This window comes from Gorilla gorilla, chromosome 1, assembly GCF_029281585.2.
Source record: "Gorilla gorilla gorilla isolate KB3781 chromosome 1, NHGRI_mGorGor1-v2.1_pri, whole genome shotgun sequence".
Taxonomy (NCBI): Eukaryota; Metazoa; Chordata; class Mammalia; order Primates; family Hominidae; genus Gorilla; species Gorilla gorilla.
In genome coordinates this window covers 215,720,539-215,839,304 of record NC_073224.2, presented here as the reverse complement: position 1 = coordinate 215,839,304, position 118,766 = coordinate 215,720,539, and the positions used below count along the sequence as shown (strand labels likewise).

The 118,766-nt window shown below is 48.9% G+C and overlaps 2 protein-coding genes and 2 long non-coding RNA genes across 7 annotated transcripts; 2 read left to right on the top strand and 2 right to left on the bottom strand.

Moving 5' to 3' along the window:
• Positions 1 to 12,245: 12,245 nt before the first annotated feature.
• LOC101131021 (large ribosomal subunit protein eL36-like) lies at positions 12,246 to 14,098 on the bottom strand. The gene is made up of 3 exons (XM_055377438.2): positions 14,073 to 14,098; positions 12,637 to 12,894; positions 12,246 to 12,330 (listed from the first exon to the last, which is right to left on the bottom strand). Exons 1-3 carry the CDS (start codon positions 14,096 to 14,098, stop codon positions 12,246 to 12,248), a joined length of 369 nt encoding a protein of 122 aa, XP_055233413.2.
• Positions 14,099 to 23,492: 9,394 nt separating this feature from the next.
• Positions 23,493 to 41,723, top strand: LOC129533735 (uncharacterized). Of its 3 annotated transcripts, none has more exons than XR_010132085.1 (4): positions 23,493 to 23,574; positions 28,073 to 29,992; positions 34,710 to 34,807; positions 41,409 to 41,723. It is a non-coding gene; the product is annotated as an uncharacterized lncRNA (long non-coding RNA). The 3 variants fall into 3 exon arrangements; XR_010132086.1 differs by lacking the exon at positions 23,493 to 23,574 and adding an exon at positions 23,655 to 23,830; XR_010132087.1 differs by lacking the exon at positions 23,493 to 23,574 and adding an exon at positions 26,064 to 26,452.
• A 19,724-nt stretch (positions 41,724 to 61,447) lies between these two features.
• LOC134757707 (uncharacterized) lies at positions 61,448 to 71,853 on the top strand. The gene is made up of 3 exons (XR_010132083.1): positions 61,448 to 61,626; positions 69,745 to 69,971; positions 71,466 to 71,853. It is a non-coding gene; the product is annotated as an uncharacterized lncRNA (long non-coding RNA).
• On the bottom strand, positions 61,758 to 118,498 carry MYOM3 (myomesin 3). 2 transcript variants are annotated; one of them, XM_004024914.5, is made up of 37 exons: positions 117,957 to 118,498; positions 114,393 to 114,571; positions 113,910 to 113,990; positions 112,990 to 113,149; positions 111,830 to 111,987; positions 105,170 to 105,265; positions 103,415 to 103,503; positions 100,945 to 100,989; positions 100,356 to 100,493; positions 98,460 to 98,621; positions 97,687 to 97,828; positions 96,128 to 96,327; positions 95,395 to 95,448; positions 94,868 to 94,995; positions 91,974 to 92,157; positions 89,872 to 90,043; positions 87,997 to 88,118; positions 87,405 to 87,592; positions 86,680 to 86,806; positions 85,362 to 85,540; positions 81,820 to 81,934; positions 80,980 to 81,136; positions 79,841 to 79,950; positions 77,623 to 77,667; positions 76,771 to 76,907; positions 73,846 to 73,990; positions 73,593 to 73,652; positions 72,712 to 72,779; positions 71,584 to 71,694; positions 69,770 to 69,857; positions 69,190 to 69,228; positions 68,823 to 68,931; positions 67,657 to 67,820; positions 66,984 to 67,020; positions 66,771 to 66,793; positions 64,636 to 64,691; positions 61,758 to 63,339 (listed from the first exon to the last, which is right to left on the bottom strand). In XM_004024914.5, the coding sequence occupies exons 2-37, from the start codon at positions 114,551 to 114,553 to the stop codon at positions 63,076 to 63,078; spliced, it is 4,314 nt and encodes a 1,437-aa protein (XP_004024963.4). In that variant the 5' UTR covers positions 114,554 to 114,571; positions 117,957 to 118,498; the 3' UTR covers positions 61,758 to 63,075. The 2 variants fall into 2 exon arrangements, with proteins under 2 accessions (XP_004024963.4, XP_055243709.2); XM_055387734.2 differs by lacking the exons at positions 111,830 to 111,987; positions 112,990 to 113,149 and having other exon boundaries at positions 117,957 to 118,497.
• Between the last annotated feature and the right edge of the window lie 268 nt (positions 118,499 to 118,766).

Below are 118,766 nucleotides of genomic sequence, written 5' to 3'. Positions count from 1 at the left end.
CCTCCCGGACGGGGCGGCTGGCTGGGCGGGGGGCTGACCCCCCCACCTCCCTCCCGGACGGAGTGGCTGGCGGGGCAGAGGGGCTCCTCACTTCCCAGTAGGGGCGGCCGGGCAGAGGCGCCCCTCACCTCCCGGACAGGGCGGCTGGCCGGGCGGGGGGCTGATCCCCCCACCTCCCTCCCAGATGAGGCGGCTGGCCGGGCGGGGGGCTGACCCCCCCACCTCCCTCCCGGACGAGGTGGCTGCCGGGCGGAGACGCTCCTCACTTCCCAGACGGGGTGGCTGCTGGGCGGAGGGGCTCCTCACTTCTCAGACGGGGCGGCTGCCGGGCGGAGGGGCTGCTCACTTCTCAGACGGGGCGGTTGCCAGGCAGAGGGTCTCCTCACTTCTCAGACGGGGTGGCCGGGCAGAGACGCTCCTCACATCCCGGAGGGGGCGGCAGGGCAGAGGTGCTCCCCACATCTCAGATGATGGGCGGCCGGGCAGAGATGCTCCTCACTTCCCAGATGTAATGGCGGCCGGGAAGAGGCGCTCCTCACTTCCTAGATGGGATGGCGGCCGGGCAGAGACGCTCCTCACTTTCCAGACTGGGCAGCCAGGCAGAGGGGCTCCTCACATCCCAGACGATGGGCGGCCAGGCGGAGACGCTCCTCACTTCCCAGACGGGGTGGCGGCCAGGCAGAGGCTGCAATCTCCGCACTTTGGGAGGCCAAGGCAGGGAGCTGGGAGGTGGTTGTAGCGGGCCGAGATCACGCCACTGCACTCCAGCCTGGGTGCCATTGAGCACTGAGTTAACGAGACTCCGTCTGCAATCCCGGCACCTCGGGAGGCCGAGGCTGGCAGATCACTCGCGGTTAGGAGCTGGAGACCAGCCCGGCCAACACAGCGAAACCCCGTCTCCACCAAAAAAATACAAAAACCGGTGCGCCGCCTGCAATTGCAGGCACTCGGCAGGCTGAGGCAGGAGAATCAGGCAGGGAGGTTGCAGTGAGCTGAGATGGCAGCAGTACCGTCCAGCTTCGGCTCGGCATCAGAGGGAGACCGTGGAAAGAGAGGGAGAGGGAGACTGTGGGGAGAGGGAGAGGGAGAGGGAGAGGGAGAGGGAGAGGGAGAGGGAGAGGGAGAGGGAGAGGGAGAGGGAGAGGGAGAGGGAGAGGGAGAGGGAGAGGGAGAGGGAGAGGGAGAGGGAGAGGGAGAGGGAGAGGGAGAGGGAGAGGGAGAGGGAGAGGGAGAGGGAGAGGGAGAGGGAGAGGGAGAGGGAGAGGGAGAGGGAGAGGGAGAGGGAGAGGGAGAGGGAGAGGGAGAGGATTTTGCATTTTTATTGATTTATTTTATCACATTTTTTTTTTTAAGACACAAGGTCTCGCTCTGTCGCCTAGGCTAGAGTACAGTGCTATGATCATATGATACAGCAGTAGGCTGCTCATGGGAGCCTCAAAATCTAGGGCTTAAGTGATCCTCCCCCCTTAGCCTCCTGAGTAGCTGGAATTACAGCCTTGAATCACCACCATGCCTGGCTAATTAAAAAAAAAATTTTGGCCAGCTGCGGTGGCTCACACGTGTAATCCAAGCACTTTGGGAGGCTGAGGCAGGTGGATTGCTTCAGGCCAGAAGTTTGCGCCCAGCCTGGACAATATGGTGAAACCCCATCTCTACTAAAAATACAAAAATTAGTCGGGGGTGGTGGCACGCACCAGTTTCGAACTCCTGTAATTCCAGCTACTCAGGAGGCTGAGGCAGAGGAATAGCTTGAACCCAGGAGGTAGAGGTTGCAGTGAGCTGAGATAATGCCGCTGCACTCCAGCGTGGGCGACAGAGCAAGATCTGTCTCAGAAAAAAATTTTTTTTTTTTTTAGAGATGGGGGGGTGTCTCACTATGTTGCCCAGGCTGGTCTTGAACTCCTGGCCTAAAGCAATCTTCCTGCCTTGGCCTCCCAAAGAGTTGGGATGACAGGAATGAGCCACTGCACCCACCTGTTTTACAGTTTTAAATGGTTGAAAAAAATCAACCATTTCTTGATATTAATCAAAGAAGATTAATATTGATTTACAGTATTTGTATTATAAACTGATTTCCTCTGCTGACTATACCTTTCTTAAAAGCAGGGACTTTGTTTTATTAGTGACAGGATAGTCTGGCATGGCAAAACTGTGGAATAACATGTTAATCTATGGAACCCTTGTGCATTGCTGATGGGATGTAAAATGGTGCAGTTGCCGTGGAAAACTGGCAGTTCCTCAATAAGTTAAACATTGAATTACTGCATGATACAGTAATTCCACTCCTGGGTATGTGCTCAAAAGAATTGAAAACAGGTGTCTGAACAAAAACTTGTACACAAATGTTTGTAACAGCACTATTCACAATAGCCAAAAGTTGCAAACAGGCCAAATGTCCATCAACTGATGAATGGATAAATAAAATATGGTATATTAATACAAGTGACATTATTCAGCTATAAAAAGAAATGAAGTACTGTGACATGCTACACCATAGATGAACCTTGAAAACATTATGTTAAGTGAAAGCTAGACACAAATGGCCACATAATGTATGATTCCATTTATATGAAATATCCAGAATAGGGAAAATCCACGGAGACCATAAGCAGATTAGTGGTTCCCAGGGGCTAAGGAGAGTAAACTGCTCAGTAGGTGGGAAGTTTCCTTTTGGGGTGATGAAAAAGTTCTGGAACTAGATAGTGGTGATGATTGCACATCATTGTGAATGTACTAAATGTCACAGAACTGTGTACTTCAGAATGGTTAAAATAGTAAATTGTATCTTATGTGTATTTTACCACAATTTTAAAAATAGGCTACACAAATAGGAAAAAAATTTGATCTATCACTGAATGTCAGACATTTGCATTATTTCCTAGTTTTCCTTTTTTTTTTTTTGAGGCAGGGTCTCACTCTGTCACCCAGGCTGGAGTGCAGTGGCACAATCATGGCTTGCTGCATCCTCTATCTTCCCAGGCTCAGGTGATCCTCCTACCTTAGCCTCCCGTGTAGCTGGGACTATAGGAGTACACCATCACGCTTGGCTGATTTTCGTATTTTTTTCTTTTAATAGAGATGAGGTTTTGCCACGTTGCCCAGGCTGGTCTCAAATTCCTGGGCTCAAGCAATCTGCCTGCCTTAGCCTCCCAAAGTGTTGGGATTACAGGCATTAGCCATTACACCTGGCCCTATTTCCCATTTTTTATTGTTAAAACTAACTGATATGGTTTGGCTGTGCCCTACCTAAAATCTCATTTTGAATTGTAATCTCCATAATCTCCACGTGTCAAGAGAAAGACTAGGTACAGGTAATTGAATCATGGCCGGGGTGGGGAGTAGGGGGTTGGGGGATGGTTTGGCTTATGCTGTTCTGGGGTAGTGAGTGCTCATGAGATCTGACGGTTTTATAAGGGGCTCTTCTCCCTTCCCTCAACACTTTTCCTTCCTGCTGCCTTGTAAAGAAGGTCCCTTGCTTCCCCTTTGCCTTCCACCATGATTGTAAGTTTCCTGAGGCCTCCCCAGCCATGCTGAACTGTGAGTCAATTAAACCTCTTTCTGTTATAAATTACCCAATCTCGGGCAGTTCTTTATAGCAGTATGAAAATGGTCTAATACACTAACCTTGAGATAACCATTGTTGTTCACCTCAGAAGCACAAAATTTTAAGGACAAATTCCAAAGTGTTGAATGACTGACTTAAAGAACATGAACAATTTTAAGAACTTGATATACAAGATAAAAATAACCTTTGGAAAGGTCGCATTGGTTTCATTCTCATTACCCATTCAATACACACACAGTGAACACGTGTAGAGTTTATACTCTGTGCCAGGTATATATGGAAGACTAAGCCACAGTTCTCAGAGGTTTGAAATTTAACTGGATGATATAGGCCTGTAAATAGCCAGCAACAATAAGGTACAATAGATGTAAATTTCAGGTGACACCGGAAACCCAAAGGAAGGGGATCTGATTTACTCTTTTTTTTTTTTTTTTCAAGATGGAGTCTCTTTCTGTCACCCAATCTGGAGTGCAGTGGCACTATCCTGGCTCACTGCAACCTCTGCCTCCTGGGTTCAAGTGATTCTTCTGCCTCAGCCTCCCGAGTAGCTGAGACTACAGGCATGCACCACCATGCCTGGCTGATTTGTGTATTTTTAGTAGAGACGAGGTTTCACCATGTTGGCCAGGCTGGTCTCAAACTCCTGACCTCAAGTGATCCGCCTGCCTTGGTCTCCCAAAGCACTGGTATTACAGGTGTGAGCCACGGCACCTGGCCCTGATTCACTCCTGTTTAGGAAGGGAGGTGATATCTAAGGACACCAAGGTGTTTTCTCAGCCTGTGTCAGCCATCCTCACCTATTTTGGATGTTACCTTAAAAAAGAAGTTGCCATTTTTCATAGATTAAACCTTTACTTCTTAAAAACATGTTTATTTTATTTATTTATTTTTTGAGAGAGTTTTGCTTTTGTCTCCCAGGCTGGAGTGCAGAGGCGTGATTGACTCACCGCAACCACCTCCTCCCAGGTTCAAACGATTCTCCTGCCTCATCCTCCCAAGTAGCTGGGATTACAGGCATGCACCACCATGCCCGGGTAATTTTTGTATTTTTAGTAGAGACGGAGTTTCGCTGTATTGGCCAGGCTGGTCTTGAACTCCTGACCTCAGGTGATCTGCCTGCCTTGGCCTCCCGAAGTGCTGAGATTACAGGTGTGAGCCACTGCGTCTGGCCTCCATGTTTATTTGATTGCTAGTGAAGATGAAGGTTTTTCTCATGTTTATTGACAACTTTTATTTATTTTGCTCATTTTCCATTGAGATGTAAATGCTTTTCTCAGAATTTTGAAGATTTCTGTGGTGTGATTTTATTTCAGTTATTTTCACAGCAAATATATTCTGCTGGCTTATGTTTGCTTTTAAGTCTTGTACAGGGTGGTTTTTTTAAAAGTTTTATTGAGGTATAATTTACATACTATAAAATATACCCACTGTGGCTAGGTGCGGCGGCTCATGCCTGTAAACCCAGTACTTTGGGAGGCTGAGGCAGGCAGATCACCTGAGGTCAGGAGTTCCAGACCAGCCTGGCCAACATGGCGAAACCCCATCTCTACTAAAAATACAAAAATTACCTGGGTGTGGTGGCAGGTGCCTGTAATTCCACCCATTTGGGAGGCTGAGGCAGGAGAATCACTTGAACCGGGGAGGCGGAGGTTACAGTGAGCTGAGACTGTGCCATTGCACTCCAGCCTAGGCAACAAGAGCGAGACTTTGACCCCCACCAAAAAAAAAAAAAAAAAAAAAATATATATATATATATATATACACACACACACACACCCATTGTAAGTGTACAATTCAATGATTTTTAGTAAAATATATAGAGTTTGTATAGACATATCCAAGTCATATAAATATGCAATAAAGTTGTAGAATTGTACAGGGTGTTTTAAAAATATGTATCTCTTTCATTGTATGTAGTCATAGTTAATTTTTATTTCTTTTTAAATTCAAAGTATTTTAGAGATTAAATATATCAGTAAACAAATTCATTAACATTTTTAGAACCATGTTCTATATCAATCATTATTTATTTTCAAATCTGGAACAATGCAAGGAGCCACACAGTTATGGGGGAAAAAAATCACATGATTTTTTTTTCACATGGAGAGACTTTAGGCATGAAAAGCAAAGATGCAGAGATTTAACTGTTTAATTTCACTGCTGTTCTTATAATCCAGTGACTTGCATAACACACAGCCTGCAGGCATGTGGGAGAATCGGGTGACTTGGAGCCCTGGGTGAGAAGGTGAAGCTGTTACCTGATCCTGATTTAGGGCAAGACGACCTCTGTTTTAGGACTGTTCTAGGTTTTTTTTTTTTTTTTCTTCTGGGTCAGAGTCTCACTGTATCATTCAGGCTGGAATGCAGTGGCGCAATCTCGGTTCACTGCAACCTCTGCCTCCCATGTTCAAGCAATTCTCCTGCCTCAGCCTCCCAAGTAGCTGGGATTACAGGCATGCACCACCACACCTGGCTAATTTTTGTGTTTTTAGTAGAGACGGGGTTTCACCATGTTGGCCAGGCTGGTCTCGAAATCCTGACCTCAGGTGATTCACCCGCCTGAGCCTCCGGAAGTGCTGGGATTACAGGCGTGAGCCACTGCGCCCAGCCAGGACTGTTCTAGGTTTTGACTTTGCTCCCTCTCTGGACTCTGTACACAGAGTGTTTCACTTTAGAAACACTGTCTTTTTTCTTTATTTAAGTCTGACTCTTTCTTCCTCTTTGCTCAGTGATAACTGTTGGGAAGAAATAGCTTGTGTATTATTCACTTCGAATGGACATTTCAGCTTTGGTCCTTGCCTTGAGGATCAAAATATTATCACCTTCGCTCATACTCCTTAGGACCATCTCACCCCTCTCTCACATGGTGAGAGAGCAAGAGAGATGCCAGGCTTTTTTGAAAAGCCAGACATTGTGTGAACTACCAGAGCAAGAACTCACTCATTACCATGGGGATGGCACCACGCCATTCATAAGGGATCTGGCCCTAAGACCCAAACACCTCCCACCAGGCCCACCTCCAACATTGGAGGCCACATTTCAACATGAGATTTGAAGGAGACACACATCCAAACTACATCATCATCCAAAGATGAGGATAGTAGTTTATACCTAATAGGATTTCATAAGGAACCAATGTAGTAGTACATGTCCAGTATCTTGCACATGGTAGGTGATCAATACATATTTACAAATGTCAATAAATATTAACATTATTATTATTCTCATTCAATGTACATGATTACGAGTTAGTTAATAAGAGAATACTTTGGTCAGTCAGTACTACATATTAATATAGTTTCAGCTCTGCCAGCAGGAACCAAGGTCAGGAAATAATGGATATGAAGAAGATAAAAGAGGCCAGGTGTGGTAGCTCAAGTCTGTAATCCCAGCACTTTGGGAGGCAGAGGTGGGCAGATCGCTTGAGGCAAGGAGTTCAAGACCAGCCTGAGCAACATGGTGAAACCTCATCTCTACAAAAAATTTAAATTAGTTGGGCATGGTGGCACATGCCTGTAGTCCCATGTACTTGGGGGGCTGAGGCGGGAAGGTCACTTGAGCCTGGGTAGTTGAGGCTGCAGTAAGCCATGGATCACACCACTGCACTCCAGCCTGGGTGACAGAGTAAGACCCTGTCCAAAAAATAAAGGAAAATAAAAAGTAAAACCTTAACTATTTACAAAATTGAAGAGCGTAATCAGGGCTGTTATATGTGGATATTCAGGTTGTACACTGCCCAACACAGGAATGTAGTTTACATAGACTATAATATGAATGGTGCTCTCTGGATTTGTTCAGTGCACAACTCTAACAGTCATACATGGTAGCTTCCAAGATAATAAATAGTAGCCTCCAAGATAATAGATAGTAATGGTCTTCAATGAATAATTGGACATCTTGTAACAAGGAAAGCAGAAAGCAATTAAAGATGTTTTTGGATTTCATGATTGGAAGGGTCCTTGGAGATGATCTAGTTCAACCCTCTCATATTTCAGATAAGAAAACTAAGATCAGGGGAGGGAAAAGTACAAGGTTCATCCAGGGCAGAACTGGGACAAGAACTATGTCTCTAGGGTCTTTGCTAATTGCCCTTTGTGTTTATGCACAATTTCACTGTTGGTAGAAATTAGCATTCCAAATCACATCTTAAAACCCCTGTAGAGAAAGAAGACTTGCAATGGCTTTGCATCTTCTAGCCTTTGTTGGGAACAAACCCAGGATGGCTAAGCAGGAATGTGTTGAGTTCTGGGTCTTAGCTCTTCAGTGTCCTGCACGTTTTCTCAGGGTGAACAATTCCTGTTGAGCAATGCCCCTTTGAAATCATTTTGTTTGCCTCTGTCTTTGACTTGATGTTAGCTGGCAAGTGGTGTGGTTTGCTAATGACCTCAACCAGGTTGCTAGCTTGGTAGTAATCTGAGAACAGTGTCTCTGGAGACTAGCTGAACTCCTTTGAGGTTTGCTGTGGTGAATTGATGTACTGCTTCAGATTTTAATTCAGAATCAAACAGAGCCTGAGTAGGGACGATGGGAGGCTACAGGAAGCTGATGTTGGGCTTTGAATTAATAGCTAGCTATGCGTTGCCTTTTCCCTGTCCTCCACAGCCAGGTATTTGTCAGTAAATGGATATGTGGGAGGCATTGTGCCACTAGGTGCTGTGGGGAAGCCAGGAAGAATCAAACCCAAGGGGGTTATTTTGTCCCAGGGGGCTGGTGCCTTTGGGAGAGAGCTGTGTGCAGACATTGAACCTGGGCCATACCTTCAAAAATGGTAGGTTTGGAGCAGAGGAGATAGAAAAGAAAAAGAGAATGGGGAAAGCATTTTGGGTGGCAGGAATGACAAGCTCAAAAGCTTAGAGGGAGACATATACAAGGTGTGTTTGGGAAATGAAATACAGATCAATCTAATCAGTAGTGAGAAGTTATGAAAGGAAGATCGAGCTTTGTGCAGTGGCGATACCATAGCCAATGAGGTGCGATTGTTGCTAATTGGGAAGAAAAAGGAGGACTTTGGTCTAGCTTGATAGGTCCTTAAACCCCAAATGTGGGAGACTTTATTTATTTATTTAAGATGGGATCTCACTCTGTCGCTGAGACTGGAGCGCAGTGGTGCAATCATAGCTCACTGTAGCCTTGAAACTCTGGGTTCAAGTGATCCTTCTGCTTCAGCCTCCTAAGTAGCTGGAACTACAGGTGTGCGCCACTATGTCCAGCTAATTTAAAAAGAACTTTTTGCAGAGATGGGGTTTCACTTTGTTGCCCAGGCTGGTCTTGAATTCCTGGGCTCAAGTGATCCTTTCACTTTGGCCTCCCAAAATGCTGGGATTATAGGCATGAGCCACTGCGCACCCAGCTGGATTTTGACGGTATATAATCTGAAGATAAATAGGGAGCCCCAAAAGGTTTATGGACGTTATAAGATGAGGCAGTGTTGGTAACTAACTTCGACTTAGTCTTTGAGTTATTGAATATCCAGATGGGATTGTGATTGGGCTAAAAGATGATTTAGCATCACCCAGAGATAAATTCAGAGGTGGATTAAATTAAATTAAATTTATTTATTTCCTTATTTTGAGATTGAATCTCACTCTGTCACCCAGGCTGGAGTGCAGTGGCACCATCTCAGCTCACTGCAACCTCTGCCTGCCGGATTCAAGCGATTCTCCTGCTTCAGCCTCCTGAGTAGCTAGGATTACAGGTGCCCGCCACCACACTTGGCTAATTTTTATTTTTATTTTTAATAGAGACGGTTTCACCATGTTGGCCAGGATGGTCTTGAACTCCTGACCTCAGGTGATTCACCCTCCTTAGACTCCCAGAGCGTTGGGATTATAGGCATGAGCCACTGCGCCTGACCAGAGGTGGATTTTATATCTCACATTTTTGAGGAAGAGAATGGGTCTTTGTGGGAGAGATTATTTGCATATTCAAGGAGAAGAGCATGAAGTAGTTTTAATTGTTGTATGAATGTGAAATATAGGCTGGGAGCGGTGGCTCATGCCTGTAATCCTGGCACTTTAGGAGGCCAAGGCAGGTAGATCCCTTGAGCTCAGAAATTCAAGACCAGTCTGGGCAACATAGTGAGTGAACTGTAGTCTCAGCTACTCAGGAGGCTGAGGTAGGAGGATCACCTGAGCCCGAGAAGTCAAGCTTTCAGTGAGCCATGATTGCGCCACTGCCATGCACTCTAGCCTGGGCAACAGAGTGAGACTATCTGAAAAAATAAAGAAAAAAAAAGTTAAATGTAGGTAGAGTGACAAAACATGCTGGGTAACCAATAACTTGTGCTGTTGCTCTCACCTGCCCTTCTGCACTCTGGTAGACATTTCAGAGAGTGACAAACTGTATTTTCTAGGCTTCCTTGCTAGCTGGCTTCTGTTTATATTCTGACGATGAAAGGCATTGGTGTGATACTGGAGGATGGAAGGAGGAATTGACTCTCTTCCTGCTTTTGGATTCTGGTGGCATCTTTGGCCAGCAGAGGTAATTGATGGTGATGGCACTGGCTCCAGTGAAAATGGTAGTAATGCAGTGGCTCATGCCTGTAATCCCAGCACTTTGGGAGGCTGAGGCGAGTGGACCACCTGAGGTCAGGAGTCTGAGACCAGCCTGGCCAACATGGCAAAACCCTATCTCTACTAAAAATACAAAAATTTGCCAGGCATGGTGGCACATGCCTGTAATCCCAGCTACTAGGGGGGCTGAGGCAGGAGGATTGCTTGAACCTGGGAGGCGGAGGTTGCAGTGAGCCGAGATTGTGCCACTGCGCTCCAGCCTGGGCAACAGAGTGAGACTCCATCTCAAAAAAAAAAAAAAAAAAAAAAAAAGAAAATGGTTGTAATGGATCTGAGAGGTGGCTGCAGGGACAGGAGCAATGACTTGGAAGTACAGATTCTTGGGTTCCTGTTTAAACAACTGGGATCCCACAGCTAACAGGATCCTTAGAGACAGAATCCTCAGAGATCCTGTCTCTGAGTTTTGGATAAGGTTTTTGTTCCTCTGTCCGAAGGTGGTAATGGTTTCCTGAAGTTACTGATCTTTGAGTAATCTCATCTCCCCTCTTTTGATACTCCTTCCCTTTTAACACTCTTGTAGCCAGTTTCATTATTAATTTATTCTATTTGAAACACCTAGACTGATTTTCTTGATTAGATTCTGATTGATACAGTACCTAGTCATCTTTTTTTCTTTCTTCTTTTTTTTTTGGAGATGGAGTTTTGTTCTTGTTGCCCAGGCTGGAGTGTAGTGGCACAATCTTGGCTTACTGCGACCTCCGCCTCCCGAGTTCAAGCGATTCTCCTGCCTCAGCCTCCTGAGTAGCTGGGATTACAGGCATGCGCCACCATGCCTGGTTAATTTTGTATTTTTAGTAGAGATGGGGTTTCTCCATGTTGGTCAGGCTGGTCTCGAACTTCTGACCTCAGGTGATCTGCCTTCCTCAGCCTCCCAAAGTTCTGGGTTTACAGGCGTGAGCCACCGTGCGTGAGCCACCACGCCCGGCCGTCTTTCTTCACTTGGCTTCTAGGATGCCACACAGGTTTTTCTCCCATTCTACCAGACATTCCTTTTCAGTCTCCCTTGCTGATTCTTCCTCTTAAATCTGACTCTTAATGTTGGGAATGATTTTCACATAAAAATTACTAACGGTGACTTTCTTTCCAGTATCCTGAAGATCCAAATTTATCTGTAATATAGCCCTATCACTCAACATAGGAATTCATCTCATTTCACATGTGAGAAAATGAAGATTTCTTGCCCTAGGGACTATTTCAGAAATATCATCTTGAGAAATTAGTTCACATATTGCTTCTACCTGTGAGGCTGAGGCTTAGTCTCAGACTGTTAAAGCTAAAAAGAGCCAAAGAGATTTGCTCACTGGTAGGACATTCCTTCAGTAAAAATCTACTTCAGTAAAAAATCTACAGTCTAAGCTCTGGTCATCTTCTTTGCAGGTTTAGAAACTACTTTTTTGTTGAGCTTACCCAGAAACACACCAAATTTAATACAAATGCTTATACTTTTCAGATGTTAATAATATAAAATGTAAGCAACCATTTTGAACAATGAATTGTTGATGATGGACATTTGTGGTTTTACAGTAACAAGCATTCTAACAGTATGGAGTGTTCTAATCCATGAATATGGTATGTCTCTCCATTTATTTAGATCTTCTTTAATTTCTCTTAGTGATATTCTGCCAGAGTGTGCAGGATTGAAGTTTTGCACATGTTTTGTCAAATTTAAGGATGTAATTTTTGGGGGCTGGGTGGGCTGGCTTATGCCTGTAAACCCAACCCTTTGGAGACTAAGATGGGAGGATCACTTGAGGCCTGGAGTTTGAGACCAGCCTGGGCATCAAAGTGAGACCCATCTCCACAAAAAAAAAAAAAAAAAAAGCTGGTGTGGTGGCATGTACCTGTAGTCCCAGCTACTTTGGTGTCTGAAGCAGGAGAATTGCTTGAGCCCAGGCATTCAAGGCTGCAGTAGACTATAATGGCACCGTTGCATGCCAGCCTGGGTGACCAGAGCCAGACCCTATCTCAAAAAAATAAAAAATAAATTAATGAAAATAAAAAAGAAAAAAGAATATACTTTTTATACAATTTTGTATTCAGCTTTTTTTTTCTTTTTCTTTTTTCTGTCAAGCTGTTCTTTATTTCAGGAAGAGGACAGGGCAAGGGGCTCAGTCTTTCTTGGCAGTGGCTTTCTTCATGGCAGCCAGGACATTGCTGAGCTCCTCCCGCTTCCTCTTGGCATGGATATGCATCCTCACCCTTTTCTTCTTTTTTTTTTTTTTTTGGAGACAGAGTCTCACTCTGTTGCCCAGGCTGGAGTGCAGTGGCGCAGTCTTGGCTCACTGCAACCTCTGCCTCCTGTGTCAAGCAATTCTCCTGCCTCAGCCTCCTGAGTAGCTGGGATTACAGGCATGCGCCACCACACTCAGCTAATTTTTGTATTTTTAGTAGAGATGGGGTTTTGCCATGTTGGCCAGGCTGGTCTCGAACTCCTAACCTCAGGTGATCCAACTGCCTCAGCCTTCCAAAGTGCTGGGATTACAGGCTGAGCCACTTTGCCTGGCCCCCACCCTTTTCTTGATAAACTTGGAGGTCTTCAGTAACTCCATGGCCTTGGAGACCTTCTGTAACTCCATGGTGGGACACTCGTAAGGGGCAAAGCCACACACCTCTCGGATCATGTCCTGCACAAACTTGGTGTGTTTGGTCAGGCGCCTGCGGTGGCAGCTGTGCCTGGGATTGCTCATGTTCTTGGTCACCTTGTGGCCCTTGTTGAGGCCCATGGCCATAGGGTAGCGCAGAGCCACGGCTGCTGCTCTCCAAAGGCAGCCGTGGCGGAAGGCAGCTTTTTTTAAATAGTATTATTTCCAAAGCATTTTACCATGTCTTTAAAGGGGTTTATTAACATTGGTAATGGCTGCATTAATTCAGGTGGCAACTTTTAAACCACTGATATTACTGGTTTTACTTAATACTTTTACTTAATGGTGATGGCTGCACTTTGTTTTATAGCATCAGCTTTGCTGTGTTAAACAGAAGGTCTAGTGTTGCACTGAGTCCCTTGGGGAAAGTAGTCTAGAGAAATTGCAGGCTCAGTTCCAAAACCAACATTCCAAATAAAGAGGGTTTTCAGTGAAAATATCAGTTTACCTTGAATATTTTTCCAGTCATGTAAATAATCTTCATTTTCTTCCTAACATTAAATGTATTCATTTGTGATCTCTGAGCTACTTTCATTATAATACAGATTTGCTATATTTCAGGGATTTTCTTTTGGGGAGAGGGGACTATTTTTTTTTTTTTTTTTTTGAGACGGAGTCTCATTCTGTCACCCAGGCTGAAGTGCAGCGGCGCGATCTTGGCTCACTGCAACCTCTGCCTCCTGGGTTCAAGCAATTCTCCTGTCTCAGCCTCCTGAGTAATTGGGATTACAGGTGCACGCCACCACACCAGGCTAATTTTTTGTATTTTAGTAGAGACAGGGTTTCACTGGGTTGCCCAGGCTGGTCTCAAACTCCTGAGCTCAGGCAATCTGCCCGCCTCGGCCTCCCAAAGTGCTGGGATTACAGGCGTGAGCCAGCACACCCGGCGAGAGGGGACTATTGATCTAATCTTGAAATTTGAATGCTCTGTAGTACTCTATATTGCTATATGGCTGTGCTAAATGCCATCACAAATAGAATAAACAGTATATATAATTTGTTCATCTGTTTCTTCAACAAGTATTTAGTGAGCCACCTTCTAGTATATGCAGTGGGAATCTGTTATATTCTGGAGTTTCAGAGCTGAATAAACATATTATCTCTTGTCCAGGAACTTCCAGGCTTACCCCTGTTATGCTATATGATCACACTAGAAATAAATCAATGCAGGCCATTGCTGACACATTCCTGGAGGCCTGACTCATGCCCACTCACTCTTCTACCCTCCCTCTGCTTTGTTCAACTGTTGATAGAGTCCTGGGGACTCAATAGAACTATCACTGGCCAGTTTACCTGGATGAGAGTGTCTTCAAAAGCATTACCAACTTAGGCCAAGACTGATTTCTTCCAGAATGCCCTAAATTCCCCCCTGCCCATTAACTGACTGCCAGGACAGATTCCTTGCAAACGTTGTGGCCAGTTGGGCCTGTCCTCCCTCACAATCCTCTAATCTTTGATTTAATGTTCAAAATATTAACATCCCCATAATCTATAATACCCTCTATTACCCTATGACCTCTTCTTTTATAGCCTCCTCTCCATTCTACTCTGTGTTGCCTCTTCCCGCTGCTTTGCTCCTCCAAAGATTCCCCCTGCACCTGCTGAAGGCTCATCCCATGCTAAGCAAACCCTTCTAGAATGTAAACTCTTCACGGAAACTCTGTCTCTACCTCTACCTCTGTGCCTGACGGAAACCCAGACATCGTCTGAGATTTCCTCTGTAGCTCTCTCAAAAGGATGCCACTCCTTGTCTACTTCTCAAATACCTGGGATCAGGAAGTGGGCAAGGATTCCTCTTTGCTTTCCAGGGCTACTTCTGAACCATTTCTAGTATAAAGCCCCTTAGTCTTTCAACTCTGCTATGATCCAGATATACTCCTGTCTGTTCTTCCCTCTCCCCAATTCCTGGCTATTCCTCTCATTTGTTGAAGGTTTTCAGAAGTGGTATTATTAAGAACATGGGCTTTAGAGTCAGGTATGTCTGGGTTCCAGTGTCAGGTGTGACACTTACTAGCTGTGCAATCTTCAGCAAATTATAGGATTTAATCTCTGAGCTAATTATAGAACTTAATCTCTGAACTTAAATTTTCTTAGATGTAAAATAAGATAATGGCAATCACCTTGGAGAGTGGTTACTGGCGTTCAACATTCATTCAACTAAAAGTAAGTGGAATAAAATAATTATACATTGATATATGTTCTGTGAAGGGTTTAGGATAGAGAATAAAGGGGGCACTCCACTATGAGGGAGGTTCAAAGGGGAGGTGCCATTTGAGCTGAGACCTGAAGGAAGAGAGGGAGGGTTAAATGAAATAAAGCACACAGAACTACTTGGCACAGCACGGGCCCATAGTGAACTCAGTGTTAGTGGAAATCATTTTCCTGGTAAGGGTGGTGGCAGAGGTGAATGGCTTTCAAAGCTGAAGTAATTGCAAGCTGAGTTGATCCTGGTCCAAGTGAAATAGTGGCATTAGTGCTTGGTGGTGGTAGTGGCAGCAGAAGCAGTAGTTTTTCTATCAGATCAGTTTTTCTCCTCTCCTCTCCTCTCCTCTCCTCTCCTCTCCTCTCTTCTCCCCTCTCCTCCCCTCCCCTCCCCTCCCCTCCCTTCTCCTCTCCTCCCCTCCCCTCCCCTCTCCTCTCCTCCCCTCCCCTCCCCTCATTTCGTTTCATTTCATTTCTTTCCCCTTCCCTTTCCTTTCCTTTCCTTTCCGAGACAGAGTCTTGCTCTGTTGCTTGGGTTGGAGTGCAGTGGTGCGATCTTGACTCACTGCAACCTCTGCCTCCTGGGTTGAAGCGATTCTTGTGTCGCAGCCTCCTGAGTAGTTGAGACTACAGGCGTGTGCCACCATGCCCAGCTAATTCTTTTGTATTTTTAGTAGAGACAACTATTTTCCATGTTGCCCATGCTGGTCTCAAGCTCTTTTTTTTTTTTTTTTTTGAGATGGAGTATGATCTCGGCTCACTGCAACCTCTGCCTCCGGAGTTCAAGCAATTCTCCTGCCTCAGCCTCCCAAGTAGCTGGGATCACACACCACCATGCCCGGCTAATTTTTTGTATTTTCAGTAGACACGGGGTTTCACCATGTTGGCCAAGCTGGTCTTGAACCCCTGATCTCAAGTGATCTGCCTGCCTTAGCCTCCCAAAGTGCTGGGATTACAAGCATGAGCCATCGTGTCCAGCCGATAATAATTACATTTCAAAGGGTGGCAGCATTAAACCCATCTATCATCTTGAATTGTCTCAAGACAAAGACTTTTAAATTATGTGAGAAGAGGACTGGTAGAATACAGAGGTAAAAGTAAGGTCTTCAGACTTAAAAGCTCTATCTAAATAAGATCTTTTGATGTGGGTCATTCGTGAAACTAAAGCAAACAGATGAAGCCTACTAAGATCTTGAAGGTTTGGATTGTCAAAGAGCCTGCCCCATTCAGCTGTGTCATTCAGCACAGCCCGTGACTGTTCGGCCCCAAGGCAGTTGATGGTGCCTGATCTACATGGGCAGGAGAGGTCTGCTAAAGCTCTTCAGCCTCTAGGAATGGCCTTCCCCACAGTGCCCTCCCCAGATGCAGCCATGGGGAATAGCAAGCAAGGAGAATCCTTCCAGAGAACAAAACTAAGGGCTGTAGATTGACCAGCCAAGGAACTCTAATGCAGGGATAGCGAGTCCCCACTACTCCTGCCCTGCAGGACTGTACAAGTGCGATGGACCAGAGACAGCTGAGTGTTTGCCATGTTCTTTTTTTCCCAAAGGGAATTTTTATTGCACTTATCCTGTTGGGGAGAGATAAATTGTCTTTAAGCTTACAGATCTCTAGTCATGAGAAGCCACATCCTGACCCTAATCCTCTAGAGATCCTGGACTTTGAGATGGATTTAGTAACTGGATGTAACTTTATTGCTGTATCCCTTGGGGAGGGCCAAATGCATTTCCTTTTTCTTTCTTCTTTCTTTTTTTTTTTTTTTTTTTTTTTGAGACGGAGTCTTGCTCTGTCTCCCAGGATGGAGTGCAGTGGTGCGATCTCAGGTCACTACAACCTCCACCTCCCAGTTCAAGTGATTCTCCTGCTTCAGCCTCCTGAGTAGCTGAGATTACAGGCATGCGGCACCACACCTGGCTAATTTTTGTATTTTTAGTAGAAACGGGGTTTCACCACGTTGGCCAGGCTGGTCTTGAGCTCCTGACCTCCAGTGATCCACCCACCTCGGCCTTCCAAAGTGCTGGGATTACAGGTGTGAGCCACTGTGCCTGGCCTCCAAATGCATTTTCTTCATGGGAAGACGATGTGTTTGAATGTTGCCAGCCAAAGGGAGGACCATGACAGCAACTGCTTATTTCCTATCTCAAATCTACTCTCTCTCTGTTTCTTTTTGTTTTTTTTTTTTTTTCTGAGACGGAGTCATGCTCTGTTGCCCAGGTTGGAGTGCAATGGCACTATCTCGGCTCCCTGCAATCTCTGCCTTTATTTCTTTTTAATAGAGAGCCCTGGAGGCCGGGTGCGGTGGCTCACACCTCCCCGAGTAGCTGGGACTACAGGTGTCTGCCACCATGCCTGGCTAATTTTTATATTTTTAGTAGAGATGGGCTTTCGCTGTGTTGGCCAGGCTGGTCTTGAACTTCTGACCTCAGGTGATCTGCCCGCCGCAGCCTCCCAAAGTACTGGGATTACAGGCATGAGTCACTGCACCCGGCCCTAAAAAGTTATGTTTGCATCCTAACCCCCAGTATCACACAATGTGATTGTATTTGGAAACAGGATTGTTGCAGACATAATTAGTTAAGATGAAGTCATTGCTATAGTCTGAATAGTCACCTTCTCACCATGCATATGTTGAGAGCCTGATGGCCAAGGTGATGGTATTAGGAGGTAGGGGGCCTTTGGGAGGTGATTGGATCATGAGGGTGGAGCCCTCAAGAATGGGATTCGTGTCCTCATGAAATAGACCCCTTCCAACATGTGAGGACACAGTGAGAAGGCTCTGTGAGAAATTAGACTTTCACCAGACACTAAATCTGCTGGCACCTTGATCTTTTTTTTTTTTTTTTTCTTTTGAGATAGGGTCTTGTTCTGTTGCCTAGGCTGGGGTGCAGTGGCGCAATCTTGGCTCACTGCCACCTCTGCCTCCCCGGTTCAAGTGAATCTCCTGCCTCAGCCACCCGAGTAGCTGGGACTATAGGTGTGCACCACCACACCCGGCTAATTTTTGTATTTTTAGTACAGACACTCTCACCATGTTGGCCAGGCTGGTCTCAAACTCCTGACCTCAAGTGATCTGCCCACCTTGGCCTCCCAAAGTACTGGGATTACAGGTGTGAGCCACCATGCCCAGCCCTGCCACCTTGACCTTGAACTTCTCAGACTCCAGAACTGTGAGAAAAAATTTCTGTTGTTTATAAGCCACCCAGTGTGTAGCATTTTGTTACGGTAGCCCCAATAATCTAAGACAGTAATAATGGAGTAGGGTGGGTCATTAATCCAATGATTGTTGTCCTTATCAAAAGACAACTTGAAGACACAGACGGAGAATGCCCCATGTGATGGCCCAGGCAGAAAGTGGCATGAGATGGCTAAGAAGAGGGGAGGAAGGATTCCACCTGGAATCTCCAGGGGGCGGAGGCCCTCTGACACTTTGATTTTGGCTGTCTAGCCTCTAGAACTGTGAGAGAATACATTTCTGCTGTTTTCAGCCCCCTAGTGTGTGGCACTTTGTTCCTGAAGCCCTAGTGCATCCTCTCATCCATCCACTCTCCACCCCAGGTCACCAGGCTCTCATTTTGCCGCAAGAGCCTCTAAACTGGTCTCTGAGCTTCCAGTGGAGTTTCCTTTCCATTTATGCTCCACACAACAGCCTGGATGAGTTTTCTAAAGCTCAAATTACTCACCTGTTCACACACCTTTCAGTGGCTTCCCAGGACGCTAGAGATAAATTCTGAATTCCCTTACCTGATACAAAAGGCCCTATGTGCCTTCCCAGCATCAACTTGTACCAGACTTTTTTTGTTGCTCTCAATGATTGCAACTCCCCCAATGCTCCTACTGTCTGACCTCTGGGCTTTTTTTTTTTTTTTAAATGAGATGGAGCCTGGCTCTGTCGCCTAGGCTGGAGTGCAGTGGCGTGATCTCGGCTCACTGCAACCTCTGACTTCAGGGTTCAAGAGATTCTCCTGCCTCAGCTTCCCGAGTAGCTAGGACCACGGGTGCCCGCCACCACACTCAGCTAATTTTTGTATTTTTATTAGAGACGGGGTTTCACCATGTTGGCCAGGCTGGTCTCGAATTTCTGGACTCAAGTGATCTGCCCACCTCGGCCTCCCAAAGTGCTGGGAATACAGGCATGAGCCATCACACCTGGCTGGACCTCTGGGCTTTAATTCCCATTCGATGTCCCTTCTCCCAAGAAGCCTCCTCCTAACAGTTAGTGCCGTGCCCCTGCTATATGCTCTCTTCAAGCCCAGTTCTTACCCCATCAGAACACAGATTCCATTTATTATGATGCACACTTGCCTGTCTATCTGCCTCCTGAATCTGTAAATTCCTCAAGGGCAGGGCAGTGTTTTCTTTAGCACTGAAACGTTAGTGACCAACAGTGACTGTCCCATTTCAGGTGGTCAATTCATTGGATTTAGGGGAACAGACGGCTGACTCCTCTTACTATCTTTTTCTCCATGAGTTTCATATTTTGAAAGATTTTAGGCATTAAACACAGTTTATTAATTAAGTTAACCTTTGTGGACTTACGAGAGGATTAATGCATGGTTTTCTTTTTTCTTTTTAAAATATCGAAAACAGCTTGAAGAACCTCCAACCTGTTTTCTTTTTTGGGAAATAACTTATCATCCGGTGATCCTGGCTTTTGAATGTAGCCAATTCCCCTAGGTAAAGAAACTGAGGCCGAGAGAGGTGAAATGACTTGTCTAAGGTTTACAGTGTGTTAATAATGACACGAGGCTAAAACTCAAGTTTCCTGACTTCAAATCCAGGATTCTTTCTGCTGTTTTATAATAGACAGGGCTTCAGGAGACCTGGTATAGCCAGTTATGTGCTGGTAAATGTTTAACAACTGGCTCCATAGGAGGGAAAAAAAAGATCTTGATTTATAGCATTTGTCGATTTCTGTGGTGTAAATAACTCTACCTTGTCTAATTTCAAGCTACCTGAAGTAACTCAACATAAGGGTTGATTCAAGCAGACTCCAGCACACTGCTTAGATATAGCCCTTGATTTTAGACTTTGCAGGTTTCTGTTCTGGAGAAACTTCCATAACCTCTTTCTTTTTTTTTAATTTTTAAAATTAATTTTTATTTATATTAATTTTATTTTTATTAAATAAAATTTATATTTTATTATATATATAATTTATATGCTATTTTATTTATATTATATTAATTTTATTTATATTAAATTTATAAGGCATTATTCCTTAATCTTTTTATATGTTCTAGAAGAGTTTAAGCTACCTTAAATTCATATATCCTCTTTCTTAAAAATTTGTAGTGCTTGGAGACTCCCATCCCCCAGATACTGGCTGTTGCCAGAACATGCGAAACTCTTGCAGTCAGATGATGCAAAAGGCTATAAATAAAAATAAAGGATCCCAAAGGAATGACCTGCTGAAAATATGACAAGATGGAAAACTCATATAAGTAGAGAGTGCTGTTCATGGTCATGTGTTAGAACCAAAAGCCAGCGATGAACTCTGGAAAGATGAGTTAATGGAATACGAGTCCCTAAAGCATTTAGGCTGGGAGGAAGTGCCACCTCCTCTCCGTAGCTTTTCTGATTTATCTCGGGAAGAAATAATTCCTCCTTCCTTAGTAGATCCCAAATACTTACACCTCAGTTGCTTTTTTTATTTTTAGAATTGCATTGCATCTAGAATGTATTTTACAGAATACATCCAAACTCCTTAGTTTGGCAGAGAGGCCTTTTATTAAATGAATTTTCAGAGGTGGGTGGGACAACAGGAAGAACACAAGCTTCGGAGCTTGATTGATTCTGGGTTCAACTCCTGCTGCACTGCTTACTGCTGTGAGACTTCAGGCCAGTTTCCTAACCTAGGCCTCAGTTTCTTCATTCCTTTTTTCTTTTTTTTTTTGAGACAGAGTCTTGCTCTGTTGCCCAGGCTGGAGTGCAGTGGCACAATCTTGGCTTACTGCAACCTCTGTCTCCCAGGTTCAAGCAATTCTCCTGCCTCAGCCTCCCAAGTAGCTGGGATTACAGGCGCCTGCCACCACGCCTGGCTAATTTTTTTGTATTTTTACTAGAGATGGGGTTTCACCATGTTGGCCGGGCTGGTTTTGAACTCCTGACCTCAAGTGATCCACCCGCTTCGGCCTCCCAAAGTGCTAGGATTACAGGTGTGAGCTACCGCACCTGTCCAGTTTCTTCATTCTTAAATACCTTCCTTATAAGGTTGACACAGACGGAAATGACAGAAGACATGTCAGGTGCCTAATACACCACCCGTTATGTGTTAAGGATGCAAGAAATGATCTGTTCTCTCCGTTTACAGGTGAAACATTTCCTGCTTGTTCAAATCTTTATCTTTTTGGAGATGTGCTTTCCTATTAATGAGTTAGTTTATTTACACAGACTCCTAACAAATATTTAGAGCAAAATTCTCTGTGGACTGAATCTCTGATTCTGCTGTCTTTAATGTCTAGTGGTTTTATTTGTTTGTTTTTTTGAGACAGGGTCTTGCTCTGTCGCCCAGGCTGGAGTGCAATGGTGCCATCGTGGCTCACCGCAACCTCTGCCTCCTGGGTTCAAGTGATTCTCCTGCCTCAGCCTTCCGGGGAGCTGGGATTTCAGGTGCCCACCACCATGCCTGGCTAATTTTTGTATTTTTAGTAGAGATGGGGTTTCATCATGTTGGCCAGGCTGGTCTCGAACTCCTGACCTCAAGTGATCCGCCTGCCTCAGCCTCCCAAAGTGCTGGGATTACAGGTGTGAGCCACCGCACCCAGCTTAATGTCTAGTGGTTTTGCAGGACTAGGACACAGATAAATTCTTGGGCTCAGGGGTCAGGTATACCCCTTCCCAGGCAGAAAGTAAGATACCATGAAAATCATTCTTAAATGTGATCTAAGTACTACAGGAAGGTGATGAGGGGACCTCACCAAATGCAGGATGTAACCAGAAGTGACACCAGTACCCCTGCTAAGGACTGGGCACTAATGCCATAGCATCTCCTTCAACCCTCACATTAACCCTATGGTGGTAGAATGACTCCTATTTTGCTAATGACAAAACTAATGTTCACAGAAGTCCATGCATTTACTCAACAATCTTCCTTGTGCACCTACTACATGCCAGGTATTTTCTAGGTGCTGGAGGTAGAGCATGGGCAAAAGGGACAAAAATCCCTGTCCCTGTGGAAGTGACATTAACAAGGCAATAAATAAGTTAAGGAAGTGAAATATAGAGCATGTCAGGTGGTGCTAAGAGCATGGAGAAAAATAAGAGTAGGAGCGTGGGGGATGCGTGAGGCTGCAATTTGATTTCTTTCTGTTTTTTTTTTTTTTTTGAGACAGAGTCTTGCTCTGTCACCCAGGCTGGAGTGCAGTGGCACGATCTCGGCTCACTGCAACCTTAGCCTCCCAGGTTCAAGCAATTCTCCTGCTCAGCTTCCCAAGTAGCTAGGATTACAGGCATGCGCCACCATGCTCGGCTAACCTTTGTACTTTTAGTAGAGACGGGGTTTCACCATGTTGGTCAGGCTGGTCTTGAACTCCTGACCTCAAGCAATCCACCCGCCTTGGCCTCCCAAAGTGCTGGGATTACAGGCGTGAGCCACTGTGCCCAGCCTGCAATTTGATTTAAAGTGACTAGGGCGGCTGGGCAAGGTGGCTCATGCCTGTAATCCCAGCACTTTGGGAGGCCAAGGCGGGTGGATCACCTGAGGTCAGGAGTTCAAAATCAGCCTGGCCAACATGGTGAAACTCCACCTCTACTAAAAATACAAAATTAGCTGGGCGTGGTGGCACATGCCTGTAATCCTAGCTACTTGGGAGGCTGAGGCAGGAGAATCGCTTGAACCTTGGAGGTGGAGGTTGCAGTGAGCCGAGAGTGTGCCATTGCACTCCAGCCTGGGCGACAGAGCGAGACTCCATCTCAAGAAAAATAAATAAATAAATAGAATAAATACATAAATAAATAAAGTAACCAGGAAATGTCTCATGGAGATGACCTTGGAACAAAGACATGGAGAAGGCAAGGGAGGTGGCCACGAGGATAACTTGTTCAGAAACTGACCTGGGGTTCCCAGGAATTGACAGGGTGGGTACTGGAATCTCTGTCTGGCTCTAAGGCCAGTGCTCTCCTTTCAACAAGGCTCTTTTTCAAGAAGCAGTGTCGCTGTCATCCAAGTAGGCTGTGTGCGTGTGATGCTGTGTGCGCGCACAAATGTGCTATTTAGGAATGTGTTATATTTCCATGGGTAGACCCTGTGGGGACCCAAGCTTCCCTACTGACATCTTCCAGAGGCTGAGGCCTCACATTGTTGGTTTTCATGGAAACTTGGCAACTTTCTAGTTATCCCGCCCTGAGCCCTGCACCACATTCCAATGGCTTTATTTGTGTGCCTTGGAGCTGTGCCAGGGCTGGGCCTGGGACAGGTTGCCATGGCGACCTCCCCACTCTTTCCAGATAAGAATTTCTCAAGGATGTTGACGTTGGGCCTGAAATAGTTCTACCCTGCTCTCAGCCCGTAGGAGGATGAACTTTGGCATGGAGAACTGAGTTAGGAAACCTACTCATTCCCTCAGTCTTTCCATTTGTCTACACTGAATCCTGGGTAAGAAAGACTTCTGGGGAGGGTACTCCAGGGCCCCCCAGCTTTAGGATTGAGAATGGCTTTGCTTAGGTACTAGGAGAGCTTCTTTCAGTTTTTCCATTCCAATTGTTATATTCAGTGCTTGCCTTTGAGAGCCCTGCTAACATAAGATATTTTTTTTTCTTTTTTTTTCGAGATGGAGTCTTGCTCTTGTCATCCAGGCCGGAGTTCAGTGGTGTGATCTCAGCTCACTGCAACCTCTGCCTCCGAGGTTCAGGTGATTCTCCTTCCTCAGCCTCCCGAGCAGTTGGGATTATAGGTGCCCACCACCATGCCCAGCTCATTTTTGTATTTTTTTAGTAGAGATGGGGTTTCACCATGATGGCCAGGCTGGTCTCGAACTCCCGACCTGAAGTGATCTGCCCGCCTCAGCACCCCAAAGTGCTGAGATTATAGGTGTGAGCCACTGTGTCCAGCTTTTTTTTTTTTTTTTTTGAGATGAAGTCTTGTTGTGTGGCCCAGGCTGGAGTGCAGTGGTACAATCTTGGCTCGCTGCAACCTCTGCCTCCTGGGTTCAAGCAGTTCTTGTGTCTCAGCCTCCCTTGTGGCTGGGATGATAGGCATGTGCCACCATGCCCGGCTAATTTTTGTATTTTTAATAGAGACGGGGTTTCACCATGTTGCCGAGGCTGGTCTTGAACTCCTGGACTCAAACAATCCTCCTGCCTTGGCCTCCCAAAGTGTTGGGATTACAGGTGTGAGCCACTGCACCTGGCCTGAAAGAACAACTGTCACTGGGAATTTGCTTTCAGAAAGAAAAAATGTCAGTGTTCATGCCTTTAACTCAAAATAATTCTTAAGCCAAAATAGCATATTTTGGGGTGGCGTATTCTGCCACCCTTCACTTCTTTTTCCCAGTAAATATTATTTTGAGTGAACAAAGTGACTCATCCAAAAATTCTTTTTTTTTGATGACTTGTCCAAATTCACTGCATCAGTTATCTATTTCTGTATAACAAAACACTCTTGGATTTAGCGGCTTATGACAACACTGTCTTATTTGTTTATGATTCTGTGGGTCAGCTATTTGAGGTGGGATGGATGGTTCTTCTCCTGGTCTTGGCCGAGACCACTTGCAACTGCAGTCGGCTGGGGGTTTGGCTGGGAGCTGGTTGATCTGGGGCCTCAGCCAGGGTATGTTTTTGCTCTTTGTGGTCTTACGTCCAACAGGCTAGTGTCCTGGGCTTCTTTCTGAGAAAGTGAGGCTGAGGGCCTCTTCAGGGGCAGATCCTGAAGCAGTTCTAGGGGTCTTCTCTAAAGAAAATAAAAGCCATTAATATGAAATTAGGTCCAGGGCCTTGGAAGAGGCCGGTGCAAGTAAAGGGCCCAGAGCTTGAGCTGCAGGAGCCTCCCAGAACATCTGCCTTTGGTCTTCTCTGCTCTTGGATCCTCAGTGAGACTTGATGGGGTCTGACATCATTCTTACCCTTGAGAATGGGCCGGGGAACTAGCATGACATGGAACAGGGCCTCTTCTCAGTGACACACCTAAGTGCCCTCTCCCTCCTCCCCAACTTGCCCCTCTCCTCTCAATCTTGAAGCGGCTATTGCTGTACTTCATCACGCTGAATTTATTGAGACATAAACTTTTATCAGGCTTTAGATTTTATTTTATTTTATTTTTTGTTGAGATGGATCCTCACTCTGTCACCCAGGCTGGAGTCCATCTCGGCTTACTGCAACCTCCACCTCCCGGGTTCAAGCAATTCTCCCACCTCAGCCTCCTGAGTAGCTGGAATTTCAGGCGAGTGACACCACATCTGGTTAATTTTTGTATTTTTAGTAGAGATGGGGTTTCACAATGTTGGCCAGGATGGTCTGGAATTCCTGATCTCAGGTGATCCGCCCGCCTCAGCCTCCCAAAGTGCTGGGATTACAGGTATGAGCCACTGGACCCCGCCAGATTTTATTTTATTTTATGAGTCAGGATCTCACTGTGTCGCCCAGGTTGGAGTGCAGTGGCGCGATCATGGCTCATGCAGCCTCAAACTCTCCATCTCAAGTGATCCTCCAACTTCAGCCTCCTAAATAGCTAGGACTGTAGGTACTCCACAAATGCCTGGTGAATTTTTGTTTATTTTTTGTAGAAACAGAGTCTCACTATATTGCCTGGGCTGGTCTCAAAACTCCTGGATTTAAGTGATCCTCTCCTTGGCTTCCCAAAGCTCTGGGATTACAGATGTGAGCCACTGCACCCGGCCCAGGCTTTAGATTTAAAAATTCAACTCCTGCCCCTATTTCCCCCAACAAATATGCTCTCTGGCATAAATTTCAAAGGTCTATTTGAAACTCAAAAGCTGAGAATGGACTCTTTGTTCTGCTGTATCCCCCATCACTTCCTGAGGGAATGAGCTTCAAATGTCCTACCTGCTTCCCAAATGGGCGGAAAGATTCAGGAACAAAGCCCACATTAGATAACAGTATAAAATAGCTTCCGGCTGCATGGTTAGAACTGTTTATTTACACAGGTTTAGGAGCACCAGGTGAAAAATGTGAGCTTTGCCCTCACTTGGGGCTCAAATTTACCTGGGCATGTTTGGTGGGGGATGGAACCACACTGTAGGTAAAATTGTGTTCCAGAGAGAGAGGCGACAATGGAGAAGAAGGAATACACCTTGCTAGGCTCAGATGTGGGGCCTTGGGTGGGATGTAGGCAGTGGCTCTTTGCACGGGGTGTGGCTATAACTGGGACCTCCAGGTGGTGGCTCACGGTTGCACTGGGGAAGGAAACTAATCTAGGCATAAAAGTTGATGAAGCTGTAGCACCAAGAGTGCAAGCTGTGAAGGAAGTTGAGTCCTTCCTCCGCCAGCAGCAGACTGTGAGCTGCAGAGTCAAATATGTAAGTAGCAATTATTGGTGAGGCTGTTGGCAGCTCATGGACAAGAACAGAGATTGTTGGCAGGCAGGCAAATAGCAAGGGCAAGGTCAGTGGCCCCGGTTGGGTTCTGGGTCTGGTGTGATGGTAGTGAGAACTGCAAGAACTCTTTTCACCTAAGGACTCCAAACTCCTGTGCTAAGAGATTTGACCAGCCCTAGCATGGCTTCTAGCAGCCTAAGGTGGCATCTCTGGGACCATCCAGCCCCCTTTTAAGTTCCTGTCTGTAAAATCTCCGGGCTGTCAAAAGAATTAACTGTTTGTTGCAGCCAGCACCTAACATAGACCCCTGACCTCCCTTTTGCAAAGCATTCGTGAAAAGGGCTTCCTATTGAGACTCCTTCCTCTGCCCCTTTGAGATGTGTGTCTGTCTCCTACAACTTACCTTTCTCAAAGACCTGAAAGCCATTCCTTTGAAATGTGATTATCAGGAGGGCCTCTGTCTCCCAGTCTCTGCGGGAGGACAGAATCCCAACCTTGTTGATCACCAGCTAGCAGACACAGCTGGCCGACTGCATTTTCACTTGATCATTTTCCCCTTTAGTCCCTGCTTGCCTCCACCCCCTCCCATTCCCATTCCCACTCCCACTCCCATTCTCCCTTTAAAATGCTGTCAACTCTGGGTAAACCAGAAGAGAGCTCAGCTCCTTTCCCTACTGCCCCTCATTACTGCATATAATCTGTTTTCACTGCTTTAACTAGTGTCTGGCTTGTTTTTCTTTGACAGTTGCTCAGGGGTAAGAAATGGCCCTCCTGGGCAACTCAAAGCTGCAGCCTGCATGAGGGGTGAATCAGAGGAGAACTGGTATCCAATCAGGTGATGGTGACAGGGTGGAGCGGTGACCTATGAGCAGGAGTGGTCTGGCCAGCATTGAGGATATATTAGGGACCACAACTGGGGCACATGGTGGTTTTTGTCCAAGAGAGACAGCCAAGTGTACAGCCTGAAGCAAATTGATGTGGGCAGAGAGCATGGGAGTCACCTCCCCGAGTAGTCCTGCAGACATACAAGGGGGGCAGGAGACCCAGAAAGGAGGCATCCTGCTCATTTGGCATCCTGCTCTTTTTTTTTTTTTTTCTTTTTTTGAGATGGAGTTTCACCTTGTAGCCCAGGCTGGAGTGCAATGGCGTGATCTCAGCTCACTGCAACCTCAGCCTCCTGGGTTCAAGGGATTCTCCTGCCTCAGCCTCCCAAGTAGCTGGGCTTATAGACATGCGCCACCACACCTGCTTAATTTTGTGTTTTTAGTAGTGATGGGGTTTCACCATGTTGGTCAGGCTGGTCTTGAATTCCTGACCTCAGGTGATCTGCCCGCCTCGGCCTCCCAAAGTGCTGGGATTACAGGCATGAGCCACCACGCCTGGCCTCATCCTGCCCTTTTACATGTCAGCTGTTGAGTCCACAGTCTTTCTGTCAATCAGAACTTATTTGTGTACATAAACCACAGATACAACTCTCTGTGTACTATCGTGGCAATGCTTGGAGATCCCTGTTCACCCAAGAATCTCTTTATTGGGACCATTTATCACAGTCATTATCATTGACCACGTGAATGAGATAATTATTTTGTCTTCTTCCTGCAGGATGGAAAGTTTCCTTTTGAGAGGAGAAAAAATGGTGAAAAGAAAATTCTAGCAAATAAAAAATGATTTGCAAGGCTTCTCCTGTACTTGCTAAGTAAGTAAGGGGGCTCTCTGGATGACCTCAGACTTTTGGGAAATTGAGAAAGCATATTCCACAGCAGCAGTCCCATCCGGGGGTAGGAGTGGGGTGGCAGAGGGGCAGGGAAGAGAGCTAGAAATGGGGCACGAGGCTGAGGACCCAGGACAGAAAAACTCTGCACCTGCCCCTTTAGTGACCAAGAGTTAATTTCAAACCTAGATTTTGAGTGACAGTAAATTTATATAAATATTTTGAGGCCGGGTGTGGAGGCTCATGCCTGTAATCCCAGCACTTTGGGAGGCCGAGGCGGGTGGATCATGAGGTCAGGAGATGGAGACCATCCTGGCTAACACGGTGAAACCCCGTCTCTACTAAAAAATAGAAAAAATTAGCTGGGTGTGTTGGTGGGCGCCTGTAGTCCCAGCTACTTGGGAGGCTGAGGCAGGAGAATGGTGTGAACCTGGGAGGCGGAGCTTTCAGTGAGCCAAGATCGTGCCACTGCACTCCAGCCTGAGTGACAGAGCGAGACTCCGTCTCAAAAAAAAAAAAAATTTGAAACATGGTCTTTGCTTTGTTGCCCAGGCTGAAGTGCAGTGGCATGATCACAACTCACTGTAGCTTTGACCTCCTGGGCTCATGCAATACACCTACTTCAGCCTCCCAAGTAGCTGGGACTGCAGGCTCCCGCCACCATACTCACTTAATTTAAAAAATTTTTTTGTTGAGATAGGGTCTTGTTATGTTGCCCAGGCTGGTCTGAAACTTCTAGACTCAAGTGACCCTCCTACCTCGGCCTCCCAAAGTGCTGAGATTATAGGTGTGAGCCACTGTGTCTGGACAACAGTCAATTTTTATATGTGGACTTAAAGTTTGCTATATTATTTGAAGTCAATTATGTTTCCTTCTATAACTTTGGGTTGAGGTCAAGCATTGTTGCTCCAGATTTTTTTCCAGATAAGTGGAGTGGGGTACATGCTAAAAGAATTGGGGTTCCCCAGAAGCAAATGATACTTACCTGACACAAGGGCTTTAGCTAGATCTGTTTAGCCACCTCCAACCTTTCTTTGAAAGTAAACTTTTTTATTTTTAGATTTCTTCTTTTTACAGACACCAGTGTTACTTGCCATTTTTTAAAAAGTTAAAAATTTTTTTTTTTTTTGCTCTCCCTCTCCCTCTCCCCACGGTCTCCCTCTCCCTCTCTTTCCACGGTCTCCCTCTGATGCCGAGCCGAAGCTGGACTGTACTGCCGCCATCTCTGCTCACTGCAACCTCCCTGCCTGATTCTCCTGCCTCAGCCTGCCGAGTGCCTGCGATTGCAGGCGCGCGCCGCCAGGCCTGACTGGTTTTCGTATTTTTTTGGTGGAGACGGGGTTTCGCTTTGTTGGCTGGGCTGGTCTCCAGCTCCTAACCGCGAGTGATCTGCCAGCCTCGGCCTCCCGAGGTGCCGGGATTGCAGATGGAGTCTCGTTCACTCAGTGCTCAATGTTGTCCAGGCTGGAGTGCAGTGGCGTGATCTCGGCTCGCTACAACCTCCACCTCCCAGCCGCCTGCCTTGGCCCCCAAAGTGCCGAGATTGCAGCCTCTGCCCGGCCGCCACCCCGTCTGGGAAGTGAGGAGCGTCTCTGCCTGGCCGCCCATCGTCTGGGATGTGAGGAGCCCCTCTGCCCGGCTGCCCAGTCTGGGAAGTGAGGAACGCCTCTTCCCGGCCACCATCCCGTCTAGGAAGTGAGGAGAGTCTCTGCCCGGCGGCCCATCGTCTGAGATGTGGGGAGCACTTCTGCCCCGCCGCCCCGTCTGGGATGTGAGGAGCGCCTCTGCCCGGCCGCGACCCTGTCTGGGAGGTGAGGAGCGTCTCTGCCCGGCAGCCGCCCCGTCCGGGAGGGAGGTGGGGGGCAGCCCCCGCCCGGCCAGCCGCCCCGTCCTGGAGGTGGGGGGCGCCTCCGCCCGGCCGCCGCCCCGTCCGGGAGGTGGGGGGCGCCTCTGCCAGGCCGCCCCTTCTGGGAAGTGAGGAGCCCCTCTGCCCGGCCGCCACCCCGTCTGGGAGGTGTACCCAACAGCTCATTGAGAACGGGCCATGATGACGATGGCGGTTTTGTCGAATAGAAAAGGGGGAAATGTGGGGAAAAGATACAGAAATCAGATTGTTGCTGTGTCTGTGTAGAAAGAAGTAGACATAGGAGACTCCATTTTGCTCTGTACTAAGGAAGATTCTTCTGCCTTGGGATGCTGTTGATCTATGACCTAGCCCCCAACCCTGTGCTCTCTGAAACATGTGCTGTGTCCGCTCAGGGTTAAATGGATTAAGGGCAGTGCAAGATGTGCTTCGTTAAACAGGTGCTTGAAGGCAGCATGCTCCTTAAGAGGCATCACCACTCCCTAATCTCAAGTACCCAGGGACACAAACACTGCGGAAGGCCCCAGGGTCCTCTGCCTAGGAAAACCAGAGACCTTTGTTCACTTGTTTATCTGCTGACCTTCCCTCCACTATTGTCCTATGACCCTGCCAAATCCCCCTCTGCGAGAAACACCCAAGAATGATCAATTAAAAAAAAAAAAAAATTTTTTTTTTTTTTTAATCACAGATGAGGTCTTACTACGTTGCCCAGGCTAGTCTTGAACTAATGGGCTCAAGTGATCCACCTGCCTTGGCCTCTCGTATTTTTAGATTTTAAAATACTTTTAGGGTTTAGGCTGGGCATGATAGCTCACACCTATAATTCCAGCACTTTGGGAGGCCGAGGAGGGCAGATCACCTGACGTCAGGAGTTCGAGACCAGCCTGGCCAACGTGGTGAAACCCGTCTCTACTAAAAATATAAAAATTAGCCGGGCATGGTGGCGGGCACCTGTAATCCCAGCTACTTGGGAGGCTGAGGCAGGAGAATCACTTGAACCCAGGAGGCGGAGGTTGCAGTGAGCCGAGAGCGCGCCACTGTACTCCAGCCTGGGCACTAGAGTGAGACCCTGTGTAAAAAAAAAAAAGGTTGAGTGAAAGAAGCAAGATACAAGAGAGCAATACTGAGTGATTCCTTTCATATGAAGTGCGAGGACAGGTAGAAACTAATTTGTGGTTGTGAAAATTAGAACAATGGTTGCCTCTGAAGGGGATTGACTGGTGTGTGGCATGGAGGAAACGTTCGGGTTGATTAAAATGGCCTAAATCTTGTTGAGGATATTGGTTTCACTGTTGCATATGTTTGTCAAAACTCATCAAACTGTATACTCAAGACCTGTGCATTTTTCTGTATGTAAATTATACTTCAACCTTAATTTTAAAAGAAGCAGTGAGCCCCCAAATTTTAGATGATGAACTGTTTTGGATTGCTACCTCCTTTCCTTAAAGTCAACCGGGGAGAAACTGTGGAAGCCAGAGGGAAACAGATTCCAGAACCAACAGAAAATCAAAATGAGGCCATCCTTCTTCTCTTTGCCTCTACTTCCTCCCTGATTGAAGCTGTCTTTTCTTTCTTCCTTTTTCTTTTTAGAGACAGAATCTTACTCTGTTGCTCAGGCTACAGTGCAGCGGCACAGACACGGTTCACGGCAGCCTCAACCTCCTGGGCTTAAGCAATCCTTTTTGCCTCAACCTCCTGAGTAGCTGGGATTACAGGTGTGCACCGCCATGCCTGGCTATTTTTTTTTTTTTTTTTTTGGAGACAGAGTCTCGCTGTCACCCAGGATGGAGTGAAGTGGCGCGATCTAGGCTCACTTCCATCTCCCGGGTTCAAGCGATTCTCACACCTCAGCCTCCTGAGTAGCTGGGACTACAGGCTTGTGCCACCATGTCTGGCTACATTTTTGTATTTTTAGTAGAGACAGGGTTTCACTATATTGTCCGGGCTGGTCTTGAACTCCTGAGCTCTGGCAATCTGCCCACCTCGGCCTCCCAAAGTGCTAGGATTACAGGTGTGAGCCACCGCGCTATTAAAAAAAAACCATTATTTTTTTATTTGTAAAGACCAAGGTCTCTCTATGTTGCCAAGGCTAGTCTCGAACTCCTGGGCTCAAGTGATCCTCCCGCCTTGACCTCCCAAAGTGCTGGGACTATATAGGTGTGAGTCAATTCACTCAGCCAGATTGAGGCTGTCTTAAACCTGTGTCTGGGAGGTAGGTAGTTGTGCCTGGGGTAGAGGGCTGTGGTGGGGATGGTGGACAGTCTGGAAGAAAGTGTTTCTGTTTTTTTGTTTTTGTTTTTGTTTTTTTTTTGAGACGGAGTCTCGTTCTGTTGCCCAGGCTGGAGTGCAGTGGAGTGATCTCAGCTCACTGCAACCTTCGCATCCCAGGTTCAAGCTATTCTCTTGCCTCGGCCTGCTGAGTAGCTGAGATTACAGGTGCCCGCCACTATGCCTGGCTAATTTTTTTCTGTTTTTAGTAGAGACGGGGTTTCACCATGTTGGCCAGGCTGGTCTCGAACACCTGACCTTGTGATTCGCCTGCCTCAGCCTCCCAAAGCGCTGGGATTACAGGCGTGAACCACCGTGCCCAGGTAGTTTTAAAAAATGTATTGACATATTTAGATTTTTTGGATATGTTTGGAAAACTGCCTGTTTGACCAGGACCTGTTTGGTTTGGTTTGGTTCTGCCTTGCCTTTTGCTGGAGTTCTTTTAGGACAAACCTTCACTTTCTTCAGGATCAAGTATTTGTGGGGTGACTGACATTGGCAATACAAAAGCTCTGCAAGGGTGAAGCAAGCAGGAACATCTGTCACTCTTCCTTCTTCTCCAACCCCCAGGCTGTGGGATCAATGTAGCGAGACTACCTGATCTCAGGGTCTCTTCTTTCTAAGAGGTTGAGGTGGAACCTTAGGCAGTGGAGCTGCTCGGAGGAGTGGCAGGCAAAGGGAAGCAGCCACAGTTCCTGGGGTGACCTGGGGTGAAGGGGGGCTTTTGGTTCTGGGGCTCATATCCCTCTGTCTCCTTGAATTCATGAGGGCTGATCTAAATTCAGGCCTAAACTTTGACTCTTCCTCACTACTTAACTTCCAGACAAATAAGCTGATAGAGGTCTAATTTGATTCTGATTATTTAGCCATAAACTGACTTTTTTTCCATTTTATCATTCTGTTTTCCTTCTTCTTTTCCTGTGCTACATGCTTTATCTTTTTGTCCATTTATTTATTTATTTATTTGAGATGGAGTCTTGCTCTGTCACCCAGGCTGGAGGGCAGTGGTGCTATCTCGGTTCACTGCAACCTCCGCCTCCCTGGTTCAAGCAATTCCCCTGACTCAGCCTCTCGAGTAGCTGGGATTACAGTCGCATGCCCACAGGTCTGGCTAATTTTTTTTTGCATTTTTAGTAGAGATGGGGTTTCACCATGTTGGCCAGACTAGCCTCAAACTCTTGACTTCAGGCAGTCCCCCTGCCTTGGCCTCCCAAAGTACTGGGATTACAGGCGTGAGTTACGGTGCCCGGCCTTTTTTTGTCCTTTAAAACTGTTCCTGGCCGGATACAGTAGCTCATGCCTATAATCCCAGTGCTTTGGGAAGCTGAAGCCAGAGGATCATTTGAGGCCAGGAGTTCAAGACCAGCTTGGGCAACACAGTGAGACTCTGTCTCTACAAAATTAATAATAAAATTAGCCGGGTGTGATGGTACCCGCTTATAGCTTCTTCAGGAGGCTGAGGTGGGAGGATTGCTTGAGCCTAGGAGTTCAAGGGTGCAGTGAGCCATGATTGTGTCACTGCACTCCAGGCTGGGTGACAGAGTGAGATCCCCATCTCTAAAACAAACAAAATCTGTTCCCGCTGTGGCAATCTCCTCCACAAAGTAAATATTATTTCTATGTTTGTTTCTTATACAATTGTTTGCATGTTCAGAATTCTCCCTGGCTTTATTCTTCTTTGGCTACTGTGGGGTTGATAATATGTGAAACATTACTTGGACACAAGAACAGCAACATTGTTGAATTGTATGTAGTTCACAAAGACCATTCATTATAGCTAATGCCATCTGTTGGTGGAGGGAAGAGTTGACATTCTGTTTTTCTGTGACTGTAGACATTGAAATGTAAGGGGAGAAGCTTGTCTATACATATTATTCAGAGGCTTTAAAAATAATTCACTGTATATAGTAGATACTTTTCCTTGTAAATATGTAAATAGATCTATTTTATTTATTTATTTTTTGAGATGGAGTCTCGCTCTGTCACCCAGGCTGGAGTGCAATGGCTCGATCTCAGCTCACTGCAACCTCCGCCTCCCGGGTTCAAGTGATTCTCCCTGCCTCAGCCTCCAGAATAGCTGGGATTACAGGTGTGTGCCACCACACTTGGCTAATTTTCGTACTTTTAGTAGAGACGGGGTTTTGCCATGTTGGCCAGGCTGGTCTTGAACTCCTGACCTCAGGTGATCCCCCTGCCTTGGCCTCCCAAAGTGCTGGGATTACAGGCATGAGCCACCGCTCACGGCCTAGATCTATTTTATTTTAAAATATCTTTGTACTGTTCCGTAGTATGGGTGTACCATAATTTATTCAACCATTCCCCAATTGATGGGCGTTTAGGTTGTTCCTATATTTTATTTTATTTTTTTGAAATGGAGTTTTGCTCTTGTTGCCCAGGCTGGAGTGCAATGGAGTGATCTCAGCTCACTACAACCTCTGCCTCCTGAGTTCAAGCGATTCTCCTGCATCAGCCTCCCGAGTATCTGGGATTACAGGTATGCGCCACCAGTCTTTTGTATTTTTAGTAGAGATTGGGTTTCACCATGTTGGTCAGGCTGGTCTCAAACTCTTGACCTCAGGTGATCCACCTGCCTCAGCCTCCCAAAGTGCTGGGATTACAGATGTGAGCCACCACGCCTGGCCTTATTTTTTATTTATTTTTTTGAGACAGAGTTTCGCTCTCGTTGCCCAGGCTGGCATGCAGAGGCATGATCTTGGCTCACTGCAACCTCTGCCTTCTGGTTTCAAGCGATTCTCCTGCCTCAGCCTCCCGAGTAGTTGGGATTGTAGGCGCCTGCCACCACGCCCAGCTAATTTTTGTATTTTCAGTAGAGATGGGGTTTCCCCATGTTGGCCAGGCTGGTCTCGAACTCCTGACCTCGTGATCCGCCTGCCTTGGCTTCCCAAAGTGCTGGAATTACAGGTGTGAGCCACCATGCCTGGCCTTTTTTTTTTTTTTTTTTTTTTTTAAGTAGAGATGGGTTTTCACCATGTCGTCCAGGCTGGTCTCAAATGCCTGACCTTGTGATCCGCCTGGCTTGTCTCAAATGCCTGACCTCAGGTAATCTGCCCACCTCAGCCTCCCAAAGTGCTGGGATTGCAGGCATGAGCCATGGCACCCAGCCCTAAAGAAAACTTTTTGTTTGTTTTTTTGAGACAGAGTCTCGCTCTGAGACCCAGGCTGGAATGCAGTGGCACGATGTCAGCTCACTGCAACCTCTGCCTCCCAGGTTCAAGTGATTCTCCTGCCTCAGCTTCCCGAGTAGCTGGGACTACAGGCATGTGCCACCACACCTGGCTTATTTTCAAATTTTTGTTTAATTTTTTTTTTGAGTCAGGATCTTGCTCTATTGCTTAAGCTGGAGTGCAGTGGCATGATCATAGCCCACTTCAGCCTTGACCTCTGGGCTCTGTGATCCTCCTACCTCAGCCTCCCAAGTAGCTAGACTACAGGTGTGCACCACCATCCCTAGTTAATTTTTTTTTTGTAGCGACGTCATCTTGCTATGTTGCCCAGGCTGATTTCAAATTCCCAGGCTCAAGTGATCCTCCCACCTCAGCCTCCCAAAATGTTGGGATTATGGGCATGAGCCACTGTGCCTGGCTTAGATTTTTTTTACTACAGATAATCTCAGAAATTACATATCTTTAGGTTTAAATATATATTTCTCTGATTTTCAATAAGCATATAAAAAGCATCTTTTTATAGGTTTATTCATCATGTCAATAAATAGATTTCTGCTTCATAATTTTTTTTTTTTTTGAGACAGAGTCTTGTTCTGTCACCTAGGCTGGAGTGCAGTGGCACAATCTTAGCTCACTGCAACCTCCACCTCCTGGGTTTAAGTGATTCTCCTGCCTCAACCTTCTTAGTAGCTGGGATTACAGGTGCACGCCACCACGTGTGGTTAATTTTTGTATTTTTAGTAGAGATGAGGTTTCACCATTTTGGCTAGGCTGTTCTTGAACTCCTGACCTCAAGTGATCCACCTGCCTTGCCCTCCCAAAATGCTGGGATTACAGACGTGAGCCACAGTGCCCGGCCTTGCTTCATGATTTTTTAGTGCTTATATAATATTACAAGATGTGGTGATGTAACAGTTTGCCCAGATAACCTCTAAAGTTGGATATTTGTGTTGTTTCTGTAGTGGCAAACTCAAATGTTCTTTATATCTCTTGCACTGGCTGTACATGTGGGCTTTATTGCAGCAAGGTTGCAGGAGTGAAGCAATAATCAAAATAAACCAGAGATTTCCTGAATAAACCTGTGTCTTCAGACAGTAGACAGTTTTCTTTTCTTTTCTTTTTTTTTTTTTGAGATAGAGTTTCACTCTTGTTGTTCAGGCTGGAGTGCAATGGTGTGATCTCAGCTGACTGCAACTTCCATCTCCCAGGTTCAAGTGACTCTCCTGTCTCAGCCTCCCGAGTAGCTGGGATTACAGGCGTCCACCACCACGCCCAGCTAATTTTTCAAAATATTTTTAGTAGAGATGGGAGTTCATCATGTCGGCCAGGCTGGTCTCGAACTCCTGACCTCAAGTGATCGCCCACCTCTGCCTCCCAAAGTGCTAGTATTACAGGCATGAGCCACTGTGCCCGGCCGACAGTTTTCTATAATCATCAGCCACTTCCAGTTTTATAACATCACTCATCATGGTGGCTTCAAGATTCGTGACATAAGGCATTTTTCTCTGGTTAAATTAAGGTGGAGAAACTTGTTTAGCTGACCAGCTGCTTGAAAAATATCTTATAACTCATGAGCTGGCTTTTGTCATTAATTTGGTTAGGTGGTTTCAGATATTTATATTTTGTTGTAGAGACAGAGAAGCATATTTTTTGAAACGTTTGTCCAAATTCCAAGTGCCAGCCAAACTTTCATACTCCTGTCTATTATTCTAGGGAGTACTACTCTAAAGAATACAGTAGGTCCCCCTTATCTGCAGTTTCACTTTCTTTGGTTTCAGTTACCCATGGTCAACCGTGGTCTAAAGATATAAAATGAATAATATCAGAAATGAAAACCATTCAGAAGTCTTTTTTTTTTTTGAGACGGAGTTTTGCTCTTGTTGCCCAGGCTGGAGTTCAGTGGCACTGCTGGGGATTGATAAGGAATTAGAGAGACCAATGGGGTTGAGGAGGATATTTATTATTTAGGTGCACCAGCCCAGTCAGATTCACATCCAAAGGACTGAGCCCTGAACAAAGAGTTAGGTTACCTTTTAAGCATTTCATGAGGTTGGGGGAGATCTGTGCAGGGGGAAGCATACTACAGAAGCCAGAAACAAAGACAGTTGTTTAATTAATTGGGGCATGCATTACATCATTTCTTACTTTTCAAGGAAAAACATGTTTTTTTTTTTTCGTTTTTTTTTTTGAGACGGAGTCTCGCTCTGTCGCCCAGGCTGGAGTGCAGTGGCGCGATCTGGGCTCACTGCAAGCTCCGCCTCCTGGGTTCACGCCATTCTCCCGCCTCAGCCTCCCGAGTAGCTGGGACTACAGGTGCCCGCCACCATTTTATGACTTGAGTTTATCTGTCTAGTGACCTTGCAGCTGCACAGCTAGAGAAACAGGGTCTTCATAATGCCTGGGAAAGGAGGAGAGATAAGGCTCACTAGCCACAGAAAAACAGTTAATTTTTAAAGGACTCCAGCTCTTTCTGTTTTTCAGGGGGAATTGGGTTTTCTTACATACAACTGAGTTTCTGCTTACACATTTTTAAATTTCTTTTAATTTCTGTTCAAGCGCAATCTCGGCTCACTGCAACCTCCGCCTCCCGGGTTCAAGTGATTCTCCTGCCTCAGCCTCCCGAGTAGCTGGGATTACAGGCACCCGCCATCACCCCTGGCTAATTTTTTATGCTTTTAGTAGAGACGGGGTTTCATCATGTTGGCCAGGCTGGTCTCGAACTCCTGACCTCAGGTGATCCACCCGCCTCGGCCTCCCAAAGTGCTGGGATTACAGGCATGAGCCACCGATCCCGGCCCATAAGTAAGTCTTAAGTTGCATGCCATCCTGAGTAGCATGACGAAATCTTGTGCCATCCTGCTCCATCCAGCTCAGGACATGAATCCCCACTTTGTCCAGTGTATCCATGCTCCCCACTCATTAGTCGGTTCCTAGCTGTCTAGGTGATCAGATCAACTGTCTGAGTATTTCAGTGCTTGTGTTCAAGTCACCCTTATTTTACTTAACAATGGCCCCAAAACGAAAGAGTAGTGATGCTGGCAATTAGGATATGCTAAAGAGAAGCTGGAAAGTGCTTCCTTTCAGTGTAAAGGTGAAAGTTCTTGATTTGAGAAAAAAATCATATGCTGAAGTTGCTAAGAGCTACAATAAGAATGAATCTCCTATCGGTGACATTGTGAAGGAGGAAAAAAGAAATTCATGCTAGTTTTGCTGTCGCACCTCAGACTGTAAAAGTTGTAGCCACAGTGTGTGATAAGTGCTTAGTTAAGATGGAAAAGACACTAAATTTGCAGGTGGAAGGAAGACATGAACAGGAACATGTTCCAGTCGATGGCAATATATTGGGCCAGGTTAACTTAATGTTAATTAAACTTTTTTTTTTTTTGAGACAGGGTCTTGATCTGTTGCCCAGGCTGGCTGCAGTGGTACAATCTTGGCTCATTACAGCCTCGACCTTCTGGGCTCAAGTGATCCCTCACCTCAGCTTCCCAAATAGCTGGGACTGCAGGCACACGCCACCACACTCGCCTAATTTTGTTCATTTTTTGTAGAGAGAGGGTTTCGTTATGTTGCCCAGACTGGTCTTAAACTCCTGGACTCAAGCAATCTTCCCGCCTCAGCCTCCTAAAGTGTTGGGATTACAGCCATGAGCCACCACACCTGGCAAATTAAATTTTATTGTAGGTTTGTATGTATAGGGAAATAGGGTTTGATACTATTTGTGGTTTCAGGCATCCACTGGGGGTATCGGAATGTATCCCCCAAGGGGAGGGCCACTGTAATTATCAAATTATAGTTGAGCAGGGCATGGTGGCTCACGCCTGTAATCCCAGCACTTTGGGAGACCGAGGCGGGTGGATCATGAGGTCAAGAGATCGAGACCATCCTGGCCAACATGGTGAAGCCCCGTCTCTACTAAAAATACAAAAATTAGCTGGGCATGGTGGCACGTACCTGTAGTCCCAGCTACTCAGGAGGCTGAGGCAGGAGAATCGCTTGAACCCGGGAGGTGGAGGTTGCAGTGAGCCGAGACTGTGCCACTGCACTCCAGCCTGGCAACAGAGCGAGACTCTGTCTCAAAAAAAAAAAAAAAAAAAAATTGTAGGGGTGGGTTGCCCCTACACACCTGTGGGTCTTTCTCGTAAGGTGGAACGAGAGACTTAGGAAAGAAAAAGACACAGAGACAAAGTATAGAGAAAGAAATAAGGGGACCCGGGGGACCAGCGTTCAGCATATGGAGGATCCCGCCAGCCTCTGAGTTCCCTTAGTATTTATTGATCATTCGTGGGTGCTTAAAGAAAAGGGGGTTGTGTCAGGGTCACAAGACAATAGTGGGGAGAGGGTCAGCAGACAAACACGTGAACAAAGGTCTTTGCATCATAGACAATGTAAAGGATTAAGTGCTGTGCTTTTAGATATGCATACACATAAACATCTCAATGCTTTACAAAGCAGTATTGCTGCCCGCAGGTCCCACCTCCAGCCCTAAGGCGGTTTTTCCCTATCTCAGTAGATGGAGCATACAATCGGGTTTTATACCGAGACATTCCATTGCCCAGGGACAGGCAGGAGACAGATGCCTTCCTCTTGTCTCAACTGCAAGAGGCATGCCTTCCTCTTATACTAATCCTCCTCAGCACAGACCCTTTACGGGTGTCGGGCTGGGGGACGGTCAGGTCTTTCCCTTCCCACGAGGCCATATTTCAGACTATCACATGGGGAGAAACCTTGGACAATACCTGGCTTTCCTAGGCAGAGGTCCCTGCGGCCTTCCGCAGTTTTTGTGTCCCTGGGTACTTGAGATTAGGGAGTGGTGATGACTCTTAAGGAGCATGCTGCCTTCAAGCATCTGTTTAACAAAGCACATCTTGCACCGCCCTTAATCCATTTAACTCTGAGTTGACACAGCACATGTTTCAGAGAGCAGGGGGTTGGGGGTAAGGTTATAGATTAACAGAATCTCAAGGCAGAGGAATTTTTCTTAGTACAGAACAAAATGGAGTCTCCTATGTCTACTTCTTTCTATACAGACACAGCAACAATCTGATCTCTCTTGCTTTTCCCCACAAAAATAGAGTTGGATAAGCATTATATCAGAACTATTTTGTTCCTTTTTTTGACTTATGTGTACATTGGATAAGTGTCTTTTTGGTCAAGGCCTGTTTTATTTGTCCATAGGAAGATCTAGGGCATCACTATTTGTCAGAAAGAGGAAATACAGGCATGAAACCAACAGGACAAACTTTATTACTTTAAGGATTTTCCTTCTTAGTGTCTGTCAAGGGCTTATGACCAGAAAGAGTTGTCCAGTCTATGGAGCTGAATTGTATTAACTTTAAAAATTTTACAGCAACTTGAATTTTGTTTACAATCGGTTCTTATGTGTTTATCTTGATGTATAAAGTTGCAACATGTTTGACAGATTTAAGCATATACTTCTTTTTGAGCAGTCAGCAGATAATTATAGACTATTTGATTTCTTTCTTATTTTGTAGATAGGGGGTTCTCCCTACCTTTCCCAGGCTGGTCTCGAACTCCTGGGCTCAGGCGATCCTCCCGCCTTGGCCTCCCAAAGTGCTGGGATTACAGGCATGAGCCACCACATCCAGCCAGACTATTTGATTTTTTAGGATGCTTCCTAAGAAAGGATCCATCCCTCGCTTCCTTCCTTCTTTTTCCTATCGAGGGATAGTATACATATTACAGATTTCATAGCCTATATTAATCCTGAGTACTTGATGGACTTTTACATAGGTACACATCCATGTGACCACCATCCAAATAAAGAAAGGGGACATTGACAGCAAGCCAGCGAGCCTCTGTGTGCCCCTTTCCCATCTATACTATCCTCCTATTGGAGGTAACTACAATTCTGATTTTTTTTTTCTTTTTTTTTTTTTTTTTTTTCAGACAAGGTCTCCCTCTGTCGCTCAGGCTGGAGTGCAGTGGTGCAATCATGGGTCACTGCAGCCTGGACCTCTGTGGCTCAAGAATTCTGATTCTATTATCATCAGTTTTGCCTGTTCTTGTACAGTGTGTGCTCTTGTGTGTGGTTCCTTTTGTTCAACATTCTATGTTTTTGAGCTGCATCCATGTTGTTGAGCATACAAACAGCTGTTTTGACGTTGTTGTCATTGTGTGGTATTCCATTGTATGACTATGCTACCGTTTATCTGTCTGTTGATGAATTTGAGCTGTTTCCAGTCATTGCCTATTAACAAATAAAGTGGCTAGTAACATTCCTGTACGTATCTATTTGTGCAGCCATTCTCTTGGGTACATACTTAGGGTTAGAATTGTTAGGTGAGAAGGCAGGCACATATTAAGTGTTAGAAAAGTCTGCTAACACATTCCCAGAGGTTGTACAATTTTAGACTCCTACTGGCAAGATCTGATGTTCCAGTTGCCCCAGGGCCTTGTGAACCCTTGCCACTGTCTGTCTTTTAAATCTAGCCATTCTGAGGATTGTGTTTTGGTATTTCCTTGTGGTTTCAATTAGTATTTCATGGCTACTTGATTTTGTGGGTCTACTCTAACCAGGCTTTTCACTTTTTGTCTGAAAAGCCTTATATTCTGTGTAATGAAATACGCCAATGTTTAAAATTGTTTCTGAGATGACTGGACAGCTTTTACCCGTTTGCTTACTTCCAGTCTTGGCATCAGTATTCTCATGGCATTAAGGATGCTCGTGTGTGTGAGGCTGGGCGTGGTGGTTCATGGCTGTAATCCCAGCACTTCGGGAGGCCAAGGTGGGTGGATCACCTGAGGTCAGGAGTTCGAGACTAGCCTGGCCAACATGCTGAAAACCCATCTCTACTAAAAATACAAAAATTAGCCGGGCCTGGTGGTGCATGCCTGTAATCCCAGCTACTCAGGAGGCTGAGGCAGGAGAATCGCTTGAACCCAGGAAGCGGAGGTTGTAGTGAGCTGAGATTGTGCCACTGCACTCCAGCCTGGGCAACAGAGTGAGACTCTGTCCCAGAAAAAAAGAAAAAAAGAATGCTCGCGCGCGCACGAGTCTGTGTGTGTGTGTGTGTGTGTGTGTGTGTGTGTGTGTATGTGTGTGTTGACATCTGGTAGGTTTCTGTTTCAGAGTTTTTCTTTTCTTTCTTTCCTTTCTCCCTCCCCTCCCCTTCCTTTCTTTTGAAAAGGGTCTCACTCTCACCAGGTAGGAGTGCAGTTGTCCCATCACCACTCACTGCAGCCTCAATCTCCCAGGCTCAAGCAATTCTCCCACCTCAGCCCCGTGAGTAGCTGGGACTACAGGAATGTTTGCCACCATGCCTGGCTAATTTTTTATATTTTTAGTAGAGTTGGGGTTTTGCCATGTTGGCCAGGCTGGTCTCAAACTCCTGGCTTCAAGTGATCCACCCAGCTCAGCCTCCCTAAGTTTTGGGATTACAAGTGTGAGCCACCGTGCCTGGCCTTAGTCCCTCTTTAATAAGAACATTAACCCCACTCATGAGGCTCTGCCCCAGTGACCTAATCACCTCCCAAAGGCCCCACCTCCTAATACCATCACCTTGGGGGAGAGAATTTCAACATGTTTGGGGGATACAAACATTAGGCCATAGAAGGTGGCTATTGGCATAGGATGGTAGGTACTTCATGCACGCAACAGGGGGTATAAATTAGTGTAGTTTTTCCTGGAGGGGATTTTAGCAGTCTCTATAAAAAATGTTAAAGCAGGCTGAGCTCAGTGGTTCACACCTGTAATCCCAGTACTTGGGAAGGCTGAGGTGGGCAGATTACTTGAGGCCAGGAGTTTGAGACCAGCCCGGCCAACATGGTGAAAACCAGTCTCTACTAAAAAAATACAAAAATTAGCCAGGTGTGGTGGTGTGTGCCTGTAATCCCAGCTACTTGAGAGGCTGAGGCAGGAGAATTGCTTGCACCGGGGAGGTGGAGGTTGCAGTGAGCCGAGATTGCACCACTGTACTCCAGCCTGGGTGACAGAATGAGACTCTGTCTTGAAAAAAAATTTTTTTAAAGTGCCTATTGTTCAGTACAGCAGTCCACTTCTAGTTATTATTCCACAGAAATACTTTATCCTATGGAAATATTCTATTCCTTGAAAATATTCCATGTGAGCCCAAAGGTATTTAAGTAAAGTTCATATACAATGTCCATCATTGTTTGTAATGAAGAAAAATGGAAGCCAGGCACAGTGGCTCACACTTGTAATCCCAGCACTCTGGGAGGCCAAGGCAGGCGCATCACCTGAGGTCAGGCGTTCAAGACCAGCCTGGCCAACATGGCGAAACCCCGTCTCTATTAAAAATACAAAAATTAGCCGGGCGTGTTGGTGGGCGCCTGTAATCCCAGCTACTCAGGAGGCTGAGACTGGAGAATCACTTGAACTGGGGAGGGTGCAGTGAGCCGAGTATGTGCCACTGCACTCCAGCCTGGGTGACAGAGAGAGACTCCATCTCAAAAAAAAAAAAAAGTAGGAAACTGCCCATATGTCCACCGATAGAGGCATGGTTAAACATTATTTGGTATGTGGTATTATGTTATTTTTAGAGACAGGTCTTGCTCTGTTGCCCAGGCTGGAGTGCAGTGGTGTGATCATTGCAGCCTCGCACTCCTGGGCTCAAATGATCCTCCCACCTCAGCCTCCCAAGTAGCTGGGATTACAAGTGTGAGACAATGTGCCTGGCAGCACATGGTATTAAATACTGTACATCAGTCAACAAGGATGATGAATGGTCATTAAAAATCTTCAATACTTACTAAGTTCAAAATGCAAGTAGAAGAATAATAGGCATAACATGATTCCATTTATATAAAAATAATGCACACTGCAAAAGAATGAAGTTGGACCCTTACCTAACACCATATACAAAAAATAACTCAAAGTAGATCAAATACCTAAATGTAAGACCCAACACCACCACCACTCTCAGAAGCAAACGTGATAAACATGACATTGGATTTAACAGTGAATTCTTAGATATGTGTGACACCAAAGGCACAGGCAACAGATGAAAAAATAGACAAATTGCGCTACATGGAAACTTAAAAGTTTTTGTGCCTCAAAAGACACTATCAACAATGTAAAAAGGCAACCCAAAGAATGGCAGAAAATATTTGTAAATCATATATCTGATAAGGGATTATCATCCAGAATATGTAAAGAGCTCCTAAAACTCGGCCGGGCATGGTGGGTCACTCCTGTAATCTCAGCACTTTGGGAGGCCCAGGTGGGTGGATCACTTGAGGCCAGGAGTTCGAGACCAGCCTGGTCAACATGGTGAAACCTCGTCTCTACTAAAAATACAAAAATTATCCAGGTGTGGTGGCATGCGCCTGTAATCTCAGCTACTTGGGAGGCTGAGGTGGGAAAATCACTTGAACCTGGGAGGCGGAGGCTCCAGTGAGCTGAGATTGCACCACTGCACTCCAGCCTGGCCTGGGTGACACAGCGAGACTCCATCTCAAAATACAAACAAACAAACAAAAAACCTCCTAAAACTCAACAACAACAAAATCAATCCAATTCAAAAATGGACGAAGAACTTAAATAGACATTTCTCCAAAGAAGATATGCAAAAGGCAAATAAGCACATGAAAAGATGCTCAACATCAAGAATTATTAGGGAAATGTAAATCAAAACCACAATGGGATAACACCTTAAACCTATTAGGATGTTACTATCAAAACCAAACCAAAACAACAACAACAACAAAAAATAAAATAAAATAAAATAAAAAGAACCCAGAAAATAAGTAATGGCAAGAGTGTGAAGAAATTGTCAGTCTTGTACACTGTTGGTGGAAATATAAATTGATAAAGCTGCTATGGAAAACAATGTGGCAGTTCCTCAAAAAATTAAAAGTAGAATTACCATGTGATCCAACAATTCTATTTTTGGATATATACTCAATATAATTGAAAGCAGGACACAGCCATGTTCATAGCAGCATTATTTACAGTAGTCAAAAGGTGAAAGCCAACCAAGAGTCCATCAGTGAATGACTGGATAAGCAAAATGTGGTATATCTATACAATGGAATATTATTTATGCTTAAAAATAGGGAAATTCTGACACATGCTATGATATAGGTGAACCTTGAGGACATTATACCAAGTGAAATAAGCCAGTCACAAAAAGACAAATACTGTATGATTCTACTTATATGAGGTACCTAGGAGTATCAAATTCATATAGTGGTGGTTACCAGGGGCTGGAGGAAGGGAGAAATGTTTATTATGATTGTTACTATTTAATGGGCACAGAGTTACTGTTTAGTGGGTACAGAGTTTCAGTTTTGCAAGATGAAAAGTGTTACGGAGATGGATGGTGGTGATGGCTGCACTACATTATGGATGTATTCATTTATTTTAGAGACAGAGTCTCACACTCTTGCCCAGGCTGGAGTGCAGTGTCTATAACCTTCAGCTCCTGGGCTCCAGCGATCCTCCCACCTCAGCTAGGACCACAGGAATATGCCACCATGCTCAGTAATTTTCTTTTCCTTCTTTTTTTTTTTTTTTTTTCTTGTTTGTAGAGATAGGGTCTTGGTATGTTGCCCAGGCTGGACTTGAACTCCTGGCCTCAAGTGATCCTCTCGCTTCAACCTCCCAAAGCGTTGGGATTAAAGGTGTGACTTACAGTGTGGCGATTCCTCAGGGATCTAGAACTAGAAATACCATTTGACCCAGCCATCCCATTACTGGTTATATACCCAAAGGACTATAAATCATGCTGCTATAAAGACACATGCACACGTATGTTTATTGCGGCATTATTCACAATAGCAAAGACTTGGAACCAACCCAAATGTCCAACAATGATAGACTGGATTAAGAAAATGTGGCACATATACACCATGGAATACTATGCAGCCATAAAAAATGATGAGTTCATGTCCTTTGTAGGGACATGGATGAAATTGGAAACCATCATTCTCAGTAAACTATCGCAAGAACAAAAAAGCAAACACCACATATTCTCACTCATAGGTGGGAATTGAACAATGAGATCACATGGACACAGGAAGGGGAATATCACACTCTGGGGACTGTTGTGGGGTGGGGGGAGGGGGGAGGGATAGCATTGGGAGATATACCTAATGCTAGATGACGAGTTAGTGGGTGCAGCGCACCAGAATGGCACATGTATACATATGTAACTAACCTGCACAATGTGCACATGTACCCTAAAACTTAAAGTACAATAAAAAAAAATAAAAATAAAGGTGTGACTTACTGTGCCAGACCTGAATATATTTGATAATACTGAATTGTAAACTGAAAATGGTTAAGATGGTAAATTTTATGTTAATGTGTATTTCGCCACAATAAAAAATGGAAAATATGAAAAATGTACACATGGGTTTGTTTATTTATTTATTTTGAGAAAGAATTTTACTCTTATTGCCCAGGCTGGAGTGCAATGGCGCCATCTTGGCTCACTGCAACCTCTGCCTCCCAGGTTCAAGTTATCTCCTGCCTCAGCCTTCCAAATAGCTGGAATTACAGGCTCCCGCCACTATGTCCAGCTAATTTTTTTGTATTTTTAGTAGAGACAAGGTTTCACCATGTTGGCCAGGCTGGTCTCGAACTCCTGGCCTCAAGTGATTCCCCCCGCCTCAGCCTCCCAAAGTGCTGGGATTACAGGCATGAGCCACTGCACCCAGCCACATAGGTTTATTTTTATATATACATATACATGTCCATAAATGTATAAAAAAAGGACTAGAAGGATACACTCCAAACTGTTAATAGTTGTTACTTCTGGGAGGGGGTTAGTGAGTGTCTGGAACACACTGGGGGATGGAAGGAAGACCTTTTGCTTTTTTTTTTTTTTTTTTTTTGAGACAAGGTCTTTGTTACCCAGGCTGGAGTACAGTGGTGCAATCATAGCTCACTGGAGTCTCGAACTTCTGGGCTAAAGCAATCCTCCCACCTCAGCCTCTTGAGTAGCTGGGACTACAGGTGTATGCCATCCTACCCAGCTAACTTTAAAATTTTTTTTGTGGAGACAAGGTCTCACCTTGCTGATCAAGCTGGTCTTGAACTCCTGGCCTCGAGCAATCCTCCTGCCTTGGCCTCCCAAAGTGCTGGGATTACAGGCATGAACCATCATGCTTGGCTCATCTTTTGCTTTTTTTTTTTTTTTTTTTTGAGATGGAGTCTCGCTCTGTCACCCAGGCTGCAGTGCAGTGGCACGATCTTGGTTCACTGCAACCTCTGCCTCCTGGGTTCAAGCAATTCTCCTGCCTCAGCCTCCTGAGTGCTGGGACTACAGGTGTACACCACCACACTCGGCTAATTTTTTTGTATTTTTAGTAGAGACGGGGTTTCACCATGTTGGTCAGGCTGCTCTCGAACTCCTGACCTCATGATCCGCCCACCTCAGCCTCCCAAAGTGCTGGGATTATAGGCAAGAGCCACCGCACCCAGCTCCACCTTTTGCTTTTCAAGATATTTCTGTACTGTTTGAATTTTTACAGCAAGAGCATAGTGACTGGGAAGGAAAGGTTGAGCAGCAATCCTGAAACCTATTTCTTCTCTTTACCAAGGATCCTTGGGAGAAGAAAGGGATCCCCACTCACATCCCCTTGTAAACACTCCAGTAACCACAGCTTCTGGTAAGCAAACTAATGGTATTTACTAGCAGAAAGATAATGGTAAGTCTTTGTGTAATGCATTTATCAATATATACGTTGTCTGCCTAGGGTGTTTACCAGAAGTAAAATTGGAATTTGTGGATTTATGGGGCATAGTGTGCTGGAAAATGTCACATAAGCTGTGTAATTAATGGGGTGTAAAATGAAGATGCTCTGTAATCAATATGGCTCCCTCATGTAAGTGATGGCATGTACAATTGCTTAGACTCACACATTAAATACAAGTGCATACATATTCTATGCAGTAGAGGAATGCTCTCTGGGGGGAGGTGTTGATGGTGTTGAACTTCAAGGGAGGGATGTTTTGTCTGTGCCTTGGGATCGTTTGTATCCTTTGAATTAGAGTTTGGTACTGTGAGATCTATGATTCATGTGATTTGACTTGACAAATTGGGAGACATAGATTGGGTAACATCAGCACATAAATGCATCTTATAGCTGTGGAATTTGAGAGATATAGTCAGAGGAAGGGTGAGAGAGGTCATAGATACAAAACAGAAGAGCAGGCTGGGCATGGTGGCTCACACGTCAGCACTTTGGGAGGCCGAGATGGGCAGATCACCTGAGGTCAGGAGTTCGAGACCAGCCTGGCCAACATGGTGAAACCCTGCCTCTGCTGAAAATACAAAAATTAGCCAGGCATGGTGGTGGGTGCCTGTAATCCCAGCTACTCAGGAGGCTGGAGGCAGGGAGAATTGCTTGAACCCAAGAGGTAGAGGTTACAGTGAGCTGAGTTTGTGCCACTGCACTCCAGCCTGGGTGATAGAGTGAGACTCCATCTCAAAAACAAAACAAAAAATTTAGAGAAAACAGAAGTGCTTGGACTATTGCAGTAGCTTCATAACCGGTCTCCCAGCTTCCCTTCTTGACCGCTCCATAACCCAGTCTCCACACAGCATGACACCCCTGTTTGGAACTTTCCAGTGGCTTGCCATCACATTTAGAATAAAATACAAAGTGCTTATCATGGCCCACAAGGCCCTACACAAATGGGCTCCTGGGACCTCTTCAGCTCAACTCCTAGTACTCTCTTCCTTGTTAACCAATGTTCATGCTATGCTGGGCTCTTTTAACTGCCTGAGAGCCTCTTTCTGGCTGTTTTCTCTGCCTGCAGTATCTTTCCCTTGGGGCATTCTCTGCATGGCTGGCCCTCTCTCAGGTTTCAAGTCTCAGTTCCAATGCCACCTTCTCAAGGGATTTGCCTTGGTAATGGAATCTAAAGCAACTCTACCCTCCCTCAGTCTCTATTGCCTTACCTCATCCCCATCATTTTATTTGCTTTAGAGCACTATCTGAAATTATTGTGTTTTCTTGTTTGTTTTTTTTTTGAGACAGGGTCTTGCTCTGTCATTGAAGGCTGCAGTGCAGTGGCACAATCATGGCTCACAGCCAGCAAGGAAGAGAGTACTAGGAGTTGAGCTTAAGAGGTCTCAGGAGCCCATTTGTGTAGGGCCTTGTGGGCCATGATAAACACTTTGTATTTTATTCAAAATGTGACGGCAAGCCACTGGAAAGTTCCAAACAGTGATGTCATGCTATGTGGAGACTGGGTTATGGAGAGGTCAAGAAGGGAAGCCTCGACTCCCAGAGCTCAAGTGATCCTCCTAGCTCAGCCTCCCGAGTAGCTGGGACTACAGGTGTGTGCCACCGCGCCTGGCTAATTTTTAATTTTTTGTAGAGACAAAATCTTGCCATGTTGCTTAGGCTGGTCTTGAACTCCTGGGCTCAAGTGATCAGCCCACCTTGGCCTCTCAAAGAGTTGGGATTACAGGTGTGAGCCACGGTGCCCAGCCTGATTTTTTAATAGTGGTAAAATATACACAACATAAAATTTACCATTTTAACAAAAAAATTTTTTTTTTTTTGAGGTGGAGTTTTGCTCTTGTTGCCCAGGCTGGAGTGCAATGGCACAATCTCAGCTCACTGCAACCTCTGCCTCCCAGGTTCAAGCGATTCTCCTGCCTCAGCCTCCCAAGTAGCTGGGATTACAGGTATGTGCCACTGTGCCTGGCTAATTTTGTATTTTTAGTAGAGATTGGGTTTCTCTATGTTGGCCAGGCTGGTCTCAAACTCCTGACCTCAGGTGATCCACCCGCCTCGGCCCCCCAAAGTGCTGGGATTACAGGTGTGAGCCACCACTCCCGGCCCATTTTAACTATTTTTAAGTGTACAGTTCAGTGGCATTAAGTACATTCATAATGTTGTGTCATCATCACCACTATTTCCAGAACTTTTTTTTATCATCCCAAACAGAAACTCTATGCCCGTTAGACAGTAACTTTCCATTCCTTCCTCCCCTCAGCCTCTGGTAACCTCTATTCTACTTTTTGTCAATGAATTTTCCTGTTCTAGGTACCTCATATAGGTGCAATGATACAATCTTTGCCCTTTTGTGTCTGGCTTTCAGGGTTTATCCATGTTGGAGGATGTGTCAACATTTCACTCCTTTTAAAGGTTTTCAAGATTCATCCATGTTGTAGCATGTGTCAGCAGCTCATCCCTTTTAAAGGCTGAGTAATATTCCTTTTTTTTTTTTTTTTTAGACGAAGTTTTGCTCTTGTTGCCCAGGCTGGAGTGCAGTGGCACGATATCTTGGCTCACTGCAACCTCTGCCTCCAGGGTTCAAGCGATTCTCCTACCTCAGCCTCCTGAGTAACTGGGATTACAGGCATCCGCCACCAAGCCTGGTGGCTTGGTTTGTTTTTTTTTTTTTGAGACGGAGTTTGGCTCTCGTTGCCCAGTCTGGAGTGCAATGACGCTATCTCAGCTCACTGCAACCTCCGTCTCCCAGGTTCAAGCGATTCTCCTGCCTCAGCCTCCTGAGTAGCTGGGATTATAGGCATGGGCCACCACGCCTGGCTAATTTTGTATTTTTAGTAGAGACGGGTTTTTTCCATGCCTGTAATTGCCACCATGCCCAGCTAAATTTTTTTTTTGTCTTTTTAGTAGAGACGGGGTTTCTCCATGTTAGTCAAGCTGGTCTCAAACTTCTAACCTCAGGTGATCCACCCGCCTCAGCCTCCCAAAGTGCTGAGATTACAGGCATGAGCCACTGTGCCTCGCCTTAATTTTTTGTATTTTTAGTAGAGACAAGGTTTCACCATGTTGGCCAGGCTGGTCTTGAACTCCTGACCTCAGGTGATCCACCCGCCTTGGCCTCCCAAAGTGCTGGGATTACAGGCATGAACCACAGCGCCCAGCAGATGTCTCTGGTAATTGAACAGTTTAACTTGATTCTGTCCCACAGAAATATAACAAGAGCCATATATAGAATTTAAATTTTTTTTTTTTTTTTTTGAGACAGGGTGTCCCTCTGTCACCCAGGCTGGAGTGCAGGGGCATGATCACAGCTCACTGAGGCCTCGAACTTCTAGGCTCAAATGATCCTCCTGTCTTAGCCTCCTGATTACTAGAACTACAGGCACGTGCCACTGTGCCCAGCTATTTTTATTTTTGTAGAGACAGGGATCTCGCTGTGTTGCCAGGGCTGATCTCAAACTCCTAGGCTTAAGCAATCCTCCCTCCTTGGCCTTCCAAAGTACTGAGATTACAGGCGTGAGCCACTGTGCCCAGCTGAATTTTCTAGTAGCCATATTAAAACAATAAAAAGAGGCCCTGCAAATCACTGGCAAGCTACTTAACCTTCTTGATCTTCCACTCCCTCTTGGGTAAGATATCCACCAAGGGGCAATTGTAAAGATCAGATGAGGTAGCATATAGGAAAGATACACATGAAAATGATTTGCTAGTGCAACATCTGATAGTCAAAGTGTTATTTTTATTTTTCTGGAAATAAACAAATGATTTGAAAAAGTATCATGTGGTGAGCACCAGATGGATAATGAGACAAGTTTATTAAACATCTTAAACTGTGCAGTCAGTGACAAAAGCAAGTGGGAAGCAACTAAAGATGTTAGAGCTGGGAAAGCCGCCTCATCTGGTCAAAGTCAGGAGGAGCAAATCCCTCTGAGCCACCAGCCCGTTTGCCCACTTGGCTCGACCCCAGCTGACAGCCCGTGCAGGAGTTACTGCTGCTTGGGAGACTTGAGATTTTGGCCAGCAGCATGCTTTTGTAATCTTCTATGTGACTGTATTCGCCCACATTTCTGACTCAGAATGAACAGGGAAAGGCGCTGCTGGCAGCTGAATTACCTCAAAACCCAGCTCCAGCCAACCCTTTGAATAGTAATGAGAGCAACGTGCTCCTCCACACATCACCTAAATAGGGAGGCCCATTTGTTATCACCACTTGGCAGATGAAAGTATTGTTTCACAGCGGTTAAGTGATTAGGCCTGGATAAGCAAGCAGAATTTCGAACCCAAGTAGCCTGACCCTGGGCCTTGTGCTGTTAGCCCTGAGGCTGCTTTAGGGACCAGAGATTACGTTATTAGGCAAATATTAAATAAACTAAGTGCATTTAGTTGCCTTCCCACCCTCAGAAAGCAACCTGGACTCAACCACTTTATTATTGATTTATTTATATCACTCTATTTTGCAGATGAAAAGCATCATTGAGTATCTCTCCCTCTCTCTTTTTTTTTGAGACAGGATTTTGCTCTGTCACCCAGGCTGGAGTGCAGTGGTGCAATCATGGCTCACTGCAGCCTCGACCCCCTGAGCTCAAGCAATCCTCCTTCCTCAGCCTCTCAAGTAGCTTCAGTGATTCTATTTTTAGTACTTTTAGTGGTCACCCCACACCTCTAAAGGAAGGTTTGGGCCAAGCATGGAGGCTCATGCCTGTAATCCCATCCTTTGAAAATAAACTCACCCTCATAACTCAGTAATTTGTTGCTGCTGAGATGATTGAAAAGAATGGACCTTGAGTTCGAACTGTTCAGTTGTGGTTGTCACTTAAGGTCCAGCTTGCTGGGCTTCTCTGGAGTGCTGAGGCAAGGGGTGCCCCGCCCTATCCAAAATCTGTGTTGTGAGTCAGAAGGCAGAGACGCCAGAAGTCCATGGGGCAATTCCCAGGAGGAGGGCCTGCTCTGAGTGACATGTCCTCTTGGCTCTGTGGACTCCTCACCTGGAGGGGGCATCTGAAGACAGAATCCAGGACAGTAAGTCCCAATGAGGAGTTCCATTCATGGTGTGGCAAGTAAGCTCCAACTAGACTGATCTCTGGGCAGATTCCAACTATTAACTGTGGGGGGGAAAAAAAAAGCACTGGAGATTAAAAAAAAAAAGCAGGCAGATTCTGAAGAGGAGTCGACACTTGGAAGAAGGAAATGGCACAGGATGAATTTCTCCTGTTTTTAATTTAAATTTTTTTCTTTTCTATTTTAAAAATATTTATTTATTTACTTAAAAAAATTAAGATGCGGTCTCACTATGTTGGCTGGGCTGGTCTCAAACTCCTGGGCTCAAGTGATCTGCCTGCCTCAGCCTCCCAAGGTGCTGGGATTACAGGTGTGAGCCACTGTGCTTGGCCTGCCTTTTGACTTTTAAGACCAATCCTGAACATTTTTCCATGCTGCTGCTTTTTTTCTTCCCCCTCTCTGTCGCCTAGGGTGGAGTGTAATGACATAATCTCGGCTCACTGCAAACTCCACCTCCTGGGTTCAAGCAATTCTCCTGCCTCAGCCTTCTGAGTAGCTGGGATTACAGGCACGCACCAACAGGACCGGCTAATTTTTGTATTTTTAATAGAGATGGGGTTTCACCATGTTGGCCAGGCTGGTCTCAAACTCCTGGCCTCAAGTGATCCGCCCACCTCAGCCTCCCAAAGTGCTGGGATTACAGGTGTGAGCCACAGAGCATGGCCATTTTTTTCCCCCATGCTTCTAAATATTATATATATATATATATATATATAGACAGGACCTCACTCTGTTGCCCAGGCTGGAGTGCAGTAGTGCAATCTCAGCTCACTGCAGCTATGACCTCCCCAGACTCAGTTTATCCGCCCATCTCAGCCTCTTGAGTAGCTGGGACTACAGACATGCACCACCACACCTGGCTAATTTAATTTTTTTTTTTTTTTTTTGTAGAGACAGGGTCTCACTATGTTGCCCAGGCTGGTCTTGAACTCCTGGGCTCATCTTCCAGAGTGCTGGGATTACAAGTGTGAGCCACTATGCCCATCCATGCAATATCATTGTTGGTGACTGTGTATCAGTCACAATATGACTAGATCGTAATTGATTATTAAGTGTGTTACCCTTATATTTTACACATGAATCACAAGCATTTTTCTCAGTTGGTTTCCGCTTTATAACTTTATGGTGAGCCTGTCCTTTCATTAGTTGGCTGTGGTCCAATAAAAACCAACCACCATCTCTCTGGGTAAACATCTGATAAATGGCATTTTTGATGTGGGCAGGGTCCATGTCTTTTTTGTTTATCACTGTATTGCCAGTGCCTGGCATAGCACCTGGAGTGAAAGAACTACTCACAAAATTTGTGGGCAGGTCCGGTGGCTCATGCCTATAACTCCAGCATTTGTGAGGCCGAGGCAGATGGATCGCTTGAGCCCAGGAGTCTCAGACCAGCCTGGACAACGTGGCAAAACCCCAAGTCTACAAAAAAATACAAAAATTAAGCTGGGCGTGGTGGTGCACAACTTGTAGTCCCAGCTTCCCAGGAGGCTGAGGTGGGAGGATTGCCTGAGTCTGGGGAGGTCGTAGCTGCAGTGAACTGAGATTGCACCACTGCACTCCAGCCTGGGCAACAGAGTGAGACCCAGTCTCAAAAAATAAATAAACAGGCCAGGTGCGGTGGCTCATGCCTGTAATCCCAACACTTTGGGAGGCGGAGGCAGGTGGATCACCTGTGGTTAGGAGTTTGAGACCAGTCTCGCCAACATGGTGAAAACCCATCTCTACTAAAAAAAAAAAAAAAAATACAAAAATTAGCCGGGCATCGTGGTGGGCACCTGTAATCCCAGCTAATCAGGAGGCTGAGGCAGAAGAATCACTTGAATGGGGGAGGTGGATGTTGTAGTAATCCGAGATATCACTTCATTGCACTCCAACCTGGGCAACAAGAGCAAAACTCTGTCTCCAAAAAAAAAAAAAAAAAAAAAAAAATATATATATATATATATATATATATACACACACACACACATATATACACACATATATATACATATGTATACACATATATATACACATATATATATAAAATAAATAAAATTTGTGTTGACTAACACAAATTGATCATGTTTGATTGACTAACTTGTGACCTGTGTTTAAGGCGAAGACTCAGGTTACCATCACTGGTTGCTGGCCTCTGTTAGACTGTTGAATAGCTTTTAATTTAGTAATTCATGCCCTTTGACCTAGTAATTCCCCTTCTAGAGTCTATCCGAAAGAATTTTTCAGAGATGCACGCAAAGATTTATGTATAAGGATGATCATTCCAGTTTTAAGAGTGAAAAATTCTAAATAATTTCTAGCAATATGAAAATAATACGTAATTACAACATAAACATTAATATGGGGTTTTTGAATGTTTTGATGATGTGAGGAAGTTCTTATGATGTCATGGCATATACAAAACCAGAATGTAAAATTGTTCGTAGGATTTCTCAATGCTGTTAAACTTAGCATGAAATACACCACACCTAACACGTGTTGTGTGAGTTGGGAATGATTTCAGCACCAAGGAACAGAAAACCTAACTCATGGTGGCTTAAACTTAGAGGGGTTAAGTTTTCTGTCATTGGCTGGGCACGGTGGCTCACGCCTGTAATCCCAACACTTTGGGAGGCTGAGGCGGGCAGATCACTTGAGGCCAGGAGTTCAAGACCAGCCTGGCTCACATGGTGAAATCCTGTCTCTACTAAAAATACAAAAAATTAGCCGGGCGTGGTGGCGGATGCTTGTAATCCCAGCTACTTGGGAGGCCAAGGCAGAAGAATCCATGAATCTGGAAGGCAGAGGTTGCAGTGAGCTGAGATCACTCCATTGCTCTCCAGCCTGGGCGACAAGAGTGAAACTCCATCTCAAAAAAAGAAAGGTTTTATCTCATATATAGCCTGTAGCCTGGAGGTGGTGGTTGAGGGTCTGATGGCAGCAGTGTGGAGATGTCAGGGCCGGATCTCTGCGATTCTCTTTTGTTTTTTTTTTTCTGAGATGGAGTCTCGCTATGTCATCCAGGCTGGAGAGCAGTGGCACAATCTCAGCTCACTGCAACCTCTGCCTCCTGGGTTCAAGCAATTCTCCTGCCTCAGCCTCCTGAGTAGCTAGGATTACAGGTGTGTGCCATCATGCTCGGCTAATTTTTGTATTTTTAGTAGAGACTGGGTTTCATCATGTTGGCTAGGCTGGTCTTGAACTCCTGACCTCCAGTGATCCGCCCGCCTCAGCATCCCAAAGTGCTGGGATTACAGGCATGAGCCACCGTGCCTGGCCTGCGATTCTCTTTTCTTAATGGCTGGGCTGCCATAAAGAAAATCGAGGCCTGCCCCAGCTCCAGGATGACTGCACTTGAGTCAGGAAGGAGGAGGGGGACTTGTACGGTGCCTGCAGTGTCTGTCCCTTTGATCAGGAACACCAAGAGCCTACCAAGGTGCCCCAGCAGATGTTGGCTTATTTCTCTTTGACTAGAATTGTGTCCCGTGGCTACCCCCAGCTACAGGAGAACCCAGGAAAGTGAGTATTTAACATCCCAGTCTCTAGAGTGGAGGCAGCAATGGGGAATTGGTGGGAATATCTATTAGGTTAGTTGATAAACTAACATTTCATTTCCATTTTACTTCTTTCAGGGTGGTGGGTTTATGGGTGTTTTTACTTTTCTTCTTTATTTTTTCTGTCTCATGTAATTTTTCTACAACAAGCATTTCTAATTTCTGTTGTTGAAAAAATATGACAGATACTGCTTTAAAAATCCTTTGTGAGGTTGTGGGCTTTCATTTCTGGAAGCGTTCATACTATCATCAGTCAAAATTGTGGAGAAGGAAGGAATTGTTGAATTCTGTGGGGGTTGGATTGACACCTCTCTCTTCCCAGTAGACTGTGACATCCCCAGGGAATGGGTGGGTGGGGAAATCTATGATTTGTTTAGCTTCTGTCAGGTACTGTGCTAGTTGCTTGGCAAGCAAGCATCGTCTCATCTAATTCTCATAGCAGCCTTCCTTTTACAGACAAGAGGAAGACAGGCTAAATAACTTAATCAGGTCATACATTGGGTGAAAGGAAGCTGGATCTCAGCACCAGGCTTTAATTTTGTAGGTTCCTGAGACATAGTAATCTCAATAAAGTGTGTGTTGAATGAATGTGGAGTCAATGAATCCCTTGGATGTGTAAGTTTTTAAAAGAAAACTGCAGCGGTTCCGTGATAATTATTTCTTGTAGAACACCCATTCATTTTAACTTGCGCAATTGAAAAATAACAGGCTGTGTAAATTGCCTGCAGGAGAGGAACTCTGCGCACACTTTCCTGTATCTAAAACCCTTGCCTAATTGCCGGATGTAAATAACGAGTATGATTCCTGTATGAAAAGACAGCCGAAGATTTGTTTCTCATGAGGTCTCTGAAGTTTTTTATTATGAAAAAATTCCAAATATATTCAAACATAGTGAGAATGGTAGTATGAACTCCAAGGTACGCATCACCCAGCTTCAAGAAGCATCACTATTTTGCTCACTTTTCCATTTGTCTCCCCGTTCCCACTTTTTTTATTAGACTAAAGTACTTTAAAGCGAACCCAAAGATTCATTTCACCATGAAACATTTGATATTTATTCCAATATTTATTTTATTCCAATAGTTATAATTGGAATGAAAGGGATTTTGTGTGGCCCTGCGTTTTTCTTTCTTTAGATCTGCTAGTACAGGAAGCGATGATGTAAAAATCATCCCGGGGCACGTGGACTTCTGGAGGCCTAGGTGAAAAGAGGCATATTCCTCACAGGCTATGCAATTTGTTTTTCCCTTAGCTCCTCTGGCTCCAGCAGTAATACTTTCCTCAAATGCTGAAAATTAAATATCTGGCCTCTCTTAGCTAGATTTCTGGGGAGTGCTTCTTTTGAGACTATTTTTGGCATGAAAATATCACTCAAGTTGCTTGAAGTTATTTGGAATTTTTGAAGTATGAAAAGCATCTCACTAGAGCCATGGTTGAGGCTGAGTGGGTAGAGTTACTTATTACACAGGCTATCATTTCCCATCCAGCTTCTTGCTTTCTGTGCCCATCTGTTTAATGGTTCTAATGCTTTAGGATGGCCGGGTGCGGTGGCTCAAGCCTATAATCCCAGCACTTTGGGAGTCTGAGGCGGGCGGATCACCTGAGGTCGGGAGTTCGAGACCAGCCTGACCAACATGGAGAAACCCCGTCTCTACTAAAGATGCAAAATTAGCCAGGCATGGTGGTGCACGCCTGTAATCCCAGCTACTCGAGAGGCTGAGGCAGGAGAATCGCTTGAACCCGGGAGGCGGAGGTTGCAGTGAGCCGAGATTGTGCCATTGCACTCCAGCCTGGACAACAAGAGTGAAACTCCATCTCAAAAAAAAAAAAAATGCTTTAGGACAAGGACTGCATCCTGGTTGGGATGTGAAAGGTGACCCAACAGGTGTGGAGGAGGAGTGGCTGGTGGCCAGTAGAGGGGAATCTGCCTGGCTGGCCAGCCTTCCTTCCAGCTGTGTGCCCTGCCTAGGCTTTCTGGAAGAGTCCAGAATGCTGGGAGGTCCATGGAGAGTTTCTGAAAATGCTGGGATTGTCGGTGTCTCTTAGTCCATGTTGTGTTGCTATAACAGAAAACCACAGACTGGGTGATTTCTTTATTTATCTATTTATTTTGAAACGGAGTCTCACTCTGTCACCCAGGCTGGAGTGCAGAGTGCAATGGTGCAATCTTGGCTCACTGCAACTTCCACCTCCCAGGCTCAAGCAATTCTCCTGCCTCAGGCTCCCGAGTAGCTGGGATTACAGGTGTGTGCCAACAGGCCCAGTTAATTTTTGTATCTTTAGTGGAGAAGGGGCACTATGTTGGCTAGGCTGGTCTTGAACTCCTGACCTCAAGTGATCCATCTGCCTCAGCCTCCCAAAGTGCTGGGATTACAGGTGTGAGCCACTTCACCAGCCCAGACTGGGTGATTTACAAAGAAATTTAAGGCTGGGCGTGGTGGCTCACGCCTGTAATCTCAGCACTGGGAGGCTGAGGCGGGTGGATCACGAGGTCAGGAGATTGAGACCATCCTGGCTAACATGGTGAAACCCTGTCTCTACCAAAAATACAAAAAATTAGCTGGGCGTGGTGGTGGGCGCCTGTAGTCCTGGCTACTCAGGAGGCTGAGGCAGGAGAATGGCGTGAACCTGGGAGGCCAAGCTTGCAGTGAGCCGAGATCGCGCCACTGCATTCAAGCCTGGGTGACAGAGCAAGACTCTGTCTCAAAAAAAAAAAAAAAAAAAAAAAGAAATTTAATTCTTACAGTTCTGGAGGCTGGGAAGTCCAAGGTTAAGGGAACATATCTGGCAAGGGTCTTTGTGCTCCATCATCCTGTGGCAGAGGGCATCACATGGTGAGAGAGCATGGGGGCAGGGGGAAAAACTCATCCTTTTATCAGGAATCCATGAGAATTACCCACTCCAAAGATCACTAACCCACTCCCATGATAATGATACATCATGGATCAATAATTCACTCACGGCCGGGCGTGGTGGCTTATGCCTGTAATTCCAGCACTTTGGGAGGCCAAGGCGGGTGGATCACTTGAGGTCAGGAGTTCAAGACCAGCCTGGCCAACATGAGGACGTGCTATCTCTACTAAAAATGCAAATACTATCTGGGTGTGGTGGCAGATGCCTGTAATCCCAGCTACTTGGAAGGCTGAGGCAGGAGAATCGCTTGAATCTGGGAGGTGGAGGTTGCAGTGAGCTGAGATCATGCCACTGCACTCCAGGCTGGGTGACAGAGTGAGACTTTGTTTCCAAAAAAAAAAAAAAAAAAGGAAAAATTCAATCTTGAAGGCAGAGCCCTCATTACTTCACTTCATCATGTCTTATAAGAATCAACACTGTTGCACTGGGGATTAAGTTCTAACACATGAACTTTGGGTGACACATTCACATAAAGTGTTTGCCGAGACCTAATCATAGACTCTAGAGTGCTTCTCCTCCCTCACACCTCACTGTCACATCACTAAAGGCCCATTTACAACAGTTCCTTTTTATGCCATGCCTGCTGTTTAACAATGAATTACAAGGCATACTAAAAGCTAAAACACACGGAAGAGACAGAGCAAACATTAAAACCAGACTGAGATATGCCAAGCATATTGGAATTATTAGGCCCAGATTTTTTTTTTTTAATTTTTGAGGTGGGGTCTCACTCTGTTGCCCAGGTGGGAAGTTCAGTGGTGCCATCACGACTCACTGCAGCCTCGACCTCCTGGCCCAAGCAATTCTCCCATCTCAGCCTCCCAAGCATCTGAGACCACAGGCACATGCCACCATGCCTGGCTAGTTTTTCTTTATTATTTGTTGAGAAATGGTCTCGCCATGCTTCCCAGGCTGGTCTTGAACTCCTAGGCTAAAGTGATCCTCCTGCCTCAGCCTCCCAAAACGCTGGGATTACAGGCATGAGCCACCACACCCAGCCAGACCAGGAATTCTAAAAAATTATGATTCATATGTTAAGGACTCCAACACACTAGACCAGGGACTGGCTTCTGCCCCCAAACTGGCTTGTCAGCAATCACAAAGCTCACAACATCTCCAGCCCCATGAAGCGCAGCTTGTAGCTTCTTACAGTACAAGTGCAATTTGCACAAACAGGAATGCTCACGTCATGTTCCACCAAGGCCAACAGGCTTTCCTATGTCATTGAGATTTGTGACATATTTTCATTGACACACCAAAGAAGCCAAGACTTTCCTCTGATGTTGGAAGTGTTAAGAGTGGGAGGATGGGCTAGGATGATGTCTTTTTGTTTACTACATATTCATAGGAAGAGAAAAGCAAAAGAGGATGAAGTTCTGGGAAGTAATAAAATAATCTGTCTGGGCAGGGAGGCTCATGCCTCTAATCTCAGCACTTTGGGAGGCCACGGCAGGTAGATCCGCTTGAGCTCATGAGTTCGAGTAACATGGTGAAACTCCATATCTACAAAACATACAAAAATTAGCCAGGCGTGGTGGTGTGTAGTCTCTGATACTCAGGAGGTTGAGGCGGGAGGATCGTTTGAGCCTGGGAGGCAGAAGTTGCAGTGAGCAGAGATGGTGCCACTGCACTCCAGCCTGGGCAATTGAGCCAGGCCTTGTCTCAAAAACAAAACAAAATAAAACAAAAACTTAGTGTCCATTGGAAGGACCCTCAAAATGATCTTCCAGCCTTCTGGTTTTACAGATGGGAAACTGAGGCCCAGAAAAGGAAAAGTATTGTGCAAGACCACACAGCGAGTGGATAGTAGAGGGGTGCTTCAAACCAGCAGTGTTTGCCTCCAAGATCTGCGTGATTCCTCAAACTCCAGTCAGGTCTCCCTGGTCACCGCTGCTCCTTGCAGAGGTCTCATCAAACGCCTGGTCTGCCTGCACCATGCAGCCTGGAAGGTGAGCCGCTGGGGGATATGTTACCCACCACGTCCTGATACGTGCAGAGGTGGGGTATGTAGGGGTGACTCACTTTATCCTTCAGTTCAGAAGCCATTTCAGAAATCAGAGGCAGGTGTTACTTTGTGGTGTTGGGAGTATAGATTATGTTTATTTTCTCTATAATTTCCAGGGTTTTCCAAAATTTTACAACAAACATCTATAATTTTATGAACACTCCCCATCTTATTTTTAAAAAGAAAAAAGTTGGGGGGCAGAGAAATGCCCAGCTCAGTACTGAGATCCATCAAGTGAGGCCAGCCGGTATCTGTCATACCAGGCAGAGGCTCCGTGCTGGAAGCCCTGGAGGTTACCAGCTCCAAGCCTGGTATCCAAGGCCTCCTGGGCAGCCTTAGCCTCCTCCTTCCCTTTCCTCCCACCAGACCCTGCTCCTGAGATGTCCTTCTCCCATTACCACCACAAAATCGGACTACTTTTTCAGGGCCCAACACCAATTCTGCTAATTTTTTTTTGGCTCAATCTTGGCTCATCACAACCTCCGCCTCCCAGGTTCAACGGATTCTCCCACCTCGGCCTTCTAAATAGCCGGGATTACAGGCACCTGCCACCATGCCTGGCTAATTTTTGTATTTTTAGTAGAGACCAGGTTTCGTCATGTTGGCCAGGCTGGTCTAAAATTCCTGACCTCAGGTGATCTGCCCGCCTTGGCCTCCCAAACTACTGGGATTACAGGCCTGAGCCACCTCGCCCAGCCTGGATGAAGGTGTTTTAAAAGCCCTACCTCCCCCTATTGGGACGACCCTCTGTCTCCCTCGTTGGACCACTGGCGGCACTTTCCTTGGACCTGCTTTATAATCTTTATCATGTCCTGCCTTGTCCTGGAGTTGTTTGTGCCCAGGTCTGTTTCTCCCACTGGACTGAGGCCTCTTTGCAAGCAGAACCTGCTTATCAGCTGCCTTTGTATTCCCAGCTCCATCCTCAGCCTCCCATATGCTAGACTTCAGGTGTCTGTTGAACTTACGTGAATTGAAACCATGGGATCCTAAAAGAGGGGTGCGATGTATCAGTTTATGGCAGGGCTCATGACCCTTGGCACTTTTGACATCTGGGGTCGGATAATTCTATGTGGTGGGAGCTGCAGTGTTTAGCAGCGTACCTGACCTCTACCTATCAGATGCCAGTACTGTTAGATAGCCCCAGTGCATCCGGGTCTCCTACTCCAGGTCCAGGGTTCATCCTGCTCTCCTGGAAGCCACTCAGGACCCCAGAAAGATCTTTGCTTCTCCACTTTGGTACATCCGCTCCACCCCCACCCTCACATCCTGCGTTCTATCTTGTCCCCTTTCCTTCTGCCCCACCCCTGTAGCCTGTGCCAGGCTGTGACCCTGGTACAGGTTGTCCCTACTGGTCCATGCAGACTAGACTCAGACTGTGCCTGGACACACCCTGTCACATGCTCTTCAGCTCCTTGGGCTCGTCCCCGTGCTTGAACACACTGATGGTGACCTGGCCTGTCTCGGAGCCATACTTGTTCTTGACGAAGACGCCGTAGCGGCCGCTGTCTTCACTGTTGACCTTCTCAATGGTGATGGTGACCTCTGTCCCCCTCACTTCCATGCGGTATCGGTCAAGGAAGGTGACAGGCTGGTCATTCTTCAGCCAAGAGATTTCAGGGGTGGGGTCTCCTGAGACGATGCAAGTCAAGCACAGGGTCTGTTTGAAAAGACAGGAAGGGAACAGTCTCACCTCCTTGTAACTTGAACTTAGCATTCGCTTTCATGCCCCCAGAGAGCTCCCAGCTCAGGTTGCTCCCTGTGATAATTTAGTACATGTGTTTTATTATAATTTATAAAGGGGAGAGATTTTATTTTAACCCCACATCCTTCATCCTCAACCTTTTATTTTATTTTGAGATGGGGTCTCGTTCCGTCGCCCAGGCTGGAGTGCAGTGGCACGATCTCGGCTCACTGCAACCTCTGCCTCCCAGGATCAAGTGATTCTCCTGCCTCAGCCTCCCGAGTAGCTGGGGTTACAGGTGCCCGCCACCAAGCCCGGCTAATTTTTGTATTTTTAGTAGAGATGGGGTTTTGCCATGTTGACCAGGCTGGTCTTAAACTCCTGACCTCAAGTGATCTGCCCTCCTCAGCCTCCCAAAATGCTGGGATTACAGGCGTGAGCCACTGTGCCCGACCATTCTCAACCTTTCTACAGGAATACTTACCCATCAGAATCTCAGACCATAATTACTCTCGCAATTATCGGTCCTAGAATGGCCTTCACTTTGTTTTATTGCTTTTTGTAATATATATGTCACTACGATTTTATAATGCAAGTAAGATTATATTGCTCTAGTGCATAGGTTTATGAATTAAAATAGAAAATTACTGAACAAGCTCTAATGCAGAGCACTATAATGTAATTATTAAACACACAGGCTCTGGAGTTGGGCTTCCTGGGTGTGAATCTCAGCTCTGCCCCTTCAAGCTGTGTGACCTTAGGTCTCTTAACCTGGGTTAAGGGACTCTGGGTTTCCTCAGCTATGAACTATGATTAGTAATAAATAAAACCCTATTTCATGTGATTACCTTGATGGCTAAAGAAGCTCAAAAAGATAATATACATGGAATCGTGCCTGACACAAAGTAAGCACCATCAATAAGTCAGCAATTGTTTTTAGGAACACTAGATTTACATAAATAAGTTCAGTCCTAGACGGGCTTTTAGGGATCTCCCAGTAGACATTTCTTTTGGACGCTGAAGTCTGCAGGTAGAAGTCTAGGATGCCCAGGGCTGTCTAGACAGATGGAGATAGAACTAGGTCAAGTACCCACTGAGGGCTGACACCAGGCCCAGTGGCTTTCCTTTGTACCACATGTCATCAATGAGGTGTGGTCACTTGGCCACTCTTTGGCTTTGAATCCACGGCGCTGCATTGTTTCGTGATCTGTGGTGGATGCACGAAGGAACACAGAGGGGGACTGCTGGCTGTGGGCTGGGAAGGGTCAGTACCTTATCTTCCATGATAGTGGCCACATCCGGCAGACCCCTCACCACTTTGGCACGATCTGGAAGGGAAATAAGAGACCCCAGCGATGAATCTTTTTCTGCCAGCTGCTTCCCAGAAGTTTCATAGAGTTGGGGTTTATTTTTAAGCAAGGCTTCTTTTTTTTCTTTTTCTATTTTCATTATTTTGGATGGAAATCTTTTTTAAATTTTTTTTTCAAAATTAATTTTTTGAGACAGGGTCTCGCTCTGTTGCCCACGGTTGAGCGCAGCAGCATGATCTCAGCTCACTGCAACTTCTGCCTTCCAGGCTCAAGCAATCCTCCCCCGCTCAGCCTCCTGAGCAGCTGGGACTATAGGCATGCATCAGCACGCCTAGCTAATTTTTGTACGTTTTGTAGAGATGGGGTTTCGCTATGTTGCCCAGGCTGGTCTTGAAGTCCTGGGTTCAAGCAATCCTCCTGCCTTGGCCTCCCAAAGTGCTGGGATTATAGGCATGAGCCGCCACACCTGGCCTTGGATGGAAATCTCTAGAACTGTATTACATGCTTCCTTGTATTCATAAGTAGAAGATATGGGACATAGTGTGTTTCTGCCACTGATCTGAGGTCATTTGCTATGATTGGTGGTACCTGGAGGTGACCATGAGATGCTCCTGCCCTCAAGAACCAGGAAGAAGGTAAGTGGGACTCTGAGACTTCAACTGGCAAAATCCACACAACGGGTGTGACCAACAAGGTCAGAGAAAGCAACAGAACCTTTCACTTTTGTCTGAAAAAACAGAAGCTTTTGGGACACTTTGAACCTGGTCAAGCGAGGGACCTGGTGGCCATTGTGGGTGGCCAGGAAGAGTGTGGTTGTCAACCACTAAGCAGAAATCTGGTCTACTCCTCATGGTGCAGGGGAAGCTGTGGGAACAGGACGGGTGGTCAGCACGGCCTAGACCAGGGATCAGGGAGGTGCAAAGAGCCCGATGCGGATGGTGTCTGTCCAGTGGGTGAAAGGGGAGCAGGACCCCAGATGGGGAGGGGAAGGCCCCACAGATGGATGCAGTTGTGGGCAGAAAGTGTCACCCACCCTTCACAGCTGGACAAAATGATTGTTTCCTTCAGCTCTGATGCCACACGCCCCAGCAACCCAGTGTTGGTGAATTCAGCTTTCCTCTATTAGGGTCCTGGACGGGGCTTCTGTTCAGGACGAGGCATTCCACTATGGGCAGGGACATTCTCACTGGGCGAATGATTAGATTCATGGTACAAGAGCCTCCTCGTGGCCTGAGGCTGAGGCTGGTCTTGGGCTGTGCTCCCTCCACCGAGGCGCCCCTCAGCCCCCTGCAGGAGCTTCTCACTGCATGGCCACTTATACCCCTCAATTGCCCCTTCCCAATAACAGCTATGAGCCTGAGGCCTGCACTTCCTGTCAAGTGGGGACACTCGGGGACAATGATGCCACGCAGAGCGAATTATCCCCTCCCACACATGGCCTCAAGCTGGCGGTGTGAGTTTTCTTGTCTGTTCTTAGAGCTGTGCTGTCTCCTTCTATGGCCACACCTGTGCTCTGCTGCCTGCCCGGGTCTTTCCCTCACTGAAATCCTTACTCCTCATCTGTTGGGCCAGTGAGAGCAGACAGCCAGACTCCTACCACCAGGCCGCTTAGAACTGGCTTGGGTTGGGAGGTGATGAATGGGACAAGTTCAAGCTCATGGATTTGGTGGTGGCTCCCCGGGTGGCCCAGAGGCCGTGCCATGTGCCTCTGGGTTTGGGGCTTCATCCTGGATTCAATGAGGCGCCAATGCCTTGAGAGCCATAGCTTCAGCTTTAAAGTCACCCCATCCCCACAGATCACTAGGGAAGGCCTGCCCAGCCTCATTCCTGTCTGTCCCCTCCTTTTCGGTCCCACCAACGTAGTCCATGTGCCTGCGAGAACCAGGCTCGCGCTGGGTGCTTCCACAACACAATCCCGGGTGTCCTCGGATTCTGTCTCTGTCTTGCCCAGGTCTTCCCTGCAGCTCTGTAAGACCCTAGAGCCCCACAGACCTAACTGTGGAATGAGGCCTTCAGCAGCCCACCAAGAAGGTTGAGCTTCCAGGAAGTTTGCCCCAAATTCAGAAACAAAAACAACAGAAATATCGGCCGACTTACTCTTCTCGATGATGGCCAAGGTTCTGAAAAACAGAAATGGGAACAAGGTGTGACATTCCACTTGCTAAAGGACAGTCCAGCCCAGGTGGAGGTGAGGGGTGATGAAGGAAAGGTGGAGCTGGCTGGGGCTCCCAGGAAGGAGTCCTGAGCCTAGTTTATGCCACACCCTGAAGGGGCCTATAATTCACACTGAGAGATGTAGAGGAAACTTACTTCAGTCTCTGATGTTCAGCCATTGCATCCTCAAAAGCTATAAGAAGGACAGAGGAGAAAGGGGGCCATCAGGGCCTCTGCTGTCCGATGATGAGGACAGGGTGACCCTGGGAGCAAAGCTTATCCCTGACTGTCCTCCACTCTCCTCCCCATGCCGATGTTCCTTTGGGGCAATGGCAGGACTGCGTGGGAGGGTAAGCGTACCCTCAGAAGACCATGGGATTTTCTTTTTTCTTTCTTTTTATTTAGCTAAAAATTTTTAAAAAATATTTCTTTCCTTAACACCTATCCCAGAGTAACCTTTATTATTATTCTTTTATTTTTTGAGACAGGGTCTCACTCTGTTGCCCAGGCTAGAGTACAGTGGTGTGATCACAGCTCATTGCAGCCTCTATCTCCTGGGCTCAAGCAATCCTCCCGCTTCAGCCTCCCAAGTAGCTGGGAATATAGGCAGGCGTCACCATGCCCAGCTAAATTATTTTTAGTTTTTGTAGGAATGTTGCCCAGGCTGGTCTCACTATGTTGCCCAGACTGGTCTCAAACTCCAGAGCTCAAGCGATCCTCCCACTTCAGCCTCCCAAAGTGCTGGGATTACAGGACTGACCCAGCGTGCCCAGCCTGTCCGTGGGATTTTCTAAGCAGGTTTCCCTGCAGACATAGGTGGATGGCTCACCTTGCCCTGAGAGATCTGTTGAGAGCTGCCGGACTTCCTTCCCTGCAGCTATTTCCAGAGTGTATTTGCCCTTGTCTGAGTCTTTGGGGTCCAGGATGTGAAGCCAGATCTCATCCAGGGTGGTGCCCGTCCTTATCCGATCACCACTCTCCAGACGTTTGTCTCTGAATGTGAGGGTGGAGAAATGGTTAAGGCTGACTGTCTGCAGGTCAACAGATACCCCTGCCCCAAAATCCTCTCCTCTGGTTTTGTTTCAAGATCGTGGGCTATGGGTGGTGACTATGAGGCACCAGATAAATATCCATTCACTTACTCATTGATTATTCAACCCTCCATTCATCATTCAATACTGCATTCATTCATTCATTCATTCATTCATTCATCATTCCTAGAGACGCTGTCCTCTGTTCCCAGTGTTGTGTTGCAGAGGTGACACCTCTGTGCTTAGTCACAGGACTCAGAAACTCTCGCTGGGGGAGGAACCTATTGTCCTAAAATTCCATCTGTTCTTGGCTCTCACTCATTTGACAACCTGGACCAAATTAGTCAAGCCTTCTCCATAGAATGGGTGCAGTAATGTCTGCTCCACAAGGCTGAGGCATGCAACTGATAAAAAGCACTGGCAAAACTCTGCTGTTGGATTATCTGGGGTCACTCAGAGAGTGGCTGAGTCTCTGTGGGTACCTCATCTATCCTGCCTTCAAGCCCTGGCTCTCGGTTAGTGGCCAGCCCCACAGACCCTTTTCCTGCATGTTTCCCCTAAGCCTGGCTGACCAAGTTTGCTAAGGCTGCAGAGGCCCACAAGGGTTCCCTGACCCACCTGACCACTTGGCTCTTCTTTGTCCCTGCATCCCTTTCTCCCCCGGTTCCCAGCTGCTGCCCAGAGACTGATCCTGCTGTGGCCATAGAGTTTCCAGAAAAATGTTGTCCCACCAAGGTTCCCACCTTCCCTGGGGGATCTCGGCAAAGCCTTTCTACTCCTCCCACTGCTAATCTCTATCCTCAACTCCTGTGGCAGCAAGACCAGGGAGAGACTCTGTCTCTGCCAACCCCTGGGACCAGGCTCTGCTTGGAGGACTGGGCAGGGAGAAGGGAGGGAGGCCCCCATGGGTCAGGTGCTGAATCCTTTCCAGCCTGGCTGGGGCTCTGGGGCAAGGCGGACTTACTTGTGGAACCAGGTGGTTTTCATGTACTCCACGTTGTAGTACTTGACCTTGCTGAAGATCCGGATCCCTTCCTCAGTCCCCTGGATTTTCAGTGGAGTTGCAGAGAGGGCTGGGGAGACAGAGGAGAAGGATGAATCTTCCCTGAGGCCATTTAGGCATCAGATTTTGGGGCCGGCTTGTCTGCCTCTGCCCTGGGGGGGCAGGAGCTGTGGGGGAAATGCAGTGCTGTGAAGAGGTGGGATTTTCTCTTCGGTGTTTGAGGTTGGAAACTAAACCCACCCCCAGTAGCCAAGGCCAGTGTTAGGCTGCTTGGAGGCTGTTGGGCATCAGGGCAGGGCAGGGCTGGGCAAAGAGGCAGGCTGCTTACCACCAATCCTGCCCAGCTCAGTGAAGATGGCATCCAGGGCTGGCGGGAAACAGAAAGAAGGGTTAGCTGGCATAGGGCTCCCCTAGGGATGTGCTAGGAGTGGGGACATCATAGAAAAAGGCTGGTGGAGCCCATGAGCTGCTGTCAGGGGGACAGGCAACTCTGTAGGATGACTCTCATAGCTTGGGGATAGGAGGGGGTTCAGGGCACTCAGCAATGGGGTGGGCAGAAGGGCACTATGGATGGAGGACAAACATGCAAATCTGACAGTTTTTGCAGGCTGAGCTGATCAGCCTGATGAGGAGCCTGGGCCCACTGTGGGACGGAGGAGTGAACTCAGGCTTCAGGTCTCCAAGCCTGGGCTCACTGTGGTATACTGTGGTGAACACGGGCATCAGAGTCACACCGACCTGGCTCCTGCCACTGACTAGATGTGGAATCTTGGGCAAGTTACTTAATCTCTTTGTGCCTCAATTTCTCCAAGTGACATGGGGATCCCATAAATCTTACTGCACAGATCACATCACAGTCTGCTCCACTATGCTCCCTCCACAGCCCCTGACCCATCGCCAGCTCCTACCGTCACCCGTGAGGTCCAATATGGTGTCGTCCTCCCCTCGATCATCAGAAACCATCGCTCTGTAAATTCCCTTGTCCTTTTTGGACAACTGGAAAGAAGGATGAGCGATGGTGGTGTCAGCATGGGCTCCAGAAGAAGAGATGGATACCAAATCCGGAGGCCTGGGCTCCAGGCCTGCCCCTCATTCTCTGTGTGACCTCAGGTAAGACCCTTCTCCTCCCTGGGCCTCCGTTTACTTATCTGGGCTGGGTGAGCTCTAAGGCTCCTTTCAGCTCCAGAGCCCTTGGATTCCTAGCTCGGGGCTTGTCTGGGCCTGGGGAAGGGGTGGAGTGGGGGGAGTTGAGGACAGAACCAGACACCTTCATTTGCATTCACAGGCAGCTGCTCTGAGCACGACACAGTGAGCCTCGCTTTGCAGAGCTTGTCTGGGCCTGACCCACCTTTCACTCCCTGGGGGCTCCTGGATAGTGGGACCCCCACCACCTGCAGTTCCCCAGGAGGAAGCGTGTTTTCTCCTGCCCAGGACAAGGGGGCCCTTTTGGCCCATGTTTGTCAGCCCCAAATTAAGTCTGAACAAACACTCAGCAAAGTAAGAACTTGAGTTGTGCTTTCAAGGCAAGGTCCAGAGATCAGAAGTGACCTCTCATTACACAGCACCTTCCTTCAGCCCTCATCTCTCAATACTTCCCATCAGGACCATCTCCACCCAGTGGGTTTGGGGCAGGATCCAAGACAGAGGCAGCTCTTAACCTGAGGATTGAGGTGCTGAGCCCCAAAAGTCCTCTCTTATGTCCTCACCATCCCAGGAAGGCTCCAAGGTCTCAGCCAAACCTAGGGTGGGTGACTGGAGTGGCTTCTGACCCCATCTTCTAGCCTTATGTCTTTGCATTGAAACACTCTGAGCCTCAGTTTACTCACCTGTAAAATCATGGCATCATCCTTGCCCTGCCTGTATGCTACAGCTGCTGTGGGGATCAAGGGAGGTAACTCTTAGGAGGCCAGAAAGTTTGCACCAATGGGACTGATGATTATAATAAAACTCTGTAACTATGAAGCACCTACTGGTGCCACAGCCTGTCTGAGGAGCTTGCACAGTGGTGGCAAAGGCTGACTTGGTATCAGCCTGGCCAGGATTTGGGAGAAGACCTTGAAATCATTGTTTTCTTCCTAGTCAGCAAGGCTCTGTTTGCTCCAGTCCTCCTGGGCACCCAGTGAGGCCACAGACATCAGCAGCAGGGCAGAAAAAGGTTGACGTTTAAGAGCAAGCCTTGTGTTTCTCTCTTAACCAGGCCACGGTCCACCAAAGGCCATGGGGGAGGACTTGGGGGGAGAATTGAGCTCCAGGCCTGCTTTATTCTGCCCAGATCTGCCTCACATGGAGACATCCTTCCTGTCCCGAATCCTAGACTGTTGGGGCAGGAAGGAGGCGTTGAGAGAGCATCCCTTCCAACCCGCTCATGTTGCAGATGAAAGCTGAGGTCAGAGAGCGACGGGGGCTAGCCCAAGCCTGCACAGTCATTGGCAGGGCCAGTACTGGAGCTAAAGAAAAAAATCAGTAATACTGATTCTGTCTCTATTGAAAATTTGGGGGCTTTAATAGTTTTTTTGCATTAATTTTGATTTTTTAGAATATTGCATAAAATATTATTTATCTTGATTACTGAGTTTTTTGGTGCCTCTTAAATTTTGTGCTCAGGGCCTCACTTGCATCAACCTAGCCTCAGCCCTGCCCTGACTCCCAGCCCAGAGCTCTTGGCCCTGCCTGGCTTGCAGCCAAAGGAGAAAGTGAGCCCTGAAGCTGGAGCCACACTTGCCTCTTCAATGCAGAGAAGTCCCGTTCCCGTCTCTGGGTCATACTGACCATCTGACATCTCTGCCCTCTGGAAGAACCACTGAAAGCGAGTCTCCTTCTTGGTGTTGGTCACCTGGGGAAGGTGGGGAATGAGGAGACTCTGTCAGGCTTGTTTCTTTTTGAGTAAAAACACACCTGTGCACACTTTCAGGCATCTCAGTGGAGTCCTTTCACGTACCATATGTCTCCTCTGCTGGCCTCTGGACTCTGAATTCTTGCTAATGGTTTTCCCTCTGCCTCTTGATCCCTGCCCAACTCTATTTTTCTTGTAAATGTCCATGTGCTTCAGTTAAATGTCATCTCCTCCAGGAAGCCTTTTTTTGAAGCATCCCATAGTCACCCCCCCATCACGATTCATCAGTGTCCTGCCCCATCCGGGTCAAGCATGAGGGATGCTGTTTTCCAATGGTCCTGCCTTGACCATGGGCTCCCAAGGCCCACAGAGACCACTTCATCATCTTTGTACGTTCAGTATCGTGCAGAGTGGCACAAAATAGATGCTCTGAGTTTACTGAATGAATATGCTTCTGGGAGAGCACCCACCCTCCCCTTCCCCAGTTATCTAAACAGGCTGAAGGGTGCTAAGAAGGACCTTAGGCTTTGGAGTCAGATAGACTTGTTCAAACCTGGGCTCTCCCTCTTACCGTGTGGCCTTGAGCTATTTCTCCATTTGTTTTCTCATCTATAAAGTGAGGATAGTAATGCCTGTGTCACAGATGATTGTGAGGCAGATGAAATAATACTGTGAGTCTCTGAGCACAGGGTAATCATAAACACAGGGATACCCCTCAACATATAAACCCTCGCGGGCTCCTAGACCCCCTGACCCCTCAGAACCCCTTCCGGAGCCACTAGGATCTCGTTCGAGGCTGGTCCACCTCACACTAATCCTACCCCATGGGCGCTGGGAAGGTGGGTTTGCTTTTTGGGTTACATGTGGTCTCCTTGGGGGTACTTTCTGTGTGTGTGATCAGCCAAGCACAGAGTATGGAATTTAGGGGGCCGGGTGGGCAGGGACAGCAACTGGGCTTGGGGACAAGCCACAGGTCCCCCTGCACTGGGCCTGGGGGCAGGGCAGGGCAGGACTTGCCTTGCACGTCAGCTGCACTTGGCAGTCCTCCGTGACCTTCCACTGCAACGGCTGCTCAAAATAGGGACCTGTGCGTGCAAAACAAATGCGCCCACTGTCAGAGAGCCAGGCTCAGCCAGGGTGCCACCTGTGTCCAGGCAGTGCTGGGGGGAGGGACAGCTAATGGCTATGGACTTCTCAGATGCTGCCTCTGCCAGGGCTGGGACTGGGGTGAGGCAAGGGCGGTGCTCAGGGCGCAAATTTCTTTCTTTCTTTCTTTCGTTCTTTCTTTCTTTCTCTTTTTTTCTTTCTTTCTTTCTTTCTTTCTTTCTTTCTTTCTTTCTTTCTTTCTTTCTTTCTTTTCTCTCTCTCTTTCTTTCTTTCCTTCTTTCTTTTTTTCTTTCTTTCTTTTTGAGACAGAGTCTCGCTCTGTTGCCCAGGCTAGAGGGCAGTGGCGCAATCTCGGCTCACTGCGAGCTCCGCCTCCTGGTTTCAAGGCTTCTTGTGGCTCAGCCTCCTGAGTAGCTGGAATTACAGGCGTGTGCCACCATGCTCGGCTAATTTTTGTATTTTTCGTAGAGATAGGGTTTCACCATGTTGGTCAGGCTGGTCTTGAACTCCTGGCCTCAAGTGATCTGACCACCTTGGCCTCCCAAAGTGCTAGGATTACAGGTGTGGGGCACTGTGCCTGGCTTCAGGGTACAAAATTTAAGAGGGCTCAGCTCTCACCCTCAGGTCAGGCAAGAGCTATTTTGATCTGGCACTGGGACAGAACCGGACTGAATGACAGTGGACCTCCCTTGGGGACCCAGCAGGGCTGGGGTTCCCATTAATCCGCAGTCCAGCATCTCTAGCACGAACCAGTGGCCAGGGATTTTGAACTTCACCCCAGCAGCTCTTACCCTGTTTTCTCTTCCAGTCCCTTCTCTTAGCATCTGCCTTCCTCAGAAGTTTGTCAAAATCTGTGAAAACAGAGGGAGGAGCTGGCATGAGCCGAGAGGAGTGTGGGTCTGGAGAGGGGACATGGGGTGGACAGAAGTCGAGGGGGTTGTGCTCAGCAGGCTGCAGAGCCGAGGACTCAGAGCTGCAGGGCAGGCGGGGTGTGCGGGGCAGGGCGGGGCAGGGCTGGGGGGGGCGAGGCTGGGCATGGCTGACCGTCATCCACCAGTGTCAAGGTAATCTGGTTTTTGGCTTTTCCATCTTGGAGTTGAGCGGTGTATGACCCTTTGTCCTCCTCAGACAAGTTCTGGATGATCACTTCCACCAGGCCCTTCTCTCGTTCAAAATTGATTTTGCGGTTCTGAAAAGGACAAACTCCAGAGTCCTTTTCCCTGTTCTGGGAACTTTGTTGTAGGGTACACATCAGAGTGTAGTGGGCTTGGGGGTAGTAAGCACAGAGCTGTCAGCCTTCAGAGACTGGGGCTGGCCATTGGGTAACCCTCTGTGGCTCCCCCCTCACCTAGTCCCCTGGGGTGCTTGAATAAGTTACAATTTTTTGTTGTTGTTTTTTTGAGACAGAGTCTCACTCTTGCCTAGGCTGGGGTGCAGTGGAGTGATCAGTTACAATTTAATAATAAGCCCCAAACCCCTGCTGTGCCATGATTTTGCCTATTTTCTTTTCTTTTTCTTTCTTTTTTTGTTTTTTTTTTTTTTTTGAGACAGTGTCTCGCTCCATCGCAGAGTCTCGCTCCATCACCCAGGCTGGAGTGCAGTGGCGCAATCTCGGCTCACTGCAGCTTCTGCCTCCCATGTTCAAGCAATTCTCCTGCCTCAGTCTCCTGAGTAGCTGGGATTACAAGCATGCGCCACCACACCCAGCTAATTTTTGTATTTTTAGTAGAGACTGGGTTTCACCATGTTGGCCAGGCTGGTCTCGAACTCCTGGCCTCAAGTGATCTGCCCGCCTCGGCCTCCCAAAGTGCTGGGATTACAGGCGTGAGCCATTGTGCCCAGCAGCTTATTTCCTACTTCTTTTAAAATAGGAAAAACCCCATCGACGCGTGTAAAGGATAATGGAAAAAAAAATACTCGTGTACTTGCTACTCAGAATTAACACTCATTTACATTTTACCATATTCTAACAGTTTTTAAAATTTCATTTTCCTCATCTAGGTTCTTTCTTCCTCTGGCTTTATTTGTATGTATGATTTGGGGGAGTAATCTAATTTTGTTTTATTTTTCTATAGGGACAACTGATTGTCCCACCACTGAATACTAATGAGTCCAGACTTTGTAACACTTCCTTTACCATGTGGTAAGGTCGTTGCACAATCTTTATGCAGAACTTTCAAATCAGTTTTCTGATTTGCATCTTTTGATGCTGGGACAACCAGCCCCATTGCACAGATGCAGAAACACAGGCACAGACAGGTGAAGAGACCTGCCAAGCTCATATAACCCACAGCGGGTGGACATGAGACTCCTGTCAGAACTAGTGCCCTCTTTCTATAATACATGTTTTCTTTCTTTCTTTTTTTTTTGTCATTGGACCTTTGATATATATATAACACATATTTTTTCCTTTTTTCTTTTCTTTCTTTTTTTTTTGAGACAGAGTCTCACTTTATTGCCCAGGCTGGAGTACAGTGGCACAATTTTGGCTCACTGCAACCTCTGTCTCCCGGGTTCAAGCGATTCTTGTGCCTCAGCCTCCTGAGTAGCTGAGAGTACAGGTGCGCACCACCATGCCTGGCTAAGTTTTTGTATTTTTAGTAGAGATGGGGTTTCATCATGTTGTCCAGGCTGGTCTTGAACTCCTGACCTCAGGTGCTCCGCCTGCCTCGGCCTCCCAATGTGCTGGGATTACAGGCATGGGTACCCCGCCCAGCCACAACATGTATTTCTAATGGCTGCTTTGCCATCTGGAGATGAAATTCACAAATAATATGAGATTGAGTCATGAATTTGAATCTCTCATGAGGTTGACATTGCCATGTCAGCAGTAAACAGTTGAATGTCAACAAATCATGTGGTTCAATCTAATACAACCTATCTACAGATATGATTTACAAAATAATATCATACTCTAACCATAATATAAAGAAGAAATAAGTCATTTAAAATAAAAATATTTCAATATATAGGTGCTTGGATATAACCTTAATTATGCTGCACTGATTTATAATGAATCGGTTTGACTCTAAGAGAAGAAAAGCAAAAAAAATCAGAAGCTATTCTGTACAAAAGCAGGAAAATGAATGAGCATAGGTAAAGTAACCAGCAGAATAAAAATTCTCCATTCAATGTATAGTAACATTGCACACTTTGGGAGGCTGAGGCAGGAGGATTGCCTGCGTTCAGGAGTTTGCAGCCTGGGCAACAAGGCAAAACCCTGTCTCTACAAAAAAAAAAAAAAAAAAAAAAAAAAAAAAAAAAATATATATATATATATATATATATAAATTAGCTGGGCGTGGTGGTGTGTGACTGTGGTCCCAACTACTCGGGAGGCTGAGGTGGGAGGATCACTTGAGTCTGGGAGGTTGAGGCTGCAATGAGCTGAGATCATGCCACTGCACTTTAGCCATGGTGACAAAGTGAGGTTCTGTCTCAAAAACAAACAAAAACAGAAAACAAAAAATAAAATTGTTTGGGAGACTGAGGCAGAAGGAGTACTTAAGGCCAGGAGTTCAAGACCAACCTGGTCAACATAGTGAGTCCCCATCTCTAATTAAAAAGATAAAAAAAGAAAAAAAATTGTACAAAAATACTTTGTATTTATACCTAAAACAGAGTTAGAGTCTAGCCTTGGATAATTATAGGCATGAACGCAGGTTTTTCATCTTAAGAATGTCTGGTGGGGTAATCAAAAGTTGTGGGGGGTGTGGAAATTCTTTGTTTGTGGGAATGTCCCTTGCACTGGCCAGCATGTAGTGTCCCTGCCAACCCCACCCCCAACACCAGCACTGGTACTAAGAGCCAAATGTTCCCATCCCGTCCTCATCACTGAACAGCAAAAGCACACCGTCATTTCTGAAATGGCCACTAGGGGGAAGTACCAGCCCATGCGGAATCACCATCCCGCGAGGACACCTCCCCGGCAGGGGAGCCTCACTTCAGGGATTGAGAGCACCCAATTACCGGCGAGCTGAAGATCTCCTTGTTGTTGAAGATTAGATGTAGCTCAGCGGCTGGAGATAACTTTTCTACTTCCAGCCAAAGCCGCACCTCCCCTCGCTCCAGGATGTCAATGTTCCAGCCGGAGATCAGTTTGATCACTGGGAGGCGCGGGACGGGAAGGGGGTGGGTTGGACCCCTTCTCCCTTTCCCGCTCCCTTCCAGCCCCACCTTGAGCACACCCTTGGCATCTGACATGCAAAACCTTTAGAGAACCTGAAGGAGACTGTACTGGGTGGGGCTCAGAGGAGGGTTTTCCGAATGCCCACTCTAGATTTAATTAATCTCAGCGAAGCGTTTCCTCTTCTAAGAGCTCTGGGGCTGCAGTTCTCAACCTGGCAGGGCATTGGATCCCAGACGACTTTCAAAAACCCTAGCATCTGGGCTCCACCCTCAGAGATTCTGATTTGTCTGGGGCATGGCCTAGGTATTGGGATTAGGAAAGGTGTCATCATGGTTCTGTTGTGTAGCCAAGTTTGTGACCTCCCCTGTTCTAGGGACTGTACACACTGTCCCTAGCCAATGGAGAGAAGCAGAGGTTTAGACGATCCCAAATCCTAATGACTAAAGAGCCAATAACAGTAATTATAAAAGAGGAAAACACCCACATTTCCCTTCCTCGCATCCCCTTTCCTGCTGCTCTTTTCCTTCCGTGAGCTTCCCGAGTGGTCCCTGACCTTCTAGCTCTGTGATTCTCCCACCCTCTGTCCCTCTGGGGTTGTTTCCTGGTCCTTGGCCTGACTCTGCTCTGCTCAGAACATGCCAATGGGCCCAGTGGGAGCTGCACAAGGCTGGTAGCTTGGACTGCTTGCTTACCTGGGTTTCTGATCTCATGACTCAGCTTCTTCAGCTTCTCCAGCTCTGGGATAGGGGGAAGTGAGGAAGAAACCAGAGAGAATGAAATATCCTGGCCGGGGGTTGGGGGCCCACAGGAGCCATCCTAGGATCCTGTGCTGGGTCAAAATTCCAAGAGACACCTCCCCCCACCTTGGGGTTCCTTGGCTCCATAGGGTCCATGATGAGTACTGTGAGCCTTTGCCCTGGGGCACTGAGGGTGATGCCGGGGCTGCTGCTGGCCACCCTGAGATTGCGTCCTCTCCGTGTCCTTCAAGGCCTAGATCAAGTCTCGCCTCCCTAGAGGAGCACCTACCATGTGCCTGGTTCTGCATATACTTCATCAGTCCTCTGCAGTGCTGTGGGCTGAGCATTACTGTCTACCTCTGGTCACTCTAGGACCACTGGTGCCAGGGCCTCATTGCTCACCCCTGTCATATGCTATCTTGGTGTCCCTGGGTCTGGACCACACACCGAGCACTGCAGCCCAGAAGTCTCAGACTGTTCTAGAATGCTGTCTCATTTGCTGACCGTTTCTTCTTCTTCTTCTTCTTTTTTTCTTTTTTTTGAGACAGAGTTTCACTCTTGTTGCCCAGGCTGGAGTGCAATGGTGCGATCTCGGCTCACTGCAACCTCCGCCTCCAGGGTTCAAGCGATTCTCCTGCCTCAGCCTCCCAAGTAGCTGGGATTACAGGAATGTGCCACCACGCCCAGCTAATTTTTGTATTTTTAGTAGAGATAGGGTTTCACCATGTTGGCCAGGCTGGTCTTGAACTCCTGACTTCAGGTGATCCACCCGCCTCAGCCTCCCAAAGTGCTGTGATTATAGGCGTGAGCCACTGTGCCTGGCCTGCTGACTACTTCTTCGTGTTGCCTTTCCTGCTAAGGCGAGCTCTGAATCTACGTGAATATTTTGTACACAGTAGGTGCTCAGTTAATATGGACTGTGTGGATGAATTGGCAGGGGTAGAGACCATGCCTCATTTTCCCTAGTAAGCCCCAGAATCCTTAACACTATGAGTCTAGATTCATGGCAAGTACACGGCAAACAAAACCAAAAAAAAAACCATCATTTTCGTGGATGGCTTTAGTTTGCATAGAATCATCTGATTGTATCTGCATAACAATATTGTTTCAGGTGGGGGCAGCCAGGGATTATAATCCCTCTTTACGGGTGAGGAAACTCAGGCCCAGGAAGGTGGCATGACTTGTCCAAAATCAGCCAGCAAATTAGGGAACTGGAATTGGAACCTGGGTCTCTCTGGCTTCTGTTTCTTAACAAAATCAAAAGGCCCCATGTGCCATGAGCAGGGTAGACAATGGGCAAGGGCTGTCCTGGTTGCTACGGAGGTAGCAGAGTGTCTCATCTGTTGTGAGCACAGGCTTTGGTTCAGTTTCATTTATCAAATATGGATGGTCCTTTAGACATGGTATTCACTCTCTGGTTACCCGCAGTCCCCAACACTCCCTATTGTCACCCCATTTCTCAGACCAACTGCTGTTTGCAATTTATCATCACACTTGCACTGTTGTTTTTTGGGGCTACAGAAGGAAACAAAAATAATTCTAGTACCTTTGCTTTTACCAAAAGTGGGAAAACAGGCTGGGTGCAGTGGCTCATGCCTGTAATCCCAACACTTTGGGAGGCTGAGGTGGGCGGATCACGAGGTCAGGAGATTGAGACCATCCTGGCTAATACGGTGAAACCCCATCTCTACTAAAAATACAGAAAATTAGCCAGCATGGTGGCAGGCACCTGTAGACTCAGCTACTTGGGAGGCTCAGGCAGGAGAATTGCTTGAACCCGGGAGGTGGAGGTTGCAGTGAGCCGAGATCGTGCCACTGCATTCCAGCCTGGGTGACAGAGCGAGACTCCATCTAAAAAATAAAAATAAAATAAATAAAAAATAAAAATAAAAAATAAAAAAGTGGGAAAATAAAAGAGACCAGAAAAATGTAAATTTCACTGGGTAGGGATTTTTGTCTGTTGAGTTCACTGATGTAATATCCAGGGCCTACCTGGCCTGTGGCAGGTGCTCAATAGATATCTATTGATGGAAAGAAGGGGTGGGTGAGGGCCTACTTCTCTGTGGAAATTGCCACTTTACTCATTTTGGTTGCTTCTTGCTGACCTCTGTGGGCATTTGTGTTTGGGACTCTCTCTCTGGGGAGGTGGCAGGGAGGCGGGCAGGTGCATTACCTTCCTCGGTTAGCGTGTGGCTTGCGGAGATGTCTTCATCGGCATCAGTGACTATGACTGAGTAGGTGCCCAAATCCTCGAGGCCAGGTTCTTTCAGGATGACCTTGGACCTGGCAGAGAGATGAGAGCAGAGGCTCAGGGAGGAGCTCCTTGGTCCTGTGCACTAGAGGCCTGGGAGCCAGGGAGTCCAGGTTGCTTCTGGTGAGCCTGTACCCCAAGCAGACCCTGGCCAAGTCAGGAAGCACAGGCAGCTGCCTCCTGCTACCTCCTTAGGGTCCCCTCCAGCCTGACACCTTCAAAGGTGCCATTATCTGGGCTCTCTGGCACTGGGTCTGCACTGGCCACACCACCCTGACTTCCTCCAGGGCTTGAGGCGTAGGCTTAATGCCTTCTGGACAGAGCTGAGGCCGTGAGCCGCTGGGGGAGGACGAGACATGGGGGCATGTGACAGGGGCCCTTGTGGTCATCTGGTCCAACTCTGCATACTATAGATGAAGAACCTGAGTACAGAGAACTTGCAAGAGCAAGTCCCTGGCAGCCAGGCTAGAAACGAAGTCCTCTTTGAAGGTCTCCTTGAAGGTACTTAGTTAGAGGCACATACAATTCCCTACAGAAAAGGAATCTCCAAAAGAACAATGCCATTGGCTGAGCGCAGTGGCTCACGCCTGTAATCCCAGCCCTTTGGGAGGCTGAGTGGGGAGGACTGGTTGAGCTCAGGAGTTAGAGACAAGCCTAGACAACATAGCAAGACCCCATCTCTACAAAAAATACAAAAATTAGCTGGGCATGGTGACATGTGCCAAGCTACTCAGGAGGCTGAGGCGGGAGGATCACTTGCACTTGGGAGGTCAAAGCTACAGTGAGCCGAGATCATGCCATTGCACAGCCTGGGCAATAGAGCAAGACCCTGTCTCAAAAAAAGAAAAGAAAAGAAAAAATAGCACCATTGCAGCCGCTTAAATGCACTCTCCACTATTCTCACTAAGGTGGCAGTCAGCGTCCTCAGTGAAAGACCGAGCAGCGCCTTTCAACCATCATGGATGGGTCCTGCCCTGTGGTCTCAGCCAGGAGCCCCTGCCAGCTCCTCTGACAGTATTTGGGTCCCGTTGAGCAGCTGTTTCTCCTCTCGCCTCACTTACTTGTTAACTTTATCCTCGATCTTGACCCTCTGGGGGTCCAGTGGGCCCTTGTAGTCTTTGGACCACTGAAACTCTGAGGAGTCGGGGGCTTCAGGGGCTTCAAAAGCCAAATAGATAAAGCCCTCTTCATCCACACCAACCTCTATCTCGTGGGCACCTGAGGGCGAGATCCAACAGAGGGCAGCGGATGTTTATGCATAATAAACCAGGTCATACCCCTCCCCTGCTTAAACCTCCAGGGCCTGCCTGTTGCACTTAATAATAAACTTGACTCCTTGCTGTGGCTGCCAAGGCCTTGCAGGATCTGGTTCCTTCTCACCTCAAATGTCACCTCTTCAGAGAGGCCCTCCTTGACTGCCCTAGCTAAGCATCCTATCACCCTGTTTTCTTTCTTTTCTAATAAAGCACATATCTCTATCTTAAATCGCTTTCCTCATGCAATAGTTTACTTGTTTACTGTCTTCTGCTCCCCCCACCCCTACATTAGAGCAGGGATCTTACTCTCTCATTCACTCCTGTATTCGCAGGGCAATGTGCGCATCACCAAATGTTTATTAAATGAATGAATAATTAAAAGAATGGAAAGAGAACGTGCTTTGTAGTTGGGAGAGGTGAGTGATTCTGTCATATACTAGCGTGTGACCTGGTTGATCTTCTTTGAGCTATAATAAAATCAGTGCCAATGTGGGATGATGACCCCTCCCTCAGGGGCTTGCTGGAGGGCCAGAGAAGTGTGAGAGGCTAGCACAGCATCAGGCTTCTCCCAACTTCCCTTGAACTCCACCCGTCCCCGATGGCGTAGCCCAGTGGCAGAGCTCTGGCCTCTCCGGCCACCCCTACCTGGCTTGTCCTCCAGGAGCACGGGATCGGTGGGCATGGATGGTTGCCCCAGACCAGCTGAATTCACGGCCTGTACCTGGAACACGTAACTCTTTCCTGGCTGCAAGTCGGAAACCTGGGGGCAGAGGGCAAGAGCCAGCACTGAGGACAGCAGTGACTCTTCCTGAAACCTGGGCCCCAGGGAGCAGGGAGCCACTCTCAATAAGAAAACCCTCTCCCTTCTTGTGTCCCTCATCTTTCCATGTGACAAAGATGGCCATTCAACACCTGGGGATTGTCTTTGCCATCCTTTTCTTGGGTCCTCTCCACCAATCACCAGGTTCCATCTGTTTTATTTCCCTAATGTTTCTTTTTTCTTTTTTTGAGACAGAGTTTCACTCTTGTCACCCAGGCTGGAGTGCAGTGGCGCAATCTCTGCCCACTGCAACCTCTGCTTCTCCGGTTCAAGCGATTCTCCTGCCTCAGCCTCCCAAGTAGCTGGTACTACAGGCACCCACCACCATGCCCGGCTGAGTTTTGTATTTTTAGTAGAGGTGGGGTTTCACTATGTTGGCCAGGCTAATCTCGAACTCCTGACCTCAGGTGATCCACCCGCCTCGGCCGCCGAAAGTGCTGTGATTACAGGTGTCGGCCACCGCACCTGGCCTCCCTAGTGTTTCTTAAATGTGACCACTTTCCTCCAGGTCCCATCCACGGTCGTGATTGAGGCTTTGTTTCTCCTCACCTGGGGCAGTCCAACAGTTTCCTAAAGGGCGTTTCTGCCCTGGGACTCTTCTCCCCCAGTCTATCTTTCCCTCTGCCAATCTGATGATGTGTACATCTTTTAGTGGCCTTCAGGGTCAAGTTCAAATTTCGAGGTCGAGTACCTATAGTCTTCCTAACCTGGCCTTAGCCTGTTGTCCTCTTGCCCCTCCATCTGTCCCCTTCACTCCACACTCTCTCAGTATCCCCACATCCATCACGCCATTTCACACCTCCCTGCCTTTGCCCTTGCTGAGTGCGCTGCCTGGAATGCCGTCCCGCCTCCCTCCTGGCTCACTCCAGTGTAGCCTGTGCTTCATCACCCAGTTTCGGCAGATGCATGGATTCCAGGAAGCACCTCTCACCTTCTCCTTTGAGCGTCCAGAATTCCTGAGACCTCCTCAATTGCAGCATTTATCACGCAGTATTGTTATTGCCTGCTACCCAGCAACTGTGACTTATTTAGCTTCCCATGCCTAGGAATTGGTCCAGGCCTGGCATTAAAGCAGGTGTGAAGAAATGTTTAGCCAGTGGCTGACTGACCAAATGGCGGCCAACTGTCCACATGCAGAAGCCGGTGCCAGATCACCTAGGCTGTCCCGCCCTGGCCTGGGCCAACCTACATGCGGAGGGGGAGAGCCACTCATATAGGTGAAGACCTCAAGGTCTCAGCAGAGTCCCCTGGCTGAGGCTTGTCTTCCCTGATTCTGTCTGAGGTGGCCTTAATTTCATTTTTTGGTAAAATGAAGGTATTTTAATTTTTTCCGATTATAAAAGAAATACACACTTGTTGGGAAACATTTTAAGTGATAAAGCACAACATGAAATGAAGGACTAAAGCGTCCCTGGCAGGCCCTCCCCCAGAGATGACCAGAATGAACCATTTAGTAAAAGTATTTTTAGAGATTTTTTTTTTTTTTTTTGAGATGGAATCTTGCTCTGTGGCAGGGAGTGCAGTGGTGCGATCTCGGCTCACTGCAACCTCCGCCTCCCAGGTTCAAGTGATTCTCCTGCCTCAGCCTTCTGTGTAGCTGAGATTACAGGCATGCGCCACCACACATGGCTAATTTTTGTATTTTTTTTGTAGAAATGAGGTTTCACTATGTTGGCCAGGCTGGTCTCGAACTCCTGACCTCAGGAGATCCGCCTGCCTCGGCCTCCTAGAGTGCTGGGATTACAGGCATGAGACCCGCCCTGCCCAGCCAAAATCTTTTTAGATTTTTACAAGGACATAATCCATGTAGAAACAGGACATGCACCGTATCCTATTTGTTAGTATCTTATTCTTTGCCATTGTTACGGGCTTCTTGAGCCTGCCTTCTTTGCTCTGGGTGCTCCCTAATGAAATGTTGATGAGTGGGCTTGAAAACTGCATATCCTCCTGCCTGCTGGGGAAAAGCACCCAGGAAAATGGGCTGGAGAAATACTTCCCCTTTCCCTAGGGCTGCAGAAAATGGAAACTAATCCACATAACATTCTTACAAATATTCCTCAAATAAAGGAGGCCCTGAGACACATTGGCCTTAGGTGTAGACACTATGGCCTGTGAAAGTGGCCTTCAGTCACCTGGAAGTCTAACTCTGATTGGTTGTCTAAGGTAGTAATTTGTGTCTGTTAATAATGCTTCAAGTGACATCTTTGTTTCCTGATATGTCTAAGTATTTGTGAGTTGTGTTGGTTAGGCCAGGAGAAGACTATTTGTGATTTCCTTACCTCCTGCATGTGTGGAAGTTAAAACAACCATCACTCCAGAACAAAACTAGTGATTCCGCTAGACCTCTCATTTAGCCAAAGACTCTAGAGTTTGTTTCTCATTTGAATTAAGGAACATGTATCTGCATACGTGTTTATTTATCTATATTATATCTAACATGGTACATATATTATATGCTATTCACATATAAATATCCTACTCTGTATTCTGCTTTGTTTTTCTTAGCCATATAGGATGGATATCTTTTTGTGTCAATAAATGCACGTAGGTCCACCTCATTCTTTTTTTTGAGACAGGGTCTTGCTCTGTCCCCCAGGCTGGAGTGCAGTGGTACGATCACGGCTCCCTGCAGCCTGGACCTCTCTGGGCTCAGGTGATCCTCCCACTTCAGCCTCCCGAGTAGCTGGGACTACAGGTGTATACCACCACACCTGGCTATTTTTTTTTTTTTCTAGAGATGAAGTTTCTCCATGTTTCCCAGGCTGGTCTGGAACTCCTGGGCTTGAGCAATCCTCCCACCTCGGCCTCCTCAGAGTGCTGAGATTAAAGGAATGAGCCACCATGCCCTACCCGTCTCCATTCTTTATACTGTCTTGTTCCTTTAACTGTCTTATTCTTTATACTGCCTGGCACAGGATTCTACTTTTAAGGTACACTGTGATTAACTTAAGCAACACCCTTACTAATGGACGTTTAAGTTGTTTCCAGCTTGGGCCGTTATAAACAAGGCTACAAGAAGCACCCTTGTCCTTAGATCTTTGCACGTTTGCCTAATTACCTCTCTATAATTCAATCTCAGAAGCAGAATTCCTGGGTCAAGGGATATACATGTGCAAATGCTGATATACCTGGCTGATAGCAAGTGAGTCTTTAGGGAGGCACCTGCCTAGCATGGAGCAGGATATGGGCACCAGCCAGCCAGACCTACCTCCAACTTGCTGTGTGACCCTAGGTAAATCGCTCTTCCTCTCTGGTCCTCTGCTGCCATTAAGTGAGACCAGTGATGTCTGGAGGTCATTCCAGCTCTGATGCTCTAGTGGCAGGGAAGGCTCAGGGCCAGTCAGAAGATGAAGGCATAAGAACTTACCCTCAAGTGGGTGCCAGAGACGGGGCCTGGGGTGACCGGCTTCCACTGCTCAGAGCCTTCCTCCTGGAAACTGACGTGATAGCCTGTGACAGGCCCAGCCCCCGTATACAGTGGGGGTTCCCACTGCAGCACCAGGGATGTGGCCCGCACCTCGGATGCCCGTACGTCGTACGGGGGGCCTGTGACAAATGAGAGATGGGAAGAGATGTGTGAGTTGGGCAGCCAGGCAGCCAGCCAGGTGAGCAGCAAGCCCAGCAGTCAGTCAACAAGCTTGTCAATCCTTCAGTCACAGTCAAGCCAGGAAGGGCCTGCTCTGGGTGTCGCCAAGCCCGGGCCAACCTTGGCATCATGACAAAGCCTGGCTCTGGGCCTGAAACCAGGGTTAACTTTTCAAAATGCGCTCAGTCTCCCCTCCTCCCGGTAGCTTCCCTGACCTTCCCCATCCCCATCCCAGACAGCATTAATCCTTCTAAAGTGCTTCAGTGTTTAGTGTCGGGGCCAAGGGTATAACTTCTAGAGTCAGACCTCTGGGGTTCATGTCAAAACTCCACCTTTTCCAGATATGGGGACTCTGGATGAGATACTTAGCCTCTTTGTTCCTGTCCCCTTATCTGTAAAATGGGGATAATAATAGTTCTTATAATATAGTGCTTTTGTGAGCATTAGTGAGATAATTTATGAAAAGTGTTTGGTACCTAGTAACGGCCCAATAAATACTCGTTTATAATTGTGGTTGTCGCAAGCATCATATGTTTTAGTTATCTGCCACTGAGGTAGAGGTTTTGTGTAGAAAACAGAACTGAGCTGAACAAAGTGATGGAAGGGTGTGATTCTCCTTCCTCAGTGGGAAGTGAGGGGCTCATTTGTGAGAAGGCTTACTGGGTTATGGGAGCAGTGGGTAGGGTGGCCAACTGTCCATTTGTCCAAGACTAAGAGGGTTCCTGGGACTTGGGATTTTCAGTAGGAAACTGAAAGTCTCAGGCAAAGCAGGACTAGTTACTCACCCTAGCAGTGCATCTTTGGGGCTGGAGATTGGTCTATGGCTAGAAGCAGGCAGGGTCTCGAGCTGGGAAATAGTTTGTGCTGGCGATACAGGGCCAGTTGATGGCCCAGGTCAGGGGTCCTTTAAGACAGGCTTAGGACTCCATTTGTGTCAGGAATTATAGAGTGGGTTTGTGGAAGGGCCAGGGGCCTGGGGTGCAGGACAAACAGCGCAAGCCTGAATGCACACAGGAGTGTGGCAACCTTCATCTCATTGGGTAGGTTTGGGGAAGGAGGGAAGGGCAGGCACTGGACTTCAGGCCTGCAGGCCTCTCACCTGGCTGGGGCATTGTCCACTCTTTGCACTCAAACAGGCTGCTGGGTGCCGACAGCTCGCCAACACCTGCCCAGTTGGCAGCCCGGGCACGGAACTCATAGAAGTGGCCTTCATGAAGGTCACTGACCTTTAAGAGCAGAAACACAAACTATGAGGCTGAGGCTGGGGGGAGGGATGGGGAATAGAAGCAGTGGTGGGGGAGCGACTCAGAGCAGGCGGTCTGTGGGGGCTTTGCTCTTATTTTTATTTTTTGAGACATGGTCTCACTTTGTCACCCAGGCTGGAGTGCAGTGGCATGAACATGGCTCACTGCAGCCTCAACCTTCTGGGCTCATGCAGTCCTCCCATGTTAGCCTCTCGAGTAGCCAGGACTGCAGGTGCGTGCTACCACACTCAGCTAATTTTTGTATTTTTTGTCGAGACAGGGTTTTGAACATGTTGCAGACTGGTCTCGAACTCCCGAACTCCTGAGCTCAAGCAATCCCAGCTCAAGCTTGGTGGCTCTAAACAGTTCTGTTCAAGGTGGGTCTGCACTGGAAAATGATCTGGATGGCTGAGGCAGGGGAACTTGAGACCTCTGTCAGACTCTGTCAGACTCCAAGACTCAAGCAGTGCCCTCTGGTCGCTGCTAAACAAGTCATGACACAGGCTGGGGCCACCTTCCAGCCCTACCTTGCAGACCCGGGTGGGGATGGGCTGCTGATGGGGTCACCCTCCAGCCTTACCTTGCAGACCCGGGTGGGGATGGGCTGCTGATTGACCGCATGCCAGTCCAGCTCTTCCGAGTCATGCTGGTCCAGGAAGTAGCCCAGGATCTTGCCACCTCCACGACGCTTGGGGGGTTTCCACCCAATGACCATTTCATTCTTCCCGCAGTTCAGGAGGGCAAAGCCATATGGGGCAGACGGGGTAGCTACAGGGAGGTAAGGAGGTGAGGACAGCTGCTCCCTAGGGGTGGCTGGATTGGACAGTAGGGCCTGAGGGAGCTGACGAGCCTCCCCTAGTTGGTGCCTGCCCTACTCCAGGGGTTTTTCCCTGAGCCAGTAGTATCTGTGCCTCAGGAGGGCATCGGAGCCTCAGGTTTCTGGGTCTGAGGGCTTCCCCACCCCCCAGAGCTGCTCAGGCCCCATCCCATGGCCTCAAGCCATGGTTACTTCCTTCCCAAAGGAAAGGGCAGCCAGGGCCAGCTCCAGTTTCCCTCAGAGGGCGTATGTGCCACTGGCCACCAGGACTGGGCCCTCCAAGATGTGATCTATGAGCCCCAGCTCCCTGCCCAGCCCAGGGAGGTTTGCAGGCTGGACCTGCCCTTGGACTCACCCAGAGCCTGCTTGACCCTGATGGGCTCGGTGGCGGCTGAGCTCTCGCCTACCCCAGCCTCGCTGACTGACCTGACACAAAACTCGTACTCCTTCCCCGTCCTCAGCCCGGGAACTGTAAACCTGGGAGAGAAATGTGCAGCTTTCATGGATGTACAAACAGCCTGGAGACATTCCCAAACTTGCTAGAACAACTTTGTGGAATAAGTGGTCACCAGCGTGGTAGAATTTGAAGGTTCAGGTCAATTCTTCCTAAAAATATTGCCCTTGATCCCATGGCAATGCCTGAGATGACACCGTGGAGGGGGTAGACCTAAGGGTTTTAAAGGATGTTTGCTTTTCCAGATCCACCCTTAAAATGCAAATACGCTAGGAAAGGTTCTAATTTAAAGCAAAGGCAGCCAACCCCGGACTCAGCGCCACATGGTACATCTTCAAGACTTTGGGCTTTGTCCTTGAAAAAGAACATGTGGCTGTTAATACGTGCACTAATGCTGGGATGCAAAAACACCGAGTCCTTTCAGAGCCCTCAAAGAGAATTGTCATCCAGAGACACGCAAGGATGCTCTGGCTTAGAGAAAAATGTCCTTCTCATCCCGTCCCTTCTTGATAAGACCCAATTGTGGACCTCTTTCTCTCTCTTCACCTATCAACATTCTCCTAGAGCAAATCTTGTTTTGCAGGGAGCTCCTCTCAGCCAGGCCTTCATCTTTCTTCCATGTTGGATGCTTCCTGACCTTGAAAATTGGACTCCAACTTCTTTAGTTTTTGGACTGGGACTTACACCAGTGGTTTGCCAGGAGCTCTCAGGCCTTCGGCCACAAACTGAAGGCTGCACTGTTGGCTTCCCTACTTTTGAGGTTTTGGGACTCGGACTGGCTTCCTTGCTCCTCAGCTTGCAAACAGCCGGTTGTACGACTTTACTTTGTGATTGTGTGAGTCAATACTCCTTAATAAACTCCCTTTCCTATATACATCTATCCTATTAGTCTGTCCCTCTAGAGAACCCTGACTGATACAGAAAGGGTGAGGGGTGGTATGGAGCCTGAACTCAGGCCTCCCTGGTTCCAAAGCTCTCCACTGCTCTGCCCTCCCCACCTCTCTCTGGGTTTAAGCTCCTGGAGGGATGAGACCAAGGCATGGTCATCTCTATCCATGGAGTCCTGCAAATAGCACATTCTCAACAAGGTTTGTTGAAAAAGACCATCTGGGTTCAAGTCCCAGTCCTGCCATTTACTAAGCTACAGGGGGCTTTGGCAAGTTATGTAACCTCTCCATGCCTCAGTTTCTTCATCTGTAAAATAATAAAAATAATAGTCCTACACATTTAGGCTTGCAGGTAGAACTAGATGACCTCACATATGAAAAATGCCAGAACAGTACCTGGCACAGGGTAAATACTGTGAAATGCTGGGCTTCATTATCATTATGGCCCCCTTTCAAGGATGCCTGGTGCAGGAAGGGGGGTGATCTGGTTTGGCTCTGTACTCCCACTCAAATCTCATGTTGAATTGTAATCCCCAATGTTGGGGGAGGGACCTCGTGGGAGGAGATTGGATCATGGGGGCGAATGTCCGCTTTGCTGTTGTCAAGATAAGGAGCAAGTTCTCATGAGATCTGCTTGTTTGGAAGTGTGTAGCACTTCCTGCTTTGCTCTTTCTCCCTCTCCTGCTCCCGCCATGTAAGACATGCTTCCTTCCCCCTCGCCTTCCGCCATAATCATAAGTTTCCTGAGGCCTCCCCAGAAAAACAAGCCTGTATAGCTCGCAGAACTGTGAGCTGATTAAACCTCTTTTCTTTATAAAAGAAATTACCCAGTCTCAGGTATGTCTTTATAGCAGTGTGAGAACAGACTGATATGGGTGGGCAGACGTACCTGGTGCCTTGGATGGGTTTGTTGTTAACTGTTTGCCACTCAGATGTCCCCACCTTCCGGGAGTAGATGTAATAACCCAGGAGCTCTGGGTCTTTCACAGGATCCCATGTCAGGGAGACAGAGGTCTGTGTGTCTCGGAAAGCTTGAACTTGAGCTGGAGGAGGGAGGGTAGCTAAAAAATAGAAACATGGGCTCAATGAGAAGGCTGAGTTACGTGGGTCTGACAGGCTGGGGAAGGGGAGGAGCATGGGGAGAGGCCAGAAGGAGCTCCCACAGCAATCAAGGTGCATGAATTCCTGACCTGCTGGGGGCTTTGGGACCTCTTCCCTAGGCCCAGAAGTGTATCCTAAAAGTCCTCTCTCCCCTTACCTCTGAGCATCTCTGCTTCCTCACTAAAGCACAAAAGCATACTCACTCGTTCATCCTTACACACACACTCTCTCTCACTCAAAAGTCACCAAATCTGACAGGTTTCCTCAGTCCTTATCTTTAATCTCAGTTTTCTTTCCTTGAAATTTCTCTACTGATTTTCATGGCTCCCTGAAACTAAGCTTTTTGAAGTAGGGGCTGCTGTAACTTGTTAAATGGATAGATGGATGGTTGGTTGAATGAATGGATGGATGGATGGTTGGTTGGATGAATGGATGGATGGATGGATGGATGGATGGATGGATGGATGGACAGATGGATGCATGGACAGGTGGATACATGGATGAATAAATGGATGGATGGATGGATGGATAGATGGATGGATGGATGGATGGATGGATGGACAGGTGGATACATGGATGAATAAATGGATAGATGGATGGATAGATGGATGAATAGATGGATAGATGGACTGATGGGCGGATGCATGGATGGACTGATGGATGGCAGGTGCATGATCTTCTTAGTTCCCTTTTTATTTCTAAACTCCTTACACATCCTTTGGTTGTTCTCTATTTTCTTTTGGCCCCCAAACGTTGGACTCCTCCAAGCTTCTGTTCCTTGACCTGCTCCACTTTTTATCCTCTCTTCTTGTTCCTAAGGGTCCTGCCTATCCCACATCTTCATCCCTCACCTGTTTGAAGGCTTCACCTCTAGCCCTGCCCTCCCTCTCTTCCTTTCTGAATTATACCAGAGCCTTGCCTGGTACAATTTAAGTGTGGTTTATGGTCCAGAGACTACCCACATCTGATGACTAATTGCTCACTGGCCAGGCCCCAAATCAAATCCAAATGTTAACCAGAAGTAAAGAAAAGCACCACTTGCTCACCAACTTGTTCATATGTGCCGTGTGTGTATGTGTGTGTGTGTGTGTGTGTGCGTGTGTATTTTTTCCCCTCTAAATTATTGAAGCAGAACAAATCTAGAACTTTGAAATCTTCCCCAAATGGGACCTTCAGCAAACCAGGCTTTTCTTGCATAGGTGGCATGGTAGCAAGGTTCCTTAAAGGGCTGATTGTGATGGCAGCTTCAGAGAATCTGATGAGAGGGTAAAGAACCTCAGAATCCAGAGGCCTCAGAGGTGGGAGCCCTGGGAAGCTGGGGTCAGGATGCAGTTGCAGTTGGGAGACTCAGGAAGGAGCCAGAGGTGGGAGCAGTGATGGGGCCCTTTAGAACAATGGGTTTGCCAGTTGAGGACAGCAAGGTGTGCAGCTTGGAAATGACTCTCCCAGGTCCCCCGTTATGCTGCAGGTGAGCGGTGTCCTGCCTGGTAAGCCAGGGCTCAGGTGGGACAGCTCAACCCCCACCAGACAGGGAGCAGGGGGCTGCTTGGGAGTGAGCTGCAGGATCTAGGGGCAGGCCAGAGACCTGTGGAACGGAGGGACCACTTGCTTGTACAGCTGCTGTGCAGGGCCCAGCTGTGCTCTGTAACCCATGCATTGCTGATCTGGAAAAAGGCAGAAGGCTCTCTCCCTCCATGAGCCTCCTGCCCAGAGAAATGTGATTTCTGATGTCTTAAAACTCCCCAGGCCTGAGATCAAATTGCTTTTCAGCTTCATGATGGGTAGAAGGGAGCGGGGACAGGGAAGTGGGCAGGGCTTTGTCCCTGCAGCTTCAGGTCCTGAGCCTGGCCTGGCCTACCTCCTCCCCGACCCCCGGCATCAGGAGGGTACCTGGCGGGCCCCGCAAGGCGATGGGCTCGCTGGGCTCCGAGGGATCGCTCAGGCCATACTGGTTCATTGCTCGCACTCTGAAGACATATGACTTCTTTTTCTCCAGGTCCAGAACGGCGAATCTCGGGGATTTCACAGGGCTTTCCGAGCTGATGGCCTCCCAGGTGCCACTACCTATGACTGACTGAAGAAACAGAGGGACTCACATTGGCTAACTGGTCGCCCAGACCGGCTCTGTGCTGGTCACCTCCCATGATCTCTGTCCCCAGCCCGTGTGCTCTCATGATCCTCTATACTCAGCCCAGGCTGCCCCTGAGCATGGGGCTCTGCCCCATCTGCCTCGTCACCTCTCCACCTGGATTCCTATCGAGACCTCACGTCCAGCCTGTCCACAACGCGGCTCCAGAGCTTCCCACACCTGCATTGCATTGGTGGCCCCCATCCTTCCAGTCCCTCGGGTGAAACCCCTGGAGCCACCCTTGGCTCTTCCTCTCTTTGTCTCATGCCCTAAATGTGCTCCATCAATGAACCCAGTTGGCTCACCCTTCAAAATTTACCCAGAAACCAGCCATGCCTTCTCGTCCTCATGCTCCCCACCATAACCTTGATGCAGGCTGCCAGCACCCCGCACCTGAACGATCTCAATGGCCTCTTGACTGGTCTCCCCTCCATTTCTACCTATAACCCCCTTCCATCTTGTCTCAAATGGCCATCAGGGGGATCCTTTTATAGCACGGGTCAGACCAGGTCCCTGTCTGCCCAGAACCCTCCCAAGCCCCGCATCTCCCTCAGAGCAAAAGCTTCCCCATGGCCTGACCCCTCGGCCTGTCTGGCCACCGTTCCCTCTGCCCTTAGTCTCTGTGCCTCTCTGCTGTTCCCTGAGGGTCCAAGTCCCACCTCTGGGCCTTTGCACTTGCTGGTCCCTCAGCCTGGAATGTTCTTCCCCGAGAAATCTCTTGGCTTCCTGTAGGCCTTTAATAAAAATCCACCTTCCTGTGCAGTGGGGAGGCCATCCCAGCCACTCCATCTAAAAATGTCAGCAGCTCCTCTCCCCACACTTCAAGTTCCCCTCCCTGCTCAATGTCTTTCTCCTTAGCGCCTACCACTCACTACTGTGCTTAATATTCTACTGATTTACTCCATTTATCATTGGCACCCCCTCCCCTGACTGCCGTGTCCCTAGGGCCAAGAACAGGACTGGCACATGGCAGGTGTTCCATCTACGTTTCTGGGACAAATGAATGAACAAATGAATGAATTCTCACAATAACCCTGCAGGAAGGTGTTAATTTCTCTGCCGATGAGGAAAGTCAGGTTCAGAGAGTTTCGGTAACTTGGCAAAAGTCCTGCATCCAATAACTGGTGGATATAGTGTGAAACTTCACTCAGGTGTAGTTGGCTGCGAACTGTTTACTCTCCACAGCGCCAGGGACCCAGAAGGCAGCCAGAAACCCCGAGTCTCTGGGCAGATGGAGGGTGGAGAGCCCAGGGTGAGACAGATGAGTGAGGTACCCAGAGACCCTTTCTGCTGAGTCTGGGCAAGAGAGTTAAGACCTAGAAGCACCAGGGGACCCACTGATTCCACGCTCTGTGGTTTTCCCCCTACAAGCCCATCTGGCTGTCAGTGGCCTAGACCAGGTAGGTCAAGAAATTGCCATAAGAAACCATGAACACTGCTGAGCTCCTACTGTGTGCCAGGCTCGATTCTAAGTCTTTATGTGCGCTAATTAATTTGATCCTCACATTAACCCTACAAGCTGTGTATGATTATTATCATTTTATGGAAGAAGAAACAGAGGCACAGAGAAACTAAGTAACTTGCCCAAGGTCACACAGCTGGTAAGTAGCAGAGATAAAATTTGAACCCAAGCAGTCTGACACCAACATCTTCACCATGATACACTACCACCTCGCAAAACAAATCCTCAATTATCTACAGCTTTCCTATGTCGGAGAAAAGGATTACCCATGAGTGTGAAAAGAGAGGCCCGTTTGGATAACCAGAGCCAGAGATTCCTCCCTGGAAATTTTAAATTCATTTATTCCCTAAACATTTTCTGTCCACCTAGTTTGTGCAGGCATTGTGCTGGGCACAGAAAGTAATGAGAAGATAAACTTAGTCTCTGACTTCAGGGAGATAGTAAAGAACACCTCCTTGGGAAGCACTGACAGATCCCAGGGGTTGCTGGCTTTGGCTGTGGGCTGTGTTTTATTTCATTTTCACAGGGCAGGTTCTCTATTCTATGCTGGAGGAAACTGAGGCTCAGAGAGTTTAGGACACTCACTCAGGATCACACAGCAGAAGGAAGGATTTGAATAGATTTTGACACCATGCTGTCTTCTACTCCGCCATACTGCCCCCTCTCCACTGTGAAGTTCACTCCACAAGACCTGCCTCATCCCCTCCGGGGTCTCCCCTGCCCCCACTCGGTCCCCAGTGAGAGCCACCTCCTAGTGCTAATCACTCCATAGGCTCTGCAAGTGCTGCTGGTGCCTGTCCCTGGCTGGAGGGTACCAGCCTTGTTTCCCTCCCAACATAGTCCCACCAAGAAGTGCTTGGCCCCAATGTGTGGTCTGATGCCATCTGGCTTGGGGGCAGGGAGGTACCCAGGAAGTGGTGGATCGTATTGTCATTTTTGTCTGTGTCTTGTATTTTGTGTATTTCCACGAACAGCCTCAGGAACGACCAGCAGTGACTGGCTTCCAGGGCTAGAGGTAGCTGCAAAAGGCTATTCAATCCATCCCCATGCCTCTGTGTAGGGCCATGCCTGGGCCCTTCTGGCCAGGGGATTCTCTTTCATTCTCTGACGGCCTCCCCAGGGGACACTGCCCAGGGTCCCACAGCACATCTGTTCCTCAGGCTGGCCTGGGGCTGGGGCCTCGGGGTTCCCTACCTTCTCCAGGGAGTACGTCAGTGGTGCTCTGCCCCGGGGGCTCGGCTCCTCCCAGGCCAGAACCACATAGGCCTCTCGGATCTCGCTGGCATGGACATTGGTTGGCGGTGAGGGGATGGTCACAGTATCTGGAATCAGAGTCACCCGGGACTGAGATGGGTGGACCCTCAGAGACCCCCTAATCTCAGTGCCTCATTCCATGGAAGAGGGAACTACACCCCTACCAATCCCCCAGAGAGGGGCAGTAGTTGGCTCCAGGTCACTCAGCAATGCTGGGCAGAGCCGGGGCTAGAACCCAGGTCTCCCCCTGCTCTGGCCAGGACTTTTCCCAATGTGTTCCCTCCTCCAGGAAGGCCACAGCCAGATGGGGCACAGTGACCCCAGCACTCTGACTGCCTCCAACTAGGCCCCACCTGCCCTCATCCCCCACACCCTGCACAGGGACAGCTTCTGCCTCTTTGCCAGCTCATGTCCCAGAGTTTTGAGAACTATACAGGAGTCCCAGTGTGTGGGAGGATCCCGCGTACCTTCAAAAGCGTCTGTGCTGATGGTGATCTTGTTTCCCAGATCAAAGGGGATCTCTAGGATGAGAAGGGAGCATGGGAGGGTGGGGGGGTGGCACAAGAGGAGTTAGGCCAGGAGCTACCCCACACCAGGGTCTGCGTCCTGCCCCGTGCCAGTCCTGGCCTTGCAGCCCTCGCTGTGCAACCTCAGACAGGTGCCCTCCCTCTGGCCTCAGCTTTCTCAGGAGTCCCAAGTGGAGCCCTGCTGCTCTCAGGCCCTAGTAGATGCTCTTCCTCTTGGGACAAGTGGAGACAGAGAGGAGGAGGGAGGTGCCTGGCGCTGGGCACCCTGCCACGGTGGAGCTTCTAGCACACCCAAGTCAGCGTGGCTCCCGAGGGCTGAGAGGAGGCCGTGTCCCCACACTCGAGCTTAAGGACATCTGACAGGTGCTGGGGTAGGGTGCTCCCTCAGACTGGTCTCTCCCATGGACAGGTTTGGTTTCTCCCATTAGACTAGCTGTATCTTCCTTCTCAGGCTAGGGGTTCCTAAGGACCGGATTGTGTCTCCTCCATCAGACTGGAAGTTCTCGAGGGCTGGCCTTTGTCTCCTTCATCAGACTAGTGTTTACTGAGGGCTGGGCTGTGCTTCCTCCACCAGACTCTGGGCTCCTGAGGGCTGGATTGTCTCCTGTGTGAGATAGTCCTGAGGGTTCCCTGACTGATGTTCTAGAAAGTCGCTTTGGACCTCTGTACCCACCTGTCTTCCTCCGGGCTGCATCATGGTCACCCATGACAACCAACTCTGAGGCCTTGGAGGGGACGCTGCTGCCTGCCCTGCTGATGGCCCTCACCCGGAACCGATAGCTCTGACCTTCGACGAGGCCTTGGATTGGGCACCGACAAGTCCCTCCGGGGGCCTCATGGCAGGGGATCCATTCCCCAGACTCGCCCTGGCACCTGTTGGAGACAGGCCCCCCCTTTCAGCCCCTGCCCACAATGCACACCTTCCCAATGTGAGCCTCTACAAGGGCCTTTCTCTGACTGGGGGAGCCTGCCCAGCTCATCTCTGCCAATTAAAGTTCTTCTCTCCAATGGAAGAGCCTGGCTCCAACCTTGGGCCCCCAGGAGACCTTTTCACCATCCCTGACACTGACCAGCAGCAGTGCCTTTCATGGGGCATCATCGTGAGCCTGTGACTGTGCCGTGCCCTACACACCCAGCCCTCATTTTATCTCCCTGGCAGTCCTAGGGGGCACGTGTGGTCACCTTCACTGCACACATGGAGGATCTGTGGCTCAGAGAGTGACAAGATCTGCCCAAGGTCACACAGTTAGGATTCACCTGAGCTTGTCCCCTCCCTAAGTTGGCATGCATTCCAGGTTGACCCTCCAAGCCTGGGCTCTCTGTACCCTCTTGGTACCATTGTCCCTGGCAGTACGACAGTGCACATTACCCTTCTGGTTACCAGCTGGTTGAGGTAGTTGTCACATGTGGGTCCAAGTCTTGTCTCCACCACTAATGACAAATGTGTCTTTGAGCAAAGTCATCTCCCCACATACTTTGGTTTCCCCATCTATAGAAGAGGGCATTAGACAGTCCCCCTCCCCTTTAGAGACGGGTCATTGGAAGGATGGAAAGAGATGAGGCATGCCCTTAGCACGGTCATTAGCCTGTCCGTGGCAGCATTAGCTATTTTCTCAAGCTGGGCCTTCGGAGCCGGCCACACTGGAAAAAGGCCGGAGGTTCTGGCCTCTCTACCTGTTTGCCTCCTCCCTTGGGGTCAGTGCTATTCCATCTCTCTCTGTCATTAGGAAGGAAACTAGCCCACAAATTCACTGTGCTCAGGGTTCAAGCACTCCCCGTTTTGCCCCTCCGGGTCAGCTCTAGAGGGTCCACAGGGCAGTGGCCGACTCCAGCGTAGAATTCCAGTTATCAATAGTTTTTTGGTGAGGACTTTAAGGCTTTTTTAAATATAAGATTACATTGTCTACAAACAAGAATAATTTGACTTCTTCTTTTTCAATTTGAATGCCCTTTATTTCCTTCTCTTATCTAAGTAGAGAACTATGTTGAATAAAAGTGGTAAAAGTGCAAAAAAAAAAGAATTCCAGTTATCAGCATGACAAAGACTTGGAGGTGTGGATGCCCCTCCATTGCCCCTAAATGACACAGCACAGCCTGCCTCCTGTCCTGTTCTGAGGAGCGGATGTGTGGGGGTTCTCTGAGGTCAGACATGGGGCCTCCTCTTTGCTGTGGCTCCCACCACCAGACAGAATTCTACCCCTAGGGCCTCTGCCACTCACGAGGTCGACTCACCGCTCAATGGAGTAGGCAGTGATGGGGTTGCCCCGGGTGTCACTGGGCGGGGCCCAAGTCAGGATGAGGCAGTCTCTGTTCACATCCAGGCATCGGACGTTCAGCGGGGAGCCTGGGGCCCCGGGGTTCTCGGCCTCGGCATCTGAAACCCGGGGGTGAGAGGGAGGCCCTTCTAGTCAGTGGCCATTTGGTGACAGGCCCTTCCCACCCCCGCCCGGCATCCTCTTCTCATCCATCCTCCAGGGGCTCAGTTTTGATCTTGAGGACTGGGGCCTGAATATTAGTCTCACCACCCCCATAGCAGTATCTGAGGGAAGGATGACAGTACCATTTCTTGGGGGCCCATTTTACACCAAGTACCTGAACAAGTGGAATAATTAATTCCAGCCCCAGAACAGCCTTCCCCTCTTTGGATGGGGAAACTGAGTCTCATGGAGGTGAGTGAGTGACCTGCCCAAAGTCACCCAGCTGGTGAAGTGACAAAGCCAGGATGTGAACCCAGGCCCTAAGCAGTGGCCAGAATCACTCCAGCCCCACACTCAGCTCCCAGCCTCCCTGGCTCCAGCCAGGCTAACTCTCGGGCCATGTCCCTTTGGAGGGTCATAGGATGCCACGGGGAGTCTTGGAGACCCCAACCCAAAGCCCTGATTTTATGGCAGAGAAATTGAGGCCCCAAGAGAGCAGGGCCCTTGCCTAAGGTTCCACAGCAAACGAGGGGCAGAGCCCTGGTCTCTGGGCTCCTGCTGCTACCCTGCGCCCACCCATGCTGTCACCTCTCACAAGCACGTAGGTGCTCTGTTCCCGGGGTCCAAAGGGCGAGGGCACCCGGACCATGTAGAGCCCCTCATCCTCCTTGTAGGTGCAGGACACCTTCAGGGATGCCTGGCGGTCTGCGTAGAGGATCTTCCGACGTCTCGAGGACCTCAGTAGCCTCCCTGTGGAGGGGAAGTGGGGGGCCATTGAGTTTGTGGGGGGTCCTGGTCTCACCTGGGAACCACAGAAACTGGGGGGTCTGGAGACCCTGGCTGGGCAGAGAGAGAGGCTGGTGAGGCTCAGCTCAGGCCTTGGGTGGGGGTGGTGGCCTCCAGGGCTTTGCCAAGGCAGTGGAGAACTCTCCTTTGCAGAGGGCTTGGGGAGTAGGGAAGGGCCAGTGCGGGGCTGGGGCTCAATGAGGGAGTGAGGGTTTAGGGACACAGCCAGTGACAAGGTGAGGAGTTGTAGGTTCTCTGAGGAAGTAGGAGCAAGAGAGATGGGTCCCTGTATGGGGTCAGGGGACTCAAAGAAGGAGGGCCCGTTTGGGGGAGGTGGGAGCTCAGTAAAGGGCCTGGGTCTCACTGAGAGAGCTGGGGCCTCGGTGAGGCGGGTGGAGGACGTGTCGTGGGGTCAGGGGTCAGGTAAGGGAGTGAGGGCTCTCGGGATGGGAGCTTAGGAGGTGGATGGGGACTCAGAAGTGGAGTCCGGGGCTCAGGGGCGGGCCCTGCCTTGAGGCCACACTGTGGGGCCAGCTCTTCTCTTTGCCCCATGCGAAGGATCCGCCCTCCGTTCAGCACCTCCATTCTGGAAGATCTACAGGTTTGGGAAGACGTCTCAGCCTTGTTATTGCAGCTGTCAGGGATCCTGATGGCTCCCATACTCCCTGCTCCCAGCAGGTGCAGCCTCCCTGGGCTCAGAGCTGGGGGTGCCAGAGGGGCACTGTACTCTGGGTCCTTAGGCTATAGGCCTAGTCATGGATTGGGTAGGAGGTCCAGCCGTCCTCCTCTTCCCTCACTGGGCCACGTCTTCCTGCCTTGGCTCTGACCAGGCCTCTCAAGGCCTCGCCTGAGACATCCCCAGAGGCCTCCCAGCCCGCGGGTCAGCAACTGTATCTGCACCACCACCCTGACTCTGCAAAGTCCGATGCAACTGTTGCAGCCTGCCCTGAGCACTTGTGGTGCCCTCCTGCCTCCCGATCTTGGGGCTCTGTTCCCATTGCTTTGAGTGCCCTCACTCACTTTTTTTTTTTTTTGAGATGGAGTCTTGCTCTTGTCCCCCAGGCTGGAGTGCAATGGTGCCATCTCGGCTCACTGCGACCTCTGCCTCCTGGGTTCAAGTGATTCTCCTGCCTCAGCCTCCCGAGTAGCTAGATTACAGGCACCCACCAACATGCCTGGCTAATTTTTTGTATTTTTAGTAGAGATGGGGTTTCGCCATATTGGCTAGGCCTGAACTCTTGACCTCAGGTGATCCGCCCACCTCAGCCTCCCAGAGTGCTAGGATTACAGGTGTGAGCCACCACGCCTGGCCTCCCTCCCTCACTCTTAGGGAGGTAATGATGCATGCAAACGGCTGAGCAGGTGCCTGGTCAGTGCCAGCAGCTACAATTGTGCTGATGGCTTCCTCCCTCCTCCCAGGTGGACACAGCCCCCTGGGCTCATGCACATCTGCCCCTACCATTTACCCCAGCCCTAACCCAGGGCCTGGCACCCCACAGATGCTTGGTGGCCATTTATGGGGTGGCATGGTCTGACCACACCTGGCTGCACTCCCGCTCTCCTCTGCCTCTTCAGCACTTTAGCTCAGTTGATACTGGTTGCGGAGAGACTCTGTCCGCTAGGGGTCCTCTCTGGCTCTGAGTTGAGCTTTGGAGGGGCCAGCTCTGGAGGCTGGGGGCCAGGACTGGGGGTCCTTACCATCTCGGAACCACTGGATGCTCTCAGCATCTAACACATCTTCCGAAAACAAGCATGACAGGGAGAAGGGTTCCTTCTCACGAGCAAAGACTGGCTTCAGCACCGAGGTGAATTCCACGCTGGGGCCAAACATTGATCCTGGGGTGGGAATGAAATTTGGGGCAGAAGTTTTTGAGGCAGCCAGCCTGGCCTGGGCCTTAGGAGTGAGGAACTTTCTGGGGCATCCCTTCTTTTCTGGGTCTTGACTAGGAGAAGGGGACCTGGCCTTGGGGTAGGAGGGGAAGAGACTTATCTAGGTAGTGGCCAGAGCAGCCAAAGAGCAAACATCCCAAGGCCAAGTCCGTTGGTTTTTCTGGCTTTGCCTTTCGAACCCAGTTTAGGTCAGAGGACAGCTCAGCAGCTGGGGACAGCTCTGGGGTACCCTGCGGCCTTTAGAAGTCAGGTGCAGGTGTTACCAGCTCATAGACAAACCCCGGTGGACGTTCTTTTATGGGCAGGGGATGGCTATATTCTAAACAGGGACCGTGGGGGTGGGGGAGCGAAGCCTGAGCAAAGAATCCCAGGTCCCATTCTCCCCCAGCCGACTTACTTTTGAAGATCTCTGAATCGAAGCCAGCATCCTTCCCCAGGTAAGCTGAAAAACCAAAGGCAAACAGAGTTGGAGAAGGTTCAGAGCCCACATTCCTACGCTATTTTGGGGACATGGGCTTTGGAAATGAGTTTGAGTCCTGGTCTGTTGGTGGCTTCCCCTTGTGGCTTTGGGAAAGTTCTTTCACCTCTCTGTGCCTCAGTTTCTTCAGCAGTAAAATGGGACAGTAATTCCTACCTGGAGCAAGGAACGAGCGGGTTCACATGAATCAAGCCCCCAGCCATAGCCTGACACATGGCAGGTTCTCAATACATGCTGGTTTCCTTTCCCTACCCAAACTTGCCCCCAGGATTATGCACTGTCTTCACAGCGGTCAAGCCCGGTCAGAGACGCGGGGATTTCTGGTGGGATCAGGGAGAGTGGTGGGGGAGGGGCAGCACTGAGAGGCATCCAGGGGCTGAAGGGTGAAATCCAAGGTAATGTTGCCACAGACCACCAGAGAATAGTAACAGCAGCTCTCACTCACACAGTGCTCGCTCCACGCTGTGAGGATTGAACGAGCCAATTAAACACATAAACACATTGACTCATTCTATCTTCACAACAGCCCTGTCAGTTGGTACTATTATTATCCTCTCAAACAGATGAGAAAACTGAGGCACAGCCGTCCAGACAACACCCCAGCAGCCTGAAGCTATGACATGACACTGGTCCCTGGAAAGGCCCTTCCTGAGCAAGGTCCAGAGAAGGGCAGGAGGCTGCCCGAGATCACACAGGTCAGTGGAAGAGTCAGGATTGGAACTCAGGGCTCCTGTCCCCCAGGCCACTAAAATCACCCAAGTGGCCACGGAGATGAAAGCAGAGAAGAGGATGGTAGTGGCGGTGAGTAGAGTAGGAGAAGCAGGGGGTTGGCTGGAGTCTGGGGCCAAGAGCAAGCCTGGTGGACCCTGGAGTTGCCAGCCTTGATGGAGAGAGGGACAGGGATCTGGAAGGAGTGGTGGGAAGGATGGGTGGGCAGAGGGAGGCAGGGCCCCAGTCCCTGACCTTGGGCTTGACTCTGGGCACGGCCTATGGGGACAGCTCAAATTTCTGCACAAGAGCTGGGCCTGGCAGCAGGATCTGCCTCGTAAGAGCTATTTAGGGAACAGGACAGTGGGTGGAGAGGGCTGTGCAGGACAGTTTAACAAGTTCTGATGAGAGGCAGGGAGGGTGGCCTGGGATCCACCTGTCTACTGCCCAAGACAGCTGCCTCAGGAGTGTGTGTATGAGTGCACATGTGTGTGTGTGTGTGTGTGTGTATGTGTGCACACGTGGGCTTCTCTCTCCCAGGGGTCCTGGAACTCAGGGCACGGCATTCTTCTGGGCCCAAAGGTGTGACCCCTCTTGGGCAGTGCCCTGCCCTGGTCATGGGAATGGGTACCACATGCCAAGGCTTATACGTATCATCTCATTTAATCAACTCGGGCATCTGAGAGAGGTGGTAGGATTGTAGGATTCTCCCTTTCACAGATGAGGAAATAGAGGCTCAGGGAAGTGAGGTGGCTTCCCAGATTTACACAGCCAGTTGGCAGCAGAGCCAGGATGTGAACTCGGGTCTGGCTGACTCCTGAGTGTCTACCTGCTTTATGCTGTGATTTCAGATGCCCATGGGGTGACCTCCAGGAGGGGCCCAAGCCCAGCTGGAAAATGTGCAAAAGGACCCACATGGGGCAGTGGGGGTCAGGTGGGTTGCTGGGGTTTGGCTTTTGCCCCTGAGGACCCGTCAGCAGGGTTGGTGGGGCCAGACCACCCTCCCAGAGGCCCTGAGATGGATCCCAACCTAAGCGCAATCCGGTGGGCCAAGCATGCTCTTTGGCATGGCGGGCAGGTGGGTTCGCCTTGAACAACTGTGTAGGTTGTGCTCTGTGCAAAGGGGCTGAGAGAGCAACTTGGGGGCTAAAATTCAGTCTGTTTTCCATTTGCCAAGCCATGTGCCCTGGAGTGGGAGCTGCACCTGCCTGCAGAAAAGGGGCCCCTTTCGCTAATTCATCCATTCAGTTCACACAAAGGTGCCCACCATGCCAGTGATGACTCTACAGAGAGAGTTGAGTTCAAGTCCCAGCCCTGCCACCGGCTGGCTCAGGATGGAATCAGGTACTATCAAGGGTGTCTGGCACACAGTGAAGACTCAGGAGAGGTCAGTTCCCTTCCCATCTCCCAGTTGCTCTTGACACCAACCCACAGGGACAGGTGATCCTGCCTCACTCGCCTTCCACCATCAGCCCATGCCAGGCTGATGGAGGAGACTATTGCTTGCTGCGAAGGCCCCCAGGAAAGCGGGAGTCTCCAGGGCTGCCCTGGTCACCCAATGCCAGGCTGGACAGCCTTGTGCCTATGGCCCTTCCTCAGGTCTCACGTGGACCCATGTCCTTGTCTGCCCAGCTTGGGTTTGCTGTGGCCCGGAGTGCCTGTTGGGGATGGGAGGACTTACTGCGGACGAGGACTTTGGCGAAGGAGGAGGCCTGGCCGTAGGCATTCTTCACTCGCACAGTGTAAGTTGCTGAGTCCTCAATGGTGCATCTGAAAAGGAGAAACGGAGAAGTTCCTCCCAAGACTGCTGGGCTCCATGGGAAACACAAGTCCCCTGTGTGGGTGGGAAAGGCTGGAACTAAGGAAAGCCTCACGGTGCCAGGAAGAGACTTTGGTCATTATCTCTGAAAAGCTGTGTGTTTTCTGGTTGGCCACTGCACCTTTCCATGCTTCGGTGTCCTCTGAAAAACTGGGGACACGACACCACCTAAACCGTCTCAGGAGAAAATGCTTTAAAAATATGACATGCCACATTGCAGTTATTGCTGACTGTGGAGGATCAGAGAGGTTAAGTGACTTTCCCAGAGTCACAGAGCAAATGGAATTCAACTCAGCTTCAAACAAGGATCCTGGAGCGGGAGCCTCTTCCTTTCTCAGAGAGCAGCAGACAAACTTGGTCAAGGCAGGCTGCAATCTGGGTAGAACTGAGCCAGACACCCAGATGTTCCCAGTCTTAGGTGTGGGTCTCACCACCAACCAGGCCAACCCTGTCATGTTCCCAGTGGAAGCCTGGGCCAGCTCCATCCCAGGGACACCCTGGTGACAGAGAGGAGGTGGTCGGATGTGGCACCTCTGGCCCCATTAACAAGCAGAGGCCCCTTGGTGTCTCCTTTTTGCCCCTGGTCACTCAGTGCAGGAACCCCTCTTGCTTCCAGGGCCACTCCCGCCTGCCCCGGAGGTCCCCCTGGGCCTGCGCACCTTCCTCGATTGTGGAGTCCATGGGGCACCTCCCTTATATAGTCAGATATTTATGTCTCCCCACTTCTGAAGGGTAAGATGAGTGTTCTGCTTATCTTTGTGTCTCTGAGGCCTGGGTTGGTTGAGGTGGAGGGTTTGGTGTTTGGGAAACAACCCAGATAGAGAGAAATGGCTCACGCCAGGCCCTGTCGCATAGTAGCTGTACAAGACCCTTAACTTTCTGAGCCTGTTTCATCACCTGCGACATGGGGTGCTTCCCTCAAGCATGGTGGCAGGGATTATGGATCGTATGTGAAAAGCACCCAGCACAGGGCCTGGCACCTGGGAGGAACTCAGCATGTGGCAGCTGATATGAATGATGAGTGACACAGGCCTTGGGGAGAACTGCACTCATATTCCCGTGTGGCCTCCCCACATGCGCCCTGCCTCTTCCCTCAAAACCATGCTTAGGACTCACCATCTCCTGAAAGGCTGAACTCTCTCCCATGTCACTGCTTCCCCTCACATGTGTATGTTTGTGTACATAAGCTCATGTGTGAGCACTGTGTATGTGCGTGTGTGCATATGTGTGTGCATAGGTGCATATGTGTGCGTATTATGGTATTTTTCTCTCCCCCACAAGGAGCCTTCCCAGCATGCCTAGTTCAGCGTCCAGTCCTCACGGCCAGCCTCTGAGTCCAAATTTCTCACCGTGTATCTCAAGGCATCGGAATCACATGGTGGGTGTGTGTGTTAAATATTAATTCCTGGGCTCCATTCCAGACCTGCTTAATCTGAATCTCTGGGGGTGGGGGGAGGGTCTGTCCTGTCCCAGGAATCAGTATTTTGACCAGCACCCTAGAGACTTCTGAAGGAGGTGAACTTGGGCCGCAGCTCCGAGGAAGGGTTTGGGATCCTGCTCTGGCCTCGGCGGTGGCAGGGCCTGGGGTCATAGGTCTCTCCAGGTCTCCAGACTCACCTCCTAATCTCCAGGGACAGCAGCCCGTAGTTGTTGGTGATTCGGTATTTTCCGGCAGGAAAGAGGCGGGGATCAATCCGTGTGTCATTTTTGTACCTGTGGGGACATAGCGGTCTGTGGCAGGCAGGGTGGTTCCAAGCGGGAGGGGTCAGGAGCCTCTCGGATGGGGATTCCAGCTGCAGGTTTTTGTTTTGTTTTGTTTTTTTTGAGACGGAGTTTTGCTTTGTCACCCAGGCTGGAGCGCAGTAGTACAATCTCAGCTCACTGCAACCTCCACCTCTTGGGTTCAAGCAGTTCTCCCTGCCTCAGCCTCCTGAGTAGTTGGGATTACAGACTCCTTCCACAACGCCCGGCTAATTTTTGTATTTTTAGTAGAGACGGAGTTTCCCCATGTTGGCTAGGCTGGTCTCGAATTCCTGACCTCAGGTGATCCGCCCGCCTCAGCCTCCTAAAGTGCTAAGATTATAGGCGTGAACCACCGCGCCTGGCCTCCAGTTGCAGTTTTGTGTTGCTTACTTGCCTGTGCGATTGGAGCAGCACTTACGCCACTCTGAGCCTCAGTTGTCCTGACTCGTGAAATGGGGGTATGAGAACACTGGCCTCACAGGACTGCTGTGACAATTGAATGGGATGGGCTTATAAAGCCTTTCCCCTGTGCCCACACACCGCAGGTGCTCAAGGGTTTATTTCCCTTCTGGGGGCAGAGAAGAGGGAGCCTGTAATTAAGGGCAGCTGCCCCTCCCCCTACCAAGCCATCCCCAGGGGCACCCTAGGACCAGGCCCCAGCTTTTCCCTTCCCTCCGAAGGGGCTTGCCGTGGAAGGAACACCAGACCCCTGCCGCTCTTCCCAACCCCCGAGGATGGCTATTCTTCATTTTGGCTCTCATTACAATAGCCGGAGAAGCTTTCAAAAATCTCCATGTCCAGGCCGGGCACGGTGGCTCACGCCTGTAATCCCAGCACTTTGGGAGGCTGAGGCGGGCGGATCACGAGGTCAGGAGCTCGAGACTATCCTGGCAAACACTGTGAAACCCCGTCTCTCCTAAAAATACAAAAACATTAGTCGGGCGTGGTGGCGGGCGCCGGTAGTCCCAGCTACTCGGGAGGTTGAGGCAGGAGAATGACGTGAACACAGGGGGCGGAGCTTGCAGTGAGCAGAGATGGCGCCACTGCACTCCAGCCTGGGCAACAGAGCGAGACTCCGTCTCAAAAAAGAAAAGAAAAAAAAGGAAAAAATCTCCATGTTCAGTTTTTGAACATACGGCTGTGGGAATTTGTATCGGAAACTGCTAATTATTCTCCAATAGCCATTCTCGGGGGAAACAGAATTTACCCATGGGCCACCCAATATATGACGTATCTCCTTGCCTCTCTTTCTGCTCGGTGTGGCCATATGACTTAGCATTGTCAACAGCAAGCGGGGACAAGAGTCATGTGGCTGCTCCTGATGACACCCTTTGCCCCCTTTCACATCATTGTTCCCTCTGTCCTTGGCAGGAACAGGGAGGTGCCGGCGGCTGTCTCACATGCCGAAGTTCAGGGCTGCCTCTCCAGTAGTGATCTGGAGAAGCTCATTCCCTGGGGAATCTGTGCAGCAGGTCTGTGCCGTCTGCATCCAGACGTTTAGATGGAAGAAAACAAGCTTCTAGCTTATTTAAGCCATTAAAAACAAAACAAAACTCCAGGTCCAGGCTGCATCCCAAATCAATGAAATCAGAATTCCGGGGGGGTTAGACCCTGGGATCAGTATATTAATACCCTGGGATCAGTATTTTGAAAATCCCCTGGTGAGGTCGTATGCGGTGGCTCATGCCTGTAATCCCAACACTTTGGGAGGCCAAGGCTGGAGGATTGCTTGAGGCCAGGAGTTTAAGATCAGCCTGGGCAACATAGCAAGACCCCGTCTTTACAAAATATTCTCTAAAATAATTAGCTGGGTGTGGTGGGGTGTGCCTGTCATCCTAGCTACTCAGGAGGCTGAGGCAGGAGGACTGCTTGAGGCCAGGAGTCTGAGGCTGTAGCAAACCATGATTGTGCCACTGCACTACAGCCTGGGTGATAGAGCAAGACCCTGTCTCAAAAAAAAAATTTGTTTTTCTTAATGTCCTCTGGTGATTCCCAAGGGTAGTCAAGCGATTGCCCTGCCCTGGATGCTGCCCTCATTTTCTGTGAACTTGGGTCTTGTTCCCCCTGTTGTGTGAACAGGACAGTGGGGTGGCCTGGGGTCCTGGAAGTCTAAGGAGTAGGGGCTGAGGAGTGAGGGTGAGTGACACTTAGGAGGCCTGGATTTTGACACAGCTTGCTGTGTGACCTTAGGCAACTCCATACCCCTCTCTGGGCCTCTGTGTCCCTGAAGCCATGGAATGGAGCCTCATGGGATGAATGCTTCTCTCTGCCCTGTGTGGGTGGCTGAGGTTGAAGAGGAGGCCTCCCAGAGAGAGGGCACCCCAGCCTCAGCCTGCATCCTTCCCTGGACCTGGCCTCACCCATGCCCTGTTTGTCTCCAGGGCAACCAAACACAACCACACCCATGCCCCACCATGCAGCCCCCAGCCTGGCCCCCTCCTGAAAGGAGCTCAGCTAAACCTCCCACAGGGAGGGTGTTGCCTAATCTGGGTGCCCAATCTCTCCAGCTCTCCAGGCCTGGGGGCCAGGGTTAGGCCCCCTACCACACACCTGTCGGGAAGATTCCAGACACCTCAGCCTAGCCAGCTCTGCTTTTCCTGGAAAAAGCAGCTGCTGTGGCTCTGGCATGGCCGAGACAGCTGGAGACCTCAACGCTCACCCCTCCCTCTCTCTGGGCCTTAGTGTCCGCCTGTGCAGTCAGGCCCTTGAAGGCACAAGCAAAGGACCACCCGAAGTGGCAGCCAGTGACAAAACAAGCTTGACTGGGACAGGGGAAGTGAGGGGCCTGAGCAGGGTCTGGCTCTGCAAGGACCTCAAAAGGAGTGAGATTTCTGTTATTTATCTAAATCTTTTTTTTGGCCTCACATATTTTGGTGTTCGATTTTACTTTTTAAGAATGTTTTAGGGAGGTCGAGGCGGGCGGATCACTTGAAGTCAGGAGTTCCAGACTAGCCTGGCCAAAATGGTGAAACCCCATCTCTACTAAAAATACACAGAAAAATTTAGCTGGGCGTGGTGGTGGGTGCCTGTAATCCCAGCTACTTTGGAGGCTGAGGCAGGAGAATTGCTTGAACCTGGGAGGCGGAGGCTGCAGTGAACTGAGATTGCGCCACTGCACTCCAGCCTGGGCAACAGAATGAGACTCCATCTTAAAAAGAAAAAAAGATTGCTTTAAAAAAAGAAAATAAGACCAGGCATAGTGGCTCATGCCCGTATTCCCAGAGCTTTGGGAGACTGAGATGGGAGGACTACTTGAGGCCAGGAGTTCGAGACAGCCTGGCAACATAGTGAGACTCTGTCTACAAAAAAATTGAAAAGTTAGCCAGGTGTGGGGGTACATGACTGTGGTCCCAGCTACTTGGGAGGCTGAGGTAGGAGGATCGCTTGAGCCCAGGAAGTTGAGGCTGCAGTGAGCTGTGACTGCACCACTGCACTCCAGCCTGGCAACAGAGTGAGACCTTATTTCTAAATAATAATAATGATAATCATTGAATGAATAGACTTGCCTAACAGGTGAGCTGGAATATTCCTCCAGCCCTGGGGCTGGACGGAACCTCTGGAGGTCAGTCCTGGGGCAACATGTGGCCCTGCCTGATGTGATTGATGATGGAAAACCAGATCCACCAAGCCAGGAGTGCCAGGGGCCACCTGAGTTGCCCAGGCTGGAGGTGGACCTGGGCTTGGCTTCTGCCACTTGTCAGGAATGCTCAGCTCCCTGTTGTGGCAACCTCGTTGGCAGGGGTAGAAACAACTCCCAAGAGGCTTCCAAGAATGCCTTCAATGTGGTCCTCAGTGCCAGGGCCGAGCAGAGCTTGGCTGCGGGGAGGACGGCTGAGTTGCTAACCTCCACTTGGCCTGGCCAGCGCTGGGAGCAGTCCTCCTAGTGGAATCAGCAACTTGCGTGCAGGGACCGCCCAGTCCCCACAGCATCCCAGTGCCCAGCAAGGTACTTGGCATAGTTTTTGGAATAAATGCCAGCTGGGAATGACCAGCCCTGAGGCCAGCTCCCTCAAGATCCTTTCTTGATTGCTCCTGGCCTGAGTGATTTCTATTTCTTTGTCTTCTGAAGCATTGTATGTGCTTTAAGGAAAGTAACACTTGTAATGGAACAGGAATTAAAATAAAGTAAAGAATGTGTGAGCAAAAACTCAGTTGTATGTAAGAAAACCCAATTTCCCCTGAGGAAGAGAAAGAGCTGAAGTCCTTTAAAAATTAACTGCCTGTTTTTCTGTGGCTAGTGAGCCTTATCTCTCCCTTTCCCAGGCATTGTGAAGACCTTGTCTCTCTGGCTGTGCAGCTGCAAGGTCACTAGGCAGATAAACTCAAGTTGTAAAACATGTTTTTCCTTGAAAAGTAAGAAATGATGTAATGCATGTCTTAACTGAATAACTGTCCTTGTTTCATGCTTCTGTAATATGCATCCCCCTGCACAGATCTCCCCCTGCCCCACAAAATGCTTAAAAGGTAGCTTGACTCTTTGTTCAGGGCTCAGTCCTTTGGATGTTAATCCGACTGGGTTGGTGCACCTAAATAATTAAATAATTCCTCTTCAACCCCTCCATCTCTCTGATTCCTTAATTATCCCACAGCAGTAATAATCACGCTCCTACTTTCTAGGCCAGCTGAAAGAGTTATACGCTTAGAGGCAGGAGACCTGAGTTTGAATCCTGACTCACATTGGCTGTATGACCTTAGATAAGTCACACTACCTCTCTGAGCCTTGATATCCTTACCTGTGAAATAGGCATAATAGTTCCTATCTCATGAATGGCCCTGATGCTCAAATGCAAGTGAAGTTTTGGGTCAGTGTGACGTGGATTCAAATATAAGAGGCTGCTGTTTTCCTTTGTGTTTTCCATTATTTGTGCCTCTGTTCTCTCTCCTGCTAGACCATAGGCTGTTCCCTGTCAAGATCTGGCTCATAGGCAACCTCTTCTGAGAAGCCTTCCTGGATTCTATGGGCTGAGGTAGCTCCTTCTTCCTTTTCACCCAGACTCTTTGATCTCAAATATCACCCACGAGTATACTTCTTTGTGTGTTGATGTTTCTTTTCTGGGCTAACAGTTAATTCCTTGAAGGTGAGATTGTGTCTGGTTATTTCTTTTCTTTTTTTTGAGACAGAGTCCTGTTCTGTCACCCAGGCTGAAGTGCAGTGGCACAATCTCGGCTCACTGCAACCTCCGCCTCCCAGGTTCAAGCGATTCTCTTGTCTCAGCCTCCCAAGTAGCTGGGATTACAGGCACCCGCCACCACACCCAGCTAATTTTTGTATTTTTAGTAGAGACAGGGTTTCCCAAGTAGCTGGGACTACAGGTGCAGGCCACATGCCCAGCTAATTTTTAAATTTCCTGTAGAGATGGGGTCTCGCCAGCTGCCCAGGATGTTCTCAAATTCCTGGGTTCAAGTGGTCCTCCCTCCTTGGCTTCCCAAAGTGCTGGAGGTGGGCCTGGGCTTGTTTGGTTATTTGTGTGCCCCAGTGCCTCAGTCAGGTCCTGGGATAGATGACACCCTCAGTAAATATTTGTTGAAAGCCCTTCCTCATCCCCCAGGGTACTGGGCAATGGGCCTTAGACCCAGGGGGATCTCAGGAAAGAGTAGCTTAGCCATGTGAATGACACGTCTCCTTCTGTGGTGAGACTGAGACCTGGGCCACGGCCATGCCTACTCCAATGTGTGCCTGTGCAGGAGACCCCTGCCCCTGCCCCGCCCCTCCCCAGGCGAGGCCTAGCCTCTGGGATTCTGCCATGGTTCCCCTCCCAGGAAGGGCATCTCCTGCTTTCCCAGCCCCCTTCAAGCCCTGAGGTTTCCAAGCTGTTGTGGCGTTAAGTTCTCATCACATGCAAGCCGGACAGGAGGTCTTCAATCCACTCTTCAGAACAGGAAATGGAGTCAGGACCAGGCAGTTTAAGAGGCATGGCTGAGACCTCACGCTGAGTGAGGAGAGAGGCAGAAAGCGAGGCTGGGAACACAAGGTTCTCGCTACAGGTGTGAGCTCCTTCTCCGTAGGCCCTTCCCTTCCCATCTTCTCCCTGCCCCGCCCACCTCCTCCCTGCTACTTGGCCCCTGTCCTGCCTCTCACCATCATCCTCAACCCTGGAGACGCCCAGCTTGCAGCACCTGCCTTCTCATGAGACCAGAATCATATTTTTATGAGGGCTGTCTCCCCAGGGGCCCAGTCTTTCAGCCCCAGGCTGGCTGCGGGGCAGCTAAGAATAACCCAGGCCTAAGCTGGGCGTGGTGGCTTGTGCCTGTGGTCCCAGCTACTTGGGAGGCTGAGATGGGAGGATCACTTGAGCCCAGGAGTCAAGACTGCAGTGAGCTATGATTACTCCACTGCACACTGCAGCCTGAGCGAGGCCCCGCCTCTAAAAAAAGTAACCCAGGCCTGGTTCCCCAGCAGCTGCTCTATTCGGTGGGTGGACAGAGCTCAGGGTTCACAGGTCTGCAACAAGAAGTCCTGGCAGAAGTATTGGATGTGAGGAACTCACTTGTGACCCCAGAGGCCCAGAACCCCTTCCTGCCCCAGCGGCTTACCAGGTGACCTGGGGTGGTGGTGAGGCCTGGACAGTGCAGGTCAGCAGGACCGTGGTGTGCTCCCAGACGGCGTGGGAGCGAAGAGGGATCCAGAACCAGGGCCCACGGCCGGAGCACAGCTCCCTCAGCTCCTTGGCCTCCTGGACCTTCTCCTCTGTCTGGAGGCGGGAGGAGGTGTATGACGCTGTGAGCCAGGGACCACCTCTCTGCCATCTTTGCCATTACCTCCCCACTGACACCCAGACTCTGTAGTTAGACCCACATGAGCTGGAGTTCCCGGTCCCCTCCCCTAGCTGAGCAGGGTGGCACTGTGGGCAGAGCATGGGCTTTGGAGCCAGCTGGCCTGGGGTCAAGGTATTGACTAGCTGTGGGACCATAGGCAGGTCCTCAGTGTCCTTATCGGTAAAATGGAGATGATAACAAAATCCCTCACCCACTGTGGGGGTGTGCGGGTGTGGGGGTGAAAGACACGGCACTGAGAAAGCCTGTGTAAGTGGGAGCTGGGGAGGGAGCGTGGAGAGTGGCTCAAATCCTGATACTCATCAGGGCTAGCGTTTCCTGAGGGTCTTCTGTGTTCTAGGCAATGGGAAAGTCACTTTCCAAACCCAGTCTCACTTAAATCCCACCTCAGCACTGAGAATTTTTACAATGACGTCTATTTTCTTTATTTTTATTATTATTATTTTTTAAGATGGAATCTCACTCTGTAGCCCAGGCTGGAGTGCAGTGGTGTGATCTTGGATCACTGAAACCTCTGCCTCTCAGGTTCAAGCGATTCTCCTGCCTCAGCCTCCCGAGTAGCTGGGATTACAGGCCCAGGTAATTTTTGTATTTTTAGTAGATACAGGATTTCACCGTGTTGGCCAGGCTGGTCTCGAACTCCTGACCTCAGGTGATCCGCCTACCTTGGCCTCCCAAAGTGCTGGGGTTACAGGCATGAGCCACTGTGCCCAGCCCTATTTTACAGATGAGAACACTGAGGCTCAGTAACAGGGATGCGCTTGCCCAGGGTCACACCACTGGAATGTAGGGGCATCAGATGCAAACCCAAAGCCTGGACTCTGCCCTGGATGTCCCGCCTCTTGGGAAGGGGGTGAGGATGGCAGCAAGTGGTGCGTCGCAGGTCCCAGGCCCTGGGGCTCCACGGCCCACCCCCTTACCCGCTGCCTCAGCAGCTTCCAGTCCCGCCTCTGGCGCAGCAGCCGGTGGGTCTGCAGGAAAGCGATCTCAGTCCTCTCCCAGTCATTGCCGAAGCCCACCCGCTTCTGCCCTCGCTCCTCCAGCTCCACGGCAGAGGTCTGGCGTCTCAGTTGGGCTTCCCTGCCGTGACAGAGGCCATCGGGGCTCAGGCAGGGATGGGGGGTGCCTGGGGCATCCTGGCCAGTTCCATTCCCTGTGCCCAGCAGTGCCAGGATGCTTTAAACTTTTGGAGGACATGCATGATTTTGCATCTTCCCTTGCCTCCAAAACAGCCTGGAAGGGCCCTGCTTGCAGTCGGTCCTTAATAGTTGACTGTTTTCATTGTTTTCAAGGCTCTTTCACAAACCTTTGTTCATCTTGTTTTCACGACAGCCAAGTGGCCAGGCCTTAGTGTCCCTATTTTATAGGGCAGGGACTGAGGCTTAGCAACTTGCTTCAGGTCAGCCAGGACCACCACCCAAGTCTCCTAGCCCAGGGCCCTGCCCCAAGCCAGACGCTGCCTCTCCACACCGGCACACTCAGAGGCCTCCTCAGTCTCTGGCCTTGTGGGAAACTGGGGCCTGGTTTACTTGCTCCTTCTGTCCCATTCTTAGCCCCCTCCCCCACCACGTGAAGCCCAGAAGTCTGTTGGTGAAGTAGGCTCCTACCCTCTTCCTTGGGAACAGTCCCCCGCTATGACACATGCACCCTTCCAGAGGGTGGCATGTGGGCTTTGCGGGCAGGTAGCCCTGGGCTTAAACTCCTGTCTAGACCCTTATTCTAGATGTGGGATTTTGGGCAGGTTCTTTACACTCGGGGTGAAAGGCCAGCAGGGAGGCCGGGGACTGGACAGGATGGCACCTCCTCAGCCACGGCTCCCTGGGAAGCTTCTCTCACTCACCAAGACAGCTCGGAGGAGGCCGTCAGAGCCAGGGCTGCTGCCAGGGCGTAGTCCGCGGCGCTGAACTCATGTTCTTCTTCGCTGCTCCCAGAAGGAGGGGAGTGAATGGCTCCTGCAGGATTGACTGGGGGCTCCCTGAGATTAGGGCTGCATCTGCCCACCTCAGCCTCAGGGCACCAGCAGGCAGGGCTGTGCCTCCCTCCTCCTACTGGGGTCTCAGAAAGCAAGGCTGCATCCCCCCAACCCTGAACGTGCTTCCCTCCTCAAGCAGGGTTTCCAGAGGACAGGGCTGTGCCTCTTCCATCACATGGGGGTCTCCAGAGAGCCAATTGTGTCTCCCCCCTCAGACAGGGGGTTCAGAAAGCAGGGATGTCCCTCCCCCCATCAGGTTGGAGCCTCCAGAGGGTTAGGCTGGGCCTCCCTCCTCAGACTGGGGCCCCTGGGAACAGGGCAGTGGCTGGGCGGGGACCCTGTGGCTCCCACCTGCTGCGGAAGGTCCACCTCCGCACAGAGGAGCCCATGCGCAGGCTGTGCTGCCGCTCCTCCTTCTGCTCCTCCTCCTGCCGGTGCTCCAGCCTGTGAACCTCCATGGCCTGGGGAGGCCGGGGCTCCCCCGCACCTCCCAAGCTGTGCGGCAGAGTCATGGCTACAAGAGCAACAACCTGTCAAGGCCAAGGTCCACGGTCATTCCACCAGGTGCCCGCCTATCCGCTCCCATGCAGTCTTCCCAACATCTCTAGGAGGCTGGCAGGATGGGGGGTGGGGGTGTCCTCTCTGCAGTGGGCAGACAGGGAAACTGAGGTCTGAGAGGGAGAGGGACCTGTCCAAGGTGACAGAGGCAGGCTTTGGGCTCTGAGCCAGGCTTCTCCTCCACCCCATGTGCTCCCCAGCTGAGTGAGCAGAGCCCCCACGTTAGGGAGCAGGGCCCTGGCTTCTAGCTGCTTCCAGCTGCTTCCAGCTGCAGCCCAGCCCTTGTCTCACTGTATGATCTGCGGCAAGGTTTTCCCTTCTATGGGCCTCAGCTCCCCAGACAATGAGTAATTGAAACTGTGATGTCCACGGCTGTGTCTATGACTCAGGACGGGCAGGCGTCCCCATTCTTCCTGCACTGGCCATGCTCAGTCCTACCTCTGAGCCTTTGCCCATGCTGGTTTCCTCTCCCGGCACACCCTTCCCCTCCTCCTGGCCCGCTTAGCTCTAGTCATGCTTCAAACCCCAACTGAGGGCATGCTAATTAGCAGAGAGACTCTGAGTCCAGCCCACAGGGTGTGATCCCAGCTCCTTATCCCAGCTTTCAAGTGTGTAACCTTGGGAAAGACTCATGACTTTGTTTCCTCATCTGTAAAATGAGTCTACCAACCTCCCAGGGTAGTTGTGAAGGTTAGATGAGTGCTTGGGGCTTAGTAAGTACAACATAAGTGTTAGGCATTAGCATTATTTTTCTAAGAAGCCTTGCAGAAAGACTACAGGCCACCTAGAATTTTCCCTCTTCTAATTTCTTTTGTACTTATTTTCTAGCACTCCACAATTTAGCATTGATTCAGACAATGCTTTCTCTATGTAATTATTTTGTATCTGTGCATCTTGACTGTTCAACAAGACTGTAAGTGAATTAAAAGTAACAATAGTGAGAACTTACTATGTTCCAGGCCCATGTTAGTTTTCAAATGCATTATCCCCAGTCCCTGCAATAACCCAAATGAGGACAGCACCATTATTATCCCATTTTACTGATGAACAGGGGCAGTACTTGCTCAAGGTCACCCAGCATGATGGTGGGGCCATGACTGGCAGCCAATCCCTAGCCCAACCCCTAGCCCTTCTGACCTCTATGTCATATGTCCATTCAAGGCCAGGCCGTGGCCGAGGTTGGGGACACGGTGGGCCACAGGGCCTTTCTCTTTATAAGGGGATTGCAATGTACACATCTCCTTTGCATTCCCGAGGCTCAAGTCTAGGCCTGTGATGGTGCCCAGTGGGGCCGGATCAGATTGACCCAGGGGAGGCTCAGGAAGCGGATCCATGGATATGGAGAGGCAAACGAGGGGTGTGGGAGGCCCGTGTGCCCGCTGGCTGTGGGTTTTTGCACTGAGTTTTCTCATATCCGGGCTTCAGTCACTGCTGGGTCTCTGAGGGCCCCCCTGATGCTAAAGCTGGAATCCCTGGAATGGCTTTCACACCTCCTCCAGGTGGGAATCCTGGTCTGCAGGCTTCTGGCATGGGAGGGTTCCTGCCCAGGCGTGGGGATGGAAACAGAAGAGGGGCAACCGCCTGCCTTGGCCTGCTCCTGTCAGCTTCTGTGGGGTCAGCTCTGTCTGGCCCCTGCCTCTCTAGAGGATCCTGCTGGAGGTGGCAACGTGTGTGTGTGTGTGTGCGCGTGCATGTGTGTGTATGTGTGTGTGTGCGTGCATGTGTAGGCTGTCTTCTGCCTGGATGTGAACACGGCACCTAGGTGACCATTTCTCTAAGTCCATGGCATGGAAGGTGAGCCCACTGGCTTTATTGGAGAGCCGTTGGCCTGGAAGGGGCATGTGGTGGAGGTGTCTGGGGCTCGGGCTGTGGAGGGTCAGTCTTAGTGGGCTTTTACCCCTTCTAATTCCTAGAAGTTTGCTCCTTTTGGGTGTCTGCAGTTGTGGGCATCAGGAAAAAGAGAATGGATGGCTGCAGGGTTAGCTGGGACCAAGGGCTGCCCCTAAAGCTCCCTGGGCTCCTGCTAATCATCTCAAATGACATAATGGGACAGTCACCCTCTTTGGCTTCGTATCACTCCCTCCCGATGGAAGAAGTTCTCTTTGCACCCAAAGAAGTGGCTAGCCCTGCTCATTCTGCTCTTTCTTCCTCATGGCCCAGGAGGAGAGCTGCTGGGTACCACCCTAGGTGGAGCAAGGACCCCCCACTCTGCCCCAGCTTTCCTGGGACACGATGGCCCTGGCTCCAGTGGCTGAGAGTTAACATTCCCTGGCACCAGCCACTGGCTCCCTTCCCCTGGATGCTCTGTTCCCGATTAGCACAGCAGGCAGGGGCCTGGCGCTCGGTCCTGACCTCGGGGCCTCCAGCAACCAGACCCCTGGCTTTAGCGGATGAGCTACCAATTCTTTTTAAAGCACTGACTGATGCATGGGATTAAGCAGGGACAAGTTTGCGGCCTCCCTGCCCTTTCCCAAAGGACCAGGGTGCCTCTTCCCAGAACACTGTGTGTACCTGCGTGGAGGGGAAACTGCCCCCGCTTCCCTTTCTTGGGGTGCAAAAATCTGGGCCAGAGGTCCCACTGCGTGGCCTTCCCTATGCCCCTCTGCTTTCCTCCCAAGCCTCCATCTGCCGAGGAGGCCTCTCCCCTTCTTCAGGAGGGAAAGAGGAATGCACAGCAGTTGAGCCAAGACCCCTCCAGGAGCTGCGATGGGGGCGGATGGTGGCTGGGAGCAGAGACACATCCTGCAGGCGGCGGGTGGCACAGGCTGGGACGTGTTCTTAGCCAGTGGCTCCACCAGCTTCCGCGAGGCCGAATCCTGCCCTTGCCAGTCATGAGCTGAGGCAACTCCTTTCCCGTCTGGGCCTCGGTTTCCTGCCAGGCACTGGATGAAATCCCTTCCAGCTCTAAGATTTGGGATCCGAGGGCTCGCTCTCTTCCCCTGCCTGTGGGGTTGGCCAAGCCGGGCTCAGCCAGCTCCGCTCTAAGTTCGTGAAACTTGCCAGCTTAGCCTGGCTCCTGCTTATAGCTGCTCCATCGCAGGAAAGACTCCAGTTCCCAGGGCAGCCCCCACTCTTTTTTTTTTTTTCAACTTTCACATCACAGACAGCTCAGCTCTCAGAAGACTCAGGGCCACACAGAACAGTGGGATGGGGCAGGGGTTTCCGGAATCCCCTCCCATTTTCACTTGGGTGCTGCCTCAGCACAAATTTCCCAGGCTCCTTTCACAACACACAACACACATACACACAAACATACACACGTGCACACACACACACATGCACCCACAGATATCACTCCCCAGTGGCTGACTCTTAGGAGGCACCCCTCCCCCACCCTGATTTCCGGGGGTGACTCACAGAAGCAGTGTGCCCACTTAGGAGCCTCTGGGGAGAAGATTCCTGAGGCTGAGAGGGTCCTTGTTCTCTTCTTGCCCTCGGCTCAGCGGGCACCGGGAGAAGAATGCGATCCCGGAGACTGCACTGTCTTAAATATAGCAGCGCTGAGACGGTACGATGACAATGGATGAGAACTATGGCATGGGGGACGGGGGGCCAAGGGGAGGGGCCATTCCGTGTCTCCAGCCTGCTGGGCAGCAGCGACAGGTGGAGCTGTCCCCCGCGTCCCCCCACACTGCTCCTCCTCTCAGCTGGGTCCTTTCTGCCCAACCCGAGCCCCTGTTAAAATGGAAAGGAGGGAACGGCTCAGGCATGGTCGTATGCAGGGCAGATCCCATGCGGCGTTCTCAGCTGTCGGGAGTTCTGATCTGAATTCTGCCCTGGCTGACTGGGTGCCCTGGGGGAGGCGCTCAGCTTCCCTGAACTGACTGCCTTCTGAAAAACGGAGACAGTGAGACTGGGCACCTGGACTTCATGAAGACGGAGGAAGGAATCTGACCTAAAAGTGAGTGTTTCGTGCTCAGAAGTTGTCACTGGCTAAAACAGCAATGTGTGGCTCCTGGTCCCTCCACCACTCCGGTAGTTACTACACGGCCCCCGCCCTGACCACAGTCATGTGTGTGTGGTGTGGTGCAGGCAGGAGGAGCTGGGGAGCCACCTACTGCTTCACTGTGCAAACTGCTGAGGCCGCCAGAGTGGCCACTGCAGGGCCCTCTTATAGGGTAAACGCACCTGACAGGGATAACTGAAGCACACCCCAAGAATGACCCT

Excerpts from the sequence above, each read along its gene's own strand:
- LOC101131021 (XM_055377438.2), bottom strand. The coding sequence starts at position 14,098 with ATGCTTTTGAAGACACTCTCATCCAG. Across the intron at positions 12,895-14,072 it reads TTGAAGACACTCTCATCCAG|AGCAGCAGCCGTGGCTCTGC; the intron begins GTAAACTGGCCA and ends CTGCCTTTGGAG. Across the intron at positions 12,331-12,636 it reads AAGAAAAGGGTGGGGGCCAG|GATGCATATCCATGCCAAGA; the intron begins GCAAAGTGGCTC and ends GAAAAGGGTGAG.
- MYOM3 (XM_004024914.5), bottom strand. The coding sequence starts at position 114,553 with ATGACTCTGCCGCACAGCTTGGGAGGTGCGGGGGAGCCCCGGCCTCCC. Across the intron at positions 113,150-113,909 it reads GCCTCCTCCGAGCTGTCTTG|GGAAGCCCAACTGAGACGCC; the intron begins GTGAGTGAGAGA and ends CTGTCACGGCAG. Across the intron at positions 105,266-111,829 it reads CCACCACCCCAGGTCACCTG|GTACAAAAATGACACACGGA; the intron begins GTAAGCCGCTGG and ends ATGTCCCCACAG.